This window comes from Cygnus olor, chromosome 2 (assembly GCF_009769625.2).
Source record: "Cygnus olor isolate bCygOlo1 chromosome 2, bCygOlo1.pri.v2, whole genome shotgun sequence".
In the NCBI taxonomy this organism is placed as follows: Eukaryota; Metazoa; Chordata; class Aves; order Anseriformes; family Anatidae; genus Cygnus; species Cygnus olor.
The window spans coordinates 22,167,983-22,281,254 of NC_049170.1; the positions used below are offsets into that span (position 1 = coordinate 22,167,983).

A 113,272-nucleotide genomic window follows, 5' to 3' on the forward strand; every position below is an offset into this window, starting at 1 on the left:
TGCAGATGAAGAGGAACCGAACATTGCTGGCTCGTGCATCACAGTGATTTATATGCTGCTGAGTGATCTAGATAAAAGGAAGTTCTTGCAGTTGTGCTTTGTCGGACAGACTTGAGAGCAGCCTGTAACTTCAGGGAAGGGCTGAAGGCACTAAGAGCCACTTAGAGGGAAACGTGCTACTGCAAATTAAATCATTCCTAAAAAAGGAAACACTAAGGTTATACCCACAGCAATGCCAGGCCAGCGTTTGCTGGTTAAGGGATCTTCCCGTTTACCACCCTGGTTTCAGTGGATATTACTTTTAATAACTCTTCCAGTGGATGTTATTTGTAATTACTCTGCTGCCAGGCAGTGCCCCACGGCCCTGTGCAGGGTGCCCCCCGCCAGGGGCTGCCGGCGCCAAGATGGCTCCGCCCTGAGGCGCGCCCCGACGCCTCCCTTCCCCTCCGCGAAATGGCGGCGGTCCGTCTGCCCAGGTTAACGTCTGTGAGGCGCTTGCCCAGGTGCTGATGCTGAGCTAAAGGCCCCTCACAACCTTTCCTCACAACCCTCTTCCTCTTCCTCCTCTTCTTCTTCCTCCTCCTCCTCCTCCTCCCCCTCACCCCCCTCCCCTTCCGGCCGGGCGGGGCCGGGCTCGGGGCGGGGAGCGGCGGCAGGGCCGGGGCCGGGACCGGGACCGGGACCGAGGGCAGCCGGGAGGAGCCGAGGGGAGCCGAGGGGAGCCGGGCAGCGCCGGGCAGCGCCGGGCAGCGCCGGGCAGCGCCGGGCAGCGCAGCGCCGTGAGTGGCCGCGGGGGCTCGGCCCGCACCGGGGGGCTCGGCCCGGGGGGTCGGGGGGAGGCCGGGGCTCCGGCGGGCTGTGGAGGGGGGGACACACGGGGGGACACAGCCGGCGCCTGACGGTGTTCGCATCCCCGCCCAGGCCATGTCCAAGTCGCTGAAGAAGATGGTGGAGGAGAGCCGGGAGAAGAACCAGCCCGAGGTGGACATGTGCGACCGCGGCGTCTCCAACATGCTGGACGTGCCCGGGCTCTGTACGTAGCGGCGGCGCTGCCTTATTTGTACCGCGCGGCCGGGCCTCGGCACCGGCACCAGCCTCGGCAGCGCCGAGCTGGAAACGCTTATTTAATGCAAAAGGCTCTTCTGAGCTTGTTGTACAGGCAGGGCCAGGCCAGCAGGGTGCTCCGCAAGGTGCTCCCTGGTGCTGAGTTGCTAATTTGGCATCCGGACCTTGTTTGGCAGCGAGTTTGTTGTATAAAGTGTGGGCTTGTGGTTCCCTACCTCACATCCATCACACGGTGCATGCACCTTCCGTGGCTTGTTTTAGCGTGGGGGCTTGGGGCCTTCTCCACCCTGAGATCAAATTTAGGGGAGGGGAAAATGATGGCTGCTTTCTGTCTGGTTAGTCCAGACCTTCTCGCTTTTTTCCGTTACTCTGCGCTCTGGCTGAATTGCAAGGTTTTTTTTTGGTGTGTTTTTCTTATTTCTGTCAAGGTGTTTGTCACTGTTTGCTTGGAGAAGGAATAAATTCCTCCAAGTGTGCTTTTAAAGAAGTAGTGAATAGGTATTGTGTCTTATGAATTGTAGGTGATAGTTTGAGAAGGTGTGGAAGTGGCTTGTTTCCTAGCCCTGCCACCAGTCTCTTAAGGGGTGAACTTCTCTAGTACAGAAGTGAGTGTCTGGGCTTTTCTGGCTCTCTGAACTGGCAGGGAAGTTAAATGGGTCTGGTCCAGCACCTCTCCTATAAGGGGCGCTGAATCTCTTTCCAGCACAGAGTTACAGCTTGCTGGTTCAAAAATTGATTTTTCCGTGAAATACAAACATGTTATAAGCAAGAGTAGTGATTCATGCCCAGTGACTGTCCTTTCTTAGCATCTTGTCTTTAATGAGATCCACTGGTAGATGTTTAGAGATGAGTATAATATTAGGTTAGCATCAAAGAGAACATTACAGTGGTGTTTCCTCTCTTTTTAGCAATTTGAGGTTTAAGGACTTACTAGGCTGGAGGGTACTCCTGAGTTATGTTCACTAGCTGCTGATGGGGATTTTGTGTCCTGAAAGTACTTAATTGTTGTCAGTCCTGCCCCCCGCCCCGAGTGGACAGTGATTCTTCAAATAAGCCGCTCTCTGTAGTCTTGGTAGCTTTTCAAGAAAAGTGCCAAGCCTTGTCCCGCTGCACGTTTGAGTACTCACAGCAGGGTACCCAGTGAATCGTGTTTAAACTTCCTTAATTCACATAAAGTAGATGCAGACACAGCAACTAGGAAGTAGCTCTGCTCTGCGTGCAAATCCTCTTCCTTCAGGTACGGATCTATTCTTGTTGTGTGTATAAAAACCAAAAATCTTCAGGGACTATAGAAAACTGATGTCATGCTGGGGAGGGAGAAGAAGAAGGGAGGAGGAATATATGCAATGGCTTGGGTAGGACTCTTCTGGCTTTTCTTCCTAGGCTAGTGACTGACTTGCTCCAATACAGGGCAGCCACTCTTTTCTTTTGCCTTAACTCCCACCTTTTGGGAAGAAAGTTGCAGGACAGACAAAATCAAGCATTTGCCTCTGTCAAATGTCAATGTTTTTTTCCAATTCAAGAGGAAGTACTTCTCCTATGTGGATGAAGATCAACACTCAGTGTCTGAAATTGTCTTAAACTAGCTTAGACCTCTACATCTCTTCCTGCTTTCATCTTCAGCAAAGGGAAAGCTGAGCTGTCAGCTCATTTATACTTTAGCATTGAGATTCACAAAGTTATGTTCAGTGGTCCCTGAACAGCTGCTCACTCAGGAGTTCATTAATGTCATTAGAGGTCGTGACATCTGTTTTTTGAATATTCTTCAAATCCAGGCATTTCAGTGTTTTCTACTAGTTGTACTTGAAGTACTTCAAGCACAAACTTCAAACTTCAAATTGTGCTACAGGCCTTCAGAGCATCTGGATTTTCCGGACTTTCAGAAGTGTAAACGAGAAATCTCTTTCCACAGATGCAGCAGAGTAGTTCTGTAGGAAAGAGAGTTCATCTGAGATTTAAAATGTGCCTTGATCTAGGTGTTCTGTACATTCATTCATCATACTAATGCAAAGACCGGGTGAAACAGTTTTAAACTTTAAAGGCTTTTTATGATTCTGGTACGCAATCAAACAAGTGTTTTAGCTGTTAACACATTTATACTATATTTGTGAATCTATTAATACTTCTAACAAGTCTTACCTAGTGAAAATGTTTTAGTGCTTTTTTTTTTAATTCTATATTGTGGAGTAAATAGATTGTATTTGTTTATGAAACACCCAGATATTGACAGGTAGAGGCAAAGGGGGTTAGCAGATGTCCTGTAAGGTGAATAATCTGATTAAGCAGGCAGGATATGATGCATCTTTTGCCTGACTAGGGCACTTGTTGTTGGGACTTCAAGCAGTCATCTTGAATTAGGGAATTGTTCTCGTTGCAAGGACCAGTCTCAGTCTCTAATCTCTGAAGTGGTGGATGTGGGGAAGCTATGAATTATTTTGCTCAAATAACTCAGGACATCTGCTGCTCTGTAGCCTTGCTGCTAGGGAAGGAATATTGGATGAAATCCTATTTACTCTGTAAGTGTTAATTTGTTCTCATTATTCCATCTGTAAGCTATTAATATTTTACATAAACTACACGCTTATGTGATGGTATTAACAAGGCTAGATTTTTTTTTTTTTACCAAAAAGTTAGTGTTGATAGAGTTGTTCACTCGTAAAATAACCAAGGCCCAGGAGATGGAGTGGCAGGCTACTTGCAGGTTGTTCAGTCCAATGCTGTAATGCTCCTTCTGTGTTAACTTCCTCCAGTGCGAGAGGCAGCGTCTTATCTTCGTCCAGCAAGGTCTCTGGAGTCTTCCTGTTGTGTTTTTTTTCTTCTTTAAAAAAAAAAAAAGTCAAGACTTGTCATCTAAATATTTCATGGAAAGTCAGCCTGCGGTGCATGGAAGCAGCATATGAAAAAGCTTGATGCTAGGACAAAAAGAGAAGAGCTCAAATGTTCTTTTCCCACCCGTTCCATTTTGAAGCAGCGGTGGGATTGGGACCATGATGAGAATTTGTAATTACCACGTGCGTAAATTGCCCTGTTAATATCCTGACCCTCAAACTCCTGTGGGGACGCGCGGTGCATTCTTGAACTCAAATTAACTCATCCCTGTATACGAAGTGCTGTAATGTCAGCATGGCCTCTGAGGTCTGCGCCCCTTCAGAGACTTGGTTCTTAGCGCTTCCAGTGGTGTCGTACGGAAGTTACAGAAAAAGTGCAGAAGTTCTCTTGGAACTGACTGTCGTGGCAGTCTGTAAGCGCCATTCAGTCTGCGTGTTGCGGACCTTTGCCAAGCAGCAGAGGTGCAGAGGTCCCACCTGCTCGGAGTCACATTGTCCTTCGTGCTTGTGATGAGGTGCTGGCTCCTGAGTGTGGAGCTGAGGTGGTGTTAGTTGTCTTATTCAGCCACTTCAGTTCAACTCTTCTCAGCTTAAAAAAAAATCTTGAAGTGGGGGCGACTTTGCACAGTATCAAAAAAGAAATAAATAAAAAGGATTTATTCTGAAAAAGCAGATTACACTAAATCTTCACTTTCCGAGGCTTGTCGTAAGGAGGGCAAAGGAGCAGACGTTCCAGCATCCCGAATCTTCAGAGCAAAGCTGGAATGCCATCTGGTGGTGTTGGGGCCAGCAGTGTAAGCCCTGCTCTTCCAGTGCTGCGCACTTCAGCCTTCAAAGCACTGTTCACGGCGTCCTTACTGTTCAGGCAGGTAGGTGCAGTGTTGGTGAGGGCATGGTGACACAGCTTGTCCTCGCTGCCGGCGTGAGAGGTGCTGAGAACAGAGCTGATGAGAATCTTTCGTGTGCGTTGTCTGCTTTTCCCTGCCTTCTTCTGAACACCTAGGGTCTGTTCGGACATGGAGGGAGAATGTTTCTTGATTAACTGGACCCTTCCTGTGAGAGCTCACAGAAGGACGTGCAAAATACCTTGCTGTGCTTAAGTGGCTCAGTAGTAGGAACTGAGGATATTGTCCAAATCTGAAGGATTTGTAGCTAGTAGGGAAAGAAAACATCGGAACAAGCAGCAATCCTGGGGGGAGAAATAACTTGGGAAGTTGCTTTCGAGATTTTGTGCTACATGAAAACGAGGTCCTTTCTCCTGCCTTGTAACTTCGTATTTGCGGATACTTTGTGCTCTGTTTCTGCATATGATGAAGTTAAGTCTGAGGATACAGGTGAACTTGGGTACACTGGCTCCCCACATCTGGCTCTGACCTAGATAAGGTCGACTTGGACCCGGAGGTGTTCAGCTAAAGCACTCTGCGTCTCAGGAAGCCAGCGGAGGGCTTGCCCCAGTAATGACCGTGTCCTTACTGCTCAGGCCTGGATGTCAAGGGCCTGTGAAATGTTGGCTTTCGCTGGTTGTCACAGCTATTGCAATTCCTAAACCAAGAGAAATAAATGCTGAAGAGGCAGTATTTAAGCATTTGCTCACAAGCTCAGAACCGCCTCCAGCATCTTCTCTCAATTACTTTTTGGAACTTGACCTGTTTAGCTGCAGGTCTACAGTCAGTAGTCTAAGGGGGTGCTTAGATGCCGATGCCGAAGTGCCTTTCATGTTTTAAAGACGAGTGTTCTTTGAGGCTACTGTGCTTGTCTGCCCTATAGTGCTGGTTCTTTTCTTACAGACTTTCTGTGGGCTGCTTTCTGTCCTACTTCGTGACCTGTTTGAGGCACTACTTAGAGAGTGCTTGTATTTAAAAGAGATTTAGGGTGGATGCACTGTTTTCCTCTCTGCTCCCTGCCTTTCCTGCCTCCACAACCTGCAATCGCACAGGGAACTGTGGCAATGCATTTTTTTTTTTTCCAATGAACTTTCAGTTCTGCTTCTGCCTTTTAGTGACTGCTTTTGTTCCGCTATGAGCTTATGTTTGCCTGTGGTCAGCCGTGAGTGTGTAAGGGTTAGCTGGAGCAGCGTACAGCAGGCTGCTCTATCAGTAAGTACGGTGTCTCCCAGCTCTTTTCTCCAACTTGCCATTTCGTAAGTATCGATGAGCATGACCGGTTTCACGTGTGCTCTCCGGGATATCTTACTTCCGTAAGGCAACCACGTCCCTATGGACTGTCTCTGGGCTAGTGTTAGTGATGCTTAGTGCTTGTGGGCATTGATGAGAGGTGTGGCACTACAGCTGTCCTTAGGGAGAACTTCCAGGCTGCTCAGGAGGGGCAGCCCTGTAGTTACGAGAGCTTTTTGGAGAGACTGCGCTGGAAGTAAGGAACAAGGTGTAGGGGAGGAAAAAAACTTGAGTCTTTCTAGTCCAGAGCACATCAGACTTTTTGCAGGGAGAGGGAAGATGTTTAAGAGTGTCTTCAAGGTGTGGGTTTCTCCTCTGGCTATTTAGCATGTTGTTCTGGCCAGGCGATGTTGATTGTAGGCTGTAGAGCCTCTAGGGGTGTGGGAATGGCAGTAGGCAAGAACAAACACAGGTGAAGGTGTGTACTGGGGAATACCAGACTGCAGCTGCCCCAGCCCCATACTCGTTGCTCAGTAAGTTGGGAGTATGAGGGGCTGGGAGCAATCAGATCATTCAGGCAATTTCAGTAAATATCTTGAGCTTGTCTTGACTTTTGTAATAGCGCGTATGGTCTGGAGTTACTAGAGTAGGAGAACAGCAAGTCTTTTTTAGCTTAAATGGGCTCTTGGTCGCCATCTCTGTTCATAAACTAACTTTTTTCTCTCTTCATTTACAGTTACCTTGTCTCATATCACGCAGCTGGTTCTCAGTCACAACAAGCTTACCAGTAAGTATACTGTCCTCTTCTGACTTTGTTGCAGGCTGTTAAGCAGAATTTAAAAGCTGCCACTACTAGTTTGTTTTTTATAGAGCACAGTGTCACTGCTAAGAGGGTGAGGTTCTTGGTGAAGCACTTTGCCTGAATAAAAAAAGATTGAGGTTGTGAATTAGCAGACGTGTTCAACATGCCTTTCTAACGTCAATACAGATCTGCCGTGTACCAGAAGATCAGTAATTTTCCGTGATGTTACTAGTTAAGTCAAAAATCCACCCTCTACTGCAATTTCAAAGTTCTATGAACTTTTTTGAACTGTATCAAGAAGATGCACTTCCTATTTTAGTAGAAGGATGATTAATTTGACTGAAGCAAGTGAAAACAAATTACAACTCAAATGCATGTGAGGAAGGCCAACTGAGTGTGAGCTTCAGGCATGAAAGTCAGGTGGTCTGGTCTGCTGTTGGCAAAAAAAAAAAAAAAAAGCACAACATCTTTTAAGTGTAAACTGTCTCTTGACCGTACTGCACACAGCACCTTCAGTTATTGCCTTCTGGATACTTCAGTTATCACTTCCCATAGGAAAGAAGCCTCAACTTGGTGTTGGTGAATATCACATCATGAGAGAGAGGTAACGTGAGACTGAACTTAATGTAGAGAGATACCAACCTGACTCTTGTGAGGCAAAATTAAATGATTTCTTCGTAGGAGCAAGCTTCAGGCTTACCTGTTTGTGACTTATACAAACATTCCTACTTCTTGGGTGTTAAATACAAGCAGTGAGGTTCATGTAGACCCTGTTACTGTGTGTCTTGTAAAGAGAAGAAAAGTTCTGTTGTTTTCTTTCATGTTCTGTTTGTCCTTGTCTGTTCTCTGCGTACACCAGTGGATGTCAATCTCAACCGCTCCTCCGCTTTTGGAACTGAATTTTTTAGGAGCGCGTGAAATGGGGAAGGGAGTGGAACTGCCAAAGGGAGCGTGTGTTGGGGAGAAGACCAGGCAGTTCTGTAGCACGCACCAGACTATGCTCTGGATAAGTTTTACAGGTTGAAAGTGCGGTGTAAAAAAAGTAAAACAAACCCATCTAATTCTAATCTCTTTGCTGCATGAACTGTAAGATAGTGTGTGTTATTTAAAATGTGTGTTAATATAAAAATCTAGCATAAGGTTTTGAACATTTTTTGGAGGATTAAGCATGAAGAAAAAGTGAAAATATTCTTAGGTTCTACCACATGAACACTAATTCTTTGGCTGCAGTTAACTGGTTATTAATGCATAGCTTAAAGGGTTTGAAGTAACAGTATGAAGTAGGTGAAATTATGGGCAGTATATGAGTGGCTGTGAGAAATATGAAGTAGTTACTCTAGGCCCTATTCCTGACTGTGTAGTGTCCTCTAGACTGGTATCTTGCCAGTTTTTGTCCCTATTTAAATAAAAAATAAAACCCTCTTACATTTTCAAAGAACTTTTGATTTGCACTGGTCAAATTTATAAATAATTGATGACTGATGAGTGAGTTCATGGCTGAAGTACGGAGAGGAAAACCGTGAGCATCGTTATTAAACGCACAGATCTACCTGTAGTTTAGAAGGTCAGAAGGTTACAAACAGCTGGAAGGGAGCAACTGTTTTGGGGAAATGTTACGATAAACTTCAGGTTACTGCTGTGTGTCGTCTGGTATCAGCCACTGATGGAGCTGGGATACTGGGCCACCCAGTCTGGTGGCTTTTGTGTTCCCGCAGGGTCGCTGCAAGGAGATGCCTGTCTCTGAACTTGAGCTGCCTAAAAGTTAAGCGGGTAATTGTATCCAACCACGTAAGCTTTCTCTGCAGCTTTTGGAGGGTTGTGAGCGCCTTGAGACAGCAGTTCACTCCGCTCACCTCTAAAACTGCGTGACGAGATCAGACAACTCATGCAACGTTGGGTTAAGTGAATTGTACCTAGTGCTGCCAGGCAGAAATTCTCTGCTGCTCATTATCTGCTCTGGTATCTTCTGAATGACTGCTTGTCTGGCACAGGGATGAAGTGAGTTGTAAACTTTACTGTTGGTAAGCTTAACCAACAGACTAGTCTTCTTTTTTTTTTAATTGTACAACTTTTGAAGCTAATAAACTTTCAAGAGACTTGATCGTCTCATCCATGTGACACCTTACAAATCTTAAATGTAGCTGGACTGGCTGGGTATGTGGCAGATAGATGTCATACTCTGAGGAGGAGAAGGCAGGCTGGATCTCCTGTCGTCAGACTCTAATTAGAGTAATCTTGCCTGTCTGAGAATTGAGCCAGGAGAGGGTTGACATACTTCAGCATAAGTGCCAGTGATAAGCTAAGTAATCGATCTATCCTAGTTAGAAGTCTTAGCTGAAGATCTGACTGGGGGAGGAAGAAGATACAGTAGTAAGAGGAGTAAGTCCAAGAAGGATGCTTTCAGGTTTTCTTTATTCAAGAAAACTCCAGACTAGACCACTGTTTTTTGAAGTAGTTTTGGTTTTCAAAATACTGGTTTAAGGGCTGCCACTACTCTAACACTGTATTCTATTACACCTTGAATTTTTAATTGCTCCCTTCTTCTAAAGTAGCCCTTAGATCAGCAGGCTGCAAGGGTACCTGGTCTCTCAGCCGAGGGATTCTGTCAACCTATCTGTGTTTGGGTTTCTTCTATGGGAAGGTAAAACCACTGCTTCTCCTGAGAAGCAACTCGTCAAATCTGAAACTTCCTATTCTTTCAAACTGACGTAAACACTTAAATAGACAGCACACATTTTAAAAAGGCTAAATTTCAAGTTTATAGTCTCGTATTTGACACTGTTGACCTAATCTTTTAAGCTATGTAATTAATTGTCTTAGCAGATTGCTCTTAAAATGGCTAGGAAGCTGGTGGCAGTGACACCTGACATGCTGCACTAAGGTCATATTAGCATCTTCTACTAGTTTTCTGCCATTTAAATGAGTGTTCTGCTTGCTGTTTTTTCTGCTGTTTAGAGTAAATATGTCTATCTGGAAAAATGAATATATGTAAAAGCTGGACGTGCATATTTTTATGTAACCGTATTTCATATTTTTGCAAGCAAACTGTTAGAAGTAAGTGAAGTTTCATTAACAAGTTTGAAGATAACACGATTAAATCCATCATACTGCTTAGAAAATTTTTGTGGCATGTTTTTTCAGTAATATTTTTAGTACTTCATTCATGCTGCTGGTGCTTGTGCATTTACCTCTCTGTAAATCATTCTCTATTAGAAGTACTCAAATCCACACTGATTTTTCTGGAGAATATTAGACTGGATTTTTTTTCCAGCTGCCCGGTGCTGTGCTAATGGAGGAGTCTTGAACTGGCTGCCTCTGCTCCAGGTAACTTATGAAAGAGTTGAATTCGTGCTTCTGCTGCTTGATGAGAACCTTTTTCTTGCAGAACAGCCTCAAAATGGGAAGCGAAACTCTAGGGGAAGCTGAATAGCTGTTCCTGCAGCTTTGTTGAACCAGTTGCTGTGTGAGTGACAAACCTGGGATGATTCCATTTTGGGGTCTCTTGTGACAAACCAGTTGAAAGCAGAGGGAGAAAGCAAGTACTTGTCTTTTTTTTTTTCCCTTAACTTAGACATATGGGCCAGTGTGCCCATATGTTACAGTGGGAGTTTTTTGTTCCGTCATGTAAAGCCAAACCATCTATCCACTGTACAGCCTAGCAGCAGTCATGCTGGTGCTGTCAGCCTGTACAGGTTGTCTGGCCTGACCCTGGCATCTCTCGAACCCGTTGGCTGACGTCAAAGTAAAATGGAATAAAAGTCTTGACAAATATTCCTCAAATCTGTGTAAATCGGAGTGAATGATAGAGTCCTTCAGTGTGGCACGTTAATTTGGGTGGGTGTGACTGAGTTGTCCGTGTTCCCTAACATTTGGTGGGAGCTGGGGGCATAGAGGTGTCACTGTTCCTGCTCAGTGGGATAGCTATCAGAACACGGGTGGTGGCAGGGAATTAAGGCAGCCGTGTTAGAGGGGGAAGGAGGGAGCTGGAGCCACGCGATGGGCTTCTGTAGAACCATGCCTGAGCGGACTGGCCAGTCACAAACGCTCTTCTCACGTCTGTGTAGTAACTTGTTACGGTACCCAAACAAAACAAACTTTGTGCTACATCGCTCAAAGCTAAAGCTTGTGGTTTCACAGCAGTTCTGGGGGATCACTGTTAGGAATTAAAGAATAAGGAGGTGGCCAGGAGAGCCCTGGTTGCGGAGAGGACACGTGCTGCCAAGGCTGGACATCTTTTCTACTCTGTGAATCCACCTGTGTCATTTCAAGCAGAATGTTTTGGAGCTATGCGAGGGAAAGTATAACACGTGAGCGAGTATGACGTTATTTTTATGCAGCTGGGAGTAAAGTGTGTGTATCGCTTTGTGATTTGGGCTTAGGTTTTTTAAAGATTGTTTGTACTAGAGCACAGAATGGCCACCTCCAGGAAATAGTGTCTCTGCAGGCGAGAGTTAAAGGCAGCAGGACAGACCAGAACTTTGCTTTTTAGTCCCTTTGTGCCAGTACATTGGTGAGCGAACGATAATTGGAGTACAACTAGCAATAAAGGAACTTCCGTATTCAAAGGAAACACCTAAGACAGCATGTGTGTGCTATGGCTTCAGTCTCATCTGACTTTTGTCTTGCAGAGCAGCATTTGTGATCTATCTTGCCGTTAAGTATGAAATGATACTGAAACTTCTGGACTCAGATAGCTAGACTAACGCCAAGTACTCTTGGTTACTTACAGCGTATACAAAATTTCCCATCCTAGTACAGTCACATTTATTATCCCTACAGATACGGTGATGAAAGTAAACAATTACACTCCTTGTACTGCATCATGAATAGGAAGTGTGCCCGAGGGGCTTTCAGGCACTCGGGTTAACCACAGTCTGACCCAGGAGAGCACAGAGGGAAACACGTGCTCGGAAAGCAGAGAGGGCGTTAAAGGTTACTTGAGCACTGACAACAGATCCGAGTGCTGGTCATCACTACGTGCACAAGTATTGTGCTGCCATCTTGACATGTTTTATTTTCACTTATTTTAGGGATACACTGCAAGTTTTTGATGACTGGTAACTGCTGTAACAATTACCTGGCATAGCTACCTGATAGATTGGCACTGTAATCATTTGGATAATTTATTCAGAGATTCTAGCTTCTGTATCATTATCTGGGTAGGCTTGGAGCTTGTGACTCTACGGTTTGACCATTAGAGGTCACTGTTTAAGTATCTTTAGTTGTTTCTTTCATGGAAAGAAGCTTATGCTCCTGCTAGCAATTCAGTCTGACTCGTAGGTAGTGGTGAACAGTAGCTTGGGTTTGCTTTTCTTCTCGTTCTCCTTAACCTCAGATGATCCCGTGCTTCCCAGCTTTACCGTACTCTTCTGCCGCATTTAAATGACCTCAGGAGGTGTCTGTTACTCATAGCTCACTCCTGAATATTTTTTCTATCCTTCTGCTCTCATTCTCTGATCCTTTGCCCAGTATTATTACATGACTAAATGATGAGAGATTAGAAACAACTGTTTTGCTTCAGAAACCTCCCATGTGTACTACCTGAAGCCACATGCTGTCCTTCTATCCCTTTTCTCTGAGCTGCTGCCTGCTACCATCCTTTGCTCTTTCCTAACCACTGCTTCTTTCTTGATACTCAAGTGTAATTCTTAACTCGTTCTTAGCCCCTTCCTTTTTGTGAGGTGGTCCATTAGCTTTTTGCTGCTCGTTCCCATTTCCATACCTGAATTTTGTTATTGAATCAACTTTCAGATCCTGCTGGAACAGATTTTCTCATTAATCCTGTTCCTTAGACAGCCCAATAGTTGCCCTTTATTGTTCTTGTGCATTTCGCCTTCCAGCAGAGCAGTCATTCTGTGGTTCAAAACTTCTCTCCTTCTATTGATGCTGCTCACACCGCTTACTGCTGCTTTGCTCTACCATCCCCTTCAAAATTGTCTTGCTGTCTGTATGACCAGCACAAAGCTTGTCCCTTCATTTCTGTTAACCCTCTTGACGATGGCCCTGATCTTACTTAACCTGCTGCTGACTTCACTTGGTGTCACTCCTGCCTTAGGCCATCTCCTTTATAAGTAAGTAGCCTCTCTGGCTGCAGCGTATACCTGGGTGTGTTGGAGGTAGTCCAGAGACGGTTTCCAGCACTGCATCTGTCTGTGCTGAATTGCTTCCTGGTCCAGCTGTTCTGTGTTCTCCAGACTGCGGCAGCGTGCTGCGGTGTCTCCCACTGGTGTTGCCTGGTACTTTATGTTTTGCCTGATATTAAGTGACTTATGTAACTCCCAGGCTTCAGGAGGGAACTGAATGTCCACGTACTCTTTACTTGTTGCTTCATTTGTTCTCCTCTGCTTTGGTTCTGCCCCTGCTTCCTTCTGGCACGTTATTCACACTGTTGTAGTGGCGTGATACACCTCAGAAGGGTGCAAGTAAGCTGTTGGTGGAGTGAAACTATGGCTGCGCCCAAAGCACCAGACTTGTGCCTTGAGATAACAGCCTCTCAACCATGCTTTAGATGGTGCTTTAAATTAACTGCAAGCCTTTCATTTTTGTTGCGGATTTCAGTTCGTATATGATTCCTATTCCTGCTGCAGAGATCTCTGACGGGAAATGCATGAAAGCAGTGGACGGGGGGAGATGAGAAGGAGGGAAAAGGAGATCCCTTTGCGTATGCCTAACTAAATCCATGACATCTGAGTTCTGTTCAAATGTTTAGATGAAATACCTTGTTAGCTCTTTGCTTTTCTCCCTGAAGGGGGGGAAGGTTTGGAGGAAGCCGTGGTTCTGAGAAAGTACAGATGGTAGAGCAATTCAGCTTTAAATAACATAAGCTTTGTTTTTTAAGAAGCTTTGGGAGAATGAAGCAGAAGAATTTGTGAAGGATTATTGCCCTGTAATGGTATAAAGAATGCATCACGAAATTTCCCCAATTCAAATCAAATAGTTATATTTTGTGATGTATAGGAACAGTCAGCTTTGCATCACAAGTCAGCGGGCAAACTGTATACAGCACCAGACACAAATAAGTTGTCTCTAACAATTCTTCAGAAGTTGTTGTGTGTTCTTTTCTTATTAAAACGTAACTGCAAACGTTAGCTTCTCTCTTGTAAGTCTCAATGTTTTCTGATGTTTCAGTACAAATTTCTTGTGTGTTAACTTCTCCCCCAATGGCTTAAAATATCTGTAATGTTTTTTGTGGAAGCCCACGTGAACTTCTTCTCCACATGTTTGTACAGGTTGTAATCTAAAATTGTTAGAAATCTCCTTGTCAAAATAGACTATTTTGAAACTGGCATCTTAAAAGGTAGTGTGTTTTGCTTAAATGAACTGACTTCATCAAAGAGCTTAATTTTGTACCATCATAAAGAGCTTACTGTCAAACAAATTGGAATTTTTTGTTGTTGCTGATAGTAAAGGAAGGAGGTAAGAAGAGGCAGTATAGATTGAGGGGAAACTGGATGTAATTCTGTATACTTGTTTTTGGCCTATATTCTGTGTATACTGCTTCTGCAAGCAATCAGGGGTGTTGTTTTGAAGCAGATAATGATACAGCATTTCTCTTCACACTGCTGTCTGGCCTCTTACTCTGTTCCAGTGGTGTCCTTTGTCAAAAATGCTGCAGGGTAAAATTATCCTTATGGTGAAATAGTTTCTTGATCTTTATCTGAGGAAGAGTAATTTGTGGTAACATGGTTTATCCTGTCTGTTAGGAATATCTGACGTAGGTGGAAATCAAAAAAGTCTAGTCAGCTGAAGGCTGGGATCAGCTAATGTTGAGACCCAGAGAAAAGAGTGGCTTTAAGTAGTGTTTTGTGGGTGTAGGGAGCCCAGTGTTTAATTCATTTCCAGCTCTAAGGGCTGGAATAAGAAAATCATGTGTAAATACAAATGCTGACCTTGCTTTTAAAAACTGAGCATGTTTAGTGCTGCCTCTCCCTTTGTGTGTGTTTAGAGGACAGGCTGGTCTCTGATAAACAGTGTCAGCAAGGCAGTCTACGTGATGCTGAATGGAGAAAAACTCCGGTGATTCAAGTAGCAGTGAAAAACAGACCTGAGAAAGCTCCTAAAAGCATTTTGGTGATAAAAACGGTGTAAAAAATACTAACTGTCCAATAAAGAAAAGTGAAAATGATGGGCTGCTTGCTAGGTGCTCTTACAGTGAAAGCAGAGCTTTATAAACAAGCACTGCTAAGCATGGAGGTGTGTAGATATTTCTGAGTAAGAAGCTGAAGAGAGCTTGACCTCTAAGTTACAACCTTTTAGTGTCTATTCAAGACCTGATATTCAGAGCATCTCTGGTAAGTCTCTCAACTCCGGAAAACGTCTTAAATAGAAGATGGATGTAAAGAGAATGGTGAGGGAGGGCAAGTTCAAAAGTGTTCAACTGGATGGGCTGTACTCTTCAATTTTTTGCATGTTCTTTTCTCCTGACATGAAAGTAAGATAGAAAAGCTTTTTGGCTGAATTGTGCACTCCTCATAAAACAATTACTTAAGGCTGAGAATGCTGTGGTCCACTACAGTACTTGGATGTCAAGCTAATTCAAAAAGCTTGGCTAACACCTTTCCTTCAAGATGTGGAGAAGTGGGGGGGCATGTTTATATCCAGTTTTATACCCATGCACGCTCAGCCTGTACTTACTACTATAAAGTCAGCTATCAAAAATCAGATTTTTGTGAACTATTTTGACGTGGTTTCAGTTCTTTACTCTTACATGGTTAATTTTTCAATTTAGTAATCCCTTCCTAACCTCAGTGCCTGTAGGATTTCTCTCCAAACTCTTAAGTGCATCTCAAGCATTCATCTCAAAGAACAGAGTTTGTCCTTTGTTTGTACCAGATGTCACTTCATTTGCAGCCTCTTCTCTGCCTTTGTTGTGCTCACAGCACTTCTCCTTAGTCTCTGGCTTCTAAATTAAAACTGTTTATTGATAAATTGCTTTGTTAGCACAGTATCACATCAGTAAGCTATAGTATAATTTAAACACGTTAATAAGAGCATTTTCATAACTGCAGTGCTTCCTTAGTTAACTGCAAAAAAGAAATCTGCTGCCTTCTGGAAAGAGCTAAAGATTAAGGAGGCAGATTTGTTCAATGTTTTCAATGTGCAGAAGGTTAGTATCCATCTTTAGAAGAGTGTGGAGGAAGGGCAAAAGGGGAAAACTTGAACTACATAATGTGTAAATTAAGTACTGAATGCTTCGCTTGGGATAAGGATTCTCCAGTTAACTGCCAAGTATGATATCAGCATGCCTATGAATATTTAAAACGAAAACTGTTGTGTTCTCCCTCTGCTAATTCCTCTTTCATTTTGGTGACTCTGATTGCTTCTCTCTCAGTATAACAGAACCCTTGTCAAATTAATCTAAACATGACTCTTGCTCTAGGAGTACAGTTATATTGGATGCACAGAATGCATTATATATTTAGTATTCTAAATTCTTCCTCCCCCGTGAAATGTGAGTAACATTTCATGTCTCTGTGACCTTTACTCCAAGGGATCCATACTCATGAAGAGTTGTTGACTGGAGAAACAACAGTCTGCAGCACTGGGCTTATGATGCTGTAACCCACAGGTTTCGCTGTAGGTGTAAAAAGTAAATTCTTGTGTTTGGCAATAAAACCCGGCTTGGGATCTGCGCTGGCCTGATGGCACGCTCAAAGCCGTGTATTGAATTCTCCTTCCTTTGCATTACTCTTGACCTGTTTATAAATGGAACAGTTTAATGAGAAACTGGCGTAGTCTTCTGAATCTCTCTTCTGACAAGTAGTAAGTACTATTTTAATAGCTTTTCTGGATAAATATTCCCTTAGAACCTTTAGAGGTTCGGAATACCATTGAACGTCATGTTCCTAGGTACTGCATAATTAGTTCGTTAACTAAAGAAACATTCTGGAAAAAAAAAAAAAAACACAGCTTGAAGTTTCTGAAGATGAGAATGCCAAAGAAAATAATCTGAAGTAATTAAAATCCTTATTTCACTTCATGCCTGATTCAAAACCCATTGAATTCAATGAGAGATTTTCTGTAAACTTTGAATCATATTTATTGAGATTACTTGCACACACTTTTATGAATAGGCAGGTGTTACAGACACTATTTTCCAAGCAGCAGTGAGGAAAATGTTTATTCTGAACATTCAGTGTTAACATATAAATGAGTTGAAATGTTTATCTCAGTTTACGTACCACGTGCTCCTCTGATGGAGGCCTGTATTTTCACCAAATCCCTCTCTCGGAGGCCTGTGTTTTCCCTCGTCCAGTTGGGTGCTGTATTGATTCTTGTTGCTTTTTCATCTGAGCTTCCTTGTCTAAATGGAAAAGGAAAAACGTTCTAATGTACAAGTTAAAACTAAAATAGAAATTTTCATATGGGTCTTCTATTAAGAAAGCTTTCAGAAATGTATGATGTAATGTCAGTACCTACTAAATACAAAAACCAGGCTACACTTCACCTCATAGATGAAAAGCAAAGGGGAGCTTAAACTCGCAAACACCTGAGTTGGTTTACTTTTAAAGCTGTGAGGATTTTTACTATTTTCCAGTGCTTCACAGAAGCTTTAAGTGAAATAATCCTGGAGCTTGCTTGCAGAAATAGACTTATCAGAAAGCCTGCTCATTTTCAGCTGTGAAGGGCACTGCCACCACAGAGGAATCTTATCAAAACCTAGATCAATGACAGAAGAGTGACAGAGAGGAAATGGGGGGAAAATTGCACCTGTTTTTCTCCTTTTCCTTTTTTATTTTGTTCTTTCTCCTTTGACAGAGGTTGGGAATACAAGAAGAGCCGGATAAAAATGTCATTGCGAAGTAATGGCACGAAAACCATTTGATTCCGTGCTTTACTGGAAAGGGTTACGTCTGAGATGTGTGCATCTCCAAGCTGCTTTAACTGGTTTAAATGTTCCTAGCGTGATAGCTGGCTCAGCTAAAAGGTCCATCAAACCAGTATCTGTTCCCCAACAGAGGGCAACACCAGACTTCTACTAGAGAGGAAGAATGATAGATGTCTGGTGATGGCTTCTGGCTCACTATGTGGGGAGGGAACTGAGGTCCAGATCCAGGATGCTTGATGTAGATCTATGCAAGTGCTGAACAGTAGGGTTTAACCCTTCATATGTTTCAGAAATCGTATCAGAAGTTTCAAATGGCTGCTTCTTATGTAGGAATAATATTTGACAACTTGCCTTGAGTGAAAATCTGCTCTGAAGAGAGTCTTATTTTTCATTCCTAAAGAATTGCCACTGACTTCAGGGTGAAACAGAGCCTGTTTATTCTTAAACTCTTTGAAGTATAACAAGTTGCCAATTCTTATTTGCAGGAGCATGAAGAAAGTCTTCTTATTGCTTTGTGTGCAGCCTGTAGACTTCCCCTCTCAACCAAGCTCTTGAAATCAAGGTGAAGTCTATAGCTGTCACAGTGAATCACTGTATGCAATTTCTAGTATTGAACGAGGGGAAGGAAGCTGCTTCTGGTCTTGTGAAGTGAGGCTTCATATGAATGGGGCTTCTTGATGTGACTGAAGCCTCACAGGAGAACGCAGAGGCATCGGGCTGCCAAGTTTTACTAGCATTTGCTGAGGAGGAGTTTCGTTGTTAATGACACTGGGCAGCAGATGCTCTTGGAAGAGTTGTTAAGACACTGTGGATCTTACTGTAAATATGTGGGTGAATGGAACCAGGATGCTGACAGTTCATTCTCACAGCTCATCATGAGAAGGTGACTCGAGTGGAATTCGGTATTGCCAGAACATGAATTTCTTGGTATTTGGCAGTCTGCTCTGTATCTGGGAAGAATTTTGCAACTTAACTGTGGGAAGATAGTGGGGATGCATTTAGTCATGTAAAGTTCAGATCAAAGAATGCTGTATGCCTAGTCAACCTTTCCTGAGCATTGCTGGTCTACTGCACCTGTGCAGTTTAGCTACAAGAGCAGTATAGGAATTAATTTCAGTCTTCTGCTTCTCTTACGAGTCCATAAAGCATTCCCCGTATTACAAAGGGATCTGAAATGTTGAATCAGAAAATAAGCCATTATAGGGAGAAGTCTTCTTTCCCTTTCTTCAGGCCTGGTCTCGAGCTGCTCTCACTCATTTCCTTCTCATGAAATACCTCAAGCCCCTTCACCCAAACAAACAAAACCAGTTGTGGATGGGGACTTTGATCTGATTTAACAGGCTGACACAAAGTATTTCATCTAAGTCCTTTGCTAAATATTCAGCCTTTCCCATAATCTGCTTACCCATACAGCTTTTAGTGTGGCTTGTAGAAAAATAATAATGGAAAGTATAATGTAGTAGTATCCTAAGAGTGATTCACAACATGAAATTCAGTATGTGGGAATTATATAGATATATCAGAAACCTAGCAGGCAGCATGCAAGGGTACAGCTTCTGTTGTTCGCTAGGGACACTTACTCACACCCATACCCTGACGAAAGAAAACTAAATTAAAAACCTCTGATGAACTAGCCACTGGAAGTTAAGTTTTCCCCTGTGCTTGCAAGTGGGACGAGTTTGAGACTCTGCGGCTGTGTAGTAACCCATTTAAACTGGTTCTTTCTGATGCTGTAACCTTCAATGCAAGCACAATCTTAGTCAACAAATCTCTGGAAACCATTTTCTTCCTGTTTTGATCTCTAGATATCATATTTTCCCAGGTAGTTTAATGTGTTTTATTTATTTATTTATTTGTGTTAAACCAAGACTTTTAAAGACCGTTCAGTTCAAGGAAGAAGGTGATTCCTCCTCTGTACAATCTCCTAGCTTAAGTCAGAATTGAGATACATGCGTAATTTATCCTTAATATGAAAACAAGTTATCTTAGACAGGTATTCGAAGGGGCAGATCCACTAAAGCAGTGTCGTTAGTTCAAGGCAGCTCCATAACTGTCGGGCCACGTGGAGGGTACTTGGCTCGGTCTTGTTGCAGTCTATTCGCAGATGCAGAATGGTTCTGCTGCTGCTCTGTGGTACAGAAGGTCCTTGGGTAGCTAAATCCAGTGTGAATGGGACTGACTAAATTTAAGGAGTCTTGTAACCAGCACTGATTCAACTGAAATACATCTCAGGTATTGTTGGCTGGCTTCACGTGAGAGCAGTGCTAAGAAATTCTCTGTAGTCTGACAGTTTTTTGTAGTCTGGTCTCACAGCAAGATCAGAAAAGTTTTATGGGGTTCCTGTCTTTGTAATAATAATATTGCCCTTAACATAAGATGTAGTTTTTCTTAGTTGGCTTTGAGAACTTTCAGCATCTTGGATAACGGCTTTTTAATTTCTTGATCATTTTGTGATGCTTTTCAGCCTGAACAGTTGAAATACAGAATTGATATATAGGCCGTTGGTCTGAATTTAGGTTTGGTGAGTCTGGGCTCCTGGATGTGATGAGGCAGTTTGTGTTCCAGCAACCTTGCTCTGTGTTACCTCTAGCACAACTTGTGTTGTTAAACTAATTTTCCTAGGAGACTGAAATCTCTCATACCGTCAAAAAGGTCAAAACTTTCAGACCAATTTTTTATTAATTGTATCAGCAGTACAACTAAAGGAGAATTGTGTTTGGTCTCTGAATTGTTTACGCTTTGTGACTAAACTAAAAAGTGTATTTGCTAATACTTCTGTTTCCTAGTCTTGCATAAACATAGCATCTCTTTGAAAAGAGCAGAAACATGGCTTGCCAGTCCATTGCATCTCATCAAAGTCAAACTACAAACTCTAATTTCTGAAAGGAAAACATTTTAATAGTGGTAATTACTGTTCTGGTGAAATATTGAGGCTGGAAACAGCTGAATTATGTCAATTAAAATCCTCAGTTAACTTCTGTTAGGGAATAATTTAATACAACAGTAGTAGTACATTATCCTTGCCTTTCTGAAGGCACACAATTCTTGCCATCACTGAGTTACAGACGCACATGGGCCAGTTGGAATATACCACAAAGGGAGGGCTTTTAAGTACTAAGATTTGTCTTAATGACTTTCTAAAAAAAAAAAAGTATGTTAAAAATCTCCTGCAATGAAAATGGCCTTCAACAGTAATATTTATATAGCGTAATTAGAGTGTTTGTTAGGGATCCCATTATTGTGAACAATGTAATTATGCTTATAATCTAGTAAATGCGACACACTGTAATGTTCTGCTTTGTAAACATTATTGACTGCATTTTAAGACTGAGATCGCCTCATGCCAACAAATAAAAGAAAATCATGGCCTCGTAAAAAACTTCTAATTATTTAGATGTGCTCTTTGTGGGTTCCTGGTGTGGTTGAGGTTAAGACTGAACCAAGGTGAATATTGAACACAGGTGCACGCTTCAGTGCAGGCTATTTGTCAGCCTCCTTTTATGTAAACTTCAGCTAAATTTAAGGGGGAGAGGGTGCAAATATGAGCAGCTTTTTAACCTCATCTGCACAGGCACATCCATATTGTGCTTCTGCCTTATTTTTTGTATTTTTAGATAACCAGGTATTGATTTGTGTCCAATCTAATATAACCATGTATGTGTATTGAACAGTTATTCACTCATGGGAAGTAATCAAAAATGGGCTTGGCTGAACAGTTCATCTTTTAAGGCTGAAGTTAAATTTCTGTAATCATTGTTGAATATTAACAGATGGGAACTTGGATGCTGAATTATTTAAGCGGTAAGCAGAATGAGCCATCGCTCAGAATGAGGTTTTGTTTAAAGACCGAACTGCTTGGATCATCTATTTTTTGACTCAGATAATGGAATGATCCAAGTCTCTCGGTCTCTACTCTTTTGAGACCTGCGTGTGCTACTCAAACACCAAGGAATGCCAGCTTCTTTTTGGTAGTCTGTGAGAGCATTTGTTTTGTTTGTTTCTCTCATCTCTGGCCTTACTGTAAGATATTTTGACTTTCAAAACCAGTAGTAATTTTCTGAGCAGTACAAAGTGATTGCTGTCAGCAGTGAGAACTGATTCTGGATAGGAGGCTTCTTTAATACAGATTTTGCTTTTGTTGCAATAGCTGTTAGATGCTGTTTCTGCTGTCAGCAGCTATACAAACGGAACAAAAGACAGGTGCTAGCAGAGCATTTGTAGTCTATGTAGCTTGCTTGAACTGCAATATCTTACTGTGAAAACTTTTTCACAGCTGTGCCAGCAAACATCGCGGACCTGAGAAATATAGAAGTGCTCAACTTTTTCAACAACCAGATTGAGGAGCTGCCTACACAGATTAGCAGCCTTCAGAAGCTCAAACACCTGAATCTTGGGTGCGTATCTTAATGCTAAAATTTGCTGTAATGGAGGTGCTGTCAAATACTGTCACAACTGAACCTAGAATTTCTTATTTTTTGTATTAAAGTTTTTTTTCCAAAGTGTTTGTGATGATAACTCAGCAATTACAGCTCAAGACTGTTTAGTGAGTGTCCTTAAGTATCTGATCATCCAGGAGTGATCAAGTAGTTACTCTGATATACTGATAACCCTCTAAGGGCAACAGCAACTCAATCTAATACTGAAGCCAATCTTAACAAGTATTGAATTTTACTTTCTTAGCAGCTGTCACTTAATTCTGTGGATGCTGTGTAAGATTTTTATGCTCTGTTTAAATAAATAAATAATAAAAAAATAAAACAAAAGCTGAATTTTATATGTTAATTTGGGACTTTAATTCCAAAGTCCCAACTTTGTAATTAAAGAAACTCAATTTTTTAATTAAACCTGTAAAAGAAGCACCAAATCTTTATTAAATATGGTATGTATTAAATTCAGAGGTAGTACTTACTGAACTTCAGTGTGAGGCACTCCTGTCAAGTGTTCAGATACCATGTTCAAGTAGAATTGGTGATACTTTAGTTACAACTACAGTAACAGAAGGCTTGCTTGAATTATTAAGAAAATAAACCTGAACCACAGAACTTCCCTGAACTAATTGGACACAAAATATAGCTACTTAGGAAAGCATTGATGGGGGAAGCTTTAATTTTATAGGCTTCTCAGGGAAAGAATGTTTGTATTATAAATTCAACACACTTAGAACACATTAAATCAAGATTTTATTTTTTTACTATTGGAAATAGCAAATGACTTTGACTAGGCAGTAAGTATCCTACTTTTATAAATGCTGATACTTGAATTGCATCCTGAACTGTTGGAATGTAAATAAACATGTTCAAGATGATCTGTCTTCTATGGTCTTTATTTGGTCGCTTTAGATCTCTAGCATGCTCAAATTCAAATAGTGGTCTTCACTTTTTTTCCCCATTTCTGTAGTGTGCGAGTCCACTTGGGGTTAAGACCACGAGACGTTTTGGAACACTATGCTACTTATCAGCTGGCTTAGGTCTGGAACCAGGGCATCTGCAGTCATGGGATCTCCTCAGTTGAAAGGGACCCACAAGGATCTTGTAGATTAAATGCTATTCCTTCTTAATCCCCTCCTGACCCACAATCTTCCAGGCATAATTTGCATCCCAGGTATAGCTCTGCAAAATGGGTTCTGCTTCAGAAGTGCCTGTAGTCAATTTAAGGGCAAACTGCTCTGCCCTAGTAGCATGGGTGGTGTGTTAGAACCCTGTTCTCATCTCTAGTGCACATCTATATGCAATGCATCAAAACAGCTCTCTAGAGGAGAGGGGAAATTTGAATAAGAGTCAGAGTATTTCTGAGAGGATTTTGGTGCAGAAAGGTCGAGAAGTGGGGTAGGAAGATTCCAGTGAGCATAAGTACTGTACACCTGAGGTATTCCTCATGTTTGGTACTGCAGTGAAGAAATTTGTGGTATGGGGGAACTAGCAGAGGTGGTCAGGATGCTGTGAAGTATAAAAGGGTGACTTGTAGTTTAGCTAGAACATAGGTCCCCTACCAAGGACCAGCTTGCACAGTGGCACGCTGTTTAAGTTGAGCATAGCACAGTGACACCTCTTTCCCTTTTGCTTTGTGTTTCAGGTGTCACTGGTCAGCATAGCAGGCTGCCTGTCTTGTGAGTGCATAAGTATCAGGCATATTTATAGGAAAGACAAAACGTCGAGCATACAGCTACACAAATGCATAATACAATGAATGGGTGAACAATTGGCTGACAGGTTGGGTTCAAAGGGTTTTATCAGGCTGGCGGCCAGTCACTAGTGGGATTCTCCAGGGCTCCATTTTAGGGCCAGTTCTCTTTAATGTTTTCATGAATGGCTTGGATACAGGACTTGAAGATAGACTAAGTAAGTTTGCAGATGACACAGTGTAGTGGGAGGAGCTGTTGACTCCCTTGAGGGTGGAAAGGCCTTGAAGAGAGCTCTTGAGAAATTAAAGGGCTGAGCAGTCACCAACAATATGAAATTCAACAAGACCAAGTGACAGATTCCGCATCTGGGAAAGTGCAACCCTGGCTGTACGTACAAAATGGAGGATGAGAGGCTGGAGAGCAGCCCTGCAGAAAGGGATCTGGAGGCTCTGGTCGAGGCAGCTGAACATGACCAGCGGTGTGCCCCGACAGCCACAAGGGCCAACTGTACCCTGGGGTGCATCAGGCACAGCATGGCTGGTCAGTTGAGGGAGGGGATTGTCCTGCTCTGCTCTGTGCTGGTGTGACCTCACCTCAAGGACTGTGCAATTTTGGACACAATATATGGAAGACATAAAACTACTAGTGTCCAAAGGAGGTCTACGAAGATGGTGAAGGGTCTGGAGGGGAAGATGTATGAGGAGTGGCTGAGGTCCCTTGGTTTGTTCAGAGCAGAGCAGGCTGAGGGGAGGCCTCATGGTGGCCTGCAGCTACCTCACTGAGCTCTGCTCTCTGGGGACGGCGACAGGACCCGAGGGAACGGCATGGATCTGGGACAGGGGAGGGTCAGGCTGGGTGTGAGGGAAAGGTTCTGCACCCAGAGGGTGGTCGGGCACTGGGACAGGCTCCCCAGGGCAGTGATCACAGCACCGAGATGCTGGGGTTCAAGAAGCGTTTGGACAATGCTGTCAAACACGTGGTCTGGTTTTTGGGTGGTCCTGTGTGGAGCCAGGGATTGGATTCCATCATCCTTGTGGGTCCCTTCCAACTCAGGATATTCTGTGATTTGGTAATTCATAGAAAGGTCTGCATTGCAAAAGGCAAAAAAAAAAGGTATTTTGTAGCATCAAGCATTTCTAAAAGAAAAAAAAAGTGAAGTTTGGTGTAGGTTACATTTTTAGAAATGAAACTCTTGTTGCCTGTGTTAATCCTACCAGATGACATGCATACTGATGTCATGTTCTGTTTGTTTGTTTGTTTTCCTCTTCACCTATAGCATGAACAGATTAAATACCTTGCCAAGGGGATTTGGCTCTTTACCAGCTCTGGAGGTTCTTGACTTGACTTACAACAACTTAAATGAAAATTCTCTACCTGGAAACTTCTTCTATCTGAGTAAGAAACTTTTTCAAAAACTCTACAAATCTTCATGATGCGGTGCTTTGCTTTCTGCAGTTTAAATTTATTTGATGGAGACCAAACTCCAACAGCAATTCCCCGATATTTATGGTTTTTTCTTTGAATATGTCTTGAATATTTCTACTTAGCTCAGCGATATTTATCATTGACATCCAGTCAGCTGACACCATTGGACATGAGAAGACTTGGTTAGCAATGGTATGTCAGTTTTCTTCTGAGTAATATTTCCTTCGGCCCCATCCTCAGTTAAAATTTTGTGGAGGCTTACAAGCTTCAGGGAATAATAAACTATTTTGCAAAGCAGTTGTTGTATTTTAACTCTGAAAACAATTGTGTTCCTGATGGTTAATTAGTGAAACAGTTTCAACAGCTTGTGGATGTTATAGTGACCAGTATGTTAAGAATAAACAAAAAACCACTAAGGTTAAAATCTTTGGCACAGAATGGTAGAACTAAGCTGACCTTTGAATGCGTTAGAAAACACGGCCACGTGGTTAAAATTCAGATATTGTAATGCATATGTGCAAAAGGGCTGCATTATGGTTGCCTAAGCAACTTGAATTCTGGCACTTTCTGGCTTCCAGAGATTATGCCACCTTCCTGGTCTTTTCCATGTGCTGTGCTGAAGTGACTTCAGGCTCAGTGCATTAACTAGCAAAAATCATAGGCAAGGGGAGAAGAAGGAATGCTGCAGTCTGAGAAAGATTTTGTGATTGTAACCTGACAGAAGGAAATATTCAGTAAGTTTTATTAAAAATGGTCACATATAATGAAATAAAAAGAGGAGGAGTAAACTCCATAAGGGAAATAGGATCTCCTCTCTGTCGGGGAGGAGAGGTTTTGCTGACCTGACAACCTTTCTTCCTGCTGCACCCAACAGTTCTTTGTGGGTCTCCATTTTCAATTTTTTATTTTTTTTAACTGTTATGCCATGTTTATTCAGTAATAGCTGGCTACATAGTTGTGTTAGGTCATTTATTTTTTTCCTTGTGAATTTCATAGAGACTAAGTATGGAAATTACAAACTATACAATTCGAGCCTGTTGTATTACTCTCTTTTAAGGTCTCTTTCCCAGCCTTATGCTGTGCTTTCTGTAGAGCTTAATATAGACATGTATTTGTCCAAAAATCTCAGGTGATTTTTTATGTTTGTTTAGGATGCAAATTGGTGTAATAAATGAGAATCAAGGGGGGTAGTAAAGAGTAATGACTCTATTCTGACAGCTGAGTATTGAGACTACATGCCAAAACCTGCCAGAGTCTACTATTGTAGAAATTGTTAATTGTGTCAGTCCTTTTGAATATAGATGTTTTCCTGAACTCACCAACAATACAATAAGCCAGTAAATCTAAGTTTGACCTGCTTGTTATTATTGTGAGCCCTGGGTATGTCAAAGGCTTTTCACCAAGTCAGGGTTATTAATCAAACCTGACTCCCTTTTATTGATTAGACCTCAAATGGTTGGGTTATATGCCACCCTGTTTATATATTGCTATTTAATTTGCAGCCACCCTGCGTGCACTCTATCTAAGTGACAACGATTTTGAAATCCTGCCGCCAGATATTGGGAAGCTCACAAAGTTGCAGATAGTAAGTAATTTATCTAAATTCTTGGAAAATCAATTCACTTTTGCAATGCTTGTAGGAATAAAATCTAGTCAATTTGAGAAGTAGTGGGATTGTTTGCAGGAATAGACCACTACACCTGGAACTGTTTTCTTGTTTATCAGCAGACACTTGTAAATAAGTTGGAAGAATTGGGTGTTTAGAAGAAGGGTGGGGGTGAGAGAGTAGAGTTCTGTTCTAGGCTTCTTTAGGGTAACCAAAAATTGTTCTGACTACTTTATGTTCGTTCTTAGCTGAGTCTTAGAGACAATGACCTGATATCACTGCCTAAAGAAATTGGGGAGCTCACTCAGCTTAAAGAACTTCATATCCAGGGAAATCGTCTTACTGTGCTGCCACCAGAACTAGGTAAGATAACGGATGATCATTTATTTATTTGAATAATAAGAATAACCATCCACTGTCTTTTCTCTGAAATGAAACCACTTCTAAGAAATTATTATGCTTGTTATCATTGATGCTAAATATTTGCTTTCCCCCAAGAAACACTATCTCACTCCTACTGGATGTGCAGGAGGGGCCAGAATATGTTGCGTGTTCCATTTTATTAGATTTTTACAAGTTATGTATTCCTTGTGTATTAGTACACCTGACTGCCAATCTGTGTATAGCATCCTGCTTTATATTATATATAATAAATACAGGGTCTCTTAACAAGTTCTTGTCTCTGACTGATTTTGAAACACTATTTGGATCAGCAAAAATTATGTTAAGCAGAAATGACAGCAGTGTAAAAGTGGCTTCTTTGTGACTGTTCTTGTAAAAAGGGAAGTTTGGTCAACTCAAGTAAAATATTAAGCAAAATAGATGATTTTTTTTCCCCTCTTTCAGTAGCCTTTTTTAGGGAGTTAGCAGCTTTTTAAAGCAGTGGACCTGGTGTACGGTAAATGGCCATTATCACAAAGTCCTATATATGCTTTTTTCATACAGAGTAGGTTCTTTCAACTTAGAAGGTAGAGTTTATCTTTGAAACTAAAGTATCAATTTTGATGAATTTGCATTGTGGTATTCCATTTTATGTGGGGGACATTAACTTCCATAAATGCTATGTCCATTTGTCCCAAGCCAAAATTTGGTTTAAGATCTTTTATGACAATCTTTAAGAATATTTTTGTTTGACATAATGTGGTAGTGTGAATTACCTGTTGCTGAAACACCTGTTGCACAGGAATTATTCCTTGTTTCTTGTTATTTTGGGCTGTTACATAGGGATGCTTCCTTGTTTCTATATATACCTTCGAAATGATATTCCTAAAACTAAAAAGTACATTAACTGAATTTAGCATGATAAAGTAAAATTATTTGTTGTCACGGGAACTTGCTTCAACCATTAAAGTGGCAACTGTGTGCATAAATGTGGCAGTCTGCAATATATGCTTTTTGTTTCATATCACAAAGGAAAAATGACTGCTTTTTCTCTGAGGTGTGGCAAGAGGTGTGTTTATTTTGACTCTATTTGTTTACTCAGCGTGATTTTTTTGCCTTTATCAATGCAGCAGACACTATGATCTACTTTTTTTATTCATACCATCGGCGGATGAAAGTTGCTCGTTTCTTTAATTTCAGATGTTTATTCCATGACACTGAGGTGTACTTCCTTGAGCTTTTTCAGTCACATTTATAAAGTCTCTTTCAGCTGCAGTCATATTTGAGAAGTGTGTAGTATCTGTAAATGTACTTTTCTGTAGATTCCTAAATTACAGCCTTGTTTGTTTGTTTTTTACCAAAAAGTGGAAGTAAAATACTGGACTGAGTCTAACCACCTTCTGTGGCTAATTAAATGTTCTAAACATGCTGCCGCCTTACAAATATAACAGCAAATCCACTTTAAATGGTTTTCACTGTCATTGTCCAAACCAAATGGAAAGGCTTGAAACAAAATTTGTGATGTTTGCTTTGCACTGACCTGCAAAATTCCAGGTAGACAGGGAAGCATTTTTTCTTTTTAGTTAACATTTGTTTGCACTATAGCACGCTATTGTAATCTGGTAGGAAAAGGGCTTGTAATTTTGATCTGCCTGATCAAAATGCAGACAAGATGCACTGACACAGCTACAGCGCTTGTCAGCTCTGTTCTTTATTATTCAACTTCTGTTCTATGAACTATACTTCTCTGCTCACATCTTAATTTCCCAGTGCATCTCATGGTCTTACCCAGGATCCTCATTCCTAATCAGTTGGTTTAATTTTGTTGTAGTTTATGTCAAATATTTCAAATAGCTCAAATTTGGGGGTATATTTCCAAAGACTGTTACACTGAAGTCTAGATTTGTAACTTCTGTACCTTGCAAGCATATTTACTGTGTGAAGAAATGTTCTGCCTGTTTGTTAGACATCTAGGGAAACATTCAGGGAAGGGAGTTTAGTAAATGGGGCACCAGCCTGGGCTTTAGAGGGCTTCTTTAAGACCAGGTGGGAGCAGGCCACGGGCAAGCATGAATCTACTGCATGATTAGACAAAGTCACTTCATCTCTGCAGCCCTGTTTTCCCTTTTGCAAATGAGGACAATTTAGGGACTCACGCCTTTGCAGACAGTTTTAAAATCTGCCCATGAGAGGTGGTGGTACACCTAATGAATGGACTGCTAATTCCATAGGTGCCATTTGTGGAAAAAAACTATTTTATCTACTGCTTGAGTTCTCCCTCCTAAATTTTTAAAATTGAATTATAATGTAAGAATTATCCAAATACTTTGCGCTGTGCATGTTGAATAAATAGCTTTTCAATGAGCAGGTCTTATTTGCATTAATTGGAGGCACTGCTGGTCCATTTAAAGTAAACAATCTTTCCTCTCTCATTATTGCTTTCTTAATTAAAGGTGCTGAAGGCTTGTGACTGGCTTATGAGTGGTAGTAGTTTGGGCAGCGGTGGGCAACAGTGAGTCATTAGATGTTCATTTACCAGGGAGATGGGCACAGCATAAACACACAAATAAAACAGCGTGTCTGAATGAGAAGGGTGGGAGTGCAGCAACCTGAATGTAAACGGTAGGAGAAGTAAATGCGAAAACAGGCATGCGGAGTAGGGTACGAGAAGAGGATCACAATTGGGATCACAATTTTGGAACCGAGAGAGAGGTGGCTAAATAACCCCGTGCAGCCTGTGTTAATTTCACCTGATGTGACTGAGTTGGCATGAATCAGTCAGAGGGCTGGTGCAGATCAGCATTATCTTCGTCTGCACTTAGCAGAGTACCTGCCATTGATTTAGGAAAGAATTTCTTGCCCAGGAGGAAGTGAGGAGACTGGAACAGTGTATTGGTTCTCGTGGTGAGGATGCTTGTCTGTAAATACAGTATGTGTGGATGATGAATGCAGGAAATGGCCGGGAGTAGGTGGGTAGAATTCACAGCTTGTTTTTATCATTTGTCTCTCAAAACCCCGTTCATGAGGAATGGTGGTGGGCAGTCATATATAAACTTTAAAGAGGCACTGGCATTTTTTTCCCTAGCATTTAAAAGGTTATGTGCTGCATTGTGAGACAAATAAATCATGATTCACTGCAACAACAAAGTTGCAGTCAGTTATATAAATTGCCAAGGAAGCACTAAATCTGTCACTTTGTGTATTCTGACCATTTAACAATTGGAATTGTGTTTGGGAAGAAAGCTGAGTAGCAACAAGAACCACGTAAAGTGGCAGATGCAATTAGTAAGATCAATGATGGTGTTTTAAGTTCATTGTATGGTCATCTGGGTGGACCTATATGTGCTGCGAGAAAGATTTTCTCAGCAGAGTCAGCAGTGTGAGAGTGGTACGCGGTGCACAATTATTCACAAAGTTGTAGCCAGATGCAAATAACTGCCCAGAGCATGTCACTAGCATATCTATAGGTTTGTGCTTTTGATGTGAAAGCAAATGGCATGATTTCTAAAACCCAGATTCTAACATTGGCTGTGTTCATTACCCTGCCACCACCACGTGTGTGCACATACGTACAGGGTTCTCTCTTATTTTGACATGGAGGAAGCGGAGTGATTTCTAAGGATACGTGTTTAATTATCATCCTATTTTTCCAAAACTGAATGTTGGAAGCAATGGCTTTTAAGTATACTATTCAATATGGTTCTAGTTTATCAAATAATTTCTTCAGGTGAAGGGAGACAGTGATAAAAACAGTGAAGTTAGGTGCGTGCTTGAAAAGTAGGAAACTCAAGCTCTGTAAAACAAACTTGTTGGGGTAAGTAGCCATGTTCCTTTTTAGGGAGGGTAAAACACTTTTGTAAGTTAAATCTGCGTGTCAGGAAGATTAAATAATTCTTTCATCATTTCTTAATTATGAACAGCTAATTATATTCTGTGAATAAAAGATTGGCTTTAAATAGAAAGTTCAAGGAATCTTGGCAAAAAGTCTCAATATTTTCGTTGCAGAAGGACATTTTAGAGATTAGGCTTTTGAAATGACTCTGGAATTTGTGAATGGATATTATATTATGCAAAGTAGTTGCTGCACTTATTTGCTGAAGTTAATATTAATTGAAATAGCAGTTGACTTAGGTAATTATAACAGGCATGTGCAAACATAAGAATCACATATTTCACAAAAGATAGTTCTTTTCTAAATATTCTTCAGATAAACGCCAAACTTTTCTCCTTTCAGCATGAACTACTGCTGCACTCTGCCTGTGTCACAGCACGATGCTCTTCACATCTGCAAGTGCAGGTGCTGTGATGCTTGTTGGAAGCCGGAATGTCTCGAGGCTTTCTGGACACCAGCTCTGAGCGCTGGAACAGCTAATTGATACCTTTCCAAGTTAAAAAATAAGTACCTACTTCTGCTTTTGAGACTAAGGCTAAGGTGATGTAAGAAAATAAGGAGCTTTTTTAAACTTAGCGGTAGCTAAATAAAAGGACTTGTTTTCCAGGACTTGTTGATAGGACAGTTACTAGTTAAGGAATAACAGAAAAACGTGCTTTGCAAAATAGGACACAGTTTATTTATGTAAGAAAATTATTTCACAAAATTTGTGAATGTTTTAGTTGTTTCTCATTTCAGGCTTAGTTTAAGGTTAAAAACAAACTTTTCATATAGTTAGAAAGTTGGCTGGGTCCGTGGTGTGCTTTGTGAGAGTGAAGGTGCACGGGAAGAAATGAGAACTCTGTAAAGTTCCATGATACCTAGAAAAATGTTTTCTGTGACCCATTGTTTAGATGTACACCACTGGCATTCACTTCCTTACCCTGCTGTAATTCTTAACGAACTTTCCAAAATTGAAATTTGATCTTATTTTAGTTTTTAAAATACACAGATCCTACTATCGCTTTCCAGATGACTGCATCTAGGCTACAGCGTGTAGTCTCTGGAGCTTGTACTGGGATTGTAAGTACCATCAGCATAATAATGATGTTTCTATAAGCAAATAATTATGTCTGTTCTGTCAGAGCTGTAATTAGAGCCTATTAGAACAATTTTTTTTTGTTGTTAAACGTTCATTTTATGCGTTTCATACTACTCAAAATTGGTTTCACCCTTCTGAATACTCTACAGGCTTTTTTGAATGGAAATTTCAAAGGTAAAGGGCACAAGCAATCCAGTGAAATATTTTTGAGCTCATATTTTTAAATTAACTAGATTTCGGTCCAATAGGAACCCTTCAAAGAGAGAATGCTTCGAGTTCTTGTGTAATTGAGAATCCCGTGGGAATTTCTGAGGTCGGTAAAATGTGCAATGTATTTCAGAATAAATTGGGATGCTGATCCTCTAAGCCTGTAACACTTCCTGTTCCATTAAAACGCCTTTGATGTTAAACGTCTTTGACACCACGTTAATTCTCTTTGTTCCAAAAGCCTCTGTCGCACAGCAGCGTGTTTTGTAGCGGGGACTGCTGCCTTGCTCCTGGAGGTCCCAGTAAGCACCGGGCGTTTGCTACACAGAGCAACAAGGAAATGGCATTTCCAGCCCAGTTCACCTTTCAGAGCTAGAAAACAGTGGTTGCCTAGTAAGTGGTCTCTTTCACTTACATCAGGGATGTTGGAGAAATGAATCTCATCTAGTCTGAACTCACTCGGAATGGTTTTAGACAGAATATAGCAAGCGTTCGGAAATAATTTCCCGGGTTTCTGCCAGAATGCTGTTTCTTCTCCAGCTCCCCTTAGCTACCCACACAGTGGCATCAGCCTGGTTGCCTTGGTACCTGCCTGAAGGCAGCGTGTGGTGGAGTTTGGCTGTTGAGACGGCGTGATTTGTCATGTGAAAGTACAAGTCATGAGCCCAGGGGTGTTTGACTGGGAGTGCCTTGTGCACCGTACTGAGCAAGTTCCTGTTTGGTGGCTCTCCTCTGTGAACGCTGATGTTTACTGCTGCTACTCGTCATCCTGCTAATGTCAGATTTTGTTCTGTGCAGTGATGGTAGAAATTGCTAGGGCTTGATCCAAGAGAGTCAGCCAATCTTCCTGTGACTTGGATAGGAAGCTGTGAATATGCCAGGTCTGTATCCCTCCTGTGCTTAATACCTGGGATGTTGTTGGAGGGAAGAGTTGGGTATTTCGTGCATCCTGATGTTTTTCTCAAGCTTCATCTTCAGACCTGACACATTCTTGAGTGAAAGTCTTCTCGTGTCAGTCTCTCCATTGAGCTTTGCTGGAATGATTCTGGCTGACCTTTGCTGTTTCGTTGGAATTTCATGTAAATATCTCAGAAGATGGTTTAAAACAAAGTGAATTCAGTCCTATGAAAGGTTGAGGCAGGACAGGGCTGGAGAGTACAATCTTCTTCCCCTAGAATTGGAATAGCAGCGGCTGAAGCAGTACCGGTATGCTTTGTATCACCTCACCTTGACTTCAAGGGTAAAGAATTCAAGATCTAGTTGGTTTGCTTTCACTTTATTTATTTCTGCCGTGGTCTTTTTGCTGAGAGTTCAAGCAAATGGAATAGCTGTTCTGGGATCACACAGAATAATCTGAGTCTTTATTTAACCTGTCAAAGGGAGGAGTGAGAAGAGACTTAGGTGCAGACCCTGACTACCTCCGTGAGATGAAAGCACGGGTGATTGTCCTGTCTTGTAGGAGGGCAGGACAAGCAGCAGTGCTGAAGAACTGTGGCAGCCCAGTTGAGAACAGAAATGAAGAATGCCTTTTAACAAAGTGATGAACCGTCTGAACAAAACACCAGTGGCAGAATCTCCATCTCCTGATGTTTCAGACCACGTGTTTTTCTGTTCCAACTGTCTTTGTTAAACACTTCAATTACTGAACTGACACGGGGATAACTGGGCAAAGCTCTGCGGTTAGATGTATTCAAGAGAACATTCAAGTCAGGGTCTAATCTCTGAACTCATTATTGGAAATTTTCACTTAAGTCTCAGAAATCGGTAGAGTAACGTGCGCGGTTACTATATATCTGGGCTCCTGTTTTCTGTCTCTGAAAGTAATTGTAGAACTGATGATGGGCTTAGGCTTCAGTGTCTGCCTTTCAGATTGCTCATTCAGACTTCTCTTCCCTGGGGCTTCCCGTCTCACACTCGCAGGCAAGGCTTCAGCACTCCCATCTGAGCGGTCAGACAAGCAGCCAGAGGAAGGCTTCCAGCCTGCTTCTGTCGGAAGGATGCTGGGGAGTATCTGTAAGGCTTATTAGCATCTACCTGATCTGACTTCTTGTTAGCTGAGACTCAAACCTGCTTCCCTGTTAAGTAAAACGTAGACAACTTCGGTCCAAGCACAACCAAGACAAACGCAGTTTCAGAGTTGTCTGAAGTGCTGATCGCTCCACACGATGCGGCTTAGAGCTTCTCCTGTAAAGGAGTTTACTGGTGAGAGGGCAAAAGTGATGCTGGGGTTGATCTTTTGGGGGTGCTTCAGCCTAGGTTTAGACTTACTCGTTTTGTTTTCTTTTGGTACCTAGAAGCTCATTGATAAGCAAATGTATGTTTTCAACATATGTTATGGAGCTGTGGATCTGTTTATCGTACTGACTATTTCCATGATAGTTTTAGCTGATGCCAAAAAGATTGAGTCACACTTTGCTTGTGTACAAGTCTTTCCTCTGTTCTGTGTTACCCTACTGCTCCTTTATAACCACCATTTAAATCTACTCTCTTCTCCTAATCCCTCAAAAGCGATAGAGGTCTTCAAAGCAGAGATGAGCTTCCATTTTATAGGAGTGATCTGAGTTACCGATCCCCAACTTACACTTAAGACTTGTGTAAAACTCATTTGCTTTTGATACAACTATGCCATAGAAATGAGTATATATTTTCATGTTTTTACATAGAATTTAAGACAGTCTTCACAATTAATTGCTTTGGTATCATTTTTATGATAAAATAGTCATGACATTTCTTCCACCCCCATGCTTAAACCAATCTCTCTCTCTATGGAGGCAAAGCATATGCCACAAAAGTAATAAAAATTATAAGCCCTGTAGTGTAAAGTGAATCTAAAACAAGCCAGCATAGACATATTTTTACATACAACCTAAGTTTAAATTTAGTGTAGTGGATTGATCCCTTACTTAGCCTTTAATAAAACAGGATTCAGGGGTATTTATATCTAAGCAAAGAAATAAAATTAGTTTCATTCCTCCTGTCCTTATGTATGACACTGAAAGAGTAAGACCTCTGTGTTGTAAAGGGAAAGAACATTTAAATCGCAGTATTAAGAGGAATCACTAAAATGAAGGTGTTACTGCCTGAGGACTCTCCTGGAGGTCGGTACTGGAGACTGCAGGCTGGAAGGTGAGGCAGAACGTCAACGGGAAGCAGAAGTGAAATGTAACAGGATACAGGCCCCAAATTATTTCAGCTGGAATTCCACTGATTTTAATGAAGCTCCACTAGGGATGAATTTAAGCCATTACAAAGAAGCGTAGATCTGGCATTTTACAGCTCGGATCATGTGTCTTACGCTGAATGCCAACATTCACTTCTCAAATGTCAGAGCTGTTTAATTACTTTATTTCACCTTTTAATTTTTGAAAGTATTTAGAGTGTTGCTGAGGGGCGTTGGAGTGGAAAGGACAAGTCAGTTTTGTGTTCATATTGTTGCGTTTTGTTTGTATTGAAATAATGCCTATGTATACTAACCAGACTTTATTATACCTTATGCATACATGCCTGGTGTATAATATTTACCTGATGTGTACCATACAGCACAGGAGACTGAGGGATTTATAGCCGAATATGAGAGGTGCCTGCAGGCTGGATCTAACGACAGGAAGAGCTGGGGAAGTCTGGAGACACCGCTGGGCTGGGTCAGAGGTAGCATTATGGTAGGGTTTGACACTTTTCCACAAACAAGACTGCGGGAGGCAGCATTTTATCTGCTTTTATGAGCTCTCTTCTGACTTTTGCAGGCAGTTGAGCAAAATATGAGTGTTTACACAAACGACTTTTATTTCAACAGCGCTGAAGGAAAATAACCAGAAATGTTATCTAGCGCACTTGAGATCAAGTGCAGGATAGCTTTATCAAGGGAGGTGCAGGGAAACTGTAGCTGCGTCTGCCCTGGGATGTCACTCAGGATGGGGCGTGCTCGTGAGATGTCCTCTGTCCACTCATGGCCGTGCAAGCTCTGAATTTATGCAGTGATAAACGGCATTTTTAGCCGATAAATGAAATAAGCTAAAGTGGATCAAAATTAAAAATATGTACACTTTGATTTTATCCTTGAAAATTCAAGGCACTTTTTGGTGCAGATCTGTAGTTGGACATAGGAACAATTTATTTTTAAGGTGAGTTAAGCACAAGTTCAGTCACACAGATCTATTCGGACTTAATGCTTCAGGATCATCTTTAGATACAATGACTGCTCAGACAAGTCATTGCCAAGATCAGGTATTTCGTTAGACCACACGGTATACTCCTTTTAGAAAGCTTCGGTCTCTGAGCAGGTTGTCCAGCCAGCTGTTAGACCTTCCTCTCTGCTGGCTCTGGTAGCAGCACATATCCACTTTGCATTCTTCCTACTTGGAAGTCTATTCAAGGTACAAAACAAACAACAATTATCCTTCAGGCTTAGAAATTAGAAAGTCCTTGATGCGTGTCAGAACCTGAATCTGGGATATATAGGTTTGATTAACTAATTTTAAGAAGAACATTAGAAGCTTTCGAAAATAATATGAAAAACATTTCTGGGACGTAGGGAAGGGGCTGTGCTGACTGGTCTTAAGGACGGCCTTCTCTCTTACCAGAGGTATGTGACTGTAATGGGTTCCAGGGGAGTTGGTCTTGTTCATGCTGGCCAAATACCAAGAACCATAAGTCCATTATAAAGAAATACAATTACAGCCTGCATGTTATGCCAAATTTTATTAATGACGAACAGGTTTTGTTTTGTTTTGTTTTGTTTTTTTTATAGGCTGATGTGCATGTTAAAAACTAACCAGTGTAGACCAATGCAGTCTCCAACCCTAAAATACACTGTGACTGAATCTTCAGTACTGGTTTTATTACTACAGGCAATTTTGTCTTTTACTTACTAAAAATACCAGAGGGGTTTGATGTGATCTGTGTAGCAGAACAGTATGTAAAGTTCTTGAAGGCCTGGGGATAGTGTGCTGCTGTTGCTGCTAGACACTCTGTGTAAAGGCACATCTGCCACGTCTCTTTCCCTGGCCCTTGGATCTGGTGCTGCAGGGATAGGATAAGGGCATTTCTTAGCGGAGTGCTGCTGTTAAAAATACTTCTAGGCAAGGGGACTGTTTGGAGGGGACACATCTGTGAGGTGCCCGGCTACAGAGCACAACTCCAATCATCCCAGTGTCGGAGCTATCGCTGCAGGCACGTTTGATCCTCTGTGCCAGGCTGCTGCGGGTGTGCTGGGGCCCGTCACAGGTGGGTTGGCTGGAAACACAGAAGGGCACCAGGACGTGACCCTGGACAAGGTATTGGGATGAGCCACACGTTCTCAGCCCATTTCGCGATTTAGTTTTAAGGCTTCTTTGTTCTCAGTTTGCTTGCTGTGTGGCAGGAGTGACAGCTTGCATTCTTCCCCTAGTGCTGGTAAGGTGGGACAGGCTCTCTGTACCATGCTTAGTTTTCTGCCCTTCGTTGCCTACAGGATGTTTCCCAGGTGGAAATTTTGGTGTTGAATGGGGGGAGGAGGGGTTGTTAAAGTGCTAGGTGCCCTGTCCTTCCTCCTTTCTTTGAGACAGCCCTCCTTGACTCCTCCTGCCAAAGAGCACCTCTTCTCTGGCACCTGTTCTCTGGCGATTGCTTGCCATGAAGACGGAAGGGTTCTTTCTTTGCATGGTACAAAGCATTATTAAGTTCTTTGATTAAACCCCCCGGGGATGAGGTAGCAGTTGTGACCCCTGATGCCACCTGCACTGCCTTGGAGAAGCGCTCCCAGAGCAGCTGCTGCCTTGCCCAGGTGCTTCCTGAGCCGGGAGGAGCTGGATCTAGGTGTGGATTCCAGACTTGTGGGTGCCCCGTTTTTTTGCCATAAGTAGATTAATTTTACTCTTGCAAAAAGTATAGTGTCTCTACCTGCTCCAATAACATTTGGGACAAAGAGAAGGCAGAGGAAAGTGAAGTGGCTGGAGCTCTGCAGTTCATTTTGCTTGAGCAGTCCTCTTTTTGCTGTAAGACTTCTTTGGCTCTAGTAGAATAGTATTTATTTCAATTAATTACATTTAAATGGGCGTGTGGTATTTAGGATTGGAAGTGGGCGCGCTCCACTGTGGGGATGGGAAACATACGGCAGCATTCCTTGGGCTGTACATATCTGAAACAAGTTGGGAATTCAGCTAAGAAGCTTGTTGATGAGATTTTGGGAATGGGAAGCTTATTCTTGTAGACAACATTGAATCTGACCCATGATGGGGCTAAGTTTGTCTCCCCAGATGCAACTATTTTTATGAGCTGTGTACAGATGCATCGCTTCATCTTGACGCCGTACTTAGAGGGCTGTAATTATACGCGAGCGCTTACAGTGTTGGTAGTTCTGGAGAGAAATGCATGTGGTGTTTTGCAGGTAATAAAAGGGAAAATCCAATTTGCTGTTGCAAAGTAAGCCTCTGAGTGATACATGATCTTCATAGCAGCATCGGTCAGAGGGTTACTGCTAATCGCAGCACGGGCTGGCTTCCCCGGTGGCCTGTGCCTTACACTGAGCAGTGAATGGTGTGAGCCTGTGTCTCGAGCCAGCCAGCACAGATTTAGATACCCGGCTTTCTAGCTTATTAGGTCCTCGTTGTCACAGTACTTAATCCTCCTTCCTGATCCTTGTTAGAACACCAGGGCTGGCGTGTCCCCATAATAAAGGAGCCGGGCACGAGGCTCCTAACTGGAGGCACTGGAGCGTAAGGCAGTCAGGGCGATCGCTGCCTGACTGACAGAGGGGTGAGATGCTTCCTGCATGTCGTTATTTAAAAAGAACAGCCCTCAGACAGCTGACAGATGAGCCCGGTAAGGTAATGGTAACTTGTTGATGGGCCGATATGAGATGCATGACATCTTTTCACACAGTATAATGGTCTGTCTTTACTCTAATTGCATTAACCCTTCTTACGGAGAGAAGCATGGTAAGGATCAGCAGGAATGTAGAACACGGGGAAACGCAGACGGCTTGCGGAAGTGCCTGTAGCAAATGTGTGTGCTCATGCTACTTACACAGGTGCCTTTCATTTTGAAAAATTAGCACATCAGGTTGATTTTAGAATTCCCCGACAGCTTGGCTTGGTCAGGCTTCAAAACCTAGTATTTCTATGTTTTGTTTCCCATGGTTATCTATACGAAGATTTTTTTATTTTTATATTTGTGGCTTTGGATTTCTGGGGGGATTGCTGGGGCTCCCTTCATCACAAAATTCACATAAAAAAAAAACTGAAATGGTGGTAGAGATTTCCTATTTTAATTTAAAGAACAAATGATTGCAATGCGTAGACCTTTCTGGAATTTATCCATAATTTATCCATAGTCATGAAGAGTTTCAGTAGAGTACTGTTGTGGTTTTTGGGTGGCAAATTTTTCCAAAACAAAGCTAATTCAATGAATAAAAATTATAAACAGTGGGCTGAGTTCAAGCCTGCTGTGCAATGTGTAGTACCACTGAAATGAATAGCAGCAGCATCCATCATGGTTGGAACTATCATGTCTCCTTTTCCTCTCTGTTAAACCTGAAACATTTGCTTTGTAATCTCTGAAATGAATGAAAGGTTTTTATTCACAGCAAGGTATTTCTTTATTTTTTTTTATTTTCATATTTTTTCATATGACATTTTTTAAATCCCTTTCAGGTAATTTGGATTTGACTGGTCAAAAGCAAGTCTTCAAAGCAGAGAACAATCCTTGGGTGACCCCAATAGCCGACCAGTTCCAGCTGGGAGTGTCTCATGTTTTTGAATACATTCGTTCAGAAACATACAAATAGTAAGTATTACATGACACTGTTATGTGCTGTAGGTGGTGTGTTTTGTTTTTTCCCTGGGGTGTGTTTAGCAAAGTGTTATAGTTACACCCTTCTTTCATAATCCATGCACTATCTTGGGATTTGGGGCAAACAGGCAAACCTGTACATTTTTATCAAGGAGTTTTACTAACAAGAAGGTAAATGAATGTGATTCAGATAATTTAGAAAGGCATAAAGATGGTTCAATATCGTCCTGCATTTGTGGTTCCTTTCTAAGAGCTTTTAGATAGCATGAGCGATGTAGAAGAGCAAGAATTAAAAGCCTTTGAAAAGTACTAATTTTAAGTATATGCAGTACAGTTTTATAGACTGAAATAAGTATTTGTTGATGGTTTTGGCTTTAAGTTTCTTAAGTATTGAAAGAACTGTCCAGAATTCAAACCTGTTTTGGTCTGGGCTGGTTTACATAAGTCCATAACTCTGGCAATTCAAATAAGGGTACTGCTGCTTTCTTCAACAGTGTAATTGGATAAAATAGACCTCATGCTGGGCTTGTCCATTTTAATGGACAAATGCTAAGTATTTGTTTGGGAAATAATGTATTTAATCATTAATCATTCACTGAATTGAAATATTTCCTCACACGAAAACTATCCACATTACCAGTCCCAGTAAAACTTCATACGGGAAGTTATTATTGTGTCTGCAAACTACCTTGATGCTGTCTTTCTAGAATCAGCAGGTAGTACAACAGATGGTACCCCTAGGTCAGAAACTTAGTTTTTGCATTTCCCCTTTACTTAAATTTATACTTTAGTAATTTAGAAGCATTTCTGACCATTTCTTATACAATATCTGTCAATTACCAACAGAGAGCATTCATAGATGAAGGTTTTGGGATTCCCATTAAGTAACTGAGATGTGAATTTCTGTGTGAAACTGTAAATGATCCAGCAGTGACTTTTGCACGCTGTTCTTCATTTACAAAATTTAAGTGAAAAGGGTCACAGATTGGAGTGTGGTTACAAAAATTGTGTGCCTCAGAAGTATCCTGATCTTTGTCCAGTAATACACAGTTCTCAACATACATTTATTCAAAGATATAAGTAGGCTGTAATACCTCTCTTCCAGCAGTATTCTCTTCTGCAGACATGGTGGAGGGAAGCAGCTGTCTCCTTAGACCTATCTCCACAGTCCACTGTGCAGCTGCATCTGGGTTTCTTGATAACATGTTTTGTAATTTCTTATGGCCAATTTTATGTTCCTGCTTAAGCAGTGTAAATTAGGGTGCCTCACGCAGGTCTCATATGGACAACGCTGGGTATCATGAGGACAGCAAAGTTTCAACGACTGAAATTTTAAGAATTTGACCCATGCTAAGGTTTTTTGGGGGAGCTCTTTGTATCTATCTATAATAAAAAATGATAATAAATAATGATTTTGTAGCAGTAGAGTTATAAACCGCTCCGTCGACTTTCCTTGTGCACCCAAAATTAAGATAAAAGATTCTGTAATTCATCACTTGCCTCAACTGTTGCTCTTTGTTTTAAATACGCCACATTATGTTTGCTGTCTTGTTCTTTGCTGAGGTGTGATGGTGTCTTGTTGCCTAATGGGTTGATTTTGATTTTGACCAGAGGAAATATTTGAAGCCTTTCTAGTTGACAGTGCAAGCAAACTCAGACTTTAGCTATTAATAGGGGGAAAATGGAATCAAAAGAATCATTGCATGGGTCATTCAGAATTCACCTTTGATCTTAGCAGCTTATTCAGTTAAAATGTCGTATTGTAAAAGATCAGTGATGAAAAAAATATGTGCAGAGAAGATAAAGAAGGTGTTTTATTCTTGTTTCCAGCATATAACCATATTACATTTAAATCATAAATTAAAAATAGCAGTGTAATTTTGTTAGAATCCCAGTAGCAACTTGTTTTGGTTGTTCATTGTGCTTGTCTCATGTATGCTGTAAAGAGTTTGTAGACTTTCCCAGTGAAAAAGACTGTCCTTTTTATCTCCAGTTTCCTCTAAATATGTGATCTGAGAATTACTTGCATGCCACCTGCTACAGACATTTTTCAATTTGTGGAAAGCCAATTTTAGATCTTAAAACTTGTAAGGAATGGCATAATCTGGTTAACAGGTCTTGTAGTGTTATTGTGCACAAAAGCAAATAAGCTGTGAACATAAAAGAAATGTAAACTCCTTTTTGTGCTGAAAATTTGATCTTTTCCCTTTAACAACTATACATCTTCAGATTCATTTTTTCTTCCAGAGATTGTCCAGGTATTGTATCTTTTTTTTTTTTGCTCATTAAGCAAATCACTAAACTGAAATGTGAATGTAGTAATTTTATCTGTAGATATCTACTTTAAGCACATTAGAACAATTAGATTTCTTTGGATCCTTCAGTGTCGTGTCCCCCCCCCCAAAAAAAAAAAACCACCATTAAAATTAACTTATATTTGATAGACCCAGGCTTAACTTTTAATCTGAGACAAAGCAATATAGTTAACTGGGTGATTGGATGGACTTCTGAGGTTGGGTAACCTCACTTGCAATACTGAGAAGAGGGAACAGTTCATACTTATTAGTAGCTTACAATCAGTATTGTCATCTCAGATCAGGAAGTTTACTTTGAGGTACAGGCAGATGTGGACTTTCATAAACTGGGGACTGTGCATCTATATTGTAGATGAATTTTGAGCGCCAGAGATGGTAATTCTCTCGCTATGCCCAATGCTTTTGCTAGCTGATTGGAAATATTGATTTTACTTTGTTTACAAGTGTAACATTGTCTATGCTGGCTAAGACAGAGAGGGTATGCTCACGCAATCACGAATGCCAAGTTTCAGGGCCTTAGCGAGTTACATTTCACTAAGTGTTTTACATTAATATATTTTATTTTGTGTTTTCAATGGCTAGATCATCGTATTTACTCAGTTGCTGTTATCTCAGCCAGAAAGTAGTAACTCACTAAGTATTGGCAATTTGCTCATTTGCAGTCACGTTACTAAACCTTGAGGTTTCTTCTGATAGCTGGTGCAAGCCGTAACAGTGCTACAATCACCATCAGAGTTTTCCATTGTTTCTATGAGGCTGCATTTGTGAAGCAACTACCAAATAGATCAAAAAACTCTTCTTTCTCCAGTGAAATACCCTGGCCCTTTCAAGCATATTCAGTGAAAAATGTCACCCCATTTTTAGCTTCAGTTTAGGATATTCCTGCCCTAGTGATTAATTAGTAAGTAGAGATGACACCCATGAGGGATGAATATGTCTAAAACAAATATCATTGTCTCACATACCTGTACATTTTCACACTCCTGTTTTACATGGTAGTTGAGCACCAAGTACCAAATGGGAGTAGTACTTGACTTCAGAAGGGTGTCAGTCAGTAGGCCACTCAGATCAGCTGTTCCTACTTAATAGGGTCTTTCCTTTATTTCATTACCTTTGATGAGAAATGGCGCCAGGTGATTTCTCAACCCCCATTTTTCATGGAAGACTTGTGCTGACAAGAAGCTGGGCCATATACTGTGTCAGAAAATCTGTGTGGCGGGGCTCTTAATTCTCAACAGGGAACTCAGCAGCGTATGGCACTTTGCTGGCTTTTGTTGGCTAGAAGACGCCCACTGTACACATCATCCTGTGACCGCATCATTTGGAAACAGGTCAGTTTGCCAAGAATGTAATGATTCTTAGTCTCTGACTGCCACGTTGGCTTTTTGAAAGTTAAGGCAGTAAGCTGAATGTTGGCCTTGATTCTATAGATGCTCAGGAGGTGCCATTAAACTCCCCATGTGGCATCATGGTGGGATTGAAAAGCAGCTGAAAGACTTGTTCAGATAGTAAAGGGTAATGGCAACCTCATCTCCTCTGAGAGCTTAACTAAATGTTTTATTTCTTATTCATGTGTGTGTTCAACTTTCAAAGTGACCTTTTTGTTACAAGCATATTTTCAGAGGATCTCCTCTGTGTAGGATACCAACAAAGAGATGATGGATTATATGAGTTAGTGGCTATAATGCACTTAGACAAGTGCAGACAGACATAAATGTTTGAAAGAAACCAGTGAATTAAACTCCTGTGAAGAACTGAAATCCTGTGATGCTTGTCAGGATTGGTGTAAGATAATTAGTGATTTGATTAAGGTGAGGTAAAGCTCAGATGCGCAATTGGTACCTGGGGGTGGATTTGGTTGCTGGCATTCACAGATTCAAAGTTAATCCAGAAAGCTGCCCTTTGGGTATGTTTCAGGCATTAATCGATCATGTGCTCTTGATCAATCTTCATGTGAAAGTTGCTCTTTGCCTGTTTGTTCTTGTAACAGAAAGGGTAGTGATTTTGCTTTTGTCACAGCAGTCTGTAGCAGTCATCATCACCTGATGGCATGATCTCAGCTGAAACAAAACGATTTGCTAAATGCTGATTACTTAGAATGGCATTCAGACTTACTGCGCTGTTAAGCTGCTGTTGAACCTGACACTCAACTTTTAACACTTTCTTTAATGATTCTCCTCGTTTGACCTCCTCATTTCAGCGAGGCAGAATTATGATAGAACAGTGACCGTTAGTTAAGTTTCTAGAAAGCTGCTTTCCCCAGGAGGCAGTCAGCCTGGAGTCGAGAGTCTCAGCAAGATGTTCTGCAAAAGGAAGTAGGCTGTGGTTTTCACATTTCCATCAGAAACGGTGGTAGAGGAGCAAGCCGTTTTCAAGCCTGACACACTCTTACCAGTGGAAATAGTTTGATGAATGCTATGCTGAGCATATATCGCTTGGCAACACTGAAGCATAGGTTTCCCTGTGCTAAGCATTGCAAGTGAAAACCTCATTTTAACATCAGTGACAGTCTGGGAGAATCCACCCTTGATTCAGTCCTCTCCCTAGAGACAGTCTCCTCTCCATCTTTCTTCTTTAGAATGAACTATCCTGCTGGAATCCCACCACTGCGTGGCAAATCCCCGCTGCTTCCAGGTCAGCAGGCACAGGTCAGGAAAAAAGGGATTCTTTGTATGGGTTATAGTAAAGAGGAGTATTTTTGCATTTATTTTTAACAACTAAAGGAGACTGGTAAGATACTCAAAGGAATGCACTAGAATACAAATAGTATTCAGAAATAACTCTTGTACTCTTCGGTAGTTTGTGGAATAGAAATTTTCTTCCAGTACTTCGCATTCTAGAACAGGCATTGTCATTGTTCCTACAGAGATTGCTCTTGTGCACATGCTCCTAACATGAACCTTTGGGAAGTACTTCTTCTTTCCCCTTCTCGCTTTTACACTGTGGTTATCCTGCGCCCTGTGCAAAAAATAAGACGGTTTCATATATCCAGTAGTCCATTGCTGGAGCTCACTTCCATATTTCAGTGACTTTTTAGCCTGGCATCGTTATCATTTGGTCACTGACATGGATGTACCATCTGTGCCAGTGGTGGCTGTGATCTCCTGTGGTTTAGGGTTATTTCAATGACTAGGTAATGATGGTGGGAACAAGGTGACCTCAGTGATTTACCATAGGTGCAACTCTCTGAGATGCCCCATCTCCTGCACAGATGAGGTCATTGAACGTAAAACTTCATTCCAAGGAAGGCAAGAAGCAAGATCCAGAATAGCTAAGAAATAAACAGGAGTTTATAATCCTAATTTAAACATTTTAGTCACGTATCAGTAAAAATTTGCAATTAACCAGTAAAAATCTTTTATCAGTTTGATGTGGAGAAGTATAAAAATGTAATTTACATTTGGTTTTGTTTTATCTAAGGCATGGTACTGTATATTTTATATGAAAATACTGATTTGTATTGCACCCAAATGTTGTATTTATTGGCTGTATTTTAAAATTGATAATATATTAGTACATTATTTCCAACAAAGACAGTAGATGACTCAGAGTCCTGACATCTTTGGACAACATTTACATGCAAATCTGTAACTCTTCCCCAACGCAAACTGGAACCCATGTTGAAAGATAAACAAGAAAAACAGTATCTGTATATATTTGTGTTTATATATTGCTAAGATGGATATGTAATAAAAATGAAGCTATCGCTGATGTATCTGACAGATATAGATACTACACATATAAATACTGACCTAACTACTGATATTACCATTCCCTTAGATGTGAACTTTCATATAAAGTTTAGAATATTATGCAGTAATCCATTTACCACGTCAGCGATGATAACCCAGGGTTTAAGTCACTGGTGCTGATGTCTAGAGCTGGGTTAGAAGCAGAATTGGAATGAAGAACTGAGGAAAGCACAAAAGCTGAGGATTTGATGAAACCAAAGGTGGGGAAAGAATCACAGTAGGATACAGGGAGTAGGGAAACAAGACAAAGTTATGTATAATCATGCAGCAAGGCAAGATCAGTAGTTGAGTTACAAAGCACTGGTAGTTACAGTAAAATCCAAAATGAGGAACAGGTAGGGATGTCTCAAAGAAATTGGTAAGAAACAGAATTAAGGGCCTAGCCTAGAGGACAGATTGCAGTTTAAGCAAAGATTAAGATGTGCAACTGCAGGCAAATGGCATCCTGAGCAGGAAAAAAGCACAGGTGGGACTGAATGAAATATGTGTGGTGGGAAAAAGGGCTGACCCAGACTGGGATCTACCTTGTTAGGCTCTTAGTCGTGGGAGAGACTGGTTACGGCTCTCTGAAATGAAAGGTGTCCTTTTCTAAACTATGGTATTCAAATCATTAATAATGGTGAAGGAAAGAAAGTCACGTTCTGTTATGCTTCTGTTCTGTGTTCAGTGGAAGCAGGATGGTGTTTCTGTCTTTTAGGGAAGATGAAATATTTTTCAGTCCACTAGGTAGAAGCCTGACCAGCATTTTGTTGAGAAATGGTTTTGAACCTCCAGGGCTGGGGACGTGCACTCAGGAGGTTAAGGAGAGTTGAGCGAAAGAGCGTGGACTCACCGAAGTTCATTTTTAATTAAATTGTGATGTCAGGAAAATGCCAAAAAGCGGCAGCAGTGCTAGCATCATTCCAACAACAAGGAAGGCAAATAAACCGAACGCACTTACTACGAACTAGTTTAGTCTGACTGAAGTTCTGGGTTAGTGAAGAGGAGACGTGGGATTCCAAAACTTAAAGAATATGACCGTAATATGAGTGTAATTAATACAACTAAGGCATTAATGTGATTTTAAAAACTGTCCTAAAGAGAGATTATAAATTTGGTTAGTTGAGGCAAATCTTTAACTGCAGGAGAGTTTTGTGGAGGATTGAGCTTGTAAGGCTTGAACATTATCATTAGAAAATTAGCACTGTATAATTTCAATAAAGCAAACACTAAAAAGAATTAACAACTGTCTGGTAGGTCATGGGAGGTAATTATTAACAAGGGCGCCGCTGGTGAGCTCCACAGAGATCTGCCCTAAAACCCTTTGATGTTTTCCTCAGTTATTTAGAAGCAAATACACACAGTCATTACTGACTGAAATTGTGGACGCCCCAGAAGCTGGTGTGAAGACAGTGAAAATACGGCTGTCCTGGATTGCTTAAGACACCGTGCCCATGCGCAACGTGTTTTAAAGCAGCTCAGAGCAGAGCTGCGCATCTGTGAGTAAGGCACGCAGGGTATGCCACACTTTGTGGTTATGGTTATGGGAGGAGATAAAAAGGAGCGAATGCTGCTTTCCAGAAAGCAAGTGGCTCTGAAAAATGTCTGAGACATAATATAACCGAAGTGCACTGTCAGCTTCAATGCCATATCCGAAAGGCCTAGGAGAAGCCTTGGTGTAATAAATACAGGAATGGGAATTCGCTTCTTTACACTTCGACTGAGTTCAGGTCTGGTGTCGGTAGTTTTAAAGGGGTGTTAAAATGAGTAGGTGCAGACACACCTCAAGTGATTTGAGAGCACAAGTCAGAATGAGAGGAGAAAGCTAGGTACAGTGTTGGGAAAAGGTGCTAATAAGCTCCTAATAAGGGTAAGCTGCCACAGAAAGTAGCAGGTTTATTTTTCTCTCCTCCTCTGATTGTGTCAGGATGCCTTTTGAAACATACCTTTTGTGTTTTAAATCAGCATGTTGGTGTATGTTACTGTGTGAACCACCGTGGCTTTTAAGATGTTTTGCCTAGTACATAGAGATCACAGAATTCTAGGGGTTGGAAGGGACCTCCAGAGCTCATCGGGTCCAACCCCCCTGCCAAAGCAGGTTCCTTAGAGCAGGTTGTCCAGGTAGGTGTCGAAATACCGGTCTATTGCCTGATTTTAGACTTTACCATAATTTTAAGGCTTCATATCCAGCGTCGGATGTGCTCCACTGCTGTAGCTGCTGTGCGCGTGGAGAGTCCAGCTCCTCATCCCCAGGGAGTTCCAGGGCTTTTCTCAACCTGCCCTGCAGCCTGGCTGGGCGGTCTTGTTGCCAAGCCAAGGCAGCGCGTCCAAAATGTATGCAATTAAGCAACTGGACTGATGTTTTCTGAAGGTACCTTACCTGATCTTTTCTGTGAGGATGTTGGTGAGAACACAAATTGGTCTTTACGGTAGGTAACAAAAAGGATGGAAAGTTTTAAAGAAAATCCTCAAGGCCTCAGCAGGGAGAAGAATAAATAGGAAATAGCAGACAACACAATGCTAATTGAGAACTAATGTGGAAGACACATTGGTGGCAGTAAAGGATTTCTGGTAACGTGTAGCTAACAGTAAGTGGCGGTAAGCTGCTTAACCCTTTGTAATCTTCGCAGCTCAATTGACTCGCTTTCTTGTTTTCTTCTTCAGTTTGGTTCTTTACAACCAAACAAGAAGAGTTACTGCACACAGTTGCTGGTTTTATTTGAAAGATAAATTTAAAAGTGGCGCTTTTATAATCAAGCAGAACTGTCTGCAATTTCTATTCTCTATGCAGTCATATCTGGTTTATTGCATGCTGGCTTTTATTGAACTCCAGTTTCTTATTTCAGTCTCACATTATTTGAGGATTTTTGTGTGATCTTTAGCTTTTTTTTTTTTTTTTTTTACTCTTCTGTTGAAGGCTATTGGTTAGATAGAGAAGTGTCCCTAGTTTTATGATTGCCTTTATCAACTGTTTATCCAACGGAAGGCTTAAGTGGAAATGATTTTGACTTAATTTAGTGGTGCTTCTCTGATAAAACTTCTTAAAAGCTGTGTTTTTATTTTAGCAGGTATTACTGCCATCCAGTTTATATGCACTTCTACAGCCCTTTATACCTGAGGCACAGGTTTGAAAGCGGCTGTGATGAGATTTAACTTGAAATTCGTGTTATTAAAATGAACATTTTCTTGATAAGTGTAGCCTGAAAATTGGACGATTCTACCGTGTATGCCACAGGATTTCTCAGTCCAACTCAGTATTATGCTTGGTTGGAGAATTTGGCCCAAAAAAATTGTTGTGTGAAGTATGCAGGAGCATAAACAGTAAATAGAATTACTTAGGATACTGACCACTTCAATTGCTCCAGCTTCATTTAAGCAATAATAATAAATGCAAGAATATTCACCTTCACAGTTTTGCCAGATGTTTTAAGAAGCTGATTCCAATGCTAGATGTAAAGATCAGCGTTTGTTACACTGAATGAGGAACAGAGATTCCCTGAATCCTTTTTATTATCCACATAGTTCACTTATGAATTTATTATCAGATTGGTTTTTCAATCCTACTATCATATGTCTTGTAATAAACTACTACGTTAAACATATATTTGGGAGTTACTCAGGGAAGGCCACAGAGCCCAGGACTCTTCAAAGACATCAGGTGCATTGCAAGATCCTGCTATGTGCACGGGCTTCAAGAAGTACTGCAGGGAGATACTGCAGGTTTGGAAGAATGTGATTTAGGCATGGTTGCACATGCCAGTTTTGGCTCCCAAAATACAAGTGAGTTTTAATTACCGAAGCTGAAATTGATTATAGACAGTTTCTGGTCACCTTTCAACTGGTTATAATTTCCAAGTTAAGTTCTGAATGTTGATTATTGCATTTGATATTCTGTCTGCTGTTCATTTCCTGGCTGTCCCAACATTAGATTTACTCCAATGTTGACTTTAAAAAAAAAAGGCAAGGTATGCAAGGATTGACAGGGATGATCCTGAATATAAATTATATCAAGCAAATTGATGCAAGATAAAATTACCAAATCAACCTTTTTTATTCTATATTTTATGGAATATCTAATGTATGTTTGGCAGTAACTTACTCTTGCACATGAATTTCTGACAGTTTTGATTCTTTTGGCTTATTAATCAATGGAGTCAGCACCAGAGCAATTTTTATGAGACTCACTAGTCATCAAAAATTTATGACCAGATAAATCAAAGAAACAACTAGCATCTTAATAGGGTGAACAAAGTAGTATGTAAAAGATCATTCAAGACTCCATGTTTTTGACATTTGTGTATTGCATTTACTGTTCAGGTTAAAGGGAGTATTTATACTTCCATTAAAATAATCATCACAGTGACAAAATTGCTTCCCTTTGTGCTAGACCTTTCTTCCTTTAATTTTTCATGTCTAGATATGTATATTTCATGTTTGCTCTGTTCTGATGAGGTATGGGACTTTTTCATAAAATGTAATATAGAACTGTAATTAAACTCTAAAGCTTCTAGAGTTAGTTGCAATTGGTAGTCTGCTCTTCAGCAGTAGGATAGGATGGAAGATGGTTGAGAGCAATATTGGCTTGTACTGTGTATGTTTTGCTCTTGGATCCAGTCGTATAAGGAGTTAGGTTTGTTCCAACTCAACCTGTAGTGTTGTGTTTAATACAGTCACATTTCTACTTTCTGCAAATAGTACACATTTATTGCTTGGTATTTTGAGAAGTAAGAATTTCCCAGTCATGCTTGGTGTGAATGTTACTGGTGCCAAGTGACACCGGAGTTGAAAACTTCCCAAATCCACCTTTTTATTTAATGGCAAATGCTCATTTTACCAAACCACTCTTGCAAAGTTTAAATTTACATGACTCTTGTTCCCTCCCCAGACTGTGCCTGTGCGTGAGCAATGGGTGTCCCCAGCCCAGTTGGCCTGCTGGACAGCGAAGGGTCTGAGCCACCAGGATGTGGTGGAACCAGCTGGTGACACCACAGGGTGTAGGTGGCTGCCGCCCCCTTCCCCATGCCACCGCTGTGGCTCCCCGGTGTGAACGTGTTGGTGGAAAAATCTGCCTGTAAGCTGGTAGTCTGGCCTTCAGAGGAGGGAAAATATTCTGGAGAATGATGAAAATAGAAAATTGAACTGTTCAATGGGGGCCTGACTTCGTCTCAGAAGGACTCAGTAGTCACCAGAGGTTGTCCCTGTAGTCAAGGGAGCACCTTGACGGTCAAAACGGTTCATCAACATACTGAATCATGGTCTGGAGGCCCAGAGGGGACCCTTGGCCACCACTCCACAGACAGTAGGCTGCTGAAGTAGAGGAGTGATGCCAGCCTGGAGTATCCATACCTATCTGTGAGCTCCCACTGGTGTGCTCAGGCCAGTGCTGGTCCTCATGTAACCATCTCGCAATGAGCTTTGGGGAGCCAAAATGGCTGGAAACTAATCACTTTTTTTTTTTTTTTTTGGCAAGAATAGTTCTAGTCTGAATCACCTCCTTGAACTGTCTTAGCACCTAAGTGCCTGTGCTGGCCCAGAGGGCAGAAATGCACGCCCAGGGAAGAGGTGGCCCCAGCTGGGGTAAATCAGAGTTGAAGGAGGAGAACCTGGCTCTGTGTGTACATTTTTCACTTTATGCACCAAATGAAGCAAACCTCCTCTGAGAAGAGCATGATAGTGTTAAGAACAGCGTTGGCAAACTAGTGGGAAGTCTGGGTTTGTCTGTGTGCTGCAAATACAGGAAGGAAAAGCCCTGACACTGGGTGCGTTTCGCATGAGTCTGCTGATGTTGAAAATAGGCAGGTCTCATTAGTAGAGTTCTTGCAGCTAGCTTTCAACATGTTTTGACTAAAAAAAAAAAACAACCAAAGGGAGATTGAATTTATTCGGTGTTAATAACCGGAAAGAATGTTTGTGTAGGGCTACTGAGCAATTCAGAACTATGAGTAATGCACAAAAGAAATCTCGTTGTTCCCTCTTCCACCCGATGTGTGCTTTTACAGGAGATTTAACTTCAGATATGTCTTTTTCTGTGTTTGTAGTCCAAAGTATAACTGAGAATAGGGCTGCCTATGGAATGAATGGCTTGCAGAGACACTCTTGTCTTGTAACTCTTAAAGTTTATTTCACAACCTGATTCCGATTCAAGTGACTTATGGCTGGAAATGATTGCCGTGGGTTGCTTGCTTCGCAGTTTATGTAAATAGTAATAGAATGTTGTCTGTATTGTCTACAAATTTCTCCACCAAGCCATTTTGGATTATTTTTTTATTAGCAATATCAACATCTTTATTTGCTGTGAGGCTTAAATTATTTTGTTTCAGTTCCCAAAGTAAAAGTTCAAATTGATTTCTCAAGTCAGGTGAAATTCTTGGAAATTCAGTCTGGCATTTCTGCCACATCACAGTTCAGATTTTGATTAATTTGTTTATTCTTTGATTCTGTTTTGAGACTACTCTGTAGACACATGCCGAAGTTAGAAATTTTGATTTCTTCTGGAAAAGTTGTTTTATGCTGCCTTCCTCTTAAATACAGTCCTGTTCATATAATGACATACTCCAGCCTAGGTTGTTCTAGAGATTCAGCAGTACCTATGACCAAAACCTGGCTGATAAGTGTCCCAGTTCTGAGTGATTTTTATCTTTGGAGGTGGCAAACAAGTGCCTGACACTTGCAGTAATCTGCACATTGCGTTTTGTTTATGGAGGAAAGTTTGCATCTAAAGGGTTCTTACGGGCCAAGTTGAAACCTACAGATGCATTTTATTAGACTGGTTGATATAATAACCTGAGCACTCAAAAATATCTGATATTTGAGTTTTCAAAGATAAACATCTTCCTTTCACATGCCAGTGCATGGACTCTCATTGGATTATGGCAGTACTGATTCTTGCTCCTTATTCTGGCAATGTCAGTTTGTAAGTATGGCATTACAAGATTTTTTTTTCCCCAAGTAATCTTTACTTATGGACAAATAAATGCCTTGTACTGTATGGTGTCATGAATGATAATTAAAACTTAATATTTCGTCTACTTGGCAACTCTTGTATCCACTAATTTAGATAATTATTCATAAAGTTTGTTTCATTGTTTAATTATGTGGAACGTTTAGTTTTAATCCTCTGAAACTGTTTACTAAAGCCAGGTTTATATATTTTCACAAAGTAAGTAGTGTGAGTTGCTTTCATTATTTCTCCACTAAAAAACATTTCAAGATTGATAAGCAAGAAAATGAGACCTTCCTAACAAAAGTGAAGGTTAGTCATTTCTCTTTCCCTGTAAAGGATTAATTTGGGACAGTAGATAATACTAGGACGTATTTCACAAGAAATCTTCCGTTCTACAAACACATTTCACAGACGGTGGAGTTTGGAATCAGAAAGGCCACTTTCACTCAAGCGTTAGTGCATTGGAGGTGTGTTTGGATGGGGATATACGCGTGAACACTAATGCCTATACATATCAGAGAGGTAAGGAGTCTTGAGTCAGATAAGCCAAAACACCCCCTGTGATTCTCCTAGAAAGAGAATTGGACTTCTAACAACTTGTGAGTTTACATATTGGTGTTGTATGTGTCTGTGCACACGTAACTATTCATAAATATTCGCCCGCATTCCTGTATGTATTAAGTTTAGAGAGGAAATAATGTATGTATTGTTCAGTAGATGCATCCATTATCTCAGTTCCATTTTAGCCTCTTCTAGGAAGAAAGATTTAGAAAACAACAGGCATTGCATTGTAGGCATGTAGAATTTTGTTGGTATAAAAAAAAAGGTGTTAAAATAAATCTGTAAAAAATAATACCCATAGGTAAAATAGTGAGATGATCAAAATGAATCATGGAAAGAACTGATGAAAAATGCAGATATTGCAGAATCCAACTTATTATATTCATGGGTATCATAATTAATTATTTAATTCTAGATATACACATTATAGCCTAAAAATGTATTGCAGGTTTACAACTGACTAGCTATTTTATGTGGCAGAATGTAGTCTTTGCATATTTATTAAAATTATTCATAACTGGTTGCTGCCTAGATGAGCCGCTCCATTCTTATGTCCTGCTTCAATACATTATCTTAACCATTTTATCATGGCATTATAATGGAAATCTGTCTAAATTTTAGAATGATCCATGGGGCGTTTTCCAAAACCCCTATCAGCATCTCTTAAAAACACGTATTTATGGTTTCCATTTAAGCATACTTTCAAAGGGTTTAGTAGCAATACGTATTTTCTGCATGTAATTGTTCCATTTAAAAAGAAAAAAAAAGTTTATGTAGAAGAAAAAGACAAAAAGACATATACTTTTTTAAAAAGCATATGCACTTAAAGTTTTTGTGCTTATCATTTTTACAACTTACAACTATAAATTGCTTCTTTTAAAGATTTCATAGCATGGCAAAACATTATTTCTGCAATTCCGTAAGCGTCCACATAAATGTCCTAGCAAAGTTATAAAATCAATAATTTAAATAGTGGGGTGTGGTACCTCACAGCTGTTTCTCCTCAGTTTTTCAGGGTAACAAGACTTCTACTGAAAAAAAGTTGCAGAAGGGGAAGGCTTTCCACCAGCATGATGTGTGGTTATTGTAATTATAAGATAGTCGGTTATCTGATGGCGGTGCTGTTCTGTAAATCTCCTGGTTAGTTTATGTACATAGGTAATGCATCTTCATTTACAGTAGAATTCAAAACAAAAAAGTCTGCCTGTACCAATATCCAGGAGAAAAAAAAAAAAACACAACACAATACATCTTGTATATCTTTTTTTACCATACACACACATTTTTTTAAAGTAATTTGGAGGCGCAGCAGAAGAAAAAGATTTGTTTTATGAAGGAAAACAAAAACAAAACAAAAAACAAACTTTGGACATTTCCACGTTAGGAAAGAACAGTTACATGTTGGGTGGGGCTCACGTAAAATCGAAGGAGCCCGATACTGGAGCGGGAATGTTTTGCTTTATGGTGAATACCGTTGAAATGGGCAGTGGTGCCATTTGCATGGTAATGCAGCATTATGTCCAAAAGTTGTCAGAAGCTATTAGAGGGTAATGAAATTTTATGCAAACCGTTGGATGGACACTTTCCACTTGATTAAATACATCTTGGTGGGGAATAAAGGAACAATCCCTTTTTATACATTGTCATTTCACATCTTACTGGAGTACATGCGGATTCCCATTTATAATGGAACAGAGAACAGTTTAAGAGAGAAACACATGCTAGTTCCAAGACTAACCCTGACAAATCTGTAGAAACACTCCTTGTGACTGCTGCTCCGTGGTCACGATTTGCCCATAAAATCCTTGGATGCAGCGAGTGCTGTACACAAGGCAGCGCTAGCTGGGCATTTCCTGCTCCCAAAGAAGCGCAGTATCAGTTTTGTGGAGGATTTTGCAAAGAAAAACGCTTGCACTCCGAGTGGTGCAGGAAATCCTATTGCAAGATTAAGACTTTCTACGTAGGCCTAATACTGCAAATAAAATGGTAAAAACAAGAAACAAGGAAGAAGAGAGAACATGCAACTGTGTGTGTTTTGCCTTAACTGTCTGGGGAGGTTTCTAGCTGGATCTGCTGGCCAAGTCTAAATATCCCTAAGGAGAAAACTAAGGAATTATTTTTAGACGGCCTATCTACCCTCTGTCTGAGCTGTACCCTTCCATAAAGTGAGTAAAATATCTCTCCATAGTGATATATGTCCATTTAATTCCTCTGCTTAAATGTTTGGGATCATTGTGCCAGGTTTTGGGAACCGTCTTCCCTGTATTTTCAACATAAAGTGAGTGTTTATTTCTCTGCGGAAAGTGTGATGCTGTGGTTCAGGTCAGTAGGAGAGTGGTGAAAGCACGTCCTACTGAACTTCATGTTTTCTAGGGCAAAAAAACAACTCTCACAAATTACCCATGTGCTTCTTGTGAGCCTAGGAGTACTGTATTGTAATGGTCTGTAGGTCCATGTGCACTTCTCTGAAATGGTGTGATAATAGAAATAAATTCCCTGATGGTGTTCATTAGAAGTTATGCAAGAGCAAATGGACTAGAGAATTACCTGAAGTCACTGGATTGCAAAACCTTAGAGCCCAGTAACAGCTAATGTCAAACTGCGTGCTGATTTGGGAGCGGATCATCCAGCAAGGTAACTGAGCAAGACGCAGAGGAGTGCCTCAAAGCCTGTGTCAAAACGAATTTGCACCACGAATAGCAAAGGGGTTTTCTCTTCGTGCAGTCCGATGAACCTCGCTCATCTGTGCAAGCAGAGCAGATAAAAGATGCACTATGGGCTTTCTGGGAGTTCTGTAATTGAAAGGAGGTTTTCTCTGGGAATCCAGCACAAGAAGAGGTAGGTTGGCTGGAAGCTACTGAGAAGCGAATCTGGGTTTGGCTGAGAGTGAGCCCAGCCCGTGGCATTAATTGCTTTGTGAAGTCTCCGCAGCAGTGACACTTCCTAGTGCCTGTGGGGTTGTGGCAGGCTCGAGGCTTACTGTCAGTACGATTGTTTGGGGGATGAAAGATGGATCCTTTGGAAAATTTAACCTTACTTTTCTCCTTTGGAGAGCACACAGCCTTTTTCCCTCCCAGAACAACATGACATCAATTTTACCAGGAGAGCCTGAAAAACACTCTCAGCCTGTGCTTTTTTTATTTTTTATTTTTTTTAACTAACATAATAAGCAATTTGGGCCAATAACTAGCTTTGGTCAGTCCTTCTGTAAACAGCAGCCAATAAGCTCCTGTAATCAATTTTATTATAACCTTTGCTGTCCTGTTAACCTACTCCATCGAGGGGAAGTGCTTAATGCTATTGCCATTACAATCTCAGGAACTTTGAGGCAGTAAAGAATAACACTAGTTCAACTTCAGGCCTTGTTCCTGAAGTCTAATTTAATGTAATTGTTATATATGGCATTACAGAGTGGTAAACAGCTTTTTGTGCCTGCTGGGGCTTTTGTTGCTGTTGGTTTGTTGGGTGGTTGGTTTTTGTGTGTGGTTTTTTTCTTCCACCTAATGATGCCAACAAAAGTGACCTGGCGGTTTTCCTTTAATTAAAATGAGTCTATGTGAATTAGTGTGTGAAAATCACGGGGTACAGCACTAATTGGAGTTTAGGCAACCGCTTCCCTAACCTCTCACAGTGAAACTTCTAAACAAAACGTTTCAGTTTTCTTTTTAGTATCCTGAAAGGTTTTCATAGCTAGGTATAATAACGATTCTTGACCTTTTAGGACAAATACAGCTCTTTTTTTCCTGAATAAAACCTTTACAGCATCATTCATTTGTGGCTGGTCTTACCTGTGGTTTTGACTGCTTCTGCTTCTGGTTTTGGCAACAAATATCCTGAGGACCCGAGAAAAGATTTTGTGTTAAACCCATGACCCATCGAGCCCAGCAGCCTCCCTGCAAGAGCTGGTAGGAGATAGCGTTCAGGGAGAAGACTCCAGACTCCCAGCACCTGGAGCTTTTGTATTAGGGGTGCTGGAGTCACATCCCTGCTGTTCCTTTTATCATCTGTTTGTGGACCCGTTGTCCATGAATTCATCTCATTCTTCTTTGCAATTTCTGAGGCCGTGTGCCATCGTGGTCTCCTGCACCAGCAAGTTCTGGATGTTCACAATCTGCGGTGTAAAGTACTGCCTTTTTTCTGTTTGAACTGATCTTCCTGACATGGAAATGGGGTTGGTTATACGTTAATATTGCATTGTTTTGCTAATACACAGAGGCAGTGGCAAAGAGTTGTCATAGCTGAGTCAAGCATTCCTTTTCAGATGAGGCACCATAAGGCAGAAATGAACAGCGGTGGGAGCTGAGCACCACTATTTCTTATGAAAGTTAGCCACTTCATATCAGGTAGCTCAGTGCATCTTACCCCTGGATGTGCTAAACCACAACTTGAGGAGTACGGATGTGGGGAGGGGGTTTGTAAGGTGGCAGGAAGCGTAGGGGAGAAGGGTTTGTACAGGAAAGGGAGTGATGAATTATATGGAGCAAGCTTAGGATCTCGTGGTGTGCTGGCAGCTGTGCAGTGTATGGAAGGGGACAGTGAGTGGGGATGGTGTGGCCTTGTTGAGCTGCCCCGGGGATGTACGGGGAGGGGGTGATGTCTGCAGTATTACAGTCAGGCAAACCTGAACGCCAGGAGTGCACTAAAAGGATTTGCTCAAGTATGATGAACACTTGTTTCACTGAAAAAAAAAAATCCGGATCAAGAGTAAAGTAACTGATAACACTGACAGTTTTCTAATCTCTCTAGGCTATGATTATGTACATTCTGGAAGCTCAGAAGTCAGATGTTTGTCTAGGATGCGTAGAGGTAGCAAAGAGTTCTGACAGCATTAATGGCTTTTCAGTGCAAAATTCTAGGTGTCCTAATTGAACCAGAAGTGCTGAAGGTTGCCATTTTGGAGGAAAGCACTCCTGCATAGATTTTGAACGCCGATTATCAATCTACGCTGCAGTAGACTAGATCAAAATCAATATTTCTGCCTGGAATTCACACAGCCTCTTTGAGAGACGAGATTAATATGGTTACTGTTCAACTCCATGTTCTCAATCAGCTAAGTATGTGCACTTGTCATTCATATTTTGTTTTTAGCTTGTTATTCTGACAGAAAAGTCTCTGAGGAATGAAAGGAGAGCCAGTTTGAAGAGTAAGTGATGTAACATTTACATATTTTCACACTGTTAGGGAAGCCGGCTGTTAGACTTTGAACATTATTTATTCATTTGATGCTGCTATTTGTTACAGACCCCTGAAATACGTTACTGACATAACTAAACCATCCATCTCGCCTTAGGATTTCTACTGATTGCTAATTTTGTTGACTAGGTGGTGCAAGAAGTTTAAAATACGTTAAAGCTAAAAAGACAGGATTCTGTAGAGTTTTTTTTCCTAATACTATGTTTTCATAGTGAGGTGCAAGAGAGGTTTGCGTTTTGTTTTGTGTTGTGTTTTTTTTTTTTTTAATGTTGGCACACGAACCGAAAAAAACATCATGTTGTAGGCCTTGCAAATCACGCGGATTGCTTCAGTTTGTGCTGGTGTGTTCTGAAATCATGCAAATGAGCTTGCTATCATGGTTGTTCACCCAGTGGGCGGTAATACAACCATCACATTCAAAGGGGTTGAACCAACCAACTCTAAAAGCAATTACTGGCAACACTGATTTTTCTGTTAATTGGCTGAACCCTTTGGAACATGACATTTCTAAGGACAGCATCTGAAATGCATTATTGCTTTTATTGCTGTTATGATTGTTAGGATTTGGATGCTACCAAAATATTCTGGATGACACTCAAATATGACAGTTCCTGATCGTGAGAACGGAGGAGTCTGAAAGACAAAGCAATGTCAAAGGGAATAAACATTGCCCAAGTGCTTTATAATTTCATGATTATTTTTTGATAAACCCATTGAAAATATTGAAGTATAAGGGGGTAATTGCTTTCCATAGTGTGTCAGGAGAGGTTTTTCCATACATGGCTCAGTGGAAGAACATCGGGAGTTCACTATGTGGGAAGTGGGTAAATAGGACTATGAAGCCAACATCATTGATAAGGCAGATGAAATGGCATTGGCAGGAAAGGAAGGGTGCTCCTTGTGTGTCAGGTTGGAGTTGGGCGACTGAAGAGACTAACACAGACTTGAGCACAATGCAGTGAAGAAAGGGTGCTACTTTTGGTAGCTTCTGGGATGGACCAGAGAGGTGTGATGTATTCAGAGGTAAATTATGCCTTTTGCTGTCTGGATAGTGGGGAATGGCTAGGTCTAGGATTGTTGTGGACTAAACAACATCAGGATTCAAAACCTATTTGCTCCAAAATTAATCTGTTTTCTCGTGGAAGAATTTATTATTTTCAGGGCTTTGCAATAAAACTTAATTTGTCCAAGACTTTATTCACGTTAACCAACCTATGTTTATTTCATTAAAGCTTTCAATCCCTTAGAACTCTGTCTCCCTCTCTGTCGTTACCATGCTTATTGCACTCGGCACCCCATCAGAGGTGTTATATGAGTTAGTTAATGGCTATATATTCCCTTATAGATGCCTACGCCCATAGGGCATTAGTTTTAGCACTTTACTAGATCAGAGAATGTGTATCTGCATTTGGAAAAGGACTCTTCAGAATGAACATGAATTCTTGAGGATGTTTTCAAGTCTTCAGCCTATTCCTGACCTGAATCTGAATAAAGAAAAGTTAAAGCATTGGCTGTTTTTCCTAGAGCAGCTAGTGTTGCTGTGAGCAAGATCAGAGCTTTCAGTAGGAGACCTCCGAAGCAGAGTTTTCCTGAAAGTCTTCTTCAGCCCCACCTCACACTGCTGCAGGTCAGATCCTCTTTCCTCCTCTGCTGCTTGTTTGGCAGAAGTTCTCCCTGCTGCACAAAAGGTTAAAGCACATCTCCCACTGCTCGGTCCTGAGGTTGTGATATGAGCAGTAGCTAGCTGGGACTAAAGGAAAAAGAGAATGAACAATTACATGGTATGAGTAACAGGGACGAGCTACATCAGTATTTATATCAGGCGCTGTTTTTTTTTTCTCCAAATTCTACTTAACTGTACTACTTGTCAACTGACTGTTTAGTCATAGTTTGGCTAAGGAAGTATGTCACAAGAGTAGACAGGTACTTTTTTCTGTAGGCATGACAGCATGGTAGTGATTGAGAGAGAGTTGAAGAGAAGGTAAGAGTGCAGGAGGCTCAGTTACAATTAAAAAAAATCCACCATTGATGATTTTGATAAATAAAATAACAATTTGAGTCCAATATTTTTTTGTGTTATTCTCATTAAAGACCAGATTTTTTCTCTTCTTCTTCTTCACAGAGTTGCAATATGCTTGAAAACAGGTCAACCTTTTTTCTCCAAGATGATCCCTCCCAACTTCGTCTATCTTTCCTCATAAGTGAACTTTCCTAGCTTTTCCTTTTGCCTGTTGTTCTCCTCTGGACTTTCACTGACTGGCTCACATTTTCCTTGCACCTGGACACTGCCTGGAAATAGGGCTGACAGAACTGAGTGCAGTAGGCACGCTTCTTCTCCCATATCACATACAACATTTCCTCAGCGATGTGGTGGCAACCACTCACTTTTAGTTTCTGTCCCTCTGTAGTTCCAGAGCTCACGCTGCAGACCCAGAGCTCAGCAGCAATTCCCAAGCAGGTATTCCTGCAGCTAGTACTTCACATTCAGCTCTGCCGAACTAGGGACTGTGCTTTTCAGGACACAGTAATGGCAGTGGTATTTCGACTGTAAATGTTATTTTATTTCCCCAAATCATCAATGGTAGTTTTTTTGTTTTGTTTTGTTTTTTAATTGTAACCGAGCCTCCTGCACTCTTACTTTCTCTTCAATATTTCCCTGCTGTCACTCAGTAAATCACCTTTCCTTGAGCCAGCACTCTGTTAGCAGGGAGATGCAACACCTACAGCTCCTTCAGGCAGAGGATGCTGCCCACCCAGAGGTCTGCCACAGATCCTCTGTGAGGTGAGCTCAGGCACGTTCGGGCTGCCTCAGCCTTCGTGCATGCACAGGGGTTGGGCAATGCGTGGTCTTTAAGGTCCCTCCCAACCCCAACCATTCTATGAGTCTCTGAAGATCCATAAACCTGATGATTTTGGGGTGCACAAAGCGAAAACAAGTGTGTTACACTACTTAGTAGAATTATATAAAGAACTATCTAAGTGTTTTGTTGCCACATTGCCTCTATTTACACCTCTTAGATTTTGGTTTATGAGCAGCAAAAGCAAACTGTCACTATTTGCTGTAAATTGAAGCTTTTAATAACTGTGTCTGTTCTACAACATTTGTCAGCTTTGAATATTCTGTCAGTAGAAAATAAAAATAGCAGGAAATCTCAGCAACAGTGACACTGAAAATTTATCTGCTTATGCTCTAAAAGGTGTAAAATACAGGCTTCAGGAATAAACATTTGTAGTTTTCCTTTCACAAAAGTAAATTTGCATTTACTGTGGCTAACAGTAAACTGTATGTAGGTCCCTGCCAAAATAAATGATAAATAATTTTTATGTAATGGAGTTATCTAAACAAATACTACTACACCTTAAATGGTAAAAGATGGCCAAATAGGTATTGTTTGGCAGACTTCAGCATGAAGTGCGCTGTTGGATGTGAAGATGAAATGGTAGAAATGCTTTGAAGAGTGCTTCTGCTCAGGAAGAGAAATGTTTAGCATCTTGTAAAACTGGCTATCAAATGTTGTGCATGGTTGTTTTAAAGTTGTTTTTTTTTATTTAAAAAAATATTTAATGTGGAAATATTATATGTTAAAAATAATAAAAAGAAAAAGGGGTTAGATATGCTATCTATAGTACGTATAGGAAAAATCTGCATATTTTGTTGCTCTTTTTTTCAGCCTCACTGAGGGAGATGCTCTTTTGATACTTGTATGGAGTTATTTTTGGTGTCATGTTTGCTTTATTGCTCAATAGCATTTTTCTTTCATTAAGTAAAAAAAAAAAAAAGGCCATTTATCAACTTTTTTTTTCGTTAGTGAAACATGTTCGAAGTAATGGTACAAACTCAGAAATGTGTTTTATTTAGCGGTGAATCTCTTGTTACAGAACAGGAATATTTTTCAGTGTCACTGGCAGGAGTTCTGCTTAGCTGTAACTGAGGCGTTCTGCTTGCGGTGGAACTGGATCAGTTCTAGGGTTTGAAGTTCAGATAACCAACATAGACCAAAATCAACGTGCTCTTATGATGAAATATGCATCAGCCTAAAACACTGTTTCCCACCTGATACAATTTCCCTTTCAGACTCACTTTTCTCTCATTTTCTTTGTAAAATTTCTAACAAGTTCTGATTTGATTCTTAGCAGGTATTCAGGAAACACCTATTTCCTCTAGTCTTTCCTTTCAGTAGAGGGATGGCAAATGTTTTAATTGTGGTCCTTTTTTTGTGGCAGTCAGAAAGCAAGTAGGTATCATTCTCCTTAGAAATAAAATCAGCACATTCACAATCCTCCTTTGAAATTTTGAGGCTCATTTTGCCAAGGATGAAACAGATTAGAAAGAGAAAAACGCTTTCCATGTTAGGAGAGGGTTTACAAAAATTTTATCCGGTCAGAAAAAAGTGTTACAAGATTGAATTCCTGTCTTCTGCAGATGTAATTTTTGTGTGTCAGAGCCTTCAGTCTGCTGTCAGTGTCTTTCAGGAGTAATACAGGTATGTAAAGGGAGGGGGGAGACTTATGTAGAGAGTGATAAAATTATTCCTCTGGGAAATACTTTCTGTTTGTTTATTTCAAAGCAAAGGTTTATGTCTGTCCTGGAGCGAAGGGGCAGCATGACCTAGAACAACCCAGCATGGAGCCTGTGACACAGGAGGATTTTTTTAATTTAGAAAAATAATAAAAAAAAAAAAAAAAAAAAAAAGGAAGAATTTGTAATTCATTCTTTATTCTGTTGGGTTTCATTGGGTAGAAATATCATTCTGGGTCAATAGTCATGTTCACAATAACTTTTTTTTGCCATGGAATTTGTTGTGCCAATTGAAACCCATAAAAAAAAACCACACCTAATAATCCGTAAATTTCAAAATATTTAGAAGGTTAAGATAATCTATATGGATATATCCAAATGTGATTTGTGTATTACAAGTCTGTAAAGCTATAACAAAATCTCTTCAGACTGGAATCACATGGAAAACAAACAGTGAAAAATGGGTACATTGGGTGACCCAAAAAACGTCAGTTTTGGATCAATTTTATAGCAAGAACAGTTTTAGATTCAGAGCTTACGGGTTTTGAGTGGCCTTACTTAGGAATGAAGGGTTCTTAAATTAACTAAGATAATGAATGCTAGAAAACTGTTTTCAGTAGAGAAATATAAGGCAAGAAATGCAAATGTGTAGAAATGGACTTGAACTTTTTCCATCCTGGTAAGGAAATGATCAAACGTTTCAGTCATTTCCTTGGATATGTTAGGATGCAGATGAAAAGGGAACTTAAATCAGTATTTCTGATAATTCTTGGATTATGAGAAATAATCTGGGGCAGATTTAAAACCGAAGAAAAGAAGGAGGTGTGTTTGTTTGTTCCTTTTTTACACATCATTCAGTTGTGTTGCGACTGATAGTGTAAAGCTGTTCCAGAAGGAGATAAACTGGTGGAAGATAGGTCCACGAAGGACTGGACTGCTAAATGAAATACCTTAAATGTGACCTGAGTTCAGGAATTGTCTAAAACTGATTGCTGGAAGAAAAGTGCCTGTGCCACAGGAGTGAGTGGTTGTACTGGGTCAAAAAGGCTCATCTGGCCCTGGAGTCCATGGCTCACAGCGTTTCTTCAGGGATGCACAAAAGAACTTGAACACTTAGCTGGTTAAGGATCTTTTCTACTGCTTAATTCCCATGGCAGCAGTATGGACGTGTGCAGAGCAGCAAGCTAGAGAAAGTGCTCTATGTGAAACTGAATTTCTTGTCCAGGTGAGTGTCCCAGCCTTGTTCCGCTGCTGTCTCAAGGCAAAACTGTTCCTCTTCATATCCCCTACACTGTTACTCCCACAGAAAAGACATTGGAGTGCATGGGCTGCCCAGGAACAGACAGGTTGATATGGGTAGTGGTGGGATGTTGTGCTACTTACCTACAGAGCTGCTTGCACACAGCCTTTGCAATGACAGAGAGACCTGCTGTGTATCTAGGAGCAGAGGTCAGTAACACAACTCACCGTCTCCTGAGCTGGTGAGTGGGTCTGCCTACACCATTACCTCCCAGGCATCATTTTTCCCTTGGAAAGGAGCTGTGCTTCCGTTTCCTGCAGGTGCCTTGCATGAGGCCAGAATGCTCGTGTTCTGGGTAAAGGCGCGGTGTTCAGGCACTGGGAGCTGGATCCACTTCAGGTTCTACAGGCAGAAAAACTGGGTTTATTCATTGGTGGTTCCTCTGTGAACGATAGATCCTGCAGGTAGAGACAGAAAAACAGAGCCCTGTTTTTCTCTGAGATGTGGCATCTTCTTGTACCTCTGAAGTTCCTGCTGATTTGGGATGTATACATGCAGTGTGACATGCCACTTGTGTAAGGTTACTGACCTGCGGTCTACATAAAGAGCTCTGTAACCACTGCATTGCCTGAGAGGTATGATTAATTCAGGGCCAGTTCAACTTTGGGGGCTGGAAGCTATTTTTAAGACTTCAGCTGGCTCAAGTTTGCTTCCATGCCCTGAGTCGAGTAAGGTTCAGAGCAGGGGTGAGATGCGCCATCACGTGAACCTCCAGCATGCCAGCTGCTCCATGAGACCTGCAGAAACACACCCTCACATCCTGAGGGTTTTTAGCCCCAGCAAAAGCCGTCTTCCATTTTCTACGTGGCTGGTGAACACACGCAGGCAGTTCACGAGGGAGCAGCTAGTGAGCTGTACATTCACGGCCTGCTTTACCTGTGGTGATGTTCATTGAATCCTGCTCTTACTGCACCTTGGATAACGTAGGGGACCGTCATCCATCTCATTTTTGCGTATGTTCGGTGTGCTTAGGTCTTTTTAGGCAAGTTTGGAAACACCTAGAACTTCAGAAATATTTTTCCTGTATCCATAAACCCTCTCTCCTCCATTTTGACAGAGTTATAGAAGCTTCAAAGCAACCGTATAAAGGTATGAAATAGTTTTCTTTTAACAACACATAGTGGCCCCAGTTCTTATTTATGTTTCCCAGACTTGTATCTCCAACACAGTATTTTTAAAAGTCAGATAAAGTGCTTTTATCTACTGGTTATATTTTTTGACGCTATAGGAGATATGTTTAGTTTTTATGTTTGAAACTGCCAGGCTATTTTAGAACTTGCTGAAAAACATTGTCTGAGCAGAGGAGTAATCATAAAGCAAGGCTTTGGGAAATCACAGGTTTTCAGGCAGAGTTTCTAGTAAATATATTAGACCTGTAGTTAGACTTAAAGACAGTGTTTTTAAGGAGGACATGTTATTGCAGAAATGTCATTTGTCATTAAGGCTTTCCTCCAAACGAAGCAAGCTTAGTTCAGTGCATTGTGAGAGTTTCTCATCATCTAAGTACCAATGCACGTAAATGTCGCTCGGATCAGGGCTTAATGTAGGAAAAACGCTTCGCTGGTGTTTGTGTGCTTGTGCTCCCTGAAAGCATCACTTGTGCTCGATAAAAGAACCCTAGCTGATTGTTCTAATACTTTTAAGAAACCTTTTTTTCCCTCTCTCCTGTCCCTATGTCACACACTTTAAACTTTGAGCAAATCTTTCTTTCTTTCAGTCCAATTGCATTGTGGCTGCTGCCGATTTAAAATTTCCCTGTATGAATTGGTTCAGTAACTCCAGTGAATCAGCTCAGTGACAAATGCCTTTCAAAGTTGTCCCTCAGACCTGCTGAATAATGTTCTTCTGTGACAGGTAATTCTGGTGCCTTTAAGACAGGAACTCGCAATATAATTAATTTTTTATTCACACTTGGGTGAGGGTGATCTTTTTTACTTTCTTCACAGTGCGTATGTAAAATAATACATTGTGTGTATAATTTAATGAATGGGATCGGTTATTCTTTTCACTTCACTACTTTGCCCCAACCCTTAAAAAAAATAAGGGAGAAAAGAAAGAAGAACCCCCACAGTTTTTAGGAACAATTTTGATTAATGCATTTCTTCAGAATTCTAGCATCAGGAAATAGGACAAACATTAGGGATAACTGGATTTTTCTGGAAGATCTGCTTTTAAAAGATGACACGTTAAAGTGTTTTTATATTTTTGCCAGAGTTAAGTGATATAGTGAATGCATTGATATAATATTTGTGTTTCATCTGAAGGCTGTAAATATTTTTTTTCAGATCTACCTCAGATATTTGTATGTCTAGCAGAAATTCTCACTGTAACTGAAGCGTATCCATCATTCTTTAGGGTATCCATCACTGCACATCCTGATTCAATCAGATATGATATCTTATTATCCTTTCAGTGAGTCACAGTATTTATGGGTTGAGCTGACACTGTCCAGATGCATCTTCTTTGATGCAGAACGTTGGGTATTGTGGGACTTACTCCCCATACTCCATGTACCTTGGGATGTAGTTGTGTGGTGCTGGGCCATACAAGAGACCGTTCTTATCTGTGAGTGGTATCAGCAGATAACAAATGAGTTCTTGTCAGTGCAGAGTTTATATATTCAGTTCTGTTAAAATAAGGGAGGCTTTGGTTTAGTTTATAGCACTGAAAGGTCTAATCCAAATTGCGAGTTAGGGGTTTTCACGTAAGTTCTTTTTCTCCCACAGCCATCATAAAGGCTTGGATTTATATATTTACCCTTGCTTGATTATTCAGTGCTAACTCTCAGTAAATATTCACAAAATATTTATGGATATGGAACTCCTTTGAGAGCTAAAAAGCATAAGGCATATTCAGATTGAAACTAGTCAAGAAGTCTAAATTGGGATGGGGTGTGTAGCAGTTGAGGTTTTCATGTACAGAAATACGCTATTGGAAAGACCATGCTTCACATAGCTTTACATGTGGTTTTGGCATGTCCATTTAACTGACAATATGTGATTAGCTGGAAGTTGTTTTCAGGTTGCAGTTATAGTAATTGTAATACAATACACTTAAACTTTGTTATAAGCCTCTTAAAAATAATAATAAAAAACCAGAACAGAGAACCAGATGTGCACTTCTAGTGATGAAAAATACAGTACACGTTTCACAAGGCTAGAGGTCAGTAAAGACATCTTTTCTCAAACTTTGAGGATGTAATTTTAGAAAATAATTGTGGAGATAGGCTTGCAAATAAAACAGGAGGAAATGGGAAGAGCTGTGCTTCTGTGGCAGTAGTAGTTGCTGGTAGTGCAATAAGGGGAGGAAAGTTAATTACAGAATCATAAAAGTCCACAGATGTTTAAAAGATGAACATGAGAGCAATATTTTAGCTTATTGCAAGTAGTTGTAGGTGGGATATGGACAGTTTTAGCCTGAGTGCTAGGGAAGACCTGATAGCCAGATGTGAGTGAATTAACTCTTTACAACATACTTTCCTCTGAAGTACTTAAAACACATTGTTAGCAATATTTAATAAGGGGGAAAATCTTTCATCCCTCAGAGCACAAGCTGGATTCTGTCCCTTGCTGTTACGGTGCTTGAAGCACTTGGGGCCATCCAATTACAGCGATCTGGTAACCTCTTTGGAGGAGAAAACTGAAACCCGTGTCCTGAGAGATGAATGAGATGGACCTGAGGGCAGACAGCTCGCAGAATAGGCTTTTGATTAAAAAATTACCTCATTTTTAAGTACTGATTGGGGAATTGCAGAGAAACAGATGAGATCCTGATACAGAGAAATTCTTGCATTTCCTGCTGGAGACGAGTTTTCATGCAGGCTAGAAGCGGCCAAAATAGCTGGCTTGTAGAAACTCCTCTTTGCAGAAAAGTGAGGTAATTTCACTACATTTTTGAGGGGCAGCGGCTAGTTTCCCCAACAGGTGCTGCTGATGGTTATTACATGCTGGTAGCAGCCAAGCAAAAGAGAAAAGTAATTCTCAAGGAAGACAGAACGCTTATTTCCATGGGGCAGAGGCATGATCCGGATAATTTAGGAGCTGCATTTTTTAACTTTTGAAGTCCCCTCACGTCATCCCGCAGACTTGTGAAATTAGAGGTGAGAACTTCAGAAGTGATGAAAAGCAGCAGAGAAATTCCCCAAGACAATTCCAAAAGAGCATCGTTGGAGCCCAGAGGAGGGGAGACGTGCCTCAGCTGAGTTCCTGGCTTGTTTTGGGGAGGGAGGTAGGCAGAGGAGAGGTATTTTAAAGCTGGGCAGTAGGCAGATGTAGCGTGGAGGAGGACTTCTCCGCGTTCTTTAGCGCTCACAGGCTGCTGAAATCAAACAGGCATATTGGTGCTCCAGCACATACCTTCGTACCACCCAGATCAGATCTCAAAGGGATCTCTCCAGTGAGGAATCACCTGGCCCAGTGTGGCCTTCTGTAGCCCGCTTTTGTCCTGCTTGCGGATGGTGAGTGAGTTCCTCTATTCTGGGGATGCGTGGCTGCTAAAAATAATTGCTAGTAGCAGCACAGTGTGTTAGTGGTGCATCTAATGCTCCGGGTCAGCCCTGTGCTCTGAGGTCAGAGCTCATTTTATCGTTGTGTCTCATAAGACACAGTTACTAATTCTTCCTGAATAGAAATTGGTAGTTCTCCGTTCATTCTTTATGCTGTTACTCAGGCAGGCCTCCTCGTGCTTTCCTTTCTGTAAAACTGCAATGGGTTTTAAACTTTGCAAAACAAATTTCTTCTGTTCTGGTGGGATTTATTCAGATCCCATCAAGTTAAAAAATCAGTCATTCCAAGAGAAGGCCGAGAGCAGCTATGGGGCAGAGCTGTTACCTACATATTATTTCACTTGCAGATCCCCAGCGGTGATCCTGGCCTTTTGACTGCTGCTGTTTGCTGTGCTGTTTTGTATGTCTTGGCTGTTATGTCAGTCTTCTGTTTCTGAAATGCGTTGTCTGTCCGGCTTGACAGGTGTCATTGCATTATCGTCCTGGCTTTGTAGTTGTGGGCGAAATTTCTTGCGAACGTGGTGGTTCTTTCAACTGTCTAATTTCAAGTGGGTGTGAGGTTGTGGTGTTCATTGTCAAGATTTTGACAGGGGTTTTCAGATCTGGCTCTCTCCAAACTCTTTGGTACTCGTAGGTGTTTGAGCCTTCCTAAGAGACAGTTTAAGTTGGTACCTTACGGAGTTAGAGTATTCTTGCCTGTCAACGAAGTTATCATTGTCAGAAGAGGAAAAAATGTTCCCTCAGAGGGAAGTAAAAAGAATATAGAAAACATTATTAATACTCATAGCTGTAAAATATCCGTGGCTTTTTTTTACTGGTTCTTTTTCTGTGGTAGGAAGGAGGGAGCTTCGGGATTTTGTTTCATTTTGTCTGGTTTTGTTCATGTCTGTACGTCCGAACCTTGTATCCTGCTAATTAAATTTAAACCTCATTGCAGGCATTTCAGTGGCTTTTAATCTAATCTGCTGGCATCTTTGCGTACTGTGTGTCTCACCAATGCGACTTGATTCTGCGGGTAATATTTCTGAATTGTCTGTGGACTTGCTTGTTTATCGCTGTAGCCACTCCATCCATCAAATTCTTGAGGATAGTCTTGACAGTTGATGTCGAAGGCTAGATCTTTTACCATGGAACGTTTTTTGTTGTTGCTTAAAAAAACAAAAGTACAAATATAAAATCATATATGCTATAAATTCACTGCCTTTTAACCTCTTTAAGTTGTCCACCAGTCTAAGAGATGAAGAGCTCAAACTGCACCATGCTTTTCCAGTTCACACCCAGCAAGGATGAGCCCTATCCAGCTAAGTAGAGCACACTTCAAACATTGGTTGTGTCTGTGCTTTGGAGAAAAGTCTGATCCTCAGCATGCCAGGACGTTTTTGAGCCAGCTTAATGAGTAAGAATAACCGTAAAGATACAACAACATAAGGTTCAGCAGTCTTGTGCTGCTGAAGCTCCTAGCTCTGCTTCTTCACTGCTTGTTGTTGTCTGTGCTGCCTTGGCTGGGAATCACATCTTCCCTTTCAGTGCAGACCTGCGGTTAGAGAACGACTCTTCCCTGCCCTGCACTGACATTGACCGCAGCAAAATTGCTCCTTTTCTGTGGGTGAGCAGAGGAGAGGAGAATCAAGCCCGTAATCCTTGAAAAGAAGAATTGCTTAAATTTGAGCTCATGAATAAGTACTGAGTTCTAATTTCCCACTATTTCTGGTGTTCAGATGGAGCTGGCAATATATTGAGGCTCAATAATAGCTCTGAAGTAGGACTGAAAATGCAGCCTTTGCAGTTACTCCGTTATGACTTTGCTGGGGGCATTTAGACAGTTAATGGGACCCCCGTGAGGAGGTCCTTTTCCTCCTCAGGTTCTTCTGCTCATGTTGGCTGCCGATGCCATGCAGTGCTCTGGCTTTTGCTTTCTTTTAAAACAGATCAAAAAGATAAATTGCTATTATGAGATTGTATGCGCTGCATGGCAGTGTGCGTTCCTGTTGAGTTACTGTGAAGCTGCCTTATTTTAAAACTAAACCCATGCGTCTTAGGTGAAACTTGCAGTTGTGCCCTAAGCCTTATTTTTAGGTAGTAATTCCATAGTAGCAGCCTCCTGACATTTCTTGGAGAAGCTGGGGTTCAGCTTTCTGAGGTGGAGCAATGTTAGTGTCGTTCTGCAAGGTGTGATGTCTTCTCTCTTGGAGAAGACAGTTACGAAAGTCAGCAACACGTCAGCTGTGTTTGGGACTCACACACATGCACTGGTAGTGTCTTCTGTTTGACATTTGGGAGAAGGTATTTTCAAATTAGCAATTCTGAGCTGTGAAAATGAAGATCCTTGAGAAAAATGACTTCCAAATTGTGGTACGCTTTCCACTGTCTAAAGAATAATACTTTCAAAATAGAAATGATTTTGTATTTCGTATGGCCTGTGCCTGTGAGTAAGGTGATTGTGAATAATTATCTTCTGAACTCCCTTTGCACTAATGGCATTGTTATTCACAGCTAGAGCAGGAGGATTGAAACTTCACGGCTAAAATATAAAAGAAAAAGGCCACATACATGGTGACTGAAATTTAGTTTCAGCAGGTTTGATTGTAACGGCGAAGTGTTGAGGAAAAAAGAAAGAAAAGAGAGATCAAAACCCTTCTCTTCTCCCCTTCATTCAATCCCCCTTTTGTCTCAGATCAAGAAGTTGCTCTCTGGGCTCTGCAAGAAATGACTTGTTACCCAGTACCAATAGCTTAGTTGTCATTTCTTGGGTGTTTTGTTTCTGTTTTTTTTTCATCAGGTCTTTGTGGTCAAGCTGCATGTAGCTACATTTGCGTTTAGGGCCGAGTACAAAACAGCAGGTTTTTATGTTGTTAATGAGGTGTTTGATGTGTGCTTCCCATTTGCAGTTTATCAAAGTATATTCGGGACCATACCTTAGCTGCCCCCCACTGCCTCCTGTTTGCCACTGGCAAAGACCCAGGTGGGGTGAGCCCAGTGGTGGGAAAGGACTAGCAACAAACCTGGCTCATTCAGTGAAACCCCGCCGTGATTATACGTAACAGAAAGGAAAGCTGTGCTGCAGAGTGATCTGAGAAGGGCCAGGGATGCCTCCTTTCAGCGCGCTGAATCAAAGGATTTTGCAGGCAGGCTCGTGTCTCTCACTGCAGCAATTCCTGGCGGAGCTGTCTGGTTTGGACACTGTTTTGCAAAGCCGCGCTCCCTCCTGACCAGTGTTCCAGTAAGTGGGTCCTGAGGAAAGTCGTGCATTGATCTGACAGGAAAGTTGAAAGATCATTACTGCTGAGCAAGCCGAGGCATTGTTAACTTGTCACATTAACACAGCAGTGTCTGCAACAAGCTGGATTCGTGCATCCTGGTAGAAAAGGAAGAATACTTCCACTTCTAGCTGCGAGACACAGAGTCCGGTGAACCTGTTCTTGTGCTTTTTGTCTTCTGGAGTGTAAGAGTTGCTGCATTATATCTATTTGCACACCATTTGAACTTTTAAGCTGTGGTTACCAGCCAGGGATCAACAAGACAAGGATCACACAGCAGAAATCCAGGAAAATAATGCTTAAAAATTATCTGCTAGGAAAAGATCAGTACCATTAGACTGAGGATCCCTGATCCAAAGGAATTATTTCTACCAGTGAGGGGGGCCAATCTGTTCCCCAGTCCTTTGCCAGATGTCAGTGCACATAGCATGGCCCGGCAGCATCCCCTTCCAGCGTCAGGTACTTATGGGTGTGTTTTCATCACACCAATAAACACCTCCCGTGCAGAAAGGTGCTGCTGGAAATTGCATGGCTTATCCTATTAAAGCAGTAGCTGTTTCACAGTCGTGATGCAGCTATTGGGTCTAGGTGATGCTCCGCAGAATCCCTTTTCCATGGAAAGTCTGTAGTGCAGTTCTTGAGGTGTCCTGGTCTCCCTGGCAGGGCTACCAGGAACCTCTGCTGGAGGTCTGTCTGGAGTCCTCCCGTCTGTCTGTGGTCAGGTGGTGCTCAGAACTAACATGTGCTTGAGAGGACTTGCACATCACTTGTTGGAGTGCAGTTCTAAGCACAGTTCTTAACAGATGGGTTTAGTTGCACTTAACGAAAATAACTGCATTTTCATGTTTAGGGATAATCGGTCAGATTCCCTGCAGCGAGCTTGTGCCCAACCGAAAAGGAGACAGAATTATTCCTTCACACCCAGGACAGCTGAACAGAGGAGTGGGCACTCCTGCAGGAGCCAGCACCAGCACTGCAAAAGGAGCAGAGCACTGGGGGCTTGTCCCTTGCAGGGCAGAGCACAGCTGTCCTTCAGGCAGACCTGTGGGTGATCTCACATGAGGGCATTAGGCCCACGGCTCTATTCACAACATAATGCAGCCAGTAAAAGACCCAGCTACTTCTTTTTGTACTAAGCTGCTCATGGGGTAGAAAAGAATGTTTGGGGTTTTCGTTTTTTTCTTTTAGTTCAGCTTTTATGAAAAACGAGCAAATGAAACAGCAGGTATGAAGAGTTGAAATTGAAAACCTTACACCAAATCTGTCAGCCTTCATCCCTTTCAAAATCTATCTAGAAAGAAATGGGGTGATTTGTCTGATGTTGGACTTGACCTGAGGATTTCTCATGTGATAGGTAGGTGATATGGTGAAATATGTCTTATGGGATTGTCTCAAAAGAGCTAACCATTAAAATCTGTTCGTAGCTGGAAAAAAAGGTAACAAAGTTGGTGGTAAAGTCTTCAGAGAATATTTCAGCATCTTATTTTTGCTTGGTGCACATGTGGCATGTGTTGTTTTTTTAAAGCATGCTTCTTTGTGTGTTTCACAAGGACAGCAGCGGGAAGATGGGCAGCAGCAGGGGTTTGAGTGGATCCTGCAGTGACAGGAATGGTGGAAATGGATGCACAGTGCTAGATGAAAGCCTTTTTATTTGCAAGCTGACTGGCAGCTAGTATTAAACACTTGATCTCCTGTCCCTTAAATTAGCCGGTGGAACGATGCCATTGGCAGATTGCCCGGGTAAAATGGCATCGCGCTACCTAGGGAAACTTCTCTAGGACAAATTGTTATTATTCGCCTTAACCCCCATTTTCAGTTCCAGAGTTACCAATGAGGCTTGGAGGACGTTAACCCCAAAATCCCAAGGAGAAATTCTCACCACATTGAATGCAAGGGATTGGAGATTTATGTTTGACTTGAATTGAAGCTGGGAGTTCATCCATGTGCTTCCACTTGTAACTGGAAAGGAATAGCAGCACTCTTCACATCCCCTGCTCCGCTATATGCCAGATAGTCTTAACTATCTTGTTTGGCCATTCATTTGTTTTCAATTTTATACATAACCCCCCTGTCTGGGCATGATGTTTCTGGACTTTTAGATTTAGCCCATTGTGCATGGTATAACTGGGGCACTGAGAGCACTGAATGCCTGTTACTGAGCCAAGAAGACTTCACAAAGGTCACTTTTGCTGCCACCACGGTAAAAAAAAAATAAAAAAATTGTGAAACCTGGGAATTTCATTCAACACAGAAAATAATTAAAGCTTCAAGACAACCAGCAGGACTCAAATTCCTTAGCAATTTCAGGAGCAGCCAGAGGATATAAGTTTGGATGCATTAACTCATTGTGTCCCAGTGAAGCCTATCATCTTGCCTAAGGGCGTAAAAGTTAGCAGCATTTCGTCTGATTGAGTCCCACCAGGTGCAATAAAAAAGAAAAAAAGAAGAAAAACTAAACCAGGATTGAGCTCTTGAAAACAAGTAACAATTTGTAGCTCTGCAGATGCTCAATGTAAGATCAGTTGCTATTATGACAGTACAGGGGATTGGTATTAAACGCTGCCAGAAATATATTGGATCGTACTTATATATATATAATAAAAAATAGAGCTTGTGAGTTAGCTGGTTTTTACATATTGTTGCAAAGAAATGTGAACCACTTGTCCCTAGGTCTGAAGCTGGACGTCTGCATGAATTGCGGTGCTACTGTAAATATTTCTCAACACGGGCAGGTAGATGCCATCGGAAAAAACAGAACAAATTCTTAAGTTGCCAATATTGTCACAAAGTCTCCTGGCAGAATGAAGTTGTTTGACAAAGTGTTTCCCTGGTGATTTGGCTGCAGATGAAAATGTCTTCAGCAATAAAATTCCGTGCTCGGGTCTCAGCTCTCTGTGCTCATCAATCAGCAAATGACATACCAAGGATCTTTTTTTGCTGGATTAGTTAATATGGCGGGGGAAATATGTCAGACATTGATATTCCTTTGGATTTCTGTACATAGGGATTTTTCCACTCTTTAATACACCTTATTTAAATAATAAAAAATAAAATATGTATTTTGTTGTCTACAGCTTCCTTCTGTAACCAGTAGTGCTGCAATAGGACTAATATGAAACAGTTTCTTATGCACACAGATTTTCATGCCTGGAGATATTGCCTGCTCTCAGAAAGTCACTGTCAGTCACGGGGAAGGGAGAGCCAGGAAAAGGCTGGGGGAGAAAGTGTGTTTGGCAGCGTTTCTACCCTTACTGCACTGGTGGGTGCACATCCTTTGTGGTTTAGGATATTAATGTTTTGCCAACAAATGGCATTTTGCAGAACTGTGACTGTGTCTGTGTTGTAAACACAGTTCTGTCGCGGATAATTATGTCCCATGTTTGCTGATACTTTCATTAAGTGTCATTAATGGCTTTAGAAAGTTCAGGTAGGTGTCAGAAAAGAAATAAATCACCTTATGGTTTGATCACCTCGGATATAACAGCAGCAAGTATCTGCTGGGAAGCTGCTTCCTGAGTTACTAAATGACTGTCAGTGATGAAGCTGCTTTCCTTAAAGGGTGCTCGATTAAGGAGATTGTTTCACAGGGTTTTATGCTACATCTGTTGTTGCCACTACTAAATTTTACAAAGGTATTTAAAATATGACAGATGTCAGTAATAACTGTTAATTCACGCCTACTTTCTAAGGAAAAAATGGGATTTATTGCAATTCCCATAAAGATGTATATGAAATACTTCCTGTGAAATCCTTTAAAATCCCTTAAAAAATGCTTTTTGAATGACGATATGAGATCCCGGGAAATATCTTAACATACCTTATAGCAGATCCCCTCTGTGTAGTGTTTGTCCATCTGCTGAGGAGAATACTAAGGAAAGAGTCGTTCATTTTTCTACTAAATGTCTCAAAACAGAGTCACTCCTATTCAGATTCAACCACCTGTGAGGCAGAAAGGGAGCACAGATGAAAAGATGAGTATCCTGTGTGTATGTCTATAAATATACATATATATGTATATAAAAGTGAGAAAATAGTGAGAAACAAGGAAAGGAAGGAAGAAAGCATAAAAGAGGTGCAGAAGGAAGACCAGTAAGAAAGCAAAGGCTGACGAGCAAGAGAAATAAGAAGAGCCAAGCTTCTCGACAGGGAAGATAAATGAGGAGAATCAGCTGATTAGGCAAAGAAAAGAGATAGGGAGGAAATGCAGGAATAGCAGAAAAGCAGAGAATTTAGTAAAAGCAGGTATCAAGGACACCAAATAAAGAATATGATAGAAAAAGGTAGTGGGTGCCTTTTCATTCTATCACCAATCAATGTTTGAAAGAGGGGGATGATGGACAAAAGACAAAGGCACAACCAAATTGTATTTTCTTGTTTGGTCTCTTTAGGACTCTGGGTTTCCTCTATGTGGTTTTGCATTCATCGTATCTACCTTAGGTAACCTGCGCTTCCTTTAATACCACTGTATTGCTAAATTCTGGGACTACTTTGAATTATCTGAATAATTTTTCCAGGATCTAGAGTTTGCAGTATCTAGACTTCAACCTAGACTCATGAAAGTGTGCAAGAGATGCTAAACCCTCGGCAGCACCGTGGGCCACCCTTTTATTTGCCAGCTAGCAAAGGTGAGCCAGCATAGGACAGAAGAGGAACCCTTTTTGAGTGGTGTAGCCCCTTCGCACAGTTTTACTCTCCAGAAGACATTGGACCAGGGAGCATGTCCTGCCCTTTACTTGGGACAATTTCCTTAGAGCAGCAGTTCACATGTTGTTAACACTTTACAGGGTAATGGGTAGGTTGTTAACTAATGGCTGTTTTCAGCCTCTAACTCATCGGCTGTAACAATAAGAATACATTCTCTTCCAAAGGGTGTTTTTTTAAAGGAAAAATGATTTTTTTTTTCTGAATTCAGGAGGTGGGAGTTAGGCAGCACTTAATGTATTGAATGCAGTAAGAGAAAATTTGAGCATAAGGTACAGAGACATGTAGGTTGGGTTTGGATGAACACATTTGTGTGTGGAAAATTATATACTGCCTCAACCAAAATGACTTTTTCCTTCTGAAAGAAAATGTTGTTTTCTCCAATGTATTGAGAAATGCTACAGATCTCCCATTGTAGCATGTGTAGTCTTTATCCACGTACACGTAAGCAGCAGTGCTGTTAAACTAATGCTTGCAAAAATTGCTGAAGACTCCTTTAAAAAAAAGCATCTTTCTTCCTACAAACATATATATGTTTATTATATGTTACATGTTTTTATTTCATGTGCTGATTATTTTATCTTGAAGCTGTGAGCCCATGGACTCAGGTATGTTGTTCTGCCAGAATAAACTATGTGCTCACAGCTGTTGTCCCCTCCTTATCAAAAATAATTTCCAAATCAAAAATCATTCAAAAAAGGCTGTGAGAATAGTCTAAAGTTGCCATTTCCTGCACTGAAATAGTAATTTTAGAATAGAATTTTTTAAAAAAGTAAGAAGAGAGTCAAGTGAAATGAAATCGTGTTGTCTTTCCCAGGGCAGATTAATGTAAATAGTGGATGGATGTAATGCGAGGAATAATAAGCCATAGTTATGGCCCAGTTAAACAAAATAGCAAGTAAGGGAGACATTTCCTGGAAAATATCTAGCTCAAAGTAAAGACTTGCTATTTTGTCCTTGCCTTACTGTCTTTACCGTGACTGTCTACAGCTGATTGTCAACATCTCTGTCAGGGATGGCTTCTACAAGGGAAAGCTGCTCACAAGGACCACGATTGTCCAGAGAAGGTCCTCGGTCTGTGTCCAGTCTACCTAGAAATACTTAAAAAATATGCTCTGTGTTTGGTTTTGGCTCTTTTATGTAGCCTTGTCTGGGACTGCTGTGGATTTGTGACATGAGGAACCGTGTCAGAGTGTTGGTGACATCGGTGGGGAGTGAAACTCGGCTCTTAGGAGCATTGCCCAGGGAAAAGAGGCAATTCTTAAAATGGCTGAGATTAATAAGTGCAGAACAAGCCCCGAGTCGGATGGTGCTGTTCACAGGATGATGGTCGTTGCCATAGTGACCAAGAAAGTGGGGAACGGAGGAATTTTGAAGAGAATATCAGCTCAGGCTTTGGTAATGCTAAGTTAGCATTTGCTGGCTGGGCGGGAGTAATGCCGTATGAGTGTGTGAGGGCACCGGGGTCGCCTGGTGCCTGCCAGCGAGGGACTGAGCTCGCTGCTCAGACAGATGGAGAAGTGGTGCCCTCCATCCGAAAATAAACCCGCCTCGTGCTCACATATGCAGGTTATTCCCAAGTTATCTGTTGGCACCTTTCCTGTCTGGGTAATTGCTTCTGTTTCCTCTCCCGTTCTGGAAGCGCTGGGTTTGACTCTGACAGCTGGTGCTGTGGGGAGGATTTCCAGGTCCTCTGCCTTGAAAGGACCAACCTCGTGTCCCCGAGGCTGCCGGTGCTCTCCCACGCTGGCTGCCTACTTCTGTTGGCAAATTGGGAGCAGCGTGAAGAGTAACCATCATCTGACTTCTTCTTTCTGCCTCAGAGGTAGTTTGGGCTCTCTGTGTTTTCTCTCTTGATACGGGGAAAACACTGCACTGGCATCTGTGGTTTGTGTCCAGGGAACAGGTTAAGAAGGCGAGACACCTGCACAAGCCTCTTCTGGTCCTGCATCTGCACTGTTAGGATGTAACATGGATCTTCGAAGCCAGGCACCGGGCGATCCTTGCAGGCAGCTCGCTGCACAGGGTGCTTATCCCTAGAGGCTGGGGCCCCACCCCACCTCACCACGGAGCTGTGCATTTCTCACCGACCACAGGGCCACCCGGGGTGTTTGCAGCCAGGTGACTTTGCTTTTCACACAGATAGTTCGAGCTGTATCATGTCTACACTTCAAACTAAATCAGTATCCGCTTTGCACTAAGAAGCTAATTTTTGCTTAAATAAGAATTACTGCCTTTTACTAAATACGTGAAGCCCGTCAAGTGGGTGCAGTACTAAAATGTCAGGTGAATGAATCACGGGCAGGAAGGAGAGTCAGGATAGAGTTTGTCTCTGTAACATGGAGTCTGAATCTGGACAAGGCTAGGAACTGCTCGAGACCAAGATATATGACTGCTCTGATACAAAGTAAATAGCATCTTTAAAATTAATATCCTTGGTATGAGCTATGTTAATACTTCCCTTTTGCAACATTTATTTTTTCATTAATGGAGCTAATGTGACCACAAGATGGATGTGAAGAAGTGACAAGCACCATCTATGCTTAAATAGGGAAGGGTCTGGTGAAGTCTGTGCTTATGCTGCATGTTCTTGGTCTTGAAGTCGTGGTACTGGAAAACAGACTTAAGGAGAACTTGCCTGGCATCCGGGGATTTGTTCTTCGTGTCAGTCGAGGGCCCCTCATGTTCTGTTTTACGTTGTAAAGGCTCCCTGAATTCGCATGGTCTGAACTCTCATCTATTCTTTCACTCACTTCATGCTCCCTTTCTTCACCACAGTAGGAGTTATCCCTGTGGTTTTTACAATGTACCAGTGTAATCCCCTTTTTCCAATGCCAAGGTCAGCAGCTTGTCCATACATGAAGCTTCTCATGCCTCTTCGCCCCCTTTTGTCCTCATAGCTCCTCCTTCCTCTCTTCCATCCTCTCCCTAGCCCATCCCTGAGGCAGTTTGTTCCAGGTGTTGGCATTTCTGAGCTGTACTGGGGGCAAGTGCTGCAAGGATACAGGAGGAAAGAGAGGGGATTGTTAATGCTGGTAAGGAGGATGGCAGCCATCCACTGGCGTTTTGATCTATAGACCATTACCCACAGGCCTGGATGGCTGCAACAACCGCACCTGCTAACTAAATGCAAGAGGTCACAAACCCACAGACTCTGTGTATATGTACCTTTCCCCTTTCATTTTCTTGTTTTCACCAAAATCAATACGACGTTGCTCATTGCCCCGACCATTCCCCGAAATGTGGGAATTCATCAAATAATCCAGCATTCTGCAGTTATCTTGTTATAGACAAACACACTGAGAAATGCCACTTGGCCAACAATCATAACATGCAGGGATGAAAACCACCCTTCTGTACTCCTAGGCCATCGGTCTCACAGTACAATAGTTTTTTGTTTGTTTGTTTGTTTTTTCCAGGCTATACTGAAGCTTTTCTTACAAAGCTGTTCTACAGATCAATCTAATACCTCTTTGGCAAGAAATCCAGGCTGAACGTTATTTTTTAGGGCTCTTCCATTGAGTCGGTTCCTCCCCGTTCGTTGTGTCAGCTTTGCATGTGCTCATGCGGTTTGGGTGTTGATAGTTTACTGTACACCGTGGGTGCGTGGTCCTTTCTCTGACTACACCTTCTGATTCACACCACGTGAACTTGCTGATCAGAAGGGAAAGTACTCCAAAAATAAAGGTTTTCTACAGCAATGTAAATACGTACTGGAAAGTTGTCTGAGCAAACCGTACTGTAACCACTAGCCCAAGCGAGGTCAGCGTACCTGTGGTTGTAGTTGTTGGGTTTTTGTTAAGTTTATTTCGAAATTGTGGGAGAAGAGGGGTGTTTTTTGTTTGTTTTTGTTTTTTATATGAAGGGATGTATTTCTTTCTGTTAGGCACAAAACTAATATAACAGTAATTAAATGGTAATTTTCTTAAATAGAAAAATATGGGTGGTTCTGGATTTTTTTTTCTTTTGATTTTCAGTGAAAAGTATCTCAAAAAGACTTCAGTTGGGAGGTTGGCGTAGATAGGAGAAAACACTTGAGTATAGTAATGTTTAACTTCTGAATTAAGTATCTTTCATTAAATAAAAAACCTATTGTGATATATATTTCAGTTTGGTGTTCAATCTTGATCCAGTTTACTTGCTGTGATAAAAACTGCAGCCCACTGAAACCCCAAAGAGATTCATAGAGAGCAGTTGTTTGCCATGGAGCCATTTCTCAAAGATAAATTATGTAGCAGTAAAGACAAGTTCATAAACTTTATTGTATTGCTTTAGTAGCGGTGCTTTAGGTACTACCAGGAAGGCAAATTTGACACTTAGGCCTTCCCCAAGGTTTATTAAACTGTCTTAGAAACTGCCAGTCTTACATTTTTTCCTTTTAGGATCTTTTTCTAAGCTCAGCAGTGGGAGGGGAGAGGAAGATGATCTTTTTTTCTTGATCTTTGCTTAGTCTTTCTGACTTCCCAGTTACACTAGCAAGTAAAAAGAATCATACTATAAGGAAAAAAATGATACTCTTTATACTTGATTGACTTAAACCCGTGTTGCTTTTTATAGCCTTGCCATTTTTCTTCAATAGCATGCATCTTTGTCATAGTTTTAAAATTATCTAGAAATAGTACAGTTACAGTTCTTCTTAAAATTATGTGCCACTATGAGTAATATGTACTATCTACGTTTTCCATATGTTGAGACAATGTTCTGGTTTTATGTGTGTAGTAAAAAAAAAATAGTGATAAACAGTCAATCGAGTAGAACTGTGGCTTAATAACAGAATACTGAAAAAAATAGGATCAAATTCCTTTATGTATATTCATACATATATATGTTTAAGAGACGTGTAAGACAAAATGTTCTGTGGGCCCTTATGTGGGAACCCTGAACTACTAGGTCTTTCTGGCCTTTGTAGACTGTATTTGTATGCAATATTAGCACCAAAGGGTTTCTGGATGCTTGCTTTTAATTGATATGTTTTTCTGAAGAATTTCAGATGATCTTTAAGCAGCTGTCGTTTTCACTGGGTTTCATTTTAGGAAAAATGTAGGAATGTTGAACCATTGTTATTCTAGATGATGCTGCAACCTCTTCAGAGACACAGTTCAAACTGCAAGTTACAAGCCTGAAAGACTTAAAGATAAGAGTTTGTCTTTGCTGCCCATGCAGGTATATCATTTACAGCATAATAGCTGTTCTACTGTCAAATCCGAGGCGCAGAGATTTTTAGCCACAATACCTCTGTTCGAGTTCAGTCCTCGGGACCTGCCTGGCCGCATCCTGGCAAATACAGCTTTGTCTTTGTCACTCTGAACATGTTTGGGAGAGGGAGCAAACAAAGCTGCTTTTCTTGTGAGAAAAATCTTTTTGACAGTAAAGTATAGCCAGGCAGAGAGCTAATACCTGTCCAGTGAGCTATATTTTAGCCCTCACCACCTTTAACTAAGACCTAACTTGTGAGCATCAAGAACTCAAGTGTGATCTCAAGAATGCAGGCACAGGCATTACAAAACACCCTGTGTTGGAGCAGCCACGTGAATCTTGATGAACCTCATGAATCCCCTTTCTTGACAGTCCTGCTTTCCAGTGCATGGACTAATCGAGTGGGTAACTGCCTGGAAACACCATTAGAGACCAACTTCTGCATGGGTTGGTTGTTCAACCGAGGAATGTGCTCTCAAACCACCCACTGGTCAGTGTAGAGCACCGAGCAGTGAGCTGACAGTAGCTGGGGTGCTTCAGTGAAAACACAGCAGTATCTCCAAAGTGGTTGTTAGACCATAAATTACAAGAGATGGGACTGAAGGAAGTGAGCCATCTTTTTTATATGCCCTCATTTTGGCACCAAGCAGCTCTTTGACTTTCAGAGACTTGAGTGTTCGGTCTACATGAGCCTCTCGGTATGGATGCAGCTCATTTTGTTTGTCAGTGAATAGGTGAAAGCATCCAAAAGCACCAGTGCCAAATTCTCCAGCGCCTGGGTATTATCTGCATAGAGCTGTTGTGTCTAGGCAAAGCTGGTATTTATAAGGGCTCTGGGGTGGTGAAGAAGTCAGGCATCCTGTGTAAGGGAGAAGATGTTTTAGGCCGTAAAGGGGGATTGATTTGTGGTTATTATTGCTGCCTTTGATCTGCCAACAGGGATCTGAAACTAATCCACCAGAGCAGCACAACCCTGATATATAGTGCCAGATGGAGATGCCAGAATAGGTTACTCCCGCTGTCTGTGATGCTGCCTTATCATGAAATGATAAAACAGGTAGACAAAGCGAATAAAGGTTAGGAGAGCATGCACTGAAGGAAGGCAGCTGGCTGTGTAAAGTGGCTGCCAGTTGTTAGAGCCGCTGCAGGATCAGTTAGCCACTCCCAGCGTTATCCTAACCCGATGAAAGCCTGGCAGAGCTGACCGCACAGAGCTGCTGCTTGGTGTACAGCATTTAACATCTCCCAGTACTTGCATACTGCGCTGAGGGAGTGAAAAATGCTAGCTCCCTCTGTTCCAAAAGTAATCCAATAAGCACAAACATCCACAGGAGTGAAAAACAGTGTTTTGTGTAAGGACTTTTATTCAGCATGAGTTCATGCTCCACCTATGAAGTGGATCAAAAATAAATCTTGCTTCAAAACGTTGTGCTGTAAGCAGTGAGTATGGTACAGCTGCTGAGATGTTGGCGGGGTCTTAGCACTTCTGATTTCATTTTGTTTAGGCATTAGAGCAATTTGGGGCTTAGTAACACTATTAGTTCTCTATGGATCTCACGGTGATGTCAGTCAGCATGCCCATTGCATAAGAAGAGTTTTATATAGATGTTGGATCGATTGGCAGGGAGTTGTCGATAAATGTATCTCCTAGACACAGTGCAGTTGACAGGCTAATGAAGTACTTTCGCAGCGACAGAGAGCTGTTGACAAATCTTTTTCTGCTTTGCTTTCCCCATTTCTGCCCTGGCATTTCTCATAAATCTGCTCCTTGCCACAAGCTGTGGAGACGCCAGGATGGTTTTGCAAGGGGGGACCCATTTGCTACCCTGTGTGCTTAGAGTGGGATTTTGCAAGCATGTTATTAGCCAGAGTGGTGGGGAAGCAAAAAGGAAGGACAGCAGTCAGTCAAAGGATCACGTTTGCCCTTTCTGCAATGTGTTTTCCAGCATGTTTCTAAGAAGATGCAGAGCAGGTTTGTTGCTCCCCATTGTTGCACTCTTTCTGCCTTTCATTTTTGCTGTGCCATGTACATTGATTCACTGCAAATAGTTCCAGCGCTGTGCTCCTGTTCCCCTAGCCCAGAAGCAGATGGAACCACTGGCTTGTTTTGCACCACTTGTTAAGGCTCCTGTGGGTGCCTTTTGCAAATGTCTGATGACCAAGCAAAGTCGTTCCTGTCCTTTTAAGCAGAAGTTCCATATTTGTTCCTGTAACTCACTGCCATACGTAAGCACCTACAATTTAGGAGGAGTGCTGCAAACCTACCTACAGCAAAAAGATGTTCAGCAAAACCCCATCATATTGGTATGCATAAGCCTACCTTCCTTGTAAGAGAGACTATTTTGGTTAATGTGTGCATTAAGGAACTCGGAGTGACTCATTGGCACTAGCTGTTACGAACAGTTGATGAGAAGACATCATTTTCACTCCGGTGCTCATAACCAGCCTAGATGTTCTTTGTATGTTGCTGTGTAGTCTGGGGTTTGTGAGCTGTACTGCAAGCACAATTTGCCTATTTGTTTACATCGAAAGGCTTCATAATAATGGCTGTGAGTAGATGATTTAAATAATGAAGAACATGTGGTTTGATTGGCATCATAAAACAGTGTTTGGTTTTGCACAGTTTCAAAGATATGCCTCAGTTGCTAACACTAATTACAACACAGATTATGCTGAAACCTCTATTGTGATTCCGAGCCATGAATAACCTAAAGATCTGTGCGCTTACCAAGCTCAGTAGAGGGCTAAAATACAAAATGTGATTTTAAGATGAGAATATCTCGCAGGAAAGCCTGTGCTGTGCAGTGTGCACTAGTAGAGTTTCAGTTGTCGTGTACAGATTACGTGGCACTAAGGGCCAAACCTTGCACCCACTGAAATCAGAAGCAGAATGCGTTGTTTTTCTTGAAATCAAAATCAGGCTGACTGCATGTTGCCATTTCATTTTAGTGGACATCAACGGAGAAGGGAGCCTTTCAGAAGGCTCTGTGTCCTTCACGCTGCGGGCCTTGAAACAGCCTGAAGGCAGCTCAGGAAACCATGCAGGCTTTGTGACGCCAGAACTTACTCTTGTATGTCCATTGCTGTCATTTTCAAAGAAGGATTTTTTTAAAAGGTGTGACTGTTGCTTTCCAGAGTGGTGGGCACCTTCTTGCTTTGCCAGAAGCCAACGTGAAAATCTGCAGGAGCAGGGAGGATTCACACGGCCAGTGAGACTTCTTGTCTCACCCAGCTCACCCAGCACTGTGGTATGCAAATCAAAGGAAAATATTGCCATCAGGAAAAAATGAGTATATTGCAATTTGTTTCTGGTAGTCAGAAGGAAGCCCAGCCCTTCTCTCAAGGCGTTAATGGCATGAAAACATATTCTGCGATTCTCCTGTTGTTTCAAAACCACCTCCAACTGCCAATCGGTTTGTTTCACAGAACAGAGCTTAAAGAAAGAGGACAAGCTAAAAAAGAAATGGTAAATATTCAAACAAATGTTAGTGTCGTGTTGCCTCAGGAGCTGGTTCAGTTTGCTGATGGCTCAGTTTTAGTATGGTCTGAGTAATGAAGAGCTGACTAGTGAGCCTAGTTTGGTGTAATTCCCTGAGTACTCTTGAAGCATAACAAACCCAGAAAGACTGTAATGAAAAATAATAGAGAGGCAGCTGGGGGCTTCGCTTATGATCTCTGCTCATTACACTAAGCGACATTTTCATTGCAGTGTTACCATAAAGATTATTGGCTGCCACATAACACCGGTCCCACCTGAAAAGATTCTGGAATAGCTTTGTCTGCACAGTAATAGCCATGGAAAAACACCAAAGATTAGCTTGGAACCCAGAAATTGTTCGCCAAATACTAATGGCGTGATGCTCTGTTCAAAATTGGCTGGAAAATGGGGTGAATGCTCTCTGTCATCTTATTACATGGTATCTGAGTGACCACCTTTGATCTTCTGCAGTAGACGTTCAGCTGGAAAACCAATGTGTCCCTAATTTTTGCTTCCATAATGGAGTGCATGATCTCTGGCTTTCAGGATTCAAGCACTTGGACATGACTAGTGAAAATGGTTTTGAAACTGGCTTTGAATCTCCTTGCTCCTCCACATGTCTGTGGACCTGTCTGAGCACAACTTGTCAGAGCATCTGGAAGATCGACGTTGGCGTGTTTGTGCCAGCGTTGGCCGGGGGTAGTTGAAAAGGGCGGTATTTGGCAACTGGAAAGATTTCACGAGGAAGAGGGCAAAATTCAGTTTACGTTGGCCTGTTACGCATGTTTAAAAATTCAATCCAAGAAGGTTCCCCTGGAACAGCCTTTCTGGAAGATGCATCCCCCGTGAGTTGAACAAAACCAGCTCAGGTGCCCGAGTGAAACTGGATTGTCTGTGATGTGCAGTGCTTCAGACGTGGGAATAAACTGGTCCTTTCTGGTTCCACGCTTTACTCTTTTCCTTTGCGATGGGCTCAAAAAGAAGTGTTTCCTCATTTCTTCACCTTTTTTTCGAGTGGTGCTTTTGAGCAGCTGAACCCAGGGGACTGAAGGAGTCAGGGGATTCATGTGCCAAGGGCAGTGAGCAGCTGCTCCTTATCCTTCTTCCCTGCCAGTAGCAAGGCAAAGCACAAATTTGGAACATGTATATGCACAAATAGTGTACAGATATGGCCAGCCATGAACGCACAGGCACCCACACAAACCCAGAGAGGACAAGCAACAGCCTGACACAGAGAGTTTTCCATGAGCATAAATCCCTTTCAGGGATCTTTCTGGTATCAGGCTCCCTAAATCTTGGTCTTTCGGGTCTTGGGTCCCAGACCCAGTGTGTCCAACATCAGCCTGAAGTTCGCTGATGGGTCACACACGTGCACTCTCAGAACAGAGAGCACGCTTGCACAGAAAATAGTTAGAAACAGTTCAGGTAGGACAAAATGGAGGTGATTTGGCGCTGGGCTTAGCCAAACAAGCGTGCTGACCGGCTGCCGACTTACATGTCACTAGCCTCCTTTATTCGCCACCCGGACCCCGCTGCATTTTCCTGCACTGGCTCTCTGCCATCTATCTCGATTCCTCCCTCCCACTCTCTTGGCCCTTCCCTTAAACATCTCACGAGTCCTGTATAATCCTTAAATACCTTTGCTCAATCCCTGAACTCCCTACTATGCCACCTTTACATGACCTTTCTGGAGCTCGCATGACACTCCAGAGTTTCTTTTCCACCGCCTGAGTGGATTGTACAGCAGGACCAGGGCTTAGTCCTTCACCTTTGAGGGTCTCAGGAGTGGTGGGTCAGGGGGATTAGATTGCCCAAGGTCATCACCGTGCAGTCTTTGAGTCTATTTTGAGTTGTCTCACCCTGGGAGAGGTGCCTGAGCCAGCCCAGCAGAGCAGGGCAGCAACGCGAGCCCTGCCTGTGGAGGAATGTGGTCCCGTCTTCTCCCTGCTACTGCCAGAGAAATCAGCCGTCCTCAGCGTGCAGCTGAGCAAGCTCAGGTTAACTCAGACACTTCAGTATTTGCTTAAAAAAGAATGAAAAAAAGACTGTGTATCAGTATTTCCCCAGAGTCCCTGTTCTTTCCATGTTATTGGTACAATTTGTCTGGTTACTGGGGAAAAACTGCGTACCTGCCAGACACGGAGTAACTTAAAGAAAGTTCCTTGGTTTGCACTTCGCTATTTTTACCCTGTTTTCCTTTTTTTTAATGTTAATTAGATGCACAGCAAAATGCGTGTAGTAAATCAATAATAAAGATTGTATAAGGAGATATAACTGAGCAGCAAGTCCCTTGGCGTAGCAGTCAAAAAGGAAAATGAGCACTGCTTTCCTTAAGCCCAGAGGATGCCATGTGGACAACAGCATTAAAATAACGGGGTGAAGAAGACCGCCTTGAGTTGGCTAAAGGAAGCTGACTGTGTCGCAGGCCGGTGTGTTTTCTGCACCCCGTTCACTGCCTCTCTGGGGTTTATTTGCAAGCAGGCAGGTGGCCACGAATATAGACCCAGCAACATAGTTTGGTGAAAAGGAGCAAACCTGGTTTATCCAGTACATGCTCGTGGTGTTACAAAGACGTAAAGGCAAGGGTAGCGATGATACACATGACTTCAGTAAACAGAGCACACTTATTTCTCACATGAATAGTCTTTTTCCTTCTTGTTGATGCGATTTACTCTGTAGCCACCTGTCTTGGCTTTTGCCAAGGAAGCTGATCCATGCTCACGCAGATTCTGCAGCTCTTAGTTCCTTTTAATTCATCAGATGGAGGGTATCATTTGTTCTAGTGGGTGCCTTGGTCCTCAGGGTTTGCAGCTGATGGCTTTTTCTGGCACAAAATTGGTTTTTTTCTGGTTGTAGGTAAGTGGGAAAGGGCCACTTGATCTGTGAAATGAAAACATGGGGGAAAATTTTCCATTGAGGCCAGTGGGAATTCTCAGCCATGGGGTTGGGCTCTGACCTGTGCAGTTTCTCCACGCCTGGGGTGGATCCAGGGAGTGGCCTGCACGTGTAGGCTGAGCTGCTCACTGATCCATCTGAAAGGGAGTGTGAGAAGTAGATCAGCCCTCACGGATGTGTTTAAAGATGTGAATCCCTGGTGAGAAATTCTATGTAACTGAGTGTGATAGGACCTTATCCACGTGCAGAAACAAATTATTTTTCCCTTCATAGAATCTTAGAATGGTTTGGGTTGGAAGGGACCTTAAAGACTGCCCAGTTCCAACCCCCTGCCATGGGCAGGGACACCTCCCACCAGACCAGGTTGCCCAAAGCCCCATCCAGCCTGGCCTTGAGCACTTCCAGGGATGGGGCATCCACAGCTTCTCTGGGCAGCCTGTGCCAGGGCCTCGCCACCCTCTGAGTGAAGAATTTCTTCCTAATACCTAATCTAAACCTAACGTTTTTTAGTTTAAAACCATTCCACCTTCTCCTATCACTACACTCCTGGACAATGAGTCCCTCCCCAGCTTTCCTATAAGGCCCCCTTTAGGTACTGGAAGGCCACTATAAGATCTCATAGGAGAGGTGCTCCAGCCCCCTGATCATCCTCGTGGTCCACTTCTGGACCCACTCTATCAGCTCCATGTCCTCCCTGTGCTGGGGGCCCAAGAGCTGAACGCAGCACTCCAGGTGGGGTCTCACAAGAGCAGAGCAGAGGGGGAGAATCCCCTCCCTCACCCTGCTGCCCACGCTGCTTCTGATGCAGCCCAGGATACAGCTGGCTTTGTGGGCTTCAAGTGCATGTTGCCAGATCATGGTGAGCTTCTCATCTACCAACACCCCCAGGTCCTTCTCCTCAGGGCTGCTCTCGACCCATTCTACACCCAGCCTGTATTTGTGCTTGGGATTGCCCCAGCCCAGGTGCAGGACCCTGCACTTGGCCTTGTTGAACCTCAGGCCCACCTCTCAAGCCTGTCCAGGTCCCTCTGAATGGCATCCCTTCCCTCCTGCGTGTCCCTCCTTGGTTTCTTCAGGCTGCCAATTCATTCTTCTGGGCTAGGTGGTTTTTTGTTTGTTTTGTTTTGTTTTATCAACTTAATAGAGTCTGTAAATGAAATCTTTGTGTTTATCTTTTTTTTTAAAGGTGCAAACATAAGTACATGCTCTTCTTTGCATGTGTGGCCTGGGTCCATGAGGACCCTTTTGTATGCCTCTCTGGCTTTGTGTGAAGGCTGAGATACTCATTGCTCAGCACGCTGGATGTTAGGTAGGTCCAGTTTTCAGAAGACAGATGCCCATGATCCATGTGCTTTTGAAAAAAATCTCTCTGCCAAAAGTCACAGTTCCTGTAAGGTCTTTCAAGTTGGATGTGCAAAGTCATTATCCAGTTTTGCAAGTCTTGGCCTATACATTTTCCTTTAAAACAGATATTTTTTGCAAGATTTCTATGAGCTTCCAGCTGTGCTCCTGTAACAAGCCTCTCATTTAAAGTACTCATTTCAAAAGGCTGCTGGCCTCAGAGAATATAAGGAGAAGGCTTTCTTTTATTACTGTATATTAATTAAAGAAATGCCTAACACATACTTGGAATTCCTTTTTGGAAAAAAAAAAAAGTTCTCCTTAACATGCCGGAGTTCAAGGAAGTCAGGATTAAATTAACCATTTTCAGAGCTGATGTCTGGCAGAATTAAGATTATCTGCAACTGCCAGCCCTATGGGAGAGCAGATGTTTATAAATCATAATTACTTCAGCTCAAATCTCCCCACACGTATTTCTCACCTGATTTGTCTCCTTATATGACTGACTGGAGTGTGTTCCCTCTACAGCTGCAGTTCAGGCTGCCGAGTGGTCACGGTGGGACTGGAGGTGCTGTTGTGAGGGGCACCGCAGGGAGCTCCTCAGCTCAGGCCAGAGGTCCGTCAGGGTCTGTCTCTGACAGTAACCTGTAGGGAAGGAGCATCAGCAACATGACAAGTAGAGACTATTTCTCTTCTTCAGGCACAGCAAGCATAAAGGGGAGAGATTGGGGTTGAGGGATCTGGCAGAAGGTTGCCCTGTGGGATGAATGGTCAAGTGAAAGGACAGCAGGTCTGGCCGGTGAGGGACACACAGGATGGATGGGCACGTTCTTCACAGTCACTGAGACAGTGAGACCCGGACAGTTTTGGCCGAGTACTTTTTTGCTTATTGAGATTTGGAGTGTTTTTAGGCAGGAATTCGCAATAAGTCAATGTTGGACTGTGTGACTCAGCCGAGTCTCTAAAGTAACGCAGCTAACAGCTTGTGAGTGTGTGCAAAGTGGGAAAAGAGAGGGAGTGGTTTCTCTGGGCGGACTTCATCTAGCATTTTAAAATACCTAAATGTGAGCGTCTGCGTGTCAGCTGGCTGCCCACTGTCCACCGTAGACAGTGGAAATCTATAACAGCATGTAGCAACTGAGCACTGCACAGCAGACCCTTGTGTTTGGTCAGCTGGAAAGCCCTCAGTCCTGCTGGCTGTATTAGCAAGGTCTCCACTGAGTACAACATGGGCTTGGGCACCTGGCTCTCCGCTCATCCTAAATCCACTCCTTTTCTGAATCATGCTCCAAAAAATGAAACTAGCCACAAACAAGAGCTAAACGGGGCTGTTTGAATGGGGCCTATGTTTTAGCTTATGCCTTAGTGCCATGATTCTTATGCCAGGAGAAGTATGCCCCCTTTCAGATATTTAATGTGAACAATTTGGGGTGGACCCCAGAAAATCCAGCACACTTTCTCTTCCCCTTCTCAAAGATCTTGCTCTGGCAGCCCTGTTAGCATGCTGTGTTTGCCGACATGGACAAGGAGCGGGAGGGGAGCGGGATTAAGAGCTGGAACGTGTGGGTACGTGTGGTGGGCAACAGCCAAGTGGCGTGGCTCAGGCTGCTTCCTCTGACCACGTTCCCTTCTCCACACGTGTGTGGCCAAAGCCAAGAGAAGGCAGATGGCGGCGTGGCAGCATTGTGAGCAACACCGTGCTTCCCCTGCCTGAAGAGTTTGGGTGCTGGACAAGACGGAATAGCCTGTGCTGGGGTGGCCAGGTACCTGCGGAGTGTCTCTGTGTGAAGGTAGCAGAGGAAGACCCTAGAGAGCTCCAGTGCTCTGCCTGCTGATGCACAAAATCTCTTCGAAAGGCATCATGCAGGGGCACAGGGGAAGGTGGTGCCAGCTCCACCTTTGCAGAAACTTTGGGTCATAACAATTACTTGGGCAGGTGGAGGGAGCAGGACAGTATCACAGGGGAGTGTCTTGGGGCTGTGGGTGTCGAGGTTTGAGGCAGTTTAAAATATTAGGTGTACCTGAGTGAGAGTGGGGAGTGTAGGAAGACAAAGCATTCCAGACCTGGGAATGCTGGCCCAGTTTTACAGCGTGTTAAGAACTGCTGGCTGAGTAGCCCAGGCACTCACCCAGCAGCAGGCAAGGGGAAGCACCAGCACCAGTTCAATAGCACTGCCTGAATTTCTGAGTATGAAGAAAAAGCTGGTACACAAGCAGATGACAGGCAAAATCCGATTTTTAATGAAGAAGTTTGCAGAGAGCTTCAGATGATGAACATCTCTGACACTATTGCCATCTGCTCTTAGAGCACTCGCAAACAAGGGGCAAAAAATTAGCTGAATAAAATGAGTCACTCGTGTCTGTGCTTCCTTATTAAGAATCCTGAAGCTGCAGCTTGCCATCCGAGTGTGCAAGGAAACCAGATATTTGTATCACTTACCCATGTAATGTTTCTCTTAATATAAATCATTTGACTTACATCACAGAATAAAAATAAGTTATTGGTAAGCTACCAAAATAATACAATACTTGCAAAGTAAGTTTTACACAGACACAAACCTGTTTTCTCTCGTGGGCACATCACTGGCAAATTAAACCCCTGTATCTGTCTCCCTCCTGGGAGAACACGTGGCTGGAGAAGGTAACGTGTCAGCAGCTCCCACAGGAGAAAAGGCCAGGCTCAGTCACACAGCGGACGTACCAAAGGAGCAATAAGCCGTGCAAAAACTGCCTGGGCAAAGGCATCTTGCAGGAAGTGCTTGAGAGTTAAAACTAATGCAGGCTAAGCAGCATGTGTCAGCCTGACAATGCTTCTTTCAGACTTTGGTCTCTCGTGGTATCATTGCTGGTTTATCCTTTCCCCTCTCTTGGTTCAGCACGTGAGCTTGGGTTCTGTTCTCTGGAGGTCACTGGAAATGCCCATGGCTGAAAAAAAGCCTGATTTTGAAAAATTGAGCAGCACTGGGATCTCTCATGTATGTTTCTCGGATATCTGAAGACAATATCTCTCCAGGATCATATCTGTCTACGCCTGTCCTTTTTATTCTGCATACTCACACCATATGTCTATTATAGACAGAGGGAGCGATGTATTTTTATGGCTAGTTCTTGAACTCCTATTTCAAAATGCTTAAACTCGAGAAAAAAACAGTGTGCATGCAATGCATTACACCAGTTCAGTAGTTCACATGAGTTCACTCTTTTCATCTGTGGGAGTATGTAGCCTTCAGCTAGTGAATGTCACGTTGTGCAAGAGAGAAAAATTGGAGAAAATTGTGCTGAGGGGGATTTTTGAAAATGACGCTTTTTCAACTTTGTGAATTTTAAATTCAGAGATTTTGGTAGCAAGATTTTTTGTATACTTTCAAGCTGCAAGGCTTCATGCCTGGGCTTATACTGTAAATTGCAACATTTAGCAATTTGTAGTTTAATTTAGAAGGATCACCTACTTTCCTAAGTGTTTAAGTAATGTGGCAGTCTGTGGTTATTGATTCTCTCTGAATTTATTACAAGAAAGCTGTATTCACTCTCTCCCCTTGGGAATGCCCCTCCTGAACTGCATGCTTGCTAGTGACAGCTTAGACCCTTGATACATAACCAAAGACCTTGCCTAATATCCTTGCAACTGCTCAGGGAATTTTTATTAAGTAAAAGCATCATTAAAGTCGACAGAATGATGAAGTTTAATGAGCATCTTTCTCACTTGATATTGTTAGTTTTGCTGCAGCAGCCATAGTGCTCTCATTTGTTACTTCCAGTGGGGCAGATAGAAAATGCAGGGAGAATTTGTTTGTGTTTATATTTGCATACAAAGAAACATTTATGTTCATGAGAAATGTTCGCTTTGAAAAATATATACAAGGAAAGAAAGCAACTGGAAATATCTCTTTGAGGGTTTTCTGCATTTTCTGTCTTGCATTTCATCTCGCCTTTCACTTTAACATAATGAGAAGGCTGCATGCAGTGCTGTAGCTGCTAAGTCTACAAAGGGTCGGCGGTTTGTGAGCTGTGATTATGATAACTAGCTTCTGACTTGCTGAAGACTGCAAGTATCTCAAGTATTTATTTGCAGTCTGGATTTTACTCCTCAGCCCAGGCTTTGGGCTGAGAGGTTGCGTAGTGTTCCGCCTGGAGCTATACCATGAACCTGTCAAGTTCCAAATACCAGGCGTGAAGGCGCCTGCCGTGTATGTATTATCAGCACTTACCTCACGAATCTGCCTTAAAACAGTAAGAACAATTAATCTTAGTATTGCTCTCCCTGTTTATCGAGGCCATCTGCCCTTGCCGAGGGTCTTGCCATGCAAGCAGCTATGTCAGGGTTCCACCACGCAGTAAATTGCCACCCACCAGCTGAGCAGTGAGGCTGTCTGCGGGCATGTTTTAAGCTGACCCACGGTGCCAAGGACAGCGTGCGAGTGCCTCAGCCCAACATGTTTGACTTCACGGTGATGGCAGAGCAGGAGCATGCACCCAGCCACTACAGCTTGGCTGACAGACGGTGACTTACAAGCTGTGCTTTCCACGGCTGCATCCTTCCAGTAGGTATCGAAGTCATTAAGGACTGTTTGTGTGAACTCCACTACTGTTATAGCCAAAGGGTTTTAGCTTCTTGTGCAATTCGGGTAGTTGCTTCTCCATGTGGATCAGTTCAATTAGGGCTGGTTGTTTTTGTTGTTTTTCTGTTGTATTTTTTTTTTCCACGGGAGCTATAAAAGTAGTGTCTGTCATTGTACCAGAAGTTCATTGAAAATCCGGAATTCTCTTTTCCCTCGTGTAACAGAAGGCAAATTCTGTCCCAGAGGCATTATCACAGTCATTATTGTATTTAAATGTTGTTGTGACACCATATGTCTCCTTGTATTTGATGTGTGCAAACACAAGAGAGAGAGTCCCTGTCTGTGAAGGCTTATATAATCTAAATACGTCTGATCCTTGCTCTTTGCGTAGCAGACTACTGTGATAGATTGTAATGCATTTATCTTCAGCTGAGACAGCAACGTGCAGCTGAAACTTACTTGAAATTTTGCCAGAGAAACCTAAGTAGATATGTTTGATTGGTTTATTTCAAACCCAGTAAGTACTCGTCTGGATGAAGTTTTGGTGCCCGTGCCCATAGAATTGGTTGGACATGAGAATACGGCAAAAGAATGTAAAAGTGCTGCAGATTTCTGCAGCTCACACAGATCTACTGCTACGAACGTAGTATTTGCATGGTGACAGGGAGGAAATTGCCAAAGCACCAGCAGCGCTGAATATTGTAAAGGAGCAAATATCAAAGAAAAACTGCTACCAGAACTATTTACAGGTATATTGGGAATTTTACCACTTAACACATGCAGTGGCTGCTGGACCTCATTTCCCAGTCAAAAGATATTGCCCAAGTAGACTTGCCAGCACTCCACAGTTGATTCAAAATTGCCAATATTCAGTTCTTCCACTTCAAAAGATGCATGTAGTCAGTAGAAGTCCCACCACACCCTCCCTTTTCAGAAGTAGTTCACTAAATCAGAGCTCTGCCAGTCCACAAGCTTTAAAATTTGCACTGAGAAAGCAGAAAATGAGAGACAGAGTGAATGCCAAAAGCATTGACTGAGTGGGAAATTCATATGACATTTCCAAAGCAAAAAAGCGGAGCCTTAACCAAAAAAAGGGGCATATAATACACTGAAAAACACCAAAGCCATTCTAGTCCTCTCTGGGTTGGCACTAACAGGAAGCTGTAGGCAGCAGTATGCTGAAGACATAGAAATGTTTCTGTGTGTGTGCTCAGATACAATGGATGAGTGGATTCTCTGTTAATGCTTACAGTCCCAAGTGGGGACTTTTTTTTTATAGGAAAAAACTCACATTCCACTCCAGTGTAACGTGGTTTAGTGGGTGACATTGGTGGTAGGGAGATGCTTGGACCAGATGATCTTGGATGTCTTTTCCAACCTTAATGATTCTGTGATTATTTCTCCAGAGCCAAAAAACAACTTGAATGTTAATTTATTATTTAACTAACTCTTGGTGTTCACAGAGTAGAGCAGCATCCATTTGCACTTTTCTATTGCTGGCTACTCAGAGTTAGGAAATTATTGCTGACAGTGGCTCAAATGCTGCGCTGCTTATCATTGAGAAAAAGATGCTTCTTGTCCCCTGACTCTTTCTATCCTGGATCAGTTTTTGATGAGACAGTCTCCTTGAATGACAGTGAAAATATTTCTGTGCTTTCCAACAGTGATAGTATTTCCTCATACCAAAACATCCCCTTCCATATCTTCTCTCTCTCATCTCACTTAATGCCTTCCAAAATGGGACAGGTATTTAGGATGGACATTTGGTTAGTACATGTGCTGTACTGGGATAAAATACAACCTCTGCTGTTGGGGCTGTATATCTATGAAAATGAAAATACATGTGTTGGAGCTAACAGTCAGCATGCAGTTATCACAGGCATTCAGGGCTCTCTCTGCATTTGTCAGGAAATCTCTCGTTGATGGTGGATGATGGCACACATAACATTTTGGTAAGGTGAAACCGTGCCTTAGTTTACAGTTGCATTTTCTTTGCACCGGGCTGTTTTGGGTAGAGTACACCTTGACAGCAGCCCGTTTAGCAGTGTGCTCTAGGAGAAGCTCTAATCCCATTTTGCAATCCAGCAAACCCAGGGCTGAAGTATCTTCCAGATGCTGCGAAATAATAAAGCCGAGGGCAGGTAGAAGGTTTAACCTCCCAGCTTCAGTATGTCTTAGCTAAAATCTCTCTGTATCTGCCATAAATAGCCCCTCCAGAGCCATGCTGTTGTATACATGGTGACTCAAGGTACCTCTGTTTGGATCCTTGTTCAATGTCTCGTGCGTACAGTTGACCAAGGCCTATGCCAGGTCATGTCTGAGAAGCAAGGCCAGTTCTCTGCTGCTGAGATGAGTTTCAGCCTGCAAAGTTGAAGAGGTGGCTTTAAGTGAAGGGTCGCTTTATCTCCGAGACGCCCACTCAGGCTGGTAGCCATGGCAGAGCTGTGTATCAGGTCATGCTCTCTGGACAAGCAGGAACAATTCATGAGAAACTAACCCAGTCCTGACGTGACTAAGCAAAAGTGCTGAAAGGATCTGTAGCTGGTCCTTGTTTGCTACAAGGGCTGGACAGATGCGTGAGCTCTACACGTGGACTTCAGCAGGGCTGAGTGCACGCGACAGTGTGCGATGAACCAGGGCAGCTCGCCCCCTGAGGGGAGCTGGGGCCTCTGGGGTGCCACAGGCACCTGGAAAGGCAGGGCCCAGCTTCTATGGCGACAGCGCTGACTGACCCGTGCTTCTGCACATCCAAAGGCAATTCTGGGAAGAGTTGCTCAGCCCAAAGCCTCTAGGCCTGTTGTGTTTCGTGAGAAATTCAACCAAAAGGTGGAGGGGCAGTGACACAGGGAGGGGCAGTGACACGGGACCTTTTCAGTAGCAAAATTCCTGTCAGGTTTTAGACGTCCATGTCCAACCCTATTGGCAATAACATGGGATCAGAGCGGACGCCCACCAGCATGAAGCTAAAGCATTAGCAGGGGGACACCTTTCAGAGGGGTTTCAGTATTTGTGTCAACATCGCCGGTGTTTATACAGCTGAATGAGCAGAAACAAAGCTCAGCTCCATTCCCTTTAGATACACTGACACCCCTGCAAAGTACATCTTCAAAAAGCACTCTGTGTCGATACGGGAAGTTAAGTTTGAGCTGTGTTTATTTTTGGTACGTTTTTAATTTAGTTTAATCAGGATTACTCATAAATTATCTATTAATTACTGTGTGATATTTAGCAAGATCCTCTCAGCCATGTAGTCTGTTTAGTGTTGCTGTGAATGCTAGCTGTCTTAATTGTAGGATACTTTGTCAACATTTAATCAGTGGTACTTACTAATGTGGCAGTGATGTGTTGGTAGCTGTCCCAGTACTATCAATCATCTGTGAGCAGCAAAGAAGGCTGTGACACCATTGCTCTCTGTCACATTATCAAGCCCTTGGGTTTTGAGTTAGGGATGATGCTCACTTTGCTCTAAGTGGGCACTCTATCTCTCCAGCTCAACCCAATTTTTGTCATTGTCGACTCGAATACGCATCCTCACAGCCCTCTGAGCCTTGATTCCCAAACTGCAGAGTAAAGGTTGCTAGTTTCTGAAGGCAAAACTGATTGCTCCTTCACTGCTCCAAAGGCCTGCTCTTCACAGTGTTACTCTAAGTCACAAAAAATCAGTAACGTGGACTGCAGCATGAGATTTGATAGAAAAATGAGTGTGTTGACACAAAATAAATGTAATGACCTTCCACTTTTTTTTTATTTCTAGTAACCAGATGTGTTGTTTAACATGCTGCAGATTAAAAGCCTATATTTAATGGTTGTATCACAAATGTTCTTTGTCTTATTTCCTTACAGTCTTTATGGCAGACACATGCAGGCAAACCCTGAACCTCCAAAGAAGAACAATGACAAGTCAAAGAAGATCAGTCGTAAGCCTCTGGCAGCCAAGAACAAATAAGTCCCCAGCTTGTGCCTTTGTTTTTATATCTTTTATATCTCTTTTGCATGTGCCTATAGTATTCCAACACATTTCCTATAACTTATATTGTAAGGAAGCAGAGACTAGAGGTAAAGGCGATTCACTGTGTGTGCTGCTTTAGAAGATTCTGCTGAAGGAATACAAAATTACACACTCTCCTAATTATGGTCACATTTATGTAGCCATTTAATATATCACTGTCAAACACATTTTAGCTTTTCTATTTATATGTACATTAATGTCCTCTGTTCACATGTATCACATCCTATTAATATCAGGTTTTTTGCACTTACACAATAATAAATTTCATATATTATTACATATGATTTTAATAAAAGCCTCTATTTGTCTTGTGTTTTTATTTCTTTGGTAGGACTTCTGAATGGTGATATTCTTGAGGAACATAAGCATCTGGTTTCCTGCAATGTCTTAATTTCTTTTGTAGGAATGCGGTAGCATTTTGTCTGATACAAGTTGGTTAAAATGTAAAGCATTCTCTTCAAGAGTGAAAAATTTTAATCAGTTTCTGTTTCTCTTTTACATTGCTGTGTCCTGCTTTTTTGCTTTGAAGGTTATTTTGAAATCAGGGAGTAGGGGAGGGGAGAGAGGAAAGGAAAAAAAAAATATATCTGTGGAAAAAGCTGCCAATTGCCAGCCTCAATTTGGGGAAAGAGAGCTTTCTCATTTGAAGAAAATGGTATTTCTGCCACTTTTTTAAAGTGATTTTTTTTAAGCAGAAAACCCAAATAATGTATTTAATCTCTGCCATGAAAATGCTTGTATTGAAGAGGTGTTCCAAATGGCTGTTGAAAATGCCACAGGTGCTATATTTATCTGTACAAAGCCCGCACCACAACCAAGCTCAGAATCTGCATTTGTGAAGTGATTAAACAACAAATTGTTTAACATCTGAAGTAGCTTCAGGTCTTATCAGTGGGAGGAAAAAACAATAATACAGACAGGGATTTCCAAACAGTTTTAGTCTTGCAAGAGCAAAAGCTAACCAAGAAACTCAAGGAGCAAGAACAGGTATTCATAACGAGATAGGCTGAGTCGGGACCTTCCTGCTCCTGATTTCCACTATCATGGATTTCATACCTGAGCAACACAACCCGTTGCTGAGTTTCTGGTGCCGTCCAGCCAGCAAGCCAGGAAACATGCCCAGACTGCTGTTGTATTAAATAAAAGATGAAAAGGTATTAAATTATCTCGTGGTAGAAATGACACATTCTGTAAAAGCCATCTTGTGTCTAAAGACTCTTATCACCACCAACCTCTTGATCGTGTTTAGGATTACCCCAGCGTTTAAATAATAAATGGTTGCCTTAGTTTGGGAATAAATGTATTGACATATATTTTGCAACAGATTTTTTGAATTGGCAAGCAGGGATAGGAAGTTGGCTTAAAGCTTTAGACACATTTTGAGTGGTCTTTGGTACTTCAGAATAATGAGGCAGTCTTGATAGGCAGATGGAAAGTGGTGAAAATGATAGACTTGTCAGGAACAGTCAATTTTATCTATTGCAAACTCTGCAGAGGATTTTCCAAACCTCGTAAGTGATCTGTCTGGGGGAACAGTTCCAACTGCAACAGGCCCGTTGAGGTGCTGGGTTGGGTGCATGTTACCAATCGCGACCAGAACCGGCCAGCTGCTAGAACGCACACAATTCAGTCTAGACGTAGACATTAAAACATGAGGGTCTCTAGTGACAATAACACGGGCTACAAAAAGCCTTGAAGAAATGTCAGTGAAATGTCAGAAGATCCCAAAACTCCTATTGCAAATTCCTTTTGGAACAGAATAAATAGCAGAGGCACACCTATTGGGAAGGGACGGAGTGGCTCTAGACCCTTCCTCCAGCATCCTTTCCTGACACTGTGCCCTTGGGGGTGGCAGTGGCCGCAGGGCTGGCCTGGCAGCTGCCTGCAGCTATGTCTGGATCCCTGCTTTCAGGCTGGAAGAGGTTGTACGTGTGCTCGCTTCATGTCCCTGAGCGTGCCACCTGTGCTTGGGCAGAGGACCATGGCCGAGGGCAGGGCTCGGCGCAGGTGCAGCTGAGCCCTGAGTGACAGCAGGGCCACCTCACCCTGGGCTGGTGCTGTGCTGGCATCCCCCTGCATCTGCCTGGGCGCTGCCTTCTGGCTCCTTCGGCTGGAATGGAAATGGGGCTAGAATTAGCCATGGCCATGAGGTACCCCAGGCTGCCTCCAGCACCTCCTTGAGGGTTAAAGAGAGGAGCTGCTCAGTGGCTACAAGGGCGTCAAAGCATGGAGTCGGGGCTCTGACATAAAAATAAAAGCTTTGGGAAGGCCTGGCAGTGTTATTTGTGGGAAGCTGTAACGCCGCTTTAAATAAGCTGCTGATTTTGAAGGAAGGATTAGTCAGACATCCATTAGCTGCTGTTGCAAATTTTGAAAATGTGGAAAGGATCGTGCAAAGTCTCCTCTGCGGTACTTCTGAGGTATTGATTGGAGCGTTCCTGGGTTTTCACAAGAAGAAAAACAAAACACCCAACCTTCCCACTTCTTCCCCCATGAAGGATGAAGAAATGCAGTTTTGACAAGCAAAAGCAAGAATGAAGGGTCTGGGGAAGAGTAAGTGAAAGGCATAGAGATGAGAAGGATAAAAGAAATCCTAAAGGGAGAAGTATTATACTGAAGATGGTGGCAGATGGGGAGAAGAGAAGTTTCTTGAAAAGAAAGATGAAAAAATAAGATAATGATCTGAGAAGACGACGTAAAACTAAAATGTATAAAGCTTTACAAACAGAAAACAAAATGGGGGGGGAAGGAGTGCTGCTCTTCAGAGGTTCGTGGCAGAATAAAAGAAGTGGGGAAGAAAAGAAACTCATCTGGGATGTACCATGCCAACGTTTTAGTGGTTTTAAAAGGTGCCAGCTTCTCAGAGCAAGCTACACAACAGTTTTAATGCGAGCCTGATGGCATTATGTATCTGTTCTCTGGAGTCCTTGCTTTTTTAATATTTAAAACCAACTTGTTTCATTTTACTGGGTCACACTTAGTTCCCCGCTATGCTCTGAGGAAAGGCAGTGCTGTGTCCTACCGCGCTGAACCAATTAATGAGCATCGCGGCCCACGATAGTCCCTGTGGTGGTCACTGTGGTCACTTCTCCAGCAGATCCATCAAACCAAGGCTCCTTCCAGCGAGTGCTACCCGGGGGGACAGGTTGGGTTGTGCCACGTGGGGCACAGAGCTCCATAAAGGCAGAGCTTTGCTCCTCTGGTCAGCGTTATGTCAATATTATATTGACAATACCTGGCTTATGGTCCTTGGAGAGAACTTTTTTTGCCATCCAGTCATTCATTCAGGTTGCCTCTTCAGGCCAACCTCTCTTAGACCTAAGAACATGCCACTTCAAGGAGAGAAAATAATGCCTATTAGAAGGAGATTTGCTTCTTGTGGCACTTGGGAGCTCTTTGAAAACAACAGTGCTGGTAATTCTCTCTTTAGATTTTGCATGTGGTGAACTGGAAAGAGTTTGGTGATTTTTTTGCATACAGTGCACCCTAACAATTTTTTTTAATGTATTACTGAGACTGACATGCTGTGTTAGTGCAAAGAGTGGTCCGGGGGGGTGAATCCTAGGGCAGAATGAAGCCAGGAACCCTGATGTGCAGGCACCATCCACAGTGAACCTGCAGTGTCTGTTAACCTCAGACAGCCCTCCTGATGGACAGATGGGGTTAAATATATGTATATATTTATCTATATATATATATCAGCTCTGAGAATTTAGACACCACCATTACTTGTGTTTCTTATTTAAAATGGAGATGGGCAATGATATTTTGTGATCCTGACGATTCACCTTTTTCTGACTGTTAGTCTGGAAGTACATTTCCCTTGGAGTCGCTGGAATGCAAGCGACTTTATTTTGTTTTTAGCCAGGTCTTTTCCTGTTAAGGAAATGACACCGTAGCATCTGCTCATCAGTTAGCTGCCAGCCTTACAGCTGGTAGATCACACCGGCACCGGGAGCAGCTTCACGTGAAATTGCAGCTTGTCTGGAGACACTGCCCAAGCCGGCACTGCTGGGCTGTCCAACCTTCGGGTGGGCAAGGTGGGGAGGCGCTGGGCTCCTGGGGGAGCGGCAGAGGCAGGACCCTTCCCTCGCTCTTCCAGACACCTCCTGGGCAAGGTGAGGAGCTCTCCCAGCCCTGGCAATGCCGGTGTGTGGTGGGAGGACACATCCGTGCCCTTCCTGCTGGTGCTGAGCAGCAGGAGCCGCGGCAAGGGGTAATTCTTCCCCTTCGGAGCAGGTGGGAACTGTTAAGATCCTCATGACAACCAGGAGGAGTGAGATTGTCATCGGCTATATTAGTTGTTAATTTTGTAAATATTAACAATTTCTAGGATTATGGCACAGGATGTGAGCTGTCAGCTAGCTTTATTTTCCTCCTACTCCTTGCAGTGACACATCCCCTACACGCCGGGATCTGTGCCATGTGTTTGTTGCCTTTCGCTGACACCAGGGCTGGCAGATGTGCTGGGAAGGAGCCGTTATAGCCTCCCCAAAGTCAGATTTTCTTCCCCTGCTACTTTTCCCGGGTACTTTGTTTCCCCTGGTCTAAGAAGCAATGCAAAGCACAACCATTTGTAGGTACCTGGGGCTGGTTACTGGCCGAGGCCGCCCGTGAAGCCGCCGCTGCCACCCCTTCCAGTTCACCTCTCCATCCCCCTGCATCAGGAGCTGAATTAGCGCTCCAAGGAGCAGTTTCCCTATTGTGAAAAAGCCCTCAGAGATGATATTTTTACACTGTATCTCAAGAGCAAATTTATTTTTTTTCCATATTTTTAGGCTGAGGAGCCGCGGTGTCACCCCTGCCGCTTAATTGCCGTGCTCGGAGCCAGCTTTAGCAACCGCCTGGACACGAGGTGTGCCGGGGTACAAAGCACCAGGCACGGCCGCTTCCCAGCCCGGCAGCAATCTGCGTCCAGGGACAGTGACACACGGGCACTGGGCAAAACACCCCCCTCGTTTCAGTAATGGCTTTAATGAGGTTTTAACGGAGTCCTACAGGCCCCTGGAAGGAAGGCTCCTGCTTGTCCTGGTTTGCTGGTCACTGCTTTTCTGGTGTGGAGGTGGCGGCTGGTGGCCCTGGTGGAACAGCGTGGAGCCATTCCCAGGGCAGTGCCAACATCAAACCCCGGGGAGCAGGAACATCTCCTGCCTGGTGATTGCCCCGGTGACCCTCATGTGCCAGCAAGCATGGCTATTCCTAGGTATAATTAAATAAAAAAAACAAATGCTTGGCATTATTGCTCATCACTCTCTCCACCAACACCCCACCACTGCTGCACAGTGGTAGCTCCATCTGAGAGAGGGAAACGGCCCACGCAGAGGACTCGTTCCACCTGATGGCCAGGTGCTGACTTTTAGAAACCATGGAGATGGTGGCCTGCCTTTCAGCTGATCTGAGCTTTCAGCTACCTCTTTTTTGTTCTCACATTGATCTGGATATTTTATTTTAGCTAGCTCCTCAAACATGCCTGGCATACATGAGCACACAGAAATGAGCAGCTGTGTTGGAGCAGAAGTGGGCTCTGATCCAGAGGAACAAGGTGCGCGGGTACTTCTGGGGACATGATTTTACCATCTAGATCGCACAGAGTGGCTTTCCCGGGTTAATTCCTGGCCAACTGAAGCTACCCAAAGATTTCTGCTCCACTGGTGGTATCCTTTAAACACATTGTAGATCGGGAATTCAGTATTAATCCATACCGAGGACAACATAAAAACCAGAACTTTGATTTAAATTCAGGATCCTTGCAGACAACGCGTCGGCTTGGAGCTTAATTGTCGTCAAAGGCTCCCAGCTTCTCGTGCAAGCTGTGAGGATGACCAGCAGCAGCTGTAAATGCAGTGTTCAGCCTTTGCCAGCAGTGGGTGCAATAATACAATTAGAACAGCAAGGAAGGAAAACACCAGACCTAGGAAAAAAAAAAAATATATATATATATATATATATATAATAAGCCTTGCAATTCTTTTAATTCCTTGTGTTCTGGTACAGAAACGTGCTGAGACAGCTCACACCGAGCCCAACCGTCACCCCAAGGCTTGGCAGGGTGTTCCCAGGGAGGCCGCTGGTGGTTCCTTTGCCCTCACTTTCCTTCTACATCACCTCCTCCAGTTAAGAAACCAAATAATTTGGAGGCAGCCATGCGGCACCAAGTGCCATCGTAAGTGCTAAAAATATCCCTGAAGCCTCAGGAAGAAAAAACAAAACACCACAAAACCCAGCAGATCCCCTCGGCGGTGCATGCAGAGACACCGCGGCCCCTGCTCACCCCATTTTGGGGACGTCGACGTGACGCCGAGGTCCTGTTATAGGGTGACTCAAAGCGCCCGCCGCTAGGCTGCAGCTTGGCTTTTTTAGCCAAGGGGTGGGGGGAAGGGGTTTTGAGTTTGTTCTTTCTGTTCTCGCTGTCCTGTTCTGTAATTAATGGGCAATAGATTAAATTAATTTTCCCAAGCCGAGTCTGTTTTCCCGGTGACAGTAATTGGTGAGCAATCTCCCTGTCCTTATCTCAACCCACGAGTTGTTTCATCCCATCTTCTCCCCCTGCCCTGCTGAGGAGGGGGAGCGAGGGGGCGGCTGGGTGGGCACCTGGCAGCCAGCCTCAGCCCCCAGCCACCACTCGTTGCTCTTCTCAGCAAGGCTTCCGACAGAAACACCCACCCCAAGAGATAAAGATCGACAAATAATCCCTCCAAAGCCTTTGAAATGGAAAACCCCACAGGTTTAGGGGGAATGTGGAATTTCTTTTTTCGTAAATCCTAAGAAACCCAGGAAGACCAGGCCACCTAGCATGGCTTCACAGCTAGAGCCATGCTCAGGCAAGGCACAGGCTGCTGTAAGAAATAAAAGAGTGCATCCAGTTCTGCATCGAAGTTTTCTGTTCTTGTAAACCAAATGAAATTAATCATTACATTTATCTACAGGCTGTTCTATAAAATCAATAAGCTCTAGCACTGCATAGCAATCAAAATATGACAAGGCACTTAAACTTTGCCAACTCAATCCAATTAATGATATCTTCGTTAGAAAACAGTCATTTTTATAGAGTCGGTTGACTCTTCAAGGACTATAATATAAGCTTGATATAAGCTCATTGATTTTTACTTTATGATTTCCAGCTGAAAGCAAACAGAGATCACTTGCTTTATAAAACTGTGAAAATATGTGTATATTTAACATACCGGTATTATTTATAAGCAGCAGATAATATTTAAGTGCCTCTTGTACGCCTTGATAAAAGTGGTTCATGAATTCAGCCCTCTCAGATGTTCAGAGGATGTTCTCTTACATTATTACCATCGTCATTTGTCTTGCATCTCTGACACGTGCAGTTTTTTATGCAGGAAAACTCTGTAGATGAGACTCGTCAGCAAAGAGTAGGGCAGCCTGAATACCTATGAGGTGTCGCTGCAAAGTGAGCCCTTCGTCTGTGTCGGCGCCTCCGAAAATCCCAGCATGGCTCGCCCACCTTTTCACGTGACAGCCTGGGAGCCTGCAAGGCAGAAGGCTGACCAGGAGGCCCCACAGAAAGGCAGACTGGGATCATATCGCAGGAACAGGAAGGTGTAGGGGGGCTAGAGGTGGGGAAAATCTTAAAGGGCACTAAGGATATGTTGGGGTGATGGGTAGAGGGAGAAAGGTTTGTTCTGGGGTAGGGACTGGAGGGAGGAAAAGGACCTCAAAGCTCATGAAGCTCTCAATTTGTCTTGGGAAATGAGAGGTAAAAGACTAATCCTGCAAGAATATGTAAAACAAGAGGTAAATAGCATAAAACCTAGCTCCTGTCCAAGGATTTCATTCCCCAGGAGCATCCAGGCACTGAGGGATGCACAATGACTGCGACCCAAGGGTATTTTAGACTTCTCAAGCTGATGTTCATGGAGTGAACACGAGAATGACTGGACTGAGCACCAGTTTCACTGGAGGGGACAGTATCTCCTGCCTTCAGTAAATGCGTGGAATAAATCGATTTAACCACCAGTATGGTACTGATCCTCGGTCCTCAGGACTGGACATTGGGTTTTACCACTGTGCCATGCCGGTGGCTCTCTGTCAGAACGTGCCTTCACCTTCCCTTGCACTTGTCCCCCTCACCCATGCACTGCTTAATGACCATTTCTAATGCATCCGGGGAGATGGTGGCCAGGTCTGGTGGAAGCACGGAAAGGCCTGCATTTGCTGTCACCAAACCAGAGGTCTTCCTCCTGTCCTCTATCCCTGTACAAACTCCAAAAGACAGGCTCTAGCATTTGAATATAAAAAAGCAAATCTATCAGCAGTGGCAGGAACATCTAGGTAAATCACATCGGTGCCACATATTTCTTAGTAACAGTCCTTAGCAAGGCAGCAGCATTAGTTAAGTGCAAAAGAAACCAATAATGGCAAGTGCTTGGATTTTGGTGGTTTATTATTAATAGCAAGTTCTTGTTAAAATTCTGAATCTGAGAGGGAAGAATGAGCTAAACTGCTTCCACCCCATCAGTGCCTGGATCTCCCCAGAATTCAGAAGGGTCTCCAGAGAATATAGAGAAATGAGGATCTGGTTGGGGTTTCAAAATAAAAAGATTAAAAATGAGAAGAGGAGCGAGTTTTGTTTCTTTTCCAAAAGTGTGATTCTGTCTTCAGTCCTGACACATACCTTGCAGTGCATTGCGAGGTAAGAAGGGCTCCGTGCCCCGGTGAGCCAGGACCTTCAGGGAGGCAAGCTGTAAAGATCTCAGGGGAGAGATGGTCGCTGTGGTCGAGCTGCTTCTACCCCCTTTCTCCATGGGTTTTGGCTGCTGGAAGAGATATAACGGGGTGAATAACTGGATGAGTCTCAAGATAGTATTTTGACAGTCTTGAAATCAGACAGGTTAATAACAATTCCTCAAATCAGCAACAGGGGGAAAAACAGTGACAAGAAGATTAACAGACTGCTCCAGAGGGAGCCCACCCCGGGTCAAGTGGAGCTGGTACAGGACCAGTAGCTTTTTACAAACAGTGAAGCTTGCCTAGGGCAGAAAATTCACTTCTGGCTAGAATTAAGTGTGAGCACACATAATGGAGACCTCGATGCTCTCTGCCTCTCTCCTGATGCGGACTGATGGGCGGAGGGGCCGATTCCCCAACGAGGACACGTGTGCCACCCCAGCTGTGAGCAAACACCACAAAAGAGCTATCCTTAGAGCAAACGCCTTGTGAAAGGGGGATAGTGGCATCAAGTGGGCCACGGCTGTGTTCCCCAGCCGGGTCTCTCCCTGTCTCTGCTGCCTCGTGAGGCTGGCTGCCCCGTCCCCACAGAGCCACCCGAGACGTGGCAGCCAGAGGTCCCTGGCAGGAGTGAGTGACGGTAATGGGAGGTAATTGCAGCAACGCAGACGTGGAGAAGCCTTCTTAGTAATTCACTGCTCCCAATAATGCAATATAAATAATCCCCTCTAAAGTGATGGTTTTGACTGCAGCCTGGTAATTTCTTTGCCTTTTTCCTTAAACTAGTTGTAAACTGAGATAATCAGTTTCTGTGGGATTATTAGGAAAATCACACATCTATTATGCTTCTCAAATCAGCCATTTTTCCACCTTGTATTTTACTTAATGTCTTTTCCCTTTTATTCACCCTTTAAACTGAAGAAAACAAACATTTTTTGTTACTCAGGCCAGCTATCCTGGCTACAAGCACTGCTGTGGACATTTCTTCCAGAACGATAAAAAAAATTTGGTAAAAATTGTAAAAAACCTTCACAAGCATTACAGCTCCAAGGTCTTACAGCATCTCGAGTTGATGGAGTATGGATGCTGGAGTGTGATGTTACAGGGAGACTGAGGCAGCCAGCAGCAGCCAGTGCAGGAGCTCACTCTGATGCTAGGGGTTACCCCGAATTTAGGCTGAAGAGCAGCTGATGGCAGCAAGTACACAGAAGGCAAGATTTCCTAAAAGGCTGGTGGCAAGAAGTGCAATTGAAATTGTGTCCCAGCTTGGAAATCCCACCTACACCAGGGGTCATCTGTCCTGAAACACCAGCCTGGCTCCCAGGTGATACCATGGCCCAGGAATCAGCCTTCAGACCCATTCCAGGTGCAAAATTGCCAGTGAAGCCCAGAGCACATTTGCTCTGCCTCTCACCTCAGCTTTTTATCTGTCAGGGCTTCCTGTCTGCTTCCCTCCTGCCTCCAGCCTGTACGGCAGCTGTGCCGGGTGGGTGGAGGCCTCTAGGTCCGTAGCACCATTGCTCAACAAAGTCAAGCGTGACTGAGAAGTATGTGCTGTCTCACTTGGTTATTATTTTCTGTTTCAGCACTACCAGCCAGCACAGGAGGCTCAGCTGACTTTGAGGACGTGTCCCTGCAACCTCACGGCCTTGTTGATGGCCTGTGTGGGGGCATTTCTGAGGGCCTGTGGAGCAAGTGCTGCTCCTCAGCCTGGGCCTCGGGGAGCCCCCCAGCAGCACTCTGCAAGCTGGAGAGAAACCGAGGGTGGAGGGTCAGGCTCCTCACCTGGGTGGGAGAGGGAAGATCCCTGGGTGGGAATTACAAGAAGTTTAAAATAGGAATAAACCTCCAGGGCCTCAGAAGGGAGCATGGTGGGAGTGGAGGTGACTGTGTGGTATGCGTTGGCCCTTGCCCTGCCTGCCACCATCTCACTCGCTCGTCCACCCTGCTGGAATTACACAGGCTGAGGGCTTCTCGAAATAAATCTCTTCTTATCCAGGGTTATGGCAAAAAGCAGTATTTCCACATTGCTGAGAGCCAGGCCTCTTCCTGATGTGTGTGACAATGGCTGATGGCACCACAGTGGGCATCCCCTGCTCTGACTTCTCAGAGTAAGCCCCTCAAAACTTCTAAGAAGTTCACCAACAAGCTGGTGGACTTCCTGTGAACCTCCCTTCTGAAAATACTATGTGAAACTGCCTCTGCATAGTGTGAAGGGCTTTGGTTTGACATTGTGTACTCTGGCACGCACCCTGTACTCCTGCTTCCGTCGGTCACAACTCCCCTTTCAGGCACCCTGTGAGGTGGCCTCCCCCTGTGCGCCCACAGGTGGGTCATACAAAAGGCAAACATGCCAAAAGTAAGCTCAGATGTGACCCACTCCCACGTTTAAGTGTTACCATTTGGGTGCACGCAATCAATGAGACGGGCTGTGGTGGCTGGATGCAGTTTGGGAAGAATATGAATAATTCGGTAGAGTGGGTCTGGTGCAGAGGTCAGCACAGAAACGAGGGAGCAGAGGTCGGAGCAGCAAGATTAGAGCGCTGGGGACCAGGAGGGCTTGGGTCTGGATTTCTTCAATTCTCTGCAGCAATTGTGTTGCTTGACCCTTCCTTCTATAAAATTTAAAAAATAAAAATGGACAAATATGTTATGCATTATGATTTATCAACTATGGGGAATCTTTGTTCTCACATTGCTTTTGAATGCTGAAGTGTCAGCACTCATCATACAGACTCTTTGCACACCAATACCTAATGCTTTTAGTTTCCCACTGAAGAATGACTTCTCTGCCATTACACAAACCCTCTCCACTGAACTAATATAGATATAATAGCATCTTGTGCTAGTTACCTTAGCTGGTTTTTGGTGTTTATGGGATCTTACGAGCATGGACTGTTGGCTCTGATGGATACATGCCTGAGCAGGGGGCTTGGTCACCCCAAATCACCCACACAATGCAGTTGCCCCACTACCTGCATAGCATTGGTGTATACACAGTAATTCAAATAATGCTGCTGATTTCTGGGAGAAAAATTACAAAGCCTGTTTCATTAGCAAGCTATCTAAAGTAACTTCTTTGATTATAAGGTAAGACAAGCAACAGAAGCAGCAGAGTTCTCTTGCAGTGCTTCTGGTGCTCTGTTTCAATTTCTGTTTCTATTTTATTTCTAAGATTTCTCATCTCCCGACATGCTGAAACATCCGTCTTCAGCTACAGTGAAAACCCATGGGTTTGCAGAAAAGTCAAAAATTTGTCCTCATCTGCTGTCTGTGATCCAGTCAAATGTTTCAACCCAACAGCTCTGGAGTATCTCATCCCTTTCGCAGTGTTTGCTCAAGTACGTCCACTTGTCCCTAGTTTTCTGCTCTTCTTGTGTTGTTGCTCAGATAATGGCTGTGTTTGAAGAAGGCTTCACTATGCTCTTGCAGCAGTACAAACATCAAGAGCTTTTGAGGCACTCTGTGAAGAGGCTTTTAAACCGCAGTGCAGCTGGAGGAAAAGAAGTGGTATCAAAAGTAAAGGCAGCATGGCAGACCCGTTATACCTCACGGAAATGCATCAAAAAATCCACAAGGGCTGTGGGGATACCAAGTTAAATGTGGAACTATAGGACGGCGCTGGTGGGGAAAACACAAAGGCTAATGCATTTTTCAGAGAGGGGGAAAAAGGGAAAAAGCATTGTAATTCTGTGCAAAAATCAGAAGCAGAATATACATCCTAGCTGTTGATTGTTTTTTCCTGAGCTGGTGAACAGGATAATTCCTATGCAAAAACACAGCAAAGATGGGAAGAAAACATATTAGTAAATCCGAATACATTTGTCAGTCTAAATCACTGAGCTTTAAAAGATGATGGAATACAAATAGCATCAGTAGAGTAATCCACATAAATGCGTGTGCCCGAGGACCAGGTCCTCAGTGTGCCGGGGAGGGTGTGGGCCGAGGGAGGTGTTTTGGGGCACGGGGGCTGTGCAGCAGCCTCCTCCCTGGGCTGGAGCCTGGCCCCGACCCGACTGTGCCAAGCTCCTGCTGCCTGCTTCAGTGCCAGCTTGGGAAGGGCAGCACCAAGCCCTGCCTTGCTTGAGGAGTAGGCATCACATACAGGGAGCAGTTTGATCCCTGTGGGTTGAGAAGACCTGACTTAGCAGGGTTTTTCTTTTTATTTTCAATCTTCCCAAGTACTTTGAACAATCAGCTTTTGGTGCACACAAATTAGGCTTGCAAACCAACCAACGATGTTTTGATCAGGTGTTCTTTTGGGGATTAGTTGCCCGTAGCTGTTATTTCTATTTCTATATCTCTGTATTTATACACTTATATTACACACTCAGAGCTGGCTGCACTGATGTTGGGTGGTGCAAATCCTGCCTGTTTGCCTGGGGCTGGCACTGGCAGGAGGAAGAAGGACAGCCTGGTCCAGCTGCAGTCACACTGTGCTCTTTGGGAGACAAAACTTTAGTTCTCATGAGCTCTCCTTCCCTAACCAGGACAAATACCACTCCTTGACATTGGCCTGTTGCCTACCTGACTCTGAGTGGTTTGTGACTATCCCAGAGTGACTCTGATGCGGGCTGACAGGCACAATTTTTATCTACAAAAGAGAATACACTTCATTCATATATAAATTTGGTAGCACTGTGTGAAGCATATTGTGTATTCCAGCATAATTGTTCATACGAGAAAAGCCAGCATCGCTAGCTCTCTGAAATCCCCCAGGTAATTAAATGTAATTTTAGAACTGGTTGAACAGCGGATGCCCTGAATTAACTACAGCAATTAGAAACCAATTTTGTGTCGTTGGCACGGCCCCTTGCGTGGACGGTCTGCCAGCAGACAGCTGATTTAGCTGTAGCTGGGCAGAAGACTAAACCAATTCAGCTGGGCACGATGGTGTCTGGTGTAAATGAGGTGCCGGTGCTGTCTAACATTGTACCTGGCACTTTTGCTGGGGGCACTTCTCTTTGATATGAGGACTTCTTTCAAAGACACTCATCCTTAATTCCTGACTGGGGGTTGTTGTAAGAAGCTGCAGTGGCTGTTTTACCAGCTATAGCTCGGGCACGCTCTTCCTCTTGTCTCTTCTCACACTGCAAAGTGACAGTGGTACCTGGCACTTTGGTGGGCAAAAATCCTTTTTTCAGTGAGTTAAGGAGTTGCCTGTCTGTTCCCTTGCCCCTACAGCAAACATGGAATTGTATATCTATCTGCTGCATTTATTTATTTATTCATTTATTACTAAAATATGCCTTTCCTTTTGCAAAGCAGCTTTTATGATACTCAGGACTTTGAATCTGCCTACCTTCAGCGTGTGACTCTGCGAGAGCCTTGGGCCAGGCGGAGGTTGCACCTTGCCAGGCCACCACCAGCACTCCCCTTGCAGACCAAGCCCAGCACTGCGTTGGTGGCCTCAAGCTACCCGATGACATCTCTGCCACTCTGCACAAGTCCTGCTTTCCCTGTGGGTACTGTGTCCACTCGAGCACTATTCCCCTGGCACAAGTGGGCAGCCTCACCCTTCAGCAGAGCTTAGGAGCAGCATCCTCTTTAAGGGGGAGCAGTCAAGGAGAGCTGTGCTAATTATCTTGGGTAGAGGATCCTTAGGTTTTTGCCAGTTTTTATCAAAGCATAAAAAGCAATTATTAAAATTAATGCAATTTACCATGTGTTCTACTTCTAGCAAAGCTATTTTTGGCACGGGTTGCCATCTGTCCCATTCAGCAAGCTCAGCCATAGACTTTTGCTCTCTGTTCCTCTTCCCACAGCCCTCATGTGGAGCCAGGCAAGCACATGGCTGCTTGCAGAACCAAGTAGCTTAACTGCAGTGTCCAACTCACCTGAAAATTGCTGTTGTCTGGTGGTGAGTGACCTTTGCATTACAAAGTTATTTTCATCTTTCCCGTTTGCTGTCTGCTGACGCCCTCCATCACATCTTGCAGATGAGTGAGGGTGATGTCCT

At 42.5% G+C, this 113,272-nt stretch overlaps 1 protein-coding gene across 6 annotated transcripts; it reads left to right on the forward strand.

Moving 5' to 3' along the window:
• Positions 1-701: 701 nt before the first annotated feature.
• On the forward strand, positions 702-98,914 carry RSU1 (Ras suppressor protein 1). 6 transcript variants are annotated; one of them, XM_040547613.1, is made up of 10 exons: positions 702-754; positions 922-1,033; positions 6,744-6,794; positions 21,911-22,031; positions 25,035-25,153; positions 26,686-26,768; positions 27,038-27,152; positions 39,979-40,111; positions 48,585-48,596; positions 52,623-62,621. In XM_040547613.1, exons 2-10 carry the CDS (start codon positions 925-927, stop codon positions 52,825-52,827), a joined length of 948 nt encoding a protein of 315 aa, XP_040403547.1. In that variant the 5' UTR covers positions 702-754; positions 922-924; the 3' UTR covers positions 52,828-62,621. The 6 variants fall into 6 exon arrangements, with proteins under 6 accessions (XP_040403547.1, XP_040403545.1, XP_040403549.1 ...); XM_040547611.1 differs by having other exon boundaries at positions 705-779; XM_040547615.1 differs by lacking the exons at positions 48,585-48,596; positions 52,623-62,621 and adding an exon at positions 98,454-98,914 and having other exon boundaries at positions 713-779.
• The last annotated feature ends 14,358 nt before the right edge of the window (positions 98,915-113,272 follow it).

What these genes read in the sequence shown, in the direction of transcription:
- RSU1 (XM_040547613.1), top strand. Translation starts at nt 925, where the DNA reads ATGTCCAAGTCGCTGAAGAAGATGGTGGAGGAGAGCCGGGAGAAGAAC. An exon ending in CTCAAACACCTGAATCTTGG is followed by an intron (nt 22,032 to 25,034) that starts GTGCGTATCTTA and finishes CTTCACCTATAG; the next exon opens with CATGAACAGATTAAATACCT. An exon ending in AGCTCACAAAGTTGCAGATA is followed by an intron (nt 26,769 to 27,037) that starts GTAAGTAATTTA and finishes GTTCGTTCTTAG; the next exon opens with CTGAGTCTTAGAGACAATGA.